Below are 103534 nucleotides of genomic sequence, written 5' to 3'. Positions count from 1 at the left end.
CAGCATCTAAAGCCTTTTCTTTACCTCAACCTCTGCCTTTTTCTCTTCATCTCCTCACTATGGAGCATAACTGTTTTTACAGGCAGATAGCCCTGAAGCCTTGAACAATTAAAAATTTGGGGGATTTTAATTAAACATGATCAGCATGTTTTGCTTCATTCTGTACCAGCCCCTCAATTAAATCAGTTTTTCCTGCTGGTAGGACCTTTGCTGGTGTTTTTTATGGCAGTGCCTGTGCTGTGCTTGTTCTTGGAATTTCAAGGAATCATTGGGACACGTTGGTGTATCCTGTTTGGGGAAAGGACAGTAGCTAAAAGCCCAACCCTAAAAGCCAGAGTGCTGTTGTAGATGAAAAGCCACCTGTGCAAGGGTGTTCTCAGCAATTGTGCAAGGCTGTAAAAGCAGTGGAAGTGTGAGCAATACACAGGTGAAGAGAGGCAAAAATAGTTTTTATAATAATTTTAACTGTATTACTATTATTTTTGCACACAGAAGTATTCTTTCTTTTCCCATCATAATTAGACCTGGATTAATAACAGTTCTTATATTAGGCTAAGATTTCAATTATGCTAATACATTTTTGCCTGCTTTCCTCTTTTCTCATAAACAAGATTTTCATTGTAGGGGCAGTGACATTAAGTTCTGAAGGATGAGCCACAGAGTTCCAGGGGAGTAAGACCAGTCAGGACATTAGGGAAAAAAGGCCTGGATTTGTTTATAGCTATAAGTGTTTTTTAGAGCAGTTTGAAAGCCACTTTAAAGTTGGTATTCTCCCACTCATAGGAATGTAACAGAGCTAATTAATACACTGCACATTGTATGATGGTAAAATACATACAGTGATTTCACAGGATAGACAGAATCTTGCCTTTGCTAGCTCCACTGTATAGTAGCTGTATGATGCCAGAATTCATGGGGAATGAAGCAAGCATCACTGCCAGGAAGCAAGGAGCTTTGCCTAGGGTGGCTGCTGAAATTTTTTGGTGGCTGCTGAAATGTTCCTGTCAACTCTGAATGTCTGGCCAGGAGCTCAGCCAGCCCTGTAGGTGCTCTGTGTTTTCACAGTTTCTCCCTCCACACAGGACTGTAGGGCTGGCACAGTCAGCTCGTCATTATTCCTTAGGTGGCAAATTCTTGTTCCACACTAGAGTTTTGCTGCCATTTGCTTCAGCACAGTCCTTTTTTTTTTTTTTTTTTTCTTTGCACATTAAGTAGAATCCTAAATCATGCTGAGATGGTAGACAAATGAGAATAATTCTAATTATCTCTGGGGTTTCAAAGTAGAAAATTAAATTGCAGTGGTAAATATTTGACTTCAGCACTTGCCTCTGGACCCTTTCACCCACTCTGTTTTAAAGATTAACCTATGCTTCATATTTTCACTTCTCTCATTTAATGATGTTCTCAGTATCTTTAACTCAAAGAAAACCTTTGGCAAGCATAAATGGATCTCTCTGCTGGCTTAATTAGTTCAGCATATTAACCAATAATTAATTCTAACTCCATCATTATTCTTTTAAAGAATCTTCCTTCTTGGATTTCACTGAAAATGGACTGGAAACGAATGACTGTTCCCTTTACAGTGTTTCTCAACTGAATAATAACATAAATACCCTTTCTCTTTTGTGCAAGGATCTGAAAATATTTTCCAAATGTTGATGCAGAAAACTTAAAATCCCTTACTGATGAGAGGATTACTGTTATCTTCAGATAAAGAAACTGAGGCATAGTGAGGGTAATTACTAGGATTATTTTGTTAGATTGATGTCATCCAGAAAATTAATATCTACGTTGGACAACAAAAAAATCATTGTGAATTGAAGCTGTAATGAAATTTAAAAACCAGTCACATAAAATTGGATAAATCTGTGTGAAATTACTGATTTCCACATCATAAAATTAATTTAACCAGAAATAATTTCAAGCTACTATATATTTGTAGGCATGAGAAATCCTGTGAATGCCTTGAATATAAAACATCTTTCAAGGCACCAATATAACTTAAAACTATATTGAAACAGCATTTGAAAACTGAAATACTCTATAATCCATTCAGACCTTTCACTGTTAAGCTCCCCATTCAAATTCAATTTGAGCTCTAGCATGTTCTTGATGATGCAATTTTAATTACAGGACCAGAAGCTGGTTTTGTTTTCAGCATTTTTGCTTCATTCAGTTCACATAACAGAAAATACTGAAATAATTTAAAAACCCCCAATACTTCTTTTTACTGTTCTTTAGTTTTGCATAGGTCTTTCTTGTCCCTCACCCAAGGGGATGCACTGAAGGCAAAATGTCATTCTTTTCAGAATCTTTCAATTTCTCCCCACAGTGCACTCTCTCTCCCTCTCTGTGTCTCTGTCTCTTTCCTTCTACTTGCCCCATCCCAGGATTTATGAGATAGGAAAGCACTGTCCATTCCTTCTACAAATGTAGAACAGAGAAATATTTCAGTTAAAATTTGAAAAGAATTGTAAACATGCCAGGGGTTCAAAGCTGTCAATCTGGTAAGTAGCTCTTTGACATTCTTGAATGGGGCAGATCATAGGGAAGAACCTCCCAGACAAGTATTCTATGCAAATCTAATTCAGCATGGTGCTGACACAAATCTATTCTGGTTTCACATATTGAAGGCTTTAGTCTCCATTTAGTGATAAGGTAAAAAACCCCACCCAACCACTGCAATACATAACCAAGAAACAATTTACTTTGCAATTACTTTTATACATTTTTCCTGTGCCAGTACTGGAGACATTCAGATATGAGCTTCCCTCCATACAAGCAGATTTTAAATGAAGAGTTTAATTTTATGCTAAAAGAAAAATGTTTTCTCCAATGTTTCTTCTGAAATATGCAGTGAATACTTTATCCTGTGTTTATGAGAATAAAATCTGCTGCTATGGATACAGTGAGGTCAATGTTTTAATGTTATTATTTCACTGTGCTGTGGTAAAGGATAACATTTTTCTTTAAAAAAAATCTTAGGAAGTATATATTATAGGAAAGTAAGTACAGTAATGTATTTTAATGAATAGGTAAAGGCTTTTATTTAATATTTCTTTTTCAAGTATAAGAAATATAACAAGGTCCAGACAGGCAGCACTGAAAAAACACTTTGCCTGTAACAGAACTTCACTTCCATTTTTACCTGATGCTATAGCATGTTTAACAAATATTAATTAAACTGCATAACATTCCTATAATAGTCCTCAAGGTGACCCCAAACAGCAAAAGATAGGTTTTTACTTTTTACAAAGCACAACAAAAGAGAGAACACATTGTTTGTTTGTTAAAAAAAAAAAAAGCTGCAATTTTCTAGTTGTTCCTTGTAAAAGAAAAATGAGTAATGTCAATTTTTATCTGCCCAGCTTTTTGAACAACTGCAGAACACTAAATTCTTTTAATGAAAGAATAATGCTAAGAATAATGCTCCTTCAAACTGGCTGTTGGCAGTCAAGTTAAATAATCATAGTAACTCAATTTTTAAATTCTTTCAAAAATAACTGCCCTATCAATTACTCACTTTTTCCTTTCTTTTTATCATTGTATCACTATGTCTAATTTTCCTACTACCTACAGCATTCCAGAAAAGTGTATACAAAATAAAAAACATCACAACTTTTAAACAGCTACACATAACTCAAATAGATCCAGTCTTTTTTCTTTTATAGGAATGAAGAAAAATAGAAGAAAACTTATTCCCCTTCTTCCTGTACTGATCACATTTATGATACTCATTATTCAGAATCTTACCTCTCTCTCCCTCCCTAAAAGAAACTCAATTGGGTAACATTTTTCTGAAAAACACAAGCCAAGGCAAATCTGCAATTTCCAAGTAGCTCAAAAAATTTTGTTTTATCACTGGGCTACAGTACAGGGAATGTCTGACTGAAGTGAAAGGGACTGGCATTTTTCACAGGAAATGAACCCTAGAATGTTAACCATTAATGCTGAATTTTCCTGGAAATATAAAACTATAACTAGTTATAGGACAAGTCTCACAGGATTCCTGCCAAATTTCCTGGGGTTTTTTGCTGTTTGTTGCACACAAATCAATATAAGTAGCAAAGAATTGCCTGGCTTTGGAATGTGAGCAAACTCAAAGGGTCATGGCCTCTCTCTGGTCAGCTAACTCACTTGTTCATGTCAAATTTTCCATCTCAGTCACTGGAGCATTTGAGATGCTGCACCCATGGAGATGGAGAATATGCTCAAGCATATTGCCTCAGGTAGCTTTTGTTAGGACTCATTTGTCTATCTTGAGCACTTTAAAATAATACTTAGAGCAACATTCAGAAAGGTTCCCTTAGCTTGTTAGAATGATATAAAACATATTCTGTATCATTTTATTCTTTGTACTGCCTTGTTGGGGGGGACTTGTTTATTTGTTGTGGGGGTTTTGTTTGTTTTTTTTAAAAATGCTGTGAAATTATGAAGACGTCTGAACAATCACTTGCAACCATCAACAACTGGAAATGCTAGTTTCCAAACAGGTGAATAAAAGAACAAACTCAGTGATGATTTTAGCCCCTCCAAAAGTTCTCAACTTCAGAAAAAATACCAACTTTTGAGAACTGCAAAAGCAATTTAAAAATTGCTGATGAGAATACAACTTCTGGGAAAAAGGGAATATCTATTAGCAGGAGCTAGAAGACTGCAAACCTGTTCAGCTTTTCTGAACAATAAGAAATTATTGAGAAGATAGAAAATACTCTTAAAATAAAACTACTTATAAAATATTAAATTCCTTAAATATTATTTCCATTTTAAAAAGCATTAATTCTCAAATAATTAGAAATAAGCTAAAAGTTAAAATTATAAAACATAACAGGAGCCAAATCCTGGTATGATTAATGAAGTCGTTATATTAACACTAGAACTTAAGTCTAAGTTTGTAGCATTCAGGTAATAACTGATTAAGTTACTGCAAAATAGCATTTAGTGAAGCAGAGAAATGATCCAATCTAAAAGATTTTCTTCAGTTATTATGCATCCAGAGGCAAGATTAAACATATCTTCCAAATTCTTTATTGTTTGCAATGTAACATCAAATGGGATCTGAAAGAAAAAAAAAAGAAAGAAAGAAGAAAAAAAAATTAACAACTTTATTAAACTTAGAGGTACCAAAAAGAACATATATACCAATACATATATATATATACACAGGTATATACCAATACACATACACATATATACCAATAGTTTCATATAAAGCCAGAATTCTGAACTACAACCACTAAGTTAGAAATATTTATTGCCTTGGTATAAATTTGTGGTTAATGACATCTCTTGCAGGAAACTAGTAAAACAGGATTCAAGGGAGGAAACCTTTATGAACAGTCTTTCTCACAAAGTTTATCATGATCATCTGGAGGTAAAATGAAGAGCAGCAAGAATGGTTATTAATTTGGAAGGCTTTTCCTAAGGTTAGAAATTGAAGGAATTGAGGTAATAGTAAAAGGTGAAATAGAGGGCGATGATAAACTAGTTTGAGTGTCCATTGAACACAGAGAACTATTTAACTGATTTAGGTATCAACAAAAAACAATTGAAGGAAGAGTCACTTAAAACAAGCTACCTAGGGAGGTTAATTTTTAATGCAATTATTTTATTTATAAATTTACTTCTAACATTTAAGATTGGAGCTTCCAAACATTACACTTTCTCTCCCTCAAGGACATAGCTACTCATTAAATAGCATTAAAAACAAGCAGGCTGATCATTTTTTATTCTTAAAACATGAAGAGTCAAAGAATTTTAAATGAATAATTCAATGAAAATGCACTTTTTCCATTTATAAATATAATTCAGGGCTGAATCAAAAGCACTGTAAGACAGACAGAAAAAACAGAATCAAAGTAGATAAAGTAGAAACACTATAGACGTGTGACAGCTCAGACAATGAGAAAACAAAAATCACAAATTAGAACTGACTTTGTCCAATTAATTCAGCAGAAGATGAACAACAGAATAAAGTGTTTGGTGGGGGAAAATGGTGAAAAACAGCATATAAGAACAGTATCTGCTGCCTTCTCCTGCATGCTTGAAAACAAAGGGAATGTACTATTCTGTGATGTACATAGTCCTTCCCTGAGTTTTCTGTCTCTGGCTGAGACTGGGTAACACACACATACAGCTTATATGAAAGTTTGGAAATGCTGCTTAGAAATATGCTATACATAATGAAGTGCTAAGCACCCTACAAGTTTTATTGCCTTCAGAGAAGAACGAAGATACTCAGCAACTTGAAGGATTAGGCTTCAGCTGCTCAACCAAAACTACCATATCTCAAAGCATCTTAATTTGAAGTTTGTATTTGAATCTTCATGATGAAAAGCTTTGTGATGTTCCACCTGTTGAAACCTGTTTTCATTTGTTGTGGAATAAAACAGTGCAGTAAACATCATAGTCTTAACGGGACAACACTAGTAAATCTGCTCCTTCACTTCCATTGTAGATTCCCAAATAGAAGCAGACAAAGTGAAAGGAATTCACAAAAATTTGAACAATTTCAGAAAGTTTCCATGATTCCGTGAAGGTTTGTCTACATCTTTTCCTAGGAATCTAACAAATCTTTTTACCACAGAAGAAACTTCATTGGGCTCTGAAAAGTGCAGCTTTGCAGAATGGATGTGGGTGTATTCTGATGCCCTGAGGAAGCCAGATTGAGTGATAGGAAGGCCTGGGAGTCATTTGAGAGAGAATTTCAGGATGGATAATGAGGGGTGGCAAGAATGGTGCAATGTGTATCAAAGGCAATCGTGTGCTCTCAGGTACCAGACTGCAGGACGCACAGGACAGCATCACAGATTCTCTCTGCTGTAACAGGCACTAGCCCAACTGTTCTCAGATAAAACTTAGATTCTGTTCTGGTAGGAAGAGCTCTCTGACTGGAAGACTGCAGTGGATGCCCTTTCCATTATCATTCCATTGTGAACAATTACTGGCAAGATATTTGAGGATTAGTTGAGGGAGTGATATGTTACAGTGGATTCCAGAATCTCCCGTGGAGTCCCTTGAGCCCTGGCAGCTGTGGTCCTTCCCTGATGTCCCCAAGGTGGCTGAGAGCACTAAACAGCACTGCTCCCCACCATTGGACAGTTCCCACAGTCTCTTCTGGGATACTGACTGCCCTGGGTAACAGGATGAATAAGATGTTTTGTCCAGCAGACAAAAAAACATGGACAAAAAACATGGACAAAAAGATGGCGTACTATTTCTCAAAATATGTCATGGTAGAGGCAGAGAAAGCAAAGAAAATTGAATAATCAAGCCTGAATAACTGCAAAAATGTTAGAATGGAAAGAAATTGCATTTAGCAATTGCATGATGGAAATTCAGTGGAGTCTGTATAAACAATAATCTGTATTAACCATTGTGAGCAAAAATCCCCATGTAATACATTTTTGCATGTATGAAAAGTTGACTATAATGAACGGTGAAGATATTCACAGTTTGTAATCATGAACATTGTATTTTATTTGTAAAGATGATAACATAAAACCAAAACAGAAAGTCCAACAATGAGAAAAAAAAAATGGGAAGATGCTTAGTGGAAGATGCTTAATGCCACGTTTCAGTTTAATTGAACAATTGTTTTATTTTAGGAAGTATATTTTTATTCTTAATGAGAACAACATACCTCAGTTAATGGAGAGGACAGGGCTCGACCAACAGACAGCAATGCTTTGACTTCAGATAAACACCTTTTAGCAATTTCCTAGTGGTATAAAACAAGAAAAAACCTGTACCACCTGTGTAGTACAAACATATGCTGTACTATCAGTCTCCTCTGATAAGGTAACAGAGGCTCAGCCTTACAAAATTTTTCAGAATATTCAAGTTTTAAGGTATTCTAACTGAATTCACAACAAAATAAACCTTAGCTATTAATATAAATTTTCTGCAATACAAATAGTTGTGTTTTCTGTACAAACACAATGCCCAACTCTTGCAGTTTCTACTGAGGCAATATTGCTCCTGGTTCAGGTTTAAAATCCAGTGATGGAGCATAATTTTGCTATGTATTTACTGAAGATATGATAAACACCCTGACAAGGTGGTATTTATAGATGTATAATGCATGGCATGTTAATCTTATTAGCACTCTAAACATTGTTTTACCAATTACTGACATATATTAATGAAAGTTTGAGCAAACACCTTCAGGTAATCAGAAACACCCACTAAAGGACAGCTCTGTCTACTCTCCTGAAAACACTGATTGGCCAAAATACCATTTGTTCTCCAAGCTAGTCGAAATACAGCCTTGTAATAATGGCACAGTGCACAATTGTCACTGTTTCACTGCATCCATCAGACAAAATGACAGCCTCTACATCATTAATCATTTCACATAATAGATATAAAGAGAATCCTGTCACATGATAAATGTCTCCCACTTTGAAAATAAACGTCTATTTTGCCTTGGCATTTATCAAGCAGCACTTATGCTGTGGCAACATTCTATTCCAATGACATTATCTCAAACAGAGCACATGGAAAATTCTGAAATTACCTTTTGTGTGTGTGTATGTGGGGAGAGTTATTTGACTGTGGACCATATTCAACCTTGCTAATAAAAAGAAAAGCGGAAGATGGCATAGAGAAAATGAAAATAAATTCAGTGCCAATTTTAGTCATCTCTCAGTAACATTATTAGAAGGTTCTAATTTCAGAAGCCACCACTGCACATTTTAAATTAAAGATGTGTAACTGATGTTTAAAAAGCACTTTTGGGTTGATCACCATGCTAATTTAACACACTGCCGAGGATTTCCAATTTTAAATTAGGCATCAGTTTCCAAATCTATGTACCTGAAGAGGTAGCTTTTATTTTCAAGTAAAAAGTTGAAAATGCCTGGAAGAGTACTAAAGTGACAAGCAACGTTTAAGGAAAAGTTAAATATTAAATAAAGAGTAAAAGTATTTCAACTTTTCTTTAAAGTGGTGAGGGAAGCTTAATGTCTGCTTTTATTTCTGCCTTCCAAGTTGCCTGTCATTTATTTCCCCAAAAAAAGACATTTTAAATCAAACACCTATAAGAGCTGAACTGTTCTCACTTACTTCTGTTTTTTCATCAAGACGCCATAAACCCATTTTGGGTTTATTTGTAAAACTTATTTTCCAAGTTTCACTTTGCTCAAGAAAGCTTGTAGGTACTGAAGTTGCAAAGTTCTTAGAACCTTGGATCAATATTTCAACTTGCTCCTTCAGATGAGACAATTTCTCCCTTACAGAAATAATTCTAAAAGAAGACAAAGATTTTCATTATTACTGTTATAAAAGACCAATATTTGTTGTTTCCAGGTTATAATTAAGCTGACCTAGTTTTTATTACATATTGATTAGGTTTTACATTTTCCTTCATTTCAAGACTGATCTCATCATTGTACAAAAATAAATTTTCCATTTAATAAAATGGAGATAAAGAAAGCATTAGCTTTTTACATTAAAAATGGGAAGTAGCATTTTAGGAATGCCTTAGGAATTTCTCTAAGAAAAGGTTTTTTCATCTAACCAGCACAGGGGTGGCAGAGGCTGCCCATTATTTCTTCCCTTCCACCCACTAAGCAGTTCTAAAAATTCTAAGACTAGATGAATGACAAGGAAGAAATGAAAAATGCCATAGGATGTAAAATTAAGGACAGAGTCTAGTGCCACAACTGAGAAAAATTCTTGCATTCTCAGAGTTGTAATATGGGATGGAGAAAGTCGGTGATCTACTGAAAGAATGGGAATAACTGCTGGGAGTGCTTCTTAGATCTGCTACATTGCCATGCCAGTGTAATATAATTAGCATATGTTACTTGGTTCTTTAAGAATCAAAATAAAAATGCTAATGAATGCATTGAATGAACAACTGTTTGGATGGGTTTAACACTGTATACAACATCTTCCAGTTTTTACAGTGAAAAATCTTTGAAAAGCAGAAATGAATGCTTTTAAAGATTTACAGCTCTTTGATATTCTGTACTTTCTTTTCTCTCATCCTAAATGGGTGATTGATCTTTAATACAGCATTAAATAACAGGACAGAGTCAGTGCTTATTTACCTAGCCAATGGAATCCACAAGTGGCCTGAAAACACAGACGTACTAAAAATCGCGATGTCGCCAACCTTGACAGGGTTTATATTATAAGCATAAAGCAACAAAACCTATAAAAGAGATAGAATGGGTAAACTGAAATGCAGTAGACCTGAGCTATTTCAGTGATACAACAGTACAGTCAATACCAAATACAGTGTACTGATGAAGCCTTAGATAACTGACCTTCAAAAAAGAGAGGAGTGTGATATAATATAAATTTGTACTACACTCAGTTTTGATGGGCTTTAAATTAATTTAATTAATTAAATTGGATATAATAACTATGAGTTTAAAAATTAGGTATATCCCATGCTATCACTATCAAAATCCCAGTGTTGTCCTGAGCCTGATCAATCATATGCATGGCTGTCATAATGCTAGGTTTAAACCCATTAAATGTGCATAACTCACCAATCTAATGAAGCCATACCATTAAAAGAAAATTAAATATTATGTTCTCATCTTTCACTGCAAGAATTTACTAGTCTAGTTGAAAATATGCTTCCTAATGGTAGCTGAATATTTTGACTACATGGAAAATAGAATATGGCATTCATGCATTATTTGTTTTTAAGAGTTGTCCCTGGTTCTCTACTGATCTCTATTATGGCCTTGCTAAAGTTACCTGCAAAACCATATTAAAAGGTACATTATTTGCATTACCTTTATGGGGTTTCTATCAGTTTCCTAATAAAGATAAATGGGTCTAATAGAAATTTTGAAACTGATCTGCTATGCCAAAAGGTTTGAGATCATGGATTTTTATTGCTGAAGTAGAAATTTTACCTACACATTGTTCCCTTGTGTAAAGATAAAACAAATTCCATGTCATAGTCACTCACATTCCTACAGCCCTCCCATCTCTTTCATCTTTCATGTTCAGTCTGACAGTTTAGGAAAATGAGGCTTCAAAATCTCATTTTCCTTGTATATGTGTATCTTTGCTTTTCCAAGAGTCTCACGCCGAACTATTACTCAAATGTATCAGTCAGGTCTACCCAAACTTAGAGTGGAAGTCTTAAAGACATGAGGGATTTACAACAGGCATGAATACAGCATGGCCTGGAAGCTCTATATGGGAAAGAAAAAATGTGGTTTTGGGCTGCCAACAAATGCTGTCAGGGCATTTTGTTTTTCTAAAGAGCAGGTTTGCAGCAGAGTAAATAAATTCTTCCTATCAGCATAATTCGATTAAAAAGCTGGTAAGTCCTAACACAAATATTCATTGGAAATGAGACTTAATTTGCTCCACAACCTAAGGAAACTGCTTTGCTTTAGTTATACCTTAGTTTCTGTATCTTTTGATGGCTTTGCCACAGAAGGAATATACCACTGAATGCTGATTTCCTTCTCCTGAGCTCTTGCTGCCTTACTCTCTGTCCGCTCGTATTCTTCTACAATGACAGAAACTGGAGAAGCTGTTCTCACTTGTGACACTACTGATGTAATCTCTGAAAGTTCAAAAGACATCTGAAACACAAAATAAAGGTTTAAATTACATTCTTTGTAGTGAAACAGGAAAAATCTGTTATAATCCAGTGTCTACTGGAATTGATATGACTTTCATTCGAGCATAAATATATGTTTATTTCAGTAAATGGGTAGTTTTTGGACGTGTCCTTTTTACCAAAACTTTTCAAAGTTCATGTGATGACACATTTCTAAAGGTAAAATAAAGGATTTTTAGGCTGACTTAGAAACACCCACAGTCACAATGATTGTTTCCTTTGACTTAAAATCATTATGGGTTTGGCTCAAATCTGTTATTTGACACACTGATGATACAAAATTTAGTGATGAAAAAATAATTTGTCAAATATACATATTGATAATTAAAATAGGATTCTGAATGTTAGAATAATGTTTTATTTATGTTTACCTATCTGTTTTCTCAGCTGTGCAACTAACAAAAGGTGACACCTGCTGAAAATTCAATCACTTAATTTGTGAGGATTTGCTGTATTTTATAAAATACATATGGAACATTAGCAGGGGTTTCATCAAATAGCTACTGTTGGCCATCATTCACCAGGGAATTAATGCAGGAATACTGTGAGCCAACATTCATTCATGAACAAAATCTTTTCTAAAAATTGTGAAATATTCAATTTAAAGGCTGAACAGTAACACTGTCTATATTTTAAAGTGTTGCACAGATCTGCAAACTGATCTAGAGCTCTTAAAATTCCATTTTATGCTATGTATTTCTTTCTAAAATGTGTGTTATGGGGTTTTTTTCACTGAACTGCATCCTTTGGGTTTCTATTCATGTTGAATCTTTCTGAAGAAGGACTTTACAACCGCTGTTGCCAAACATAAATGTTTGTCTATTCAACTTTCTCAAAAGCCTCAAAATAAACTGTTAGTTAAGTATTTCCAGTCCTGCTTACTATCATGGAGCAGAACAAAAAGCAACTATGAAAAATGTAACAGAGCCCAGAATTTTAATTATAGACCTAATGTAATTTGGATTCTTTGGTCAGCAGACCTGAAAAAACCTTCAAGAGTCAAAAATAGAATACAGAGATAGATGTAAGTGAAACAACTTCTTAAGTAAAAAAAATCATTATTTGAAGTATGTCTATTTGTACTGCTAAAACTCACAGTAATAAATTACAGTTACATTTTTAAAATAACATCTATAACCTTCTGGATAGTTAAAGCTTCTAAAAATATTGTGATAAAATCAATGAATCTTAGAATTTAAAAAACTATAAGCTTTATGCTTGTTAGCTGTCTACAACAGTGAAGTTAACACATGATTATGCAGCTTGCACCCGTCATGAACATGACAGTGAGCTCTGAAGCTTATTATTCTAGAATACTGTAATACTAATTATGTCAAAAAAAGAGCAGACAGAGTAAAATAATTTTTGATATATGATGGCTGTTATAAATGTCACATACCATATATTTACAATTTATTCAGTGGCACAGTCAGCTCTTTGTTAGGAAATGAGTAATGATATGCTGTCCAACACTGCAGAAAGTTCACCAACTCTAGACAAGCTACTTTCACAGAAGTATTTTTATTCATTTTTATAACATACCAAGTACTCCCTCCTCAAGGCTCCCCTGTCTCCATTTAATACTGAATATAATAACTAAAAAATAAGCCACAGAGAGTGATCTGTCATTTTAATTTTTAGTATTAGGGTAATTATTAATGTGAGAAGTGGGATTGAGAAACTATGGAATTCAGATGAAGATCAAAAGTATTTAAAACCTCAGCCCTTATTGAGTAACAGCCAACTTTATTAACCAATAAAAACACCTTTTTAAATATCATTCTGCTTAATCTTCTTGGGTATAAATACACTGGCTATGGGATGGAGATTATTTTTGCAGGAATGAATAACACAATGATATTTACATTTGTTAACTACATAATTCACTGCTTGCACAGGATTTTGGTTTTCTACTGATCCTCTGCATATATAATTTCATTCTTCTATAGTGCTCCCAGAAATATAACCATTGGAATTACTGAAAATCGGAATGAAATACCAGTATAACATTTTTGAAAGAACGTAAGTACCTCGGAAGAATCAGTGTGACTACTGACTGGTTCTTCTGCATCATGTAGTTCTATTGGAAAATTATCAAAAATGCACACTGAATATTCAAACAAATTCTTTTCAAGGAAGGAGTGCATTGCTGCTATTCGTAGAACAACTCCTGTGTCAGAAATCAAACCAACGTGTCCATGTCTTGCAAAAAGTGATCCAGGTGCTGGGTTAGGGGCAGATTTTAAAAGAGATTTTTTAAAATTACATCGTTATTTTCCATTAAAATGTCAAGTTACTACAGTTACTCTATATTCATAAATTTTGAAAACATAATAAAATACGTAAATAGATTCAATATCAAATAAAGGCATTTCCAAAAAATATACTGACTGTCCTTAAATATTACTAGCTTATGCCATTTATAATTTTTTACCAGTCATCAGATAATAAAACAAACTCTCTCCAGACATTATAAAGTAGCATGAAATGGGAGGTGCAATTTTGAGGTGCAGGTATTTAAATTCAGAGTGTAAGCACCAGTATGTTCACTAGATGCCCAAGCACCCACTACAATAAACATATCTTTATTCAATACAGTCAAAATATGTTTTAAGAGCTCTTAAAACCCCAGTTTAGACAGCTAGGGCAGATCAGCTGAGTTGCCCCCCAGGCTCCCTGACAGGCAAGTAAAGCTGAAATTTATATGCAGGTTTTGACACCTGCTTGTAGATACCTTCTTGTCCTTACAGTTCTGTGGTGAGCCAGAATACTTTTATTTGGTGCTGCAAGGAGAAAATCCAGCCCTCTCTGGAATTGTTATTTTCAGAGTTGCTACCTTTCTCTCTAAATAACACCTACATGTACAATGTAGTATTGTTCTCACCTCTTGGGTCATTACTAGTGTATCCAAAAGCTGGCTATCACCTGTAGGTACACAGTATTAAGTCCTTGCAATTAATGAATTCTTACTCTGTTTGAAAGGTCCTATCTATTACCATGTTTTGTTTACAGTGAAATAACCCAAGCAGCAAATCATACCTGGGGTTTCATTCAAAACACATTCAATAATGCTCAGCCTTCCCATTTACCCTACACTCAGGTCTCCAAAACAGATTTATTTATGATGTGAGTTAAACTTGATTTTTCTAGAACTAAAGATAAATATTAATTATTATTTTTTTAGAAATGCTTCAGATGTAGTAATAACAATAAAGTTTTGAAGGAGGTCTTCCTGGTATTGTGAAAGCTTATGAATAACTACAAAGGTAGTAATATCTTCACTTGCAGCATTTGTAAACTGACATAAATCTGGATTTCCATGAAGATTTTTTTGCATTTACACAATTTAAAGGAACTCAAAACTAGGCTATTTCAGATTATAGCCTTTGAATCTGGCACTTTTGGCCTTCAACAATAGTATCTACAGCAGTTTTCTAGAAGGAAATAAAAATACATACCAGATAGGTGTGTGTTATAAATTCTTTTTAAATGGTTGTGGTAGCGAACCATGTCAACCCATGTTATTGCATCTTTCTTCAGGCTGACCTTGGTGACATGACTTTCTATTCCTTCACTTAGACTCTGATGGTCTTCTGTGATTTGTTTCTTTTCAGTAGAAAACACTTTGAGTGTTTCAGGGACAGAATTGTATCCATCTGCAACTCCAGTAAGAGTTAAAAAACATGAAGTGGTTGGAATTCAAAAGCTATTTCTGTGTTGTGTTAGAATTGGCTAATCTGTAACTAGAAGTATAACCTGTGAAACTGCTTCTATTTTTCATACAAGAAAAATTATTTCTATTCTGCTTTAATGTGAGTTGAAATAGTAAATAGCCTTAAAATTAGTTGAAAACTGTTTCTCTGATCATGGGCCTTACTAAAGCCCATTAGTAAGGAACCTTACTAATCCTTGCAAGAAATTCAAAAGGAGTAGAGAGCAAGGTGCATACTCTCTCTCTCTGAATTTGAATATAAAACCATTATTTCTACACTTTGTTCAATATAAAGTATTTACTACATGGAAACAACACAGGGAGTCATCAATCATAACTTCAGAAGCTGCACTTCCTAGTTATGTTGACCCAAACTCAGAAGAGTTAGGTACTCTGAAGTAGTCATTGATAGTTTTAATCCTTCATCCCTTTTAGCTATTAAGCACATTTTCATTGAAATATACTCTTTAAATATATAAATATATAAACTGTGAAATAAAACAAAAGACAATATTCTCTTTTGCACTGCCTAAAAGTTCTACTTATGCAGAAGGAGGAAAAATTGTAAGATAACAGTACATCACTACTTATATTCAATACTGGTTTTTACTGTATTAGTACATGGCTCTTTCAAAAGCACAATTCTTGAGCTCTGTTTCTCACTCCAAATTGAACAAATGTTATGTTTAAGTGATCCATAACAGCAAACTTTCAGAAAATAATTATGAGTGCTTCTACAATATCTGAATGTCTTTATTATTCCTGATATTTCACAGTCAATGCCAAAAGTTTAAATGGCCATATTGTCTTTTAGATGAAAATTTAAATATGTTTCACTAAGCATTTTACAGAAAATATTTAGTGTGTTATGCTGAGAATTTATATTTCAATTTATATTTTTGTGTTTTGGCCTACTATTGCTTTTCTACATTTTCTATTTTTCTTTGTATTCGCTAACAGAACTATCAGGAGAAACACCTGCTGCATTTGCTAAAAGAAAAAATGATCTGTAATTATAAGCAAATGGAGCTAGTACAAAACAATCAGATTGAAAGTCTTAGCACACAACACTTGTTTTCATAAACCAATCAAAACACATATGTTTAAACACTGTACAGTATGCAGACATGGCTCAGCTTCACCAGCATCTATCAATCAGAGCTATTTAGTCTTTGCCATTCACTTGGGATAATTGAAATTAAGTCACTCAACCAAAATTTTATCACTAAGTTAATGGTTCCTAGTTTAAAAATAAACATGAATATTTTGCCTTAGTGTTTATTTAACATCTAGCATCATTCTCTCAGAATTCCTAGTTTTATTGTTGGGGGTTTTTTAAGATAAAAACCTTCAATTTCATGAAGTCATTTCGCTGAAAAATAAATGCAGAATTTAGAAATAAACCAGGCAAAGCTCTACCAAGCTAGTGGAAGAATGGCTAAGTAATAATCCATTGGATTGGAAAGACAGTGAAAATTTTATTATACTGACTTTGACTTTTAAAATACAGTACCCAGGCAGAAAACTTTGCAAGAGTTTGGGCTTGTTAGTTTGGGTGGGTTTTGTTGTTTGTAGTTTTGTTTTTATTCTGTTTGTTGGGTTGGGTTTTTTGGGGGATGATGCAGGGAGAGAAGCTATTCAACACCAACATCTCCTTGCAAAATCGAGAGTAAAACTGAAACTCTCAAAGGGAAAGCTGATATACCTAGGGAAAAAAAACAGTTATAAGTCAGTGTTTGAAGGAAAAAAAAAAAAAGAAAAAAAGCAGTGAGGACTGATAGGGAGGCAAATATCTACTTTATATGTCTGGGGAAGTCCTGTAACAAGGGACCATCTGCTTGTCCAAAATTATGGCAGTATGTGCATTCTGACTTTCTGAGCCATAGTATGCAAACAATGAATTTTTCTTAACATATTGAACACATGCACAGGCTGATATTTAAAGACCTATGAAGCCTCTACTTAATATTTTGTATTGCTATGCATGATGAGGCTTTTGCTTTTACTTTCCAAAACTGATATATAGCTTTTCATAAATAAAAATTAGATACTAAATTTATTACTAGATTACATGGCATATATAACTTATTATTTATGTAATTTTCTAATGTAACTATTCTGATAAAGGAATACCAGATATGAAATCTGTGTACGAAGAAAAAAGATCCATGGAAGCAAATTCTGGGACTTTTTCTTGCACTTCATCCTTCATGTTCCATTCCTTAACACCCTTCATTCCAATTAACAGCTGAGAAGCAACCATAGCTTCACTGACCTAAAAATGACATTTCTTTTATTCAGGACTTGTTCACTACAGAATTCATATAGATTTTAAAATCTTAGAGTAGCAAGATGAGGACAAAAAATAATTATTAAACATACTATATTTTTAAAAGTTAGAAAAAGATTTCTTTCTGACATAAGGTATGCATTATATCTAAATAAATCATTACTGCTGACAGCTTAATTACAACATAGTGATTTCAAACCAGACATCCTCATCTGGATGCCACTAATGTCTGCCCACATGTCAAATACATGTGCACACATATCAGGTCATGTGCCATTTTATTTGCACTGAATCAAAGTTAAGGTAAACAGAGTCAGATCTGTCCAAGAGAGATTAAATGCATTATTCAGTATCCACTTTAATTTTGTTAAACAAGACCCATGCCAGAAATTTCAGAAAACCTTAACACTCCTGTTTGCATAGCCTTATTTGCTTGTGTAAGTAGAATAAGATGAAATGTAAAAAAAAAAGTTAACTCTTCAAAATATTGCACCAACCTGTGCAGCTGCTCTTATTGCAACCCAGGCTTGTACTTGGTAGACTTCTGATTTTATAGCCTCATCAGAAGACCGATCTCCAGAAGAGCTCTAAAAATTATATATTATATTCATAATCAGAATTCTAAATATATTATGGTATAACATATTCTAAACATAGAAGAAAGTCCTCAGACTTATATTTTTTTATTTGTAAATTGTAAAAATTGACAATCTGTAAATTCATGTATTAATTACTGAAAATGAAAAAAATTTCCAGAGCATCCTAATTGGCTGCTCCTGGAAAAAGTGTCCTCAGAGCAGCTTACACTATGGTTACTACTCTATACAGTGTTGCTATCATATTCTATTTTTTTGAATCTTAATCACCTCTTTTCTGTAATGTTACAAATTTTGCTTTCCATCTAAGGCTTGTAGGAACTTTAATGTGCTTAAAGACACTTACAATTCTCATGCTATCATTCATACTTGTACAGAAAAATTGAAATCTGATAAAGTTAGCATTTAAAAAACCAGATTGGAATGTTCAGTATATTTTGCAAGGTACAAATTAATTTGTATATAATCATAAACAAAAACACTGTTGGTTCTGTGTCTTCCTATTTTATACAGAAAAATATTTTAAATATTATCATTCATGAGAGATAACATCAAAAAATATAACATTCTATTATATTTCTTTATGTGATTTTTCTAGTAGAACTTTCATAATCAGTATGATGTATAAGTCATTGCAAGTAATAATATGGCAAAGTGCACAATACATATTTTCTGTTTTGAAGAGACCACTGCCCAAAAGATGGAAAACATACACTTAATGTGGAAGGCATCGACTCATCCGTCTCTGATAGATCCTCATTTCTGGCAAAATACAAATATGATAGTGCTATTTCAAGGTATGACTGTTTTATCAAGCTGTAAGAAACAACACACAAAGTAATCAGCTTTACTATCAAAGTAAGCATTACAGTGATACAATCTGACTCCTGCATAAGACTAGCTAGATATCTCACTAAATAAATCATTCATCCATCCAGCCCCCATCATCTACTCTAAGTGTAACATCTTTCAGAAATCCATGGGATCCTGTTTTAAAGTCATGAGTCTAAAACATTCCTGTGGTGTGCTTAACGAATAACACCTTGATTTAACAGTACATCAAATATAATTTGCACTATTTGAAACAAATATTCCATAAATAAATTGCAGATGTTTAGTAAGAAAACACTAATATTGCAAGGGAAGTGATCTTTCTGTAGTGTTTGTCTTCCTTGCTCAAGTTAAGGCATTTATCCATTGCCCTGGTTTCCCTGAAACATAGGTAGCTGAATTTGGATAGCAATCAAATCATCAGTCAAACTCTCCCAAGAATCAGCAAAAATACCCACAGTGAGCAAAAGAGACTTTTGTTTCCTAACTGGGCTTAGATGAGTAACCTTCTTAGTTTTGAGTTCTGTACCAGAACATTTCACATCTTCAGACAGTGCTCACCTATTCCCACTCTCCTCCTATGTTTCCTGCTCTTTTCAGTGATTCTTACAGTAGTATTGTAAACTAAGCAAAAAATCACAGAAGCATAGAATGGTTTGGGTTGGAAGGAGCCTTTAAAGGTCATCAGTCCCACTCCCCTGCAAGGAGCAGGGACATCTTCAATCAGATCAGGTTGCTCAGAGCCCCATTCAACCTTACCTTGAATGTTTTGAGGTGCAGGGCATTTATCACCTCTCTGGGCAACCTATTGCAGTGAATCACCATTGTAAAAAATGTCTTCCTTGTATCTAGTCTGAGTCTACCCTCTTTGGGTTTAAAAACATTACCCATCACAACAAGCACTATTAAAACATCTATCTCCATCCTGTAAACCTCCCTTTAAGTATTGAAAGGCTGCCAAACCATTTCCCTGGAACCTTCTCTTCTCCAGGCTGAAAATTCCAATTCTCTCAGCCTTTTGTCACAGTAGAGCTGTTCCTGCCTCTCATAATTTTTGTTGCACTCCTCTGGACCCACTCCAACACGTTCATGTATTTCCTGTGCTGAGAACTCCAGAGCTAGGTGCAGTACTCCAGGAGGGATTTCATCATATCAGAGCAGAGGGGCAGAATTACTCCCCTCTCCCTTCTGAAAATCCCTATACCTGGAGAATTTCTCCAACGTTTCTATTCCCTACAGGTTTATAACAGTCTTTTTATCCAGATTCCTCCAGGCTCTGCAGATTTCTTCAGATCTCACTTATGAATCAACTTCCCCAAGCATAGCAACAAACTCTTGATCACATAATTAATATTCTGGACAGATTCATATTGCACAGAGTTGGCTGCTTATATAGTACAATAAATTCCAGCTTTAGTACAGCTTGTGTTAAGCAAAATACAAAAGTCAGAGTACTGTACAGTTAAAGACTGAGCCAACTAACTGAGAAGATGGCAAATTCTACACCTGGTTGGCAACAATTTAGTTAAATTTCTAGTCTTGCTAAGAAAAAAAGGATGTGAGACATCAAGAAACAACTTTAATTAAATAATCCCACAGATATCACAGGGCTTGTATAAATGTGAGCAGGATGTTAAGTTCTCTAAAACAAGAAAGCCACGGTCCATTGATATTGCTGTACATTCTTTTAGAAAGATGGAAGCAAATTAAATAAGAGTGTAGCAAATTAAACTTGCAAAACTTCACCACAGTCCATTTCTGCACCATCTTCCATCATGCTGGCTGCTTGTTGAGGTTTATTACTATGCTCCTACTTCTACATTCAGAGTTCTGGTTCATTAACTTAAGTAACAGAATACCCAAACAAGCAAGGTAAATTGCTGCCTTTATACTGTCTCTAACGAGACGTGGCACATTATTCATTTAGACTGGTCAAGAAACAAAAAAAAACAAAGTCCAATGTATCAGAGCTGCTTGACAGAATTTATTGGCTGTCTTGGCTCAGCTCTTCAGGCATCTTCTAGTCTGATAACTAATGTCAAAGTCACTGTCCTGATATCTGTTTCAAACACATTTCCTACGCTCCTTCTGCCTCTGCTCTTCTGACTATTTCAGGCTGGTAACCTTTTCAAGCTGGATTTCTGTTATCTGGAAGGGGGCAGACCACAGCTCATCTTCTGAAATATGAATAAACCTGCTGTTTAATTGATAGCTCTGTTCCCAGTGTTGACAGAGAGGGTACAAATTTGGAAATAGAACAGAAAGCTGTAACTTTTGTGTAGTCTTAAAAAATGCTTTTAAATGTTCCTATCATTTGTTTTAAATAAAAGAATAAATATCTAGCTCTTCTCTATTGAAATAAAACTCTTGAAAAAATAAAAGGTAGTCCATAATAGAAGTCCCACCAAATCTAAAAAAAAACCTGTTTAAAAATTATATTCATGTATGATTAAATTCTTTTCAAAGTTATATAGCTAGATTCTTACTCATATTTTTGATCATATTGCTGGGTTATCTTAATTGCTTCCAACAGGGTTTCAACAGCTTGAGATGACTTGTTATGGCCTGCTTCAGTTCTCTGGCGTTCTGTCTTACCTTAGAACAAAATACAGAAAATAAATTTTCAAATGTCATTATTTTTTCTTCTGTAAGACCCACCCAATCTCCTTTTTCCCTCCAGAAAAGTTAAACAACACAGTACATTATCTGTTCTCCTGATAAGCAAGATCTTCTCCAGCTTGCTTAAAAGGTAATGCACAGTGCTTGTATAACAACTGTCTTCACAGAGTAGCTAAAATAACTGAACTTGGGAATCATAATGACCACTAACATTTCCTGATCCCAACTAGCAGAGCATTGCACATGAGGAGTTAATGAGCAGGCACAGGCCTGTTACATGCTGTCCTGCACACACAAGGTGCACTCAGGCCCGTGTTGTACTGGGCACATCCCACAGGATAAACGCAGCCCCGCTTGCCGCAGCAGAAGAGCCTGCTGGCAGCATCCTCTCAGGATCTTTCTGTAAATGTGAAGCAAGAGGTTCTTATGTGAACATGCTTTTTTGTTTGACAGTAGAAATTATGAATAGCATTGTTTTCTCTCAAGAATAGCTAAAATACCAGAATTAGGCCATTTTTCACAGATAGGATTTGCATGTTGAGATACATCCTGATTGGAAGCATGTTCAGTACTGCTCAACTTTGAGTTCTCAGCCTCTGCAGTAATAGGAGACTATTTACACTATAACACTTTATTTTTATAGTGTTAACTCCAAAAAAAATGGCATTCTAAGAGATACATCCCAGTCTTCAATGTCTCTCTTGCTGGGATCCTCACAAACCAGAATCTCCTGGTGCAATCGTGACGTTCTTAATCTTGTTGGCCACACCCTCGGATCCCTGATAACATACAGATGAAAGTAGTTCTAATCCAGTTTTGAAAATATTTGTGGAATAATGCATCCTGAACTCCTGTGGTGTGATACTAAACACAGGAGAAAGATCTGCATCCAGACAGTGAGAAATGTCCAAACTGATTCTAGTTTTACAGTAAAATGTCTCCATTTTAAGAGACACCATGCATAACATTGCCTAGGATGGCTCTTGGGACGTATAAACAGGGGTTTACTTACCTATCTGAAAAAGAATTTCAGCTTCCATATCTAATTTTTTTGTTGCAGATGCTCTGCAAAGATTCAATGCTGATTCTAAATGCCTGAGAGCACCTAGCCATTTCAAATGATCTCTTGAAGCTGTAGAAGCTAGTTTTTCAGCTAATATATATCCTAAAATAAAAAAACACAATTCTTTGTAATTTATTTAGTAGACAACCAATTTATGAAAAAATAAGCTAATTCCTTTGAAGAAATGCTGCTACATATTTACTGATACAATTCAATTCCCAAAAATTCAAGTGACTGGATATAAATACAAATCTATAATATTGTTTCACTATTGTGTGGCGCCATTGAGGTTTACCTAGGCCACTGAAAAGAAGCCCAAGCTACACCAATCAACCCATTCATAAAATATAGGTGAAAATTAACTAAAACTTAAAACTAATAATGTAGTTGTGTTTTTCTTACCAATTTTCATTTTGACTTGGGCTAGCAAGTTAATATGTGACAGGTAGATATTCTTCAAGGGTAAGACCACGCAAGACAATGTACTGTCTTCCATCTGCTGTTCAATGGGTTCACCACAATCAAAAATCTATGAAAGAGAATGCTCAGTAAAATAAAGTTGCAGACAGCAAATCAAACAGCAGTTTGAAAAATTAAGTTAGGTATTGCAAAACTGAAGTTTCTTGAAAAAAGAACTAGAAAAGGATTCGGTATTCCTGAATTCTTTTACTTTGTACTTGTCTTGCAGGAAAATCTTGTGATGCAAACAAACAATTTTAATGAACTCTTGATTGAATTCAATAGCCTTAGGTTTTGGTTTTTAAAAGAAAATTCCCTAAAATCAGTCCTTAAGAAATAGATCTCACAAGTAACCAAACCCCTGGAAAGAAACTGTCATTCCTACAAAGAAATCTGACATCTAGCAAAGGCCAGAAAAGAAAAAGAAAACAGCATGTAGGGGCCAGTCAAACCTTTCATTCATGGAGAAAAGACAATGGGGAGACACTGTAAAGTGTCAAGTCACTTGAAGGCTAGCAAGTCTCACAGTTGGAAGTTTGAATCTAAAGTGATTTATGTGATTTTTTATCACTTAGGGAAATAAATATTTCAATGGACTAAACTTCTGTTTTAGAAAATATGAGGAAAGAGTTTGATCGAAAAACTTTTCTCTATAACCTGTACCAAGCTCCGATAAAAATCCTTATCTGTTTTTGGATCCCAAATAAGTAAATGGTTTAGTACTTTCACAAAGTTCATGTCCTTAGATTTATTTTTTAATTAATTTTATTTTTTAAAATATTTACATGGAAAATATTTCTTTATACCAATTGTAACAATCCATCAATCAAAAATATCATACTACTTTAAACAGATTGTCCTGATTCAAATTATTCTAAGACAGAAAGCTAAGTTCTTGGATGCTTAAGAGTTAGGAATTTAATGAAATCTACATTCCCCTGAGGTGTTGAGTATAAACATATCCCTTATAAGTGAGTGTTCTGCATCTCTTTAAAAGTCAAAATACCTATTTCTTTTTTCACATCTGCATGTGTATTTTGAAACTATTCAATTTTTTTAAATTCTGTGAAAATACTAGACTACATGTGAGCATGCATGATGAGTATGGATAGAGTTTGGTAAGATGAATGACTTTTTTTACACTATTCTAACATAGATAAAACTGAAGTGATCAGTTACTAGGAATAGCCCTTTCTAATAACTGATAAAATAGCCTCCAGGATAAATAATTAAAGCTGTTGGAAGTATTTGGAAATGCACTGACATGTACTCACTGCTTTAATGGTAAGCTCATGAGACAAAACAAGCAAGTTTAATGGTTCCACTGGAGAAGAGCAGTGTTCTAAATCTTCTACTATTTGCAGTGGCAATATGTCTGTCAGCAGAAGCACACTTTTCACAAGAGTCAAAGAAGCTGGCAGGGAAATAAATGCATCCTCTTGGAGTAAACTGATGATTTTCTGTTTGGACATAGACAACATAAACCAAAGTAGTTAATATCTTCCTGTCTATTTATGAGGACAAATCATGAAAACTGAAAAAAAAAAATCTATTTTAGAGGCACTGTTTCAAACTTATTTAATGCTGCCATCAGCTGTTCTGGCTACACAAAAAAACGCATCAAAGAAAAGCGAACAGTTTTTTCCTTTGCATTCAAACCTGCAGAAGATGTTTAATGTCTGCCACAGGACGTCTTTCTCGCAGGTCAAGAATAGCAGCTTGCACCATCACTTCAGTCTGAGTCTCAATATCACCAAAGGCTTCTGCCTCTAATATCACTTCTTCTACCGCACTTCTGCGCTCAGCCACTGCCTTCCCTAAAAGAAGAGAATACATGGATAGTAAAAATACAATTAGAAAAGACTGCTGCGTGTTCTACCATTCTTAAGTATTTCTGCACTAAAAAGTTACAGAAAATAGGACATTATGAATTCCACATTGCACATGTACCATTTCATCAATTTTGTGACAAATTTACTTTTGCTTTTTCTTACTTTCTTTTAAAGAAAGAAAAAACACTTGGTTTCTAAACTCCACTAGGTATAAGTTCATGCAAATGCATGCTTTTTATGCAAGCCACCAACATAAATATTATGGTATTTCAGATCTGTTCTACTTTTTCAAAAATCTGATTTTAGTTTCAAATGCAAAATAGTGACAGACTTTAGAGAAATTATCCAGAACAGATTAAGCAAAAGTTTGGCAACAGACTTAGAGTGATTTTGATACTTAAGTGAGCATCAGTGTAGTTCACAGAGCCAAGGAATGAAAAACATTTTATTCATAACCAAACTTCAAAAAATCTATTTTGCAATATCTCTCCTAAATCTTCAAAAAACATCCTAGAACATTTTTAGGAGCTATGTAGGCATATTTAATTAATTGGAGATATAGAAAGCAAAAATATTTTGAGACTTTTAAAACTAGAAGCAACAGCATATTTTAAATTAACCATACTTTCTTAATTACACTATAACATTTGAAACTTTTAGACACAATTATCAAAAGATAATGACCATTTAATTAAAATTAATATAATGCTTTCTGTTTTCATGTTTTAGGAGAGAATGTGCTCATAAATGTATTTTCCTTATTGGATTGGATGAGCTTAATAAAAATAATTGTTCCGTGATAATACATCCCCAGAAATAATGTTAGTATTTTTTAACTGTGAATAAGAATTGTGTCTATATAGGATCATTTGCCCATTATAACCCCAAAATCTAAGCAAGAAAGTGTAGTACCTTTCATACTGCCAACACCATGTATCTGTGTCACGAGTGCAGTCACTAGCATTGCTCGACACCTCAGCCACAAATGCACATTCACGTGCTCTTGTGCTGTTACATGGGGAGGGAGCTGAACATCTTCAGTGGTGGACTCCTAATAAGTCCCAAAAGCAAGAAAAACGTTACTTTCTGAGTAACATACTTTACTACAAACAAGGCAACAGGGCAGCATCAGTTTAAAATAAATTTAATTCATACAAATATAATTGAGACAAATAATAGTAACATTCTAAACAGAAGTTAATTTGAAGGGTAGATAAGTATTTTTAATATTAGGATGCCATTTATTATTTAAATTTTTATATATATAAAATAATTGTAAGCACTGAATATTAAGCCACTTTATATGTGAGACTCCATAAATATATCTACATACTATATTTGTTATGAAGAATAATTTCAAGAGTTTGGATTTTATTCCACTCAAACAGGAGCATTACACTAAATTCTAAAGTACATAAAAGTCTAATTGTAGAGCAGTATCAGTATCAAATTCTGGTATCTCAATAATGACTAGAAAGAAATTCTTAGTTTTTGATTTCTAGTTTTTTTGTTTCTGGTGTTCAGGAACAAATAATAGGCGTAATGCTGTACAGCAAGTGTTTGTGAGAATTCTCAGCTCAACTCCTTGTGCTGTCTTCACATATTCTAAACAGTCTTTCTATTAATAAAATTCTACAGTCCATGTTCATCTATTTGTTTCAGCAAGCAATCACTGGACAATGCAACACCTGTATTTTACTTGTACAAAAAATCATCCTGACTGACTTGCATTGACGCAAATGAGGAAAAAAATACCTATGGCTCAGTTACTCAGGACCATCCTAAGAAAAGAGAGGAGCAAGTGCAGAGACAGAAGCCCCTGATATGCAACACAGACAGAAAATAATTACAATGCATTCAAGAAAGTCCAGTCTCAATAGATGCTGCAAAATCTCACTGTTCAATTGCTCTGTCCATGTGAGTCAATTTGACTCACTGTGCACTCAAGAGTGACCAACAGGCTTTCCAAAGCAGAGGCCAGAATCTCTATGTGCTGAACAACAGAAGTCAGCTGAAATCATGTGGAACACAGCAAAGATGTGAAATGGTCCAGCTGGCTCTTTGAAAGAGAATTCAGTTCTCAATCAGAAAACCTAAAGTATCTTAACTGAATAATATAAAATGTTCAATTGATAGCTATGTTTTTCACTTCCTTATTGTTTGGGAGGTTTTAAACAAAAGAAGATTTTCAGTCTTGCCATTTGAGAGTAATAGAAATAAAAACTGTAACTCCTAACCTCATACAAATGATAATGATGATTACACACACACTGAGCACACCTATAAGCAAGCAGGTACCCGAAGTGTGTCAAAGATAATTTCTCCCCCAGGTTAATTGCAACCACATAATACAATTGACTGCTATGTTTTAATATTGTGAAAATCCTTCAACACTTAATACAAGAAAGATTTATATACAAAGAAAGATGAGCTTAAAACAAATATCCACACATACCAAACACTCCCTTTCATCCTTTTCTTCCTGAAAATGTGCCATGTCCATGCTAAAACCTCTTGCATCTTGGAGAAATCGAATTGCAGAGAAAGCCCAAGCAACACTGTGGTATACAGAAATATTACTTAAAAATACTAATTATATTTGCCACTTTATGATTTCATTAAAACAGATACTTCATTTTTTACTATGTCAGAGATGTAAATCACCAATTACCAATTTTTGCTTCAGTAAAACAAGATTGCTGTCAGATTATTTCCTGAATTTGTAGGCACTGCATTACGAAAGTGACAAAACAGCAGTAAGAGAAAATTTTGCCAATAACAGACATAACCTGCTAATATTTCACTGTTAGGATGGTCAGACATTGGAGTAGGATTGCCAAGGAGGTGGTGGGGTCACCATGCCTGGAGGCTTCCAACACTGATGATTCTATTGGTCTATCAGTAGCATATAAGCTAAAATAAATCATATTCTGTTGGAGCAATTAAACCAGAACTTCATTATAATTTCCAGTTACACACAGAATCATAGAATCATTTTGGCTGGCAAAGACCTTTAAGATTAAGATCCAAGTCCAACTTTTAGATCTAGTCAAATCACAAGATCAAGACCAACTGTGGCAAATCTGTCTTCAGGGATAAGTTCTTAGAAATTAGAAGATGTAAAAATACTGAAACAAGATATATAATAGTGATCTATATCATCCACAACTAAGGTTAATACTTTTCTCTTTAAAACTTTTCCATTAATATACATTAATCCTTCTGTTAAATCCACATGGCCAAATATTCACAGGATCTTAGTAAACACCACCAAGGTGATGAGGTAAAACTTCATCAGTAAGAAATCACGTGACATTGCATCTACTCCCCACCTCATACCCTAAATTCTTTTCTGGGCAGCACTGAACTCAGAACAGCACCTTACAAAGATACAGACACCATTTGGACTGTGCAGCATTCAACCCTATGTGTTAAAAAATGATGGGCTTAGATCTCAAAATATTTTCAGGTTTCTTAAAATACGAACTACTGGGTTTTTTCTTTTTTTTGCTGTCTTTATAAGCACTCAGATACACTCAGATAATGTTCCATTTTCATTGCATGTGCACGTAGATACATAAAATGTGTATCTACAGTAGCAGACTTTCTGAATACAATTATTTGATGATATGAAGACATCTGTGAAGCCATCATAGACAGAAGATCTTTTTCATACTAGGAATTGTTGTCCAGAGAGCACATTGCTCAAAATATTCTGAGAATTGCCAAAATCAATGTCTCTTTGTATTGTTTTCTCCCAATTGTATATTTTCCTCTGTGTCTGTAAATCTTTACTTTCCTACATCTTCTCTAAAACATTTTTGAGTTTGGTTTTGGGGGTTGTTTGTTTGGTTTTGGAGGTTGTTTGTTTAGGCTTTTTTTTACAGTTCTAGATGTTCTCTGCCCACAGAAACATTTTTCTAATAATTCTAAGGTACCAGAGAGTATGCCTAGCTCACCACTTAAAAGATTTTTTTTTCAGCAGGTTAATTGTTAAAAATTTATAACCAAAGTTCTTATCTGCGCTGGTTTTCTACATAGACTCTCTTTACATAGAGACTGGCTATTATGAAGCATATGAAAAAATTAGAAAATAATTATTAACACTTTAAGGTCCTTTTTTACTCTTCCAGAACAATGCAAAGAGCTTTTAATGCAAGAGAGATTCAGGGTCTGTGTGATTTTACTGCTTTTGAGACGTTCTAGACTAATGATTACAAAGGCAAAGATCTTGCACAAAGAATTCTGAACAAGAGCTGAACTGCTTCTAAATTACACACATTACTCTGTCAACATATGTATAACCACAGGATGGATGACCTCCTGTTAAGATAAGAGAGCAGTTAAAGCCTTCCTGTCATTTCTGATTCTATCCTCCTTGCTGTTTTTGTGATGCAGACCTGGATGGATTACACCAATTCAGCACAACTAGACCCCAAAGTAACAATGAGAACCAGAGCCATTAATATCTTGGGTTTACCTTACAGAATTCAATCCTCATGAATCTCCTTCATCATCCCTTTACCTCAGTTTTATTCAATAGAATGAAAACAGAATAAATCAATGTTGAATTTGATGGTAAGTTTGTCTCTAACAATGGAAAAGGTGAAACAGAATTTGCTTATAAAACCAAACAGAAAATACGGATAATGCAATTATGCATCCCAACTGCTTTTCTTTTTTTAATAGTTCTCTCCTGAAACTAGGAATCGAAATTAATATTACAGCAAAATCTGACTTTTCTTAAAACATTGCTAGAGGTGCTATCACATCTCAAATACCTTGGAGAAGGTACAGCACCTTAGACTATATACAGGCTATTAACTAATATTAACCTAAATTCCTCATCATCACTGCCTCGAGTTAACTGCTCCTGACAACATTTAGCAATATTGAAAATAAGGCTACATTTTACCTAGGTGCTTACACATCCATCTCTTAAGTAGAATATACATCACAAGCCCAAAGATTCATATATGCCTTGTTTTAAGCCAAAATTTATTCACATAAGCAGACAAGCACAATTTGGGTAATTAAAAAACTCACATTTATAGGAGAGACACCATGTAAGTACTCTCCTTGAGATCAATGGGATTAGTCCTATACAAAAACTTATTCTGAAGCATACATTTTTTTTGCAAGACAGAAGCTTGTAATGCAGTAGCTTCTCTTGATGAAATTTTTGTGACCCTCTTCTGCTGTCAACAAGAGTGATGTGTCTATATATTTCCCTTGACAAAATACACATCCTTTTATCAGCTGAATCAGAAAGTGACAAGATGATCAAAATAGGAAAGTACAGCTGACTATAACAATTTCACCACTAGGTCATTTTGCCAAAGGAAAAAAAAAAAGATGAATTTCTGTAATACCATGCAAAGTTTGATTTCTAGGCTGGCAGGCAGGAAACACTCAGCTGTCTGAAGAAATGTTTCATTTGTATCTGAGGCAGACATATCAGCAGTTTCCATGGTAGTGCAATAAAACTGCAAAAAAGGTTAAAAAACCCCAAACTCTTACTTTGTTTTTTGATGGGGTTTTTTTCCTGCTACTGACCACTTTCAATATCTCAACATCCACGAAACAATCACCCATCAAAAATTTGAGTCACAAAAAGGTGATCTATAAAAATATTTGACATCCATTGAAATCCTCAACATTCTAAAGTTTCTTCATATCTGAGACAAGTTATAAACCAACAGAGCAACTAGACTCTAGGATATAAACTGCATGGCAAAATGAAGGGTGCTATGTTGAAATGTCTTGCCTATACTAGAACCGGCTCAGCAGGGGGAAAATGTCTGAGACAGGACTGTACTATTGCAGGTTTTACTATGCCTGCAGTGACTGGTGGATTTCTCCTTGACAATTTATAGCAAATTAATCTAATTCAAAAAGCACTAAAAAATATTTGTATTTAATGATGAGAAATGTCCAACAAATAACCTACAAGTTCTTACTTTGCATCTTCACTAATGACATTATTGCTAAATGATTACAGTCCTAATATCTGAATTTTTGGCAAACTGAGTTCTTCTAAAATAGCATACACAAAACCTGAGGGAAGTACCACACTGCAGATTGTTACTGTTTTCAGTTCAGTGAAGCTCTTCAGAAGCTCTTGTCTTTGTTAACTATTTTTATTGCTGTACCATAACAGTGCAAAATAAATTGTACTATTTAAAAGGTATTGATTTTGAGAGCTTTTATTCAGCTAAGAGAGCTAAGAGATGGAAGGTGGCTTGTTTCATCATAGAATAAACCAGGTTTTTTTGATTGGGTAAAAAATCTCACTAAGACTGATTTATCTATTGGCCTGATGATCACCTACCACTTCATAAGCAATCTTCACCACTATTTTAACAATACAGGTTTTTTTCCCCTTTTTTTTGAAGCTTACTGTGATATAAGATTCATTGTAGGAATTCTGGTGTGTTTAGTTAGATTACATCTAACAAACATTACAAATACTGATTACATGGTACCAAATCTCAATCTAGTCTGGCAGGTGATGGATACACCTGAGTATGCTCCATTTGTAGTTAGCAATGTGTACATTCAAAGGCTTTTCCCTCTAATAAAATATTAGATAAAAAGAGTTTCACACTGATAAAAAGATGCATTGTTAAACTAACATCCTTACACAAATTAATATAAAATTACAGGTATGCTAAACAGACGAATCCTCCTAGGTGAAAGACCAAAACAATGCTTGGAATTTACCATCTACAAAGAGTGAATATATTTCTGTATGTACAGTATATTCCAAGAACATTAAAAATTGTACCTTCATTAAATTCCCCAACAGAAATCAGAATCTAAACAAAAATTTTTAAAAATCACAGAAGTTGGGAATGCTAATTTGGAGAGGCACATATATACAGATACATAGAGATAATTCAGCCATAGAGATAATACAACAGTATTTAGACACTAACAATATAACCACTACTGCTAAAATCTATTCTAACATGTTAACATTTACTTCAATGCTTTTTAACCACTGTAATTTAAAAAATAAAATTTTGGTGTTTTAATTTGAAACCAATAAGTACATCAAGAAGAAATGTTCCTTTAGGACAGAAATACAAGGCATTCTGGAACAAAGTAGAATTCAGTCATTCAGAGATAACATTAGTACTCTGTAGTACACTTTAAAATTATAAGAACACACATGATCTAACACATCCAGATTTTAACCAAAACCATGAATGTTGCAATTTTGTTTTTATACAACACTTCATCACAAAAACATCTCATGGAGAAATCGTAACTGATTCTTTGGACCAACTAAATCTCTGATCATCTTGTAAAAGTAAAATAAAGCAATAACAAAAAAATTAAATGCCTGCATATATTATATCTGTAAATATACTAATGGAGTTGTTACAGATAAGTACTAAGATTTACAATATTAGTGTAATAAATAAATTATTTTTTAATCATTGGGGGTCAATGCTGTGCAAGATAAGATTGTTCATAGTGTTACTTACCTGAGAGCTGCATGATACCTTTGCTGAGAAATAGAAGCAAGTTCAAGTTTGGCCTCAGTAATAGCCTCTAAATCTTCCACAGAATACTGAGATATGGCCCCATCATATTTATCCTGTATGTCCTGTACGAGATAGCTAAGACTTTCTTCAGCTTCTGTCAACAAAATCCCCTAGAGAAGAACACAGGCTTGTATGATTTCAAAAAGTAAAGAAATAAAAATTTTCTTTAGAAATATTTTTTTCTGTATAGCCTGCTATCACTACATCTTAAAATAAATCAATTTAAGTGCAATATGCCTTTTCCAAACCTGGGGATGGGGTGGGTAATTCTGCTTTTCTCAGGTTTTCGGAATCATTATATTCAAGTCAGCAACATCTTAACTGTGCCTGTACTATTGCCATGCATGCTTAATTACATATTTTAAGGTTTAGCAATGTTACTCACTAATTTCCCATTCTTTAACTAATAGCTATACTTGGTAATTTTTTACTATACTTCTCACTGTGCTTAGTAATTTTAAGCAATAAATACAATATTAAAAACAGCATTAGAGATATCAAAAGAAGCTACCACATTCTTTATTAGCTATATTTTGACATCCTTGTGTGCAGTATGTATTCTGAAAGTTCAACTATAATTTAGTCTTTCTGATCAACAAATCTGTAGGAAGCTGTAAAAAACACATCTAAAAAGAAGTTAATTTTAAATTAAATCACGACTGTGGAGCTTTCAGCAGAATTAAAAATTAATTTAAAGGTTTGTATCATCCAATACATTACTTTGATCAACATTCAGAGTTCTACTTAAAAAAAAAAAATCACACAGAAAACCAAGCCATAGAAACTCCTCCAAAATAATAGAATAGTTAAAGAAAATTCAAGAGTAAGAAATATATTATGCCTCTTAAATGAGCCCTATGCAATTTAAATGAATGTTCTTGAGTTATTTTCAAGTTGCTATTTTTGAGTTCTACTAAAACTTTCAAGTTTCTAGGGTATGACCTATACCAATTGTCATACAAAATCATCCTTCATTCTCCAGATGTACTTTTTGCATTACTTTGCTTGTAAGAATGGCCAAAAGTAGGCACATCCAAAGTGGAACACCTCTCTGAATTAAGAATATATCAGTCCTTAATTTTCATCCTTTTGTGATGTGAAACTGCCAAGCATAAACTTTACAATTAAACAAAATGCAACTAAACCAACCTCCTTCAAACAAAGAAGCTAATAGGCTGTGGTATGCTTTCTTCAAAATAAAGGACCAGGAGGAGCAACATGAAAAATTAGAAATATTTCATATATGAGAATGGTAGAGAATGTTTTTTTTTATTTGTATAGCATATTATCCCATCAAAGAGTCTCTGACATGTTCTACAGATGGCACCCTCTGGAAGGAGATGATTTTATCTTGAAATCCCATTCAGTATTTTTACCCTTTATGCTGGAATAGTCATAATGAGATCTGATTGTGGAAGTATTTCCCATCATTTGAAAAATGATGCACCAAAAATGAAAAATGATTGACCAAATAGTCAATACTTCAGGCACAGATACTAAGACTACAGTAAAATCAGAAACAGAAATTTTTTGTCTCCTTTTTCATACCATCCTCTCATCATGATTTCTGTTACATTGAAGACATTAACAATGTTTTTGGATCAATTTGCATATTCTTAATCCTTTTCTCCTAAAAATAAAATTACCTTCAGCATGGCTATATTTAATTCCTCTTTACAGTGAACAAGATGCACCATTCTGTCTCTCTGTTCCTGTTGTCTTGAATTATGATCAGCATCAACTGTCAAATATATTGCAGATAAAATTTCAGATAACAAATGCAGTACCAAAGCATTCTCAGTAATTTGAAGAACATAGACCTTTTCTCTTGACTTATATTTGGGACTTCCAACATCAAAATAAATAATAACAGAACAAAATAATAATAATAATAATAATAATAATTAATATAAAATAAAAATAGTATATTAATAATAATAAAAATATTAATAATAATAATAATATAAAAGAATAATAAAATAAGTTTAACAAGTCTTAATGCTTATTTTAATAATGACTGAATTTTTCAGCAACATTTAAAATTAATATTGATCATAACATGACATTAATTCAAATGCAATTAAAAGTGAAAAAAAAAATCTTGAAACAATATCAATAAAATGTTCCTATCCTAATAATTACCTTTTACAGTTGATGCTGTAGTTTTGTTTGGCTCTGGCAAGTTGTTGATGTCAAAAGAATATACATTTCTTTCAACTTTTTCAGGTATATTATTTATTGTGGCAGAAAGACAAATGATGAGATGCATTTTGGCTAAGGTTAATTTATTCATAATTTGCTGGTTGCACAGTGGCAGCATTGTTAAAGACAGGCTCCAATTAAATGTATCTTCCAGAACCTACAAGAAGGTTAACAATTGAGATTATTTGAAATGACATATTTTACTTTTTTTTGTTCAAGACATATTCTGCTTCTATTAATAGAAGCATTAATAGAAGCATTATTAATAATGACATAAATCAACAATTAACATGAATAATATTAGCAATATCCTCATTTATTATGAATGAGGTGTTTTTTTCCAAACTTCACCCCTTAGTAGCACTTGCTACAGCCTCAGAGATTGGTTTTACAGCAGAAGGTGCATCTATGAAGTTATAACTATTATCACTGAAATGCAGTTTCCTGAATTGTAGGTGAATCTGTAGTTCAAAAATCTCAACTAAAAGTCTGTTGTTAAGAAAGGAAAAAAATTCTTGCATCACATCATTTTAGCATATTTCATAGACTATTTTTGTTATTCATTATAGCATTCTTGTTTTATCATGAGTTCAATAGTTTCCTTTAGATTAATAAATTTACCAGTTGAAAATCTACACAGATTTGCAAGATCATGAGACCAGTAACACTGCCACATATACTGTGAAGTATCCAAATCAAAAGCTCAAGATAATGCACAACTTCAAAATAAATCAGAAACTTGTGAGATAAAAGGCTGTCAAGATACATTTCTCATTTCCATCCTATAATACCAACTGTTGTGGGAGACACACAAGCTTACTGTAAACAAGAGAGAAAAGTAGAGGGGGAAAAGTAGGTGGTTTAATTTACCAATTTGTTTTAATGGTACAACTTTTTCACATTCTGCTAATAACTACCCCTATCAGCTCAATGGACCTGTGATAAGATTAATAAAAGGAAATTATTAAAAATTAAAAATACAAAAGTTGTTATTGATGAATGGGTGATTTTAAATAAAAATGAGAAAAATACTGGTTTATAGAGTCATCATTTTAATTTTTTTTTCCCCCAGAAATGGACTTCAACCCCCATCTGAATTAGGACAAATCTACAAAGACAACCCTTGATTGATTTAAATTATAACATTAAAAGCCTGATACTCTCAATATTTTAGCAGAATAAAGCAGCTGACCTTCCATATCACAACAAAGCCTGAATAATTCCATTAGTGTGTTTTGCATAGAAATGCCACAGATTTGTTCACATTAGGTCTCTCATCTGAAAAATGGGGAAAATGGTAGTTGCCCTTCCCTTGAGAGGTCAGCCATAAAATTTAAAATTTAGGAAATAGTAATCCATTGAGAAGAATGTCTTCTATTCACTGCATTTTTAAATAATGACAAGGATATTTTCTGAACTGGAAATTCCTATCTTAAGACAGAGAAATAAGTATTTATGTAGAGCTTAAAACATTTACTATTTCAGAGGGGTTTTTTACCTGCAAGTTTGTAGCAGTCATGAGAGATTGTGAGGAATCAAATTTCTGTAAGGCCTGCAAAATGGACAAAACCAAAAGAAAGTAATGTGTTACAATATGAATATAAAACCAATGAGTTAACAGAGGTGAGAGGAGGGAAATATCTCTTCAAATCAGCTCATGGAATTTGATTTGTTCTGTGTCATTGTCTGCAACACAGGGTAAAGAAAGCAAACAAAGTCTGTCCAATGTTTGACAATGCTTTTGGTGATGAAATTTTTCCTACAGTTCATGCTAAATTTCACCTGGTGCTCTGTCCAGAAGTTTTTTGTCATGTCACTTACCCAAAAGCACCACTCAGATAAGGGAGACCTTAATTGCATTTGTCCAGGATTAAATTTTGGTATGTGCTTGGGAAACAAGGAAAGGATGGTTATGGGAGAGGCTTACCCCACAACCTGATCTGCCTGCCCAGGTGTGCTCACAGGTGAGACAAAAGCCCAGGTCAGTTGCTAACAGCTGCCAACCCTTGCAGCACATTAATGACCAGGTAGAGGGAAAATCAAACTGACCTGGGGTGATGTGAGTGTCAGGGTTCTGTGGGCAGCAATAGCTCTTATGGCCCAGCATCTCCTGAGGCTGCCCCCCTCCCCAGGACCCCATGTCAGCTTTATCCATACTTTTCATGCCTGCATATGAAATCACAAATTGTTTTTTCTACAGTAGTATCTGCAGTACTCAGTGTATAAAACCACGTTTCAAAACTGATTTTTGTTCCTACTGTTTAGTGAGAGATTTTAATGTCATCCAAAGCCTACTATTTGATTTATCTATTGAAAGAAATATAGGAAGTTTTTAGGAATGTGTAAGAACTTGCAGATTGGAGTATGTGAGGTTTTCCAAAGTAAATGGATTGTTACAGTTCAATGTCATACTTTTCTGGTTTTTACCTGAATTTGTTCAGTATGTCTGTATCCTGCTGGTATTTTCCATGGAATTTTCTCTCCCAAAATAAGCAAAGACAGTTCATGAAAGGCCTCAGTAAAAAATCCTAGATCTGCAAGTACATTAATCTATGAAAAAATAACAAATCCTTTGATGTGAATGTTATTAATTATTCTTCTTGCTCAAAATAAACTGTATTTAAAGAAATTTTCAAATACATTTGGATACCAATAGTACCTTGATGGAGAATGATCTTCAATAGAAAGAAATCTTTTATATATCATAGGGAATAATTTCAAAGATGGATCTTTCTTTTTTAAAAACAAATTCTTTAAAAGATTGCTCCTGACAAAGGGAAAGAACTTGCTTCATCTGATAAGAGTTTTGCCTACCTGTCCAAGATCTTATCAAAATCTGTTTCATAGATTTTACTCATCTTAGTCTCATAGTGCTCAGCTACTCTACCTAACCCATATCAGCATTTCCTGAAAATATCTAAAACCAGTATAACTTTGACTCTTAATAGTCTTACTGACTCTTGATACTTATATGCCTTAAAAAATCCCCCAAAACTCACAAATTATTTAAACAACAACAAAAACAAAGGTGAATATTAGTGAAAAGACAAAAATCTGTTCCTAGATTTCATGGAACCTTGTTCTACCATGACAGTAAGAACAAAGACAGAAGTAAACATTTGCAGAAAAAGAATGTCATTCGTGTTTTGCACTTAATAAAACATTTCAAAGAAAAGTGGAACAAAAAGTGGATAAAAAATACCAAGTGAGAAGTCTGGACCAAAAAAGAAAAACCTCCCTTTCATTAAATAGAGATTAGAAAGAATTTATAGAAGCACTCAACAGTCTATGTAGGATATTAACAGTAAAACTCTATAAATAACTCTGCATGCTACTAAAATTGAGAATATAAATGATAATTGCATTTAGAAAGTACCCCTACCATCTGCTCTGCTACAAAACACTAAGCAACAGCTGATCTTGAAAGCATTACTTTTAACAGTAGAAATACATTAATATTACATTTACTACATTTAACAAAGAATTTAATATTTTTTAAACTTACTTGAAAAACCATGTGTTTTGAGAAAGTTTATTTAATTACCTTGAGGATTCTTCCTTCAATACATTTCACTGGGTCCTTACAAATCTCAGATACAATATATTGGTATAATGTGAACAGAGGTAAAATCTGTAGCAAAATAGTAGTTCATGCAGCATTAACAACATACAGGATACAATTATGGAAATACACATTGCCATCACATATCAAAAGTATATAGATAACATAAGATTACTGATTTGACCATCATACACTATCACTACTTCTCTTATGCTTTCTGAAAGATTAATGTGTTAAAAAGTTCTTCAGCTTGCTAAAGTTAACCCCTGATACTACATTGTATGTTGTTCACAATAAGAAGTGAAGTTTGTCCAAATTATTCTGTGTTCAAGGTGGGGTCTTTTATTACATTATTACTGAGTAAACCTACTGAAAATAGGTTGATATGAGGGTTATCTAAAACAGTCTGCATTTTCATGCCATATTTTTTTTTCAATATAACTAACAGAATAATAGAATTCTGTAAGCTTATTTAAATAAACACTATTAAGTCCTGCAACTTAGTGAAATCATACCAGTTGTGAAATAAAGTGGATGGTGAAATTTATCTACATTAATTTTAAATAGAATTTTTTTTGTAGGAACAACTGAAAAAAAACCAACTTAACTGAGCACTATTAAAGTATAGAGACACTGTATATCCTTCCAGTGTGTGAAGAGGGCCTACAGGGAAGCTGGAGAGGACTCTTCATCAGGAACTGTAGTGATAGGACAAGGAGCAATGGGTACAAAGTGAAAGAGGGGAAATCTAGGTTAGATATTAGGAGGAAGTTCTTTACTGTGAGGATGGTGAGACAGGGGAGCAGGTACCTAGTGAACTTGTGGATGCCCCAGTTGTGCAAGTGTGAGGTTTGGCATGGGAGGTTTGGACTACATGATCTTTAAATGTCTCTTCCAACCCTAAACATTCTATGATTCTATGATCTATTGTTATACAATATTTCAGAAAAAGCAAATTCTTTCCTAACAGATTTATGTGTTTATTGAAAATGAAAGAACTTCTAAAATTTAATTACTGTTCATCTTTTACATTTTTCTTCTCTTTAAAATGTCCCCAAGCTTAGATAATGCTAGCAGCATTGTTAGATTTTTTTGTCAGATTCACTTTAAGTTTCCATAATGTAGCTTCATACTTCTGAATTTGGATTAAAAATGCTTGAGGCAAATGTTTTAATTGTACCCAGACAGTTTCCTACTGATATTTGAAGTAGTTAAAAAAAATGAGTCCTTGAAGTTTTATTTTTAATAAAATTTGAATCTTGTATTTTGATTTAAGTGTCAAATCAACTTTGCGCCCACCATCCAAAACATCTCCACACAATAAGCATTCAAGGGAAATGAAGCTCTCATTCAGCTAAAGCTGCAATTGCTTTCACCATGATCCATGACTTGGATCTATGTTCTGCTGGCAAAAGTGCAGAAAGCATCAAAAATCTGCATAGCTATGTGAAGCAAGCAGTCAAATTAAGTGCCTCTGGTTCCAGGTAATTGTCTGCTCCTTGATTTTATTGGATCTCCCATAGCAAGGACAGTTACACAAAGCTAAATAACAAAGTGAACTCCAGTAAAGCAGGATGGGAAAAAGCAACAATGGGAGTTAGCCTGAAGATCCAAAAGAAATCAATCCAACAAAATGCCTGCTGACAAAAAATGGGTAACATCTTTCTGCCTCCTCCTGTCTAACTCCTCTTCCATCTTTACCTCCCAACTTTTGTTACTCCCTGCTGCAAGTTCTGCAATCTTTTCCCCTCCCTGGCATTGACTCTGCCCCTTCCAGAACCTTGCCATAAGTGGATTCAATTCATCAAAGCTGGAAAAATCCATCTGCTTTTTCATTTGGAAAGTTTTCTGTCATGTGTGATTTACAGAGGCATAAAATAATCACCTGACAGGAAATTCTGTTAGTGCATACAAGATCTAACTAGAAAAAAGAGAGCATTGCACCTTTTTCAGTACTGGTAATCGATTCAATCTATTTATTCTAATGTACAGCACTGCACTGTTGAAGGAAGCTAAATTGAAGTGGAAATTATCAGATATTAAATGGAGGAAATAAGAATATGACCAGCATAGGAGGGAAGTTATAAAAACACTTCATATAGTGGAATAAGAGAACATGAAAAGAAGAAAGGCAGAAGGGACTTTTATCTACTGGAAGTTAAAGTATTGAAAGCAATCTGGACATACTGCTTTTAAAGTATTTAATAGAAAATTTCTCCTAAAATGCCTAAGCTAAATGAATCATGTGTTGGCATCTTCCAAAATAAAAAGATTTTCCTGTGCTTTCTAGAACATATATGCAGCAAGCTATACATTTTTATAAGGGCCACAGAACATAGCCTTAGGAGTATTTTGCTAGAGGTTCTGAGGTATCTCATAAGTACAACCCAGACAAAAAAGTAAGACTAGGCATCTTAAAAATAATTTCCAGAGCATAAAAAATAATACTTACTATTAAATTTTGTTTTGCATAATGTAGTTCAAACATAATGAAATTCAGACTTGCTACTACAGTAGAGGTGTCAGCTCTGTAGCGATCAGAGAACAGGTCAATACCAGGAATAAGAATATTTGTTTCATACTGTACAAAGTCATAGTCAGATGTTGGATGTGGAAGAGAAGCTCTAAACAGGGTCTGAAAATAATAACAGTGAATTATTTTTGAAAAGTTGTACAGCTATTAGTGAGAAACTATAAACTCCAACTCATAGATTACTTCATAAACACAACTCCGTCAAGGCCTTAATTATTCAGCTGTTTCCAGCCACAACATTGAAAAATATTTTCAGAGAAAATGTTTTATGTGTGAAGTTGATGGAGAAATAAACAAGCTGTAAATAGTCTAATAGCCCCATCGTTTCTGGGAGACTTGTTGACTTTAAGTCCTGTTAAAAGCTACTTCCACCCTAGTTTCACCTTTAACTAGGTCAGGTAGTGCAGCTTATCAGCTACTGCAGCTTAAATCATGTAACTAAAAACTAATATGAAATTTAATAATTTCTGGGAGAGTTGCTGACTTTAAAGCCAGTTAAATGTTTGTTTGACTCTAGTTCAACCTTTAACTAGGTCAGCTAGCACAGCCTAAATCATATAATGAAAAACTAATATGAAATTCAAGGAAATCATTTAAATGTTCTCTCTTAAAAAGGGAAGAATGCTAACACTGTATCTGATGTTGGATATTCCTTCCCAATTGTGTTTATCTTGGTGTAATTAGCAATGATATGCTAGAAAAATTTGCATTTACACTCAGATCTGAGATATTAACAAGCCTAAAGCCTACACCAGAGGTGGAATTTAAACAAGGTTATAAAAGCTTTCCAATTCAAGGAACAAATTATGGCTTGAACTTCTTGCAGTACAGTGACAGTAATTGATTATATTTTTCAAGAAAATCACCCTGCAAGCTGCTTCTATCCCAATTAATATCAGACCCATTTCAGTCAAGTCACAATTATTTCTACTGTTATACAACTGGTACAAATGCTTGCTACCATTTCTGTCGAAAGGAGGAATCACCTTTGATCAGCTTTGTAATTGTTCAGCAATTGCAGTGCTAGAAGCAAGTAAAAAGTCCCCTTTACCTTTGTTTCTTCAATTTGTTTTCCCTTAGCAAGTCGAATTTAGCAAGTTGAATTTAGCAAGTTTTCTAATGTGGGCTAGGACAGGTCTCCCAGTCACAATCATGACATAAGATATCAGAGAGTGTCATTGCTTGGTTTTGGAAAAAGCCAGATAACTTCCTGAAGCTGCACTGGGATGAGTAATCATTGGTCTCAGGAGAGGATAACTGGCAGAGTATTCTGCAGCTTATTTTTCTGTACAACTTTTGCTATTGGCATCTTAACTTCAATTTAAAAGTAAACAGATTTTTTTTTTCTCTATAGGTATTTTTTCTGAAAGTCTGCAAACTTAATTTTAATGATCTTATTTTCTTGTGAGTGAAACTGGATCATTTTTTAATATCCTCTGGTTTTAGAGAAAACTTATTATAGAGCTGAGGTTTCAGTATTACAAACTAATATTTTTCAGTGCAAAAAAGGATTCAAAAATTTCTTTTTTTCTAAAGAGCCTGTGCTCTTGGTCGAAAATTTAAGACTACTGTGAAGACTCTACAGATCTAAAAGAGAGCACTCTGCTGTTATTGATGCCATCCAGCCCTTCCTGAACAGAGTACTTCAAGAGAAGAAAAATACATTTGACTATCAAATGTTTTAGTCATCTTCTCTTTTCAGTATTTTTTCTCTGACACACTCTCACCTCCTATTGAAGTGATAACTTTTAGGCTATAATACAGGAATAATGTTAAAAAACAAAGAATAAAAACATTATATCTAATATGCATAAATTGTTAGATACCTCTGATCTCCATTTTTCCTTTACAACCAAAAAGAGAAACAAAACAAAAAGAGAATTATGTTAACAGAGGGTCATTTTAGAAGCAATTTGTTAACTTCACAAATTTGAACTGAAATTACATTCTTACCTTAAAAAGTATCGCAGAAAAATAGCAGTATTTTCTTCTTAATCTCATCTGTGATGTTGTTATATACCTAAAGCACAACAAATAATAATACAAATGTACCCATCCATATAAATTATTTAAATCCTTGGGGTTTTAGTCTAATATGATAGTAATACTAACACAATCTAGATGTTTTTCCTTCTGGAAAACAACTGCCTGTTTTTAAATAGGTGCTTGGCCACACCATGCAAAGAAGCATTTGCCCAGAGACATGCCTAGACAAAGGGAGTTGTCTAGATTATCTTCAATATTAAAGGAGAGACACAGGCAATCTAAGGGCAAACTCCATCTCATACAAAACTTGAAAGATAAAGCAGATTAAGCTACTCACACTTTAAAGTGTGTATTCTTTCCATAAAAGAAGCCTAAGATAACTAGCACATGGATTTTAACATGGCAGGTGTCTAGCTAAATTTAATGATTCACATGCAGCACCTCATCAGAGCCCTAAACCATTATGGTAGCAGGGTAGTCCTATGATCAACAGCCCTAGAAATCTTTACTTCAATATTAGAATCCTTTAATCTGCATTTTACAGCCTGTGACTAAGCTGCTGTAGAAAGAGCAACTCGAAAGATGTTTAACAGTCCAAACACAAAAGAACAGTCTAAACACAAAAGAACCACCTAAGGGAGAAGCCAGAAGAACAGCTCCCTCCAAATCCTGCCAGGATTTGGAATGGATGCATTAGCAGTGAAGGGATAGTATCTAGTGCAGCAAATAGGTGCCACAAACACCTGTAAAAGCAGCTAGGGATTTGGTCTCGCCTAATTAGACCTGAGACTGAGCCACAGCTCAGAATTAGAAGAGCTGTCATTTATAACCAAGTTAAACTCACTCCTTTTCCTTTTGGGTGCTAATTTTTAACGTGGCAATGCCACTTCATCCTGAAATACCCATGCTAGCACTTGCAAAGCTACCTTGGCTTATAGATATTTTACAGTGCTATTCATATGACCTGCTTCACAGGTAAGGCAATTTATTCAGCTGAAGCTCTGCCCTTTCATGGCTATAGTTTTTTTAAGGTCATTTAATGCTGTGTTGGGTACTTCTAGATTATATTTTGTACATTACATTGAGGAACAGCTCAGAATTACATTCACAGTGTTTTATCAGCAGTCAAGGAGTACTGGATGCAAATAGTTATTGATAGTAGATTTTTATACAGTAATTCAAATTTCATTGAGATCTAATTCACCAGAAAACTAGTACTTTAGGCAGTAAATATGACCTCAAGATAAATTAATATCTAATATGTGCAATAACTTGGTAAATGTGATATTTTCATTGAAAATCAATATGACTGTAAAATCCTTGCACTTATGACGTTTTATCATTTTGTTTCTTTTAATGATCTCTTCCTTCAGTTGCATTTATGATCAAAGATAAGCACTCAAGAAAAGTAAAAAACAATATTCTCCAAAGGAGCAAATTTCTCCCTAAAAGGAAAAATTCCTCTGCTTTTGATGAGTCTTTTTTATAACAACTCACTATTGGTTTTTAATTAATTTGAAGTTGCTTCATATCTTGGATGAGCAATTTGTTTAAAATGCTCTAAAAATACATATATAGGTGAGATACTTACTGAGCTATCTTAGCCACTAGGACTGCTGCATGTAAACATCCCCAAGCTCCAGCCTGAGAAAGAAATGTCTCACTCATATCAACTGATCTTCTAACTGCAAAGCAGTCTGTAGCATCCTTTGGAAAACTCAAGTCTTCCCAGATGTTAAGAGCATCAGCAATGTTGAGTGTTTCATCAAGGGCTTGACACCAACATTTTAAAGCAGCTCTGTAACATAAAAAATACCATCATATTGCTGACATTTTCCAAAGTGGGAGATAAGACCTGCTTCATTTTTCCTTTATTGACTGAGATTTAACTAATTCTGACTGGGTCACAAACTGAAATACAAGTTCTACAACACAAAAAACATACCATTCCTGTCCAAGAGAATTATTGGGACTCAAATCACCAAGCTATAGATATTATTTCTTAAAAGCACAAAAATGTATCATTATTTGCTTAATGGCAATTAGGTAGCCAAGAAAAATACACAATGTATAGGAAAAAGCCCTCATAAAATATAGCTAATAGTAAGTTAGATGAAAGAAGTTATATGGACTACTGGACAGCACAAGAACTTACAAGACAGTTGAGGGGTATAGGACTGACAATCAAAAAAAATGAAACTGTGCTCTTTTTAATGCAGTAAGTACTTACCTTTTATTTCCAGAATACAATTGTAGATTTCCAAGTTCATGTAGAGCCTGTACCTTGAGGTCTCTCTGGTTATTCATTTCAAGGATTCCTGTAATTTATTTTTAATCAATTAAAAAAAGTCGTATCATTAAACCGGTTACTGAACCTTGAACAAATCTGGCATGAGTAGACATGAATTCACATGCAATTCAACGCATAAATTTTTTTTTAAATTTATTTGTTTTGTATATTTTACCTTCAAATGTACCATTTCTTATTTCAACTAACTTTGAAAGCAAAAATAAGACATACAGACCTCTTTACCAAATCTTTTGTATTTTTTGTTTTTTCAGACCTCTCAGATTTCTTCTGGTTCACAAGATAAACTAAAAAGCAGGTCATTGGCCCTGCTGAACAACTCTGCCTGTATACAGCACAGTAACACTCTCACAGACTCCTTTTGGGAACCCATGCTGCAAATAAAACCACTTAGAGCATCTGTTGACCTAGAACACTTGACCTGTTTAGTCATACAGCAAGGTGAGGAGCTTGACTGCATGAATAAAGCCATACCAGAATGAAAGATGGAAATCAAGTAACTAGGTCACATATTCAAATGCACAGAATCTGAAAAGTCTGCTTGTTGGGGGAAAAAACTGTCATGGAATTAAAATGAATCTGCTAAATATTGCATCAAATTCTGAATTGAGGTTTAATCAGCATAACACCACTGAAGTAATGCTTTTCCATAAAATGAGATAACTAGAAATTATGAACCAGCTAATGGCTTGTTTAATATCTAATGCAGACTTCCTCAATCAAGAGGAAGAAGGTTGTGGTAAACATAAATAAACACAGATAGGCAGAACATTGGTACTTCTTAGCTGTAAGGAGAAATTTATGAAAAAAAAATACCTATTGTTTGTTCATAGGAAGAGATAATTACTGAAATCTGTGACTTTGGTATTTGTCTGCTCTCAACCATACTGGAGAAATTATAATTTTCGTTAGAAAGGTCACACGGTGTTGGTGGAAATATCACTTCATCTCCCACGTTAAATTTCAGTGTTCTGCTTGAAGAGTTATGATTGCTGATTGCTCTTCCAGCATTTCCTAAATTAGAAAAGTGATTTATGCAATCAGTTTGGAAAAGTATTACACTATTTCCAGCACCCCAAATATTTCCACACTATGTTAGTCAAACAAATATACAATTCCTGTGTACCCTATTTCCATGTGGTTTCCTATAATCCTGTTTGTCTCCTAATTAAACTTACTGGACTTAATTCACTGGCCAGTGTAACCAAAGGATATGTGCTCTGTTAGTGAAAATAAACTTGGGAAGATCTGCCAGTTAGTCCTCTGACAGAAGTATGGCTCAAACAGACAGGTGACACAGCTGCATGAAAAGAAATTTATTATCCAGCTATTAGACAAATCATAGGAAACAAGGCTTAGAGCTGGTGTTTATAGAACTTCAAGTTTCACTTCATATTCTATATTTTTTTCTAATTGTCAGAAACTAAAACTTGAATTTAGAAAATTCTGTCCCTTTTACTCTTTGCTATTTTAACTGCATATACACTTTATGAAAAGACAACACTTCAATGAATCACTCACCTTGTGTGTGTGCAAGAAATAAGGAAAGTAGTTTTCTGCTATGTCTCAGTGCTCTGCTTTGATATTTAGATTTTTCTAGAGTTTCTCTAAAACATTTCAGTGTATCATTCACATCAAGAGGCACACAAACTAGGGCTTTTCTTTGATTGTTATCTGAAAGGAATTAATAATTAAGAAGAAAAATTTTCTGATATGTAAATATATATTTTTAGTAAATCACCCTGCAAAACATATTTGAACTTTTCACAACTTCAAAATTAAAGCATATTAAAAGTTTTCCCTTTTTTCCTGTTGCTTTATAAATTAAAGCAAATTATCAACCACCAGAAACATTAATTCTGTCAATAACAGTGCTGATTTACACTAACTTCTGGGTATATTGCTAGATATCAAAAAATACCAACAGAAAACTAGACTGAGACAACCACACTGCCTCACAGGCTGTACCTGCTGTCACCTGCTTTTCTCTGCTTTCAGACATAGTTTGAACATATTTTGAAATATCCTGACAATATTACAATCCATCCAAAATAACAAAAACAACAATTTGAAGATAAAGCTCAGTTTATAATAAAAGACACATTGTAGGAGAAGTGGAAGAACTATAAGGAGAGGAAACAGAATTTTAAAAAGAATCCAGTATGAAACAAAGACTTTAGGAGAAAGGAGAACAATACTAAATTTTGCTCTAACCTGTAGGATCATTATTCATCTCAGCATTGAAAGAGTGTCCAGGAAAAACCCCTTCACTGGCAGAACGAGCAACAGGCAGCTCTAATTTGTACCCTATGTAGTTTCTGCACGTCATCTAAAAAGCAGGATTTGTTTCATGATAACTGAATAATGTTAAGAAAAATCAATGTTTGGTTCTTACAGCTAAATATCTATATACTCAGTCATATGACAAAATAAAAAGAAAGCCAATTAAGAAAAACACCAATGGCCCATAGCAAGTACTCTTGTCATTAATAGGTGAAACATTCACACCTAAATATTGGATATAAGCATTTTGAAGTTGCACTAAACTTGTGTCTTATTTGGTATTTGCCATAATCATTAGCAACTCCTTGATGTCCTGCAAATATTCCACCTTTTTTTCTCCAGATGAAAGCCTGCCACTTCAGAAGCAGAAGGACCGACAGAACTAGCTCTAGACTCTGAATGGCACTGATTTATGAAATGTAGCCATAAACTCAAAATTTCTTACCTGAAATCATTATTACTACTAGCTAACACTAGCCTTTAATCTATAAGCTGCCTTTGAAAACTGTGATTACTTTTCCACACCTCAGTGATCAGCATTATAAAGTGGCTTGCTATGGTGCCCTTTTCTAGACAAAGGACCATGTTCTGAATGGCTGGGCCAGAGAGAATCTGCAGGAAACAGGAAACACAGAGCACCTCAGCTGCCCTTGAGTGCCTTCAGAGTCCCTGCAAGCCCTGGGCACTGGGGTCTCTAGGCAAGGCAGTGGCTCCTGAACCCAATGTTCATGTTCAGAACAAACTTGTTTGGTACTTCCCCCTCCTTTCCTTTAAGTCCTCTCTTTACATTAGAAACAGAAATATCGTAAAATATCCACAGTGAGACTGACTTCAGCAAAACTTCTTAGAAATAAACCTTGCATTTAAAAAATGGAAAATTCTCATTTCTAATAGCTAACTCAATGAATTCAATTTCCAAGTGGCACAGTTAAGTAAATATACAGAGCCATGGCTTTTAATGAGAGGAACTTACTGAGCTGGTCAGGGGTGTTTTTGGTTGTGATCAAGTTTTTTAAAGTGTTTGTTCAGCATTGTCAATGTTTGGTTTAACTCAATTTTATTAACTTTTGGAGCAATGTCCCAATGCAGAAACAAAGCAATATCCAAATAAATGTTTTAGGTTAAAAGAGTGGCATCAAGAAATAAAATTAAATTAGATTTAGGCTTATAATATGGAATGGGTATGTTGTGCATGGAAGAAATGTCCTCTGGGTCATCTGTTGCTCTTGGAATCATGTCATACAAGCCTTTTCATGTACTTCAATCAATTATGTTCATTAATTTGTTATAATTGACTACTTGGTAACACTATGAGAAAGCGTATTAATCTCATCAGTGAAAGTGATTCTCCACATTTCATTCACATTAAGAGTCAGTGCCCCAAAAAGAAATCTGTGTTTCACCTTCTGTGCACCATCAGACAGATATTTTGTGAAATGAGGTTCATGGCTGTCTGGGCCACTGAACTGCTGTATCCTTTCTAGCAGCTGCCTCTGTGCATACACCAGCAGTGGACTCACTTGTTCTGTAAACCTCTCACTGGAAAAAAAAAAGTGGCATATTATGGCATAAAATGGTATATTAAACTATATAATGTTAACCTTTTAGTCTTTAATTATTAGACTTGGTATAACTTACTGTGTAAATATGTTAAATTGTACAGCTATGTGTACCAGTGCTTTCCACTTCTTCATGTGATACAACAGTTCTATTGTTTTAAGAATCAGATTACATATCCATCTCAGGTCGACCACATTCACATCATCCAGGGGAGGCTGGGGATGAAGATTAGAACCACCATTCTCATGCATAATACCTCCTAAACAACTGGGAATGCAAAAGTCTCCTTCAGGATCCACAATCTACAATGAAGAAATATTATTATACCTGTTATTTTCAAAAGTGTTTTTAGGACAAATCAATTACAGATATTAGAAAGTACTGTAATCATCTAAAACACTTGTTACAGAGAATAAATTTGAGATAAAACAATGCAAGAAAAACTCATTCTCTAGTGAAAATGCAATAACAAAGAGTTTTCTTAATAAAAATAATTTTTACCTTAAGAGAACTGCTTGCTTGTAGGTCAATTATCATATCAATGATCATGTCTGATGCAAAATAAAATGGCAGCCAGATGGTGTTCCACAGAAGATCCCAGGTGATGGGAAATGCATCCATACGGAATGGTGACTGATTAGCAACCAGTTGAAATTCCTGAGTATAGTTCCAAAGCTCTCGACAAGCATTTTGAAGCAATGTCCAGTGGCCACCACGGTGAGCAAGAACCTGAGTATACAGTTCAAAATATAATTATACCATGGAAATGGAGAAATTAAAAGCTTCATTCTTTTATTGTAAATCTTAGGTGAAAGTGATCTTTCAGAATTGCAGTCTAGGCACTACAGAACCTTAATTTCTATCTTTTCATAGAAGCACTAATTTTTAATTGAATTTAATTGTAGGTTTTGGTGTGAGAATAAGAAAGAAAAATTAATTTACACCACCAATATGTGTATTTTTACTTGGGTTTAGAAGGTTTTATGGTAAGAATTGTTGGTCTGCATTTCCCTTCACTGGTTCTCCTGTTTCTAGTGTGACATTCACTAAGACGTGTAAAGAGAAAGCTAAGTGCAAGTATTTTCAGAAAAATTTAACAAACATGAAAAGGAAAGTTACAAAGGTGAAATGAAAAATAGAATGATTACATAAATTATTGTATGTTTGATAGAAATACATATTATGATAGGTGATATGTCTGACATTTCATCATTATACTTGGATATTTTTCAGAAGACAAGAAAACCAATGAAATTTTTTTGAATTTTCTGAAGCATGAGATCTTTTCATGTAAAAAGTAGTAAGTATTGTAACACAATGCTTAGTAATATATAGTTTAATAAGAAACCAACCACATCTTACCACTGCTCTTTTCAAATGCAAGAAGATGCTTGTAAAATGCTTCAGCAAAAGGGTATTTGATGGAAACTGGTCCTGTTCTTCAGCAGTCTTTCCTGATCGACTTCGTGTAGCTCGACTTTGTTTACTTCTGTTCTTAGGAGACTTAACTGTAACAGAACACAAAAAGTTCACTTGTTAAAATTGAGTGGAAGTTCTCAAAACCAAGAAAAAAAGCAGTCAGCTAGGATTTTCCTGTGGCAGCTTTTCCTAACTTAAATGTTAGGAAATGCCAGTGTTAAGGTTATCATGTTTGTAAGATTATGATATTTAAAACATAAGATGTTTTTACTTAGGAATGGGGAGAAGCAGGGATGAAAACAAGTTTGAGCAAAATAATAAAGAGTACCAAATAGTTTTCAGCCTCAAAGCCAAAACACAATCTTCATCTAACTTCTAGGAAGAAATCACCACAGTGAGAAATGTTTTGGGAAGCTTGCAAGGATCTTTCTTAAACAGAAACCTCTTAAAGGAGATGTTAGGAAGAAAGGAGGATTTCTGAAAAAATTTGTAGAATGTGTAGAATTCCTCCATTATTTTATTCACTGTTAAATACCCCCAAGGGAAAAGGCAAAGGGTGATGGTAGTGGGATATGATAATGTCTGAACTATAGGTTTCAGCAGAAGCTAATTCCAAGCTATATTGTATTTGAACTCTATGGCAAACTACACACTTTATGTAATTTTTAAATCAGATTTTTTGCAAAAAAAAAAAAAAAATAGGAGATATTAAACAGGACTTTTATCAGGTTTCAGCCAATTTCAATGGTTCTCAGTGATTGGTAAGGCAATGGTGTTTATGTAAAAGTAGGCTGTTGCAAAGAGAACTGGTGAATTCAAGTTCTAGTTTTTGTCAAAACTCCTTGGAGAAGGCAAAGAGGACAGTTAATTTTACCTAAGGAAGTCCTACAAAAGAAAGACAGGATAATTTTGATCTTTACTGTGGCAAGAATGTGTCCCTGAAGAGCTATTGAAATGACCAGACCCGTGATTACTTGTTGAACTTCTGGTGCCAATGCAGACTTTGTGTTGACTTGTACACTTCCACCAACAGCTGAGGAAATCAACATCTTGCATTTCATGATTACCCACAGACAGGAGCCTTTTGGCTCCTCTGAAAATTTCATAGGACTACACATAGCTAGAATAACAAAAAATGTCAAATATGAAAGAGAAATCTGAGGTAGCTTCTGACACAGGGAAACACTGGGGAGAAAGCAGTAGAGAAGAAAAATTAAATTCTACTTAAAATTTGAAAAATAATAATAAACTTCAGTATTTAAAACCTACTTACAGAATGACCCAGGAAAATTTTGACCTGCTAGGAAATGTAAAGAAAACTGACAACCAATTACAAACCTCAGAAACTGACAGAAATTATCAATGCATTCAGAATAATTCAGAATATTATCAATTTAATATGTACAGGTACTTTGGTATCTGCAAACCTAAAGCTAGTATAACTAAGTTTTAAAACTTACAAACTTGTTAATAAAGTATAAGATAAATAATAACTAACTGATGAAATTTAACATAATTATTAAACAATGCTCAGAATTATTAGATATGCTACATCACTTACTATGACTTTTGCTATACTAGGTTTGCCAAAAAAATATAGAGGACAATTGAAACCTAGAAATGTCTTCTATTAATGCAGCATGGTGTTTTTTCTAAATGTGATGTAGACAACTAATGATGGAGGTCAAGACAGACAGAAATCAAGAGAAACAAAGTGTTAAGTTGAAACTGATTTCAGTTGTGCACCAATAAAAATCCTTACAGGTTTGTGTTTCTGACTTTTCAGGGAGTGGAGCAGTTGGTTTTTCTATGTTATCCTTTACAACTTCTCTCACCAGTACAGTGCCAGAATTGTTTAATGAGAAAATCTCAGGATCCAAAATATTGTAACTGCAGAATGGGAGAAAGAGAAGAAAACACAAAAAAAACCCCAAATTAAATATCAAAAAGAATTTTGGTATACATACACAAAATTCAGTTTCTCAGAAATTATTACTTTCCAGCAGGTTTAGGAATGATAGACGTTATAAGGAACAAAAAAATAACATAGTGTAGAATATTTCAAAGCTTTCATCTCACCAATGAGGTTAGCAACCAAAACTGTGCCTGATGTCCACAGGATGGAAAGCAAAATTTTTACATAGTAACAATCTGTATTTGAAAGATGAACTGTTCATAGGAATATATTGTAATTCAGATCTGTCTGCATTTACAGCAATAACACAATAATCTACATTAACAGCAATCACTGATAGTAAAGTAGGATGTACCTGTCCAGATGCTGTGTACCACTAATTCCAATATTATATTGTTCTTCCAGGTTCTTTTTAAATAAGTGATAGTGTGCAACTGCCAGATAGATATTCATCTGAGACTTCCAGGGCATCTCTTCAAGACACATTTGACAAAACCGACTGCGGGTTATGTATTTACTCAGCAGCATCACTAAGGTTTGAAGAGCTAATTTCTTCAATTTATCCTTGCCTTTCCTAAACCAAAACATATGAAGTAGCAAAAAATGAAACTGTTTTCTTGAAGAAGCTCTAGAAAAGAAAGTCCTGGCAAAGATACACAGAAGTATCCCATTGCATATGCCCTGATTCATATGTATAAGCACATGAGCATATGACTTTTTTCTAACTAATAGACTTTTGCTGTAGTCAAGAAAAGCAACTGTGCTTTCCTTCTTTAAGTGCACTTAACACACAATAAAGTTACCAACTTCTATAAGCTATTTGTCTTAGTACTTTAAAAAGTTTAGGCTAGTTTGAAGTTATTTGTACCTGAATTGTGCAAACGGATTGTTATAGTAAATACAATGTGCTTCAAAGTCAATTCATGAGGGTCTTCTATCATACTATAAATCTGGATTATTATTTTATTGTTTTGTTTTGGTATATGAAGAGAGAATAGTATTTCAAATCTGGGTGCCTGCATTTAATTTCCAGCCAAAGCTTTTTAAAGTTTCCCTGACAGATGAAAAAAATTCTGTATTACTTCACAAAGATACAATGTTATATTCAAACTGAATCTCATTTTTTCTTTTTTTTAATTAACTGTAAACTGATCCTATATTAACCTAAATTATTTTCTGCCTGTTTTTCACCTTGAAAATGTGGGCTCAATAGTATACCACATACAATTTTGATTATATTATACAGCATTACTATTATGTAAGACAAAAGAGTAGCTGGTAAAAACCCAAGATTTAGCATCTCCTCTTCTGCTGAAAGCAAGGAAAATCATTTTAAGTTAGGTAGGGTTTCTTCTGTCAAGGAGAAATAAAAACATTTTGGATGGTTTAGGCAAATATTTAGAAGATTATGTGGAAATATTTTCAGGTTCTTTAAAATACTTCCAGAATCATTTACATGACTACTTACAAGCAAATATTTATAGCTTCCTATTTTGCTAATTGCTGAAAGCATAAGTGACCAAAGGACCAAGTTATGAACACTACACATTCTTTTAGGTCAGAAGGCAAAGCTCTTGGCAAGTTAACCCAATATAACCAAAAGAAGAGGTGAATGAATATCCTTTTTTTTTTTTTTCTTTAATCAAAATCCAATTTTCTGAAAGCAGCAGAATAGGTAGTCCAAACAGACTAGCACAAGGACCACAAAAATCATTCTGAAACTACCTGAACAACCGGAAATAATAAATATTTATATTAGCTTTGTAAAAGGTAAACTCCCCAACAGTTTGAAAAGCATTATAGTACACCGATTAACAGAGCTTTTCCACCATGATGAATCAACATGCTCAAGCTAAAACAACTGAAACACAATCTTTGATTATTAACACAAAGACTTGAAATCTTAAACAGCTATTTTCTTTAACAGAAATGCAAAAGATTTTGTTCCATTGAGGGGAAACCGATTTTATACTAAACTAAATCAGAAAAACGAGAGGGCTATACAGAAATTAGTCTCTTTGATATAAAACAAAAACTAAAATACACACTTAATTGTAAACTAAATTTCAGTCAAAATATTTTTTCTGTATATGAGCCTGAAAACTGTGTTCATTTACTTTTCTGTTTCTGGTGAATTCATTGCATCTGGATTTTTCATTAAGTACTCTCTAAGAGGTCCTTTCTTAGGCACGGCTTTTTTTGTAGGTTTCTTTGAAGCTGATGCCTTTGATTTCGTTGAAAGTAAGGTATCCTTTCCCTTTAAAAAAAAAATCAAAATCTTAAATATATTTCAAATAATTATTTTTAGCTACATTATCAATTACTTGAGGTATAGAGCAGTTTGGCTTATGGATCAAGAGAACATTAAAAAACAAAAAATCCTGGAAATAGTTGACAAAATAAAACAGCAAAAGAAATACTTAAAATTTCCAGAAAATTTCACAATTTTTCTGGAAAGTACACATCAAATGTCTTATACAAAGAAGCTAGCCAGGTCCCTAAACATTTCCTTTCATATGCCTCTGTTGTCATCACAGAAATAATGGTAGTTCTTTTCCTAATATTATAAACATATAGTAAAAAACATTATAAACACATAGTAGAACTTTGCAATGCAAAAACTGAGACAGAAAAAAACCTTTTCCTAATCTATCTCATATGCTAGCAGTATTAAATTACTAGAGAATTATGAAGAAGAAAACACTTCTTCCAAATTAATACAAATCCATTAAGATTATTTGTATCTACCAGTAAAAGTAAAAATTTATTATAAATTAATGCTGAACAAAAAGCTTTTATTGTGCAATTCAATACCTGCACAAGGAATTAACCATGAACAGTTACTCACAAAAAAGTGTAAGTACATACTGTACAAAGATGCCTGAGCTGATCTTTTTTGAATGTGATGGTACCCAAGACATTTTCTATCATCACCATCTTATTTTAAAGCAAGCAAGGAAAGGCAAGTTTCTTCTGATGTTGGAATGCCTTATCCTGACTCATCTTAAATTCTCACAATTGTTGGTCCTTCAGATGAATCCCATGCCAACTATTCTTCCTGATTTTAGGAATGCAGAGGTCAGCTGAGGACTACAGTTTGTATCCCAAATTTTAACAACTATGGATGTCTCTAGATGATGGTTCTATGAGACAATTTTTAAAAATTTATTTTGTTCTTATGGTATTGCTACCCAGGAGAAACACACAACTCCTTAAAAATAAAACTCACTTTCTGAACATCTGCAGCTTGTGTGCTTTCTGCCAGAGTGAGAGATCTTGCTTGTGTTGAAATTCCATCAGTACCAAGGAAGTCCTCGTTCCTCCTGATAAAAATATTTTTAAAATCATCATCATTGTAATCATTATGTTAAATTCCTTTCAGAGTAAAAGGTTATCTTTGGGAACATACAGAGCACAAAATGCAATTCCTATTTCATCTGCAGTTTTAAATTGAAAATATTTTCTTTTCTTTATCCTATTCAGAAAATATGAAGTATTAATTTTCAAGGTTTACTATAGAAATCTGAATTTGTGAGTAACAACTATATCACCTTCCTAATACCTAGTAAAACAAAACAGTTTTCTTCATTACCCAAATTATACTACAAAATTATGCAAATAATTTCTTCACATCTATTGTTTTGGTCCTTGAAACCACAATTCTTACTCCCCAAAATATATATCTCATTTTCACTGATTATTTTCCTTTCACTGTTGAGAAACACTGATGTGCTTTTTTTAAAATAGGATCTTTTCAGCTAAGTGTCTACAATTTGGCTCCATTTATCTTTTCCCTATAGAATTTTTTCTTACACTATAGTATGCTCTGATCAGTTTGCTTTTGATTTAACCCATCATACTTTCCTAAGCTATTTCACCACCCCATAATATTATGGCAAATCACCACAATTACATCTCCATGTCAGGTCACGATGCAGTGTTTACTGTAGCTGTGCTCATGGAGCTTTTGCAGACTAGAAGTCATGGAAATTACTCCTGAGGGCTCTTCTGACAGATAAAACTTGCAGTTTCTTTCATAACTGACTGTTATAAGCCTAAATAGTAGTTTTGCACTAGTACTGCAACAGAGATCTACCTTTTTATGTAATCTTCTACTCCATCTGCCCACTCCAGAACACATTGAAACTTCTCTTCATTCAGGACTTTGTGCATCAGTTGAACAAAGAACTCAAGGAAACGTGTTTCCCCTCGGAATTTAAGCACTGAAATAAAGTAACAAATAACACATGAGTTTATGTTGTAAGAGGATTCTGAATTCAGGTAGAATTACAGCTATGTATGTCTCAAAGCACTTATTTATGTCACGCTGCATACTCATAGTGACACTAAAATCAGGGATACACAATGGCAGCTGCTAAATGCTTCTTGTGACTGGACATCCAGATTCACAAGCTCACTCTATTTAATACACTCCAAGAAATACAAACATTATAAAGACAGATTTCCGTGAATTCCTCTTCAGTAAAGTAATTTAATGTGGAAATGGGGTATCTAAATTTTAAAAAAACATTCCATACAAAGAGAATCTTTGAAAACCAGGCACAATTTTTTTAATTTACTTGCTTCTAAGGTTATTAAAAGACAAACATTATTCAATTTAAAATATTAATATCTTATATACTTAGCATCAAGGCCCCAAATAATTGGTAGCGTTCACTTCTCAATGTGTTTATACTGAGAACTTTTTATAAGCTATGTTTCACTCGATTTTGTATATTTGAGAACCAAATGAAGACAATGTTTTCCCAAGAGCTTATTCCAAGAAGGAATGAGATTGCTTTACTGGCAACTTTTTGAAGTCAAGGAGCCTTTACAATTGATATAAACACCAACTATCCTTACCTTCTCGATAAGCACGCTCTGATGGCCAACATGAAATTACAGGGTAGAGGAACAAAGGACCTTCCTTTACTGCAACCTGTGTTCCAGAACCTGCATCAATAACCAAATGAAATCCATTATGAAAAGCAGTGAGAATATACCATAGAAACTCCACCTGCTAAAAAATTTTAAAAATCCTTCTCCACAATGTAAAAAATCCTTCTCTAGCATAGAATTTGCTTTTAAATCTCTCACTGTCATCCAAAGAGAAATTCAAATGCTTGCTCTTTTAGTCCTATGTAAGTAGCTGCACAACTTAAATAAGAGCTTACAGATGTGACTGATGATTCATGCTCTGCATATGGATAATATGCAGTAGGTAGAGGATTCTAATTTCTTAAACTAAATATTTACATAAATATTTGTAATGAAATTCATTTATATTCTATAAATAATATATTTTATATAGATATGAATAGTGTACAGAATATATAGGACAATAACTTGGATTCAGCTTCTAGCTAACATTGCTACATTTCCAGCTGATGAGCACCAAAACAACGTTACATGTACTACTTGTTATTTTTCCTTAATAAAGAAACACAACCAAAAAATTTTGTGCTTAGACAAGTCCTGTGGTTGAAAAACATCAATGCAGCAAATCCCTGAAAAAAGCAAAATTAAAAATGCACTCTGGAACCAGTTGTAATTGTGGATCCATAGCTACAACCTTCAGTGAAAACAGTCAGTTTTGGTTTGTTGAATGTAAATAATGTCCAATTAAGTAGGATAGCCAGCTGCAAAAGCAGACATTTTAAAATTTTCTCTTTAGGACACCCTTTCTGAGCACTCCCATTAGACAAGTTCAAAAATATGTTCCTCCAAATAAGCATTTTCACAAAGAGAAATATGTCCCAAAACTTTTTTAAAGGGAAAATATTTGAAATTTCAGAATTTTAATTATACTGTATGTGAAATGTTTTGGTTTTTTCTTCTTTTCAAAGAAGTAGTTTCAGCTCTTTCCTATTTTCCTTGTAGACTGTCATCAATAGAATGCTAAGTGTTGATCCAATTACAAGGATTTCCTCTGACAAGGCTTTTTTCTAATCAGTTTTAACAGCATGCCCTACAGGTGTGCACATTGCCTTAAACCATTCACACATATTCATAGGGACAGCTGTAAGCTTTGCATGGCCACATCAAAAGGCTTTTTCTCAATTTGTATCCAGAAACTATTGACAAATAGGCTATTTCAACAACAGAGCAGATCAACAGTGATCAATTATTTGCCAGGCACTGAAAATGTGGGATTTTTTCTAACTGATCAATCCATTAATTTAACTTTCTATTAAGTAATCAACATGATTTTCAATTAACTTACAGAATTCTTTCCTTGGGAATCTACACCTACCTAATAGGGGGAATACAGAATGTCAAGACAGACTGCCCTCAGTGATAACACAACAGGTAATTGAAACAAGCCAGAAATCAGAAAATTCCAAACATATAAAAAGAAAACCTCTCTAACCATAAGAGTTGTTAACTATTGGAATAAATTGCCCATAAAGGTTGTGAAATATCTTTCTTCAGAAAGATTCAAAACTTGACTGGACAAGCCTCAGAGCAACCTGATCTAATTGTAGCTGTTTTGAGAAGGGGGTTGGAATATATACCTTCCAGAAATGCCTCTCAACCTATACTGTTCTACAATTCTATCCAGGCTGCAAAGAGTACAAGATGACATGTAAATAACAAAAAATCTGTGGTGTCTCAGAGTTGAAGTTTTAACCAAATTTTTATAATTCTTCTTTGTTAGTTCATCTAACTTTGGCCAGATTATTAGCCAGGAAATTCTTGAGCTTGATCCAGACTCTAAGATATTTTCAAATCCATATATGCATTCCTGAGTTAAAAGGTAGTTAAAAATGACAATTTCTATTAATTTTCTTTAGGGACAGTTTTCTCCAGTAAAATTTCCTGCAGTGGTCATTACTACTAGCATTGGCAGGCTATTAAGACAAGCAATAAATGGACAGTGGTCTTTGCCACTGCATTTTCTGGTTTAAGAAGACAAAGCAAGCCTAAATAACGTGGAATACAATTTAAACAGATTGGAGAACATAAATATTTGCAGAATTCTTCACAAAGTAATAACCCTTTTAAAGAACAACTGAGTGTTCCAGTGGAAATTACAAAAAATGTGAATACATACAGTACTACCAGGTGATCATTACCAAGATCATTATTGCTTTGGTTGATTCGTCACAGAAGACAAAAGAAATAAAGGTACATCTTCAGTAAATGGGTTTTTTACAAACAAACCACAGAAAACCCCATAGAAGTGTTTCAACAGTACACTCACCTGGTTCTGTCAGTTTGAGGAGACTTGATTCAAGAGTACTCAGATTTTCTGCTGCTTTTGCCATTGCAGCTAAATGGGATGTCCTTGAGGAATATTTCTGAAATATTGAATACTTTGTTATGAAAGGTTAGCTTTAACTTAACTAAAACCAGCTTGTCAATAGTGGAATCTAGCTTAGATCTCAAGTTGTCTAAATCTCTATTTTATAATTTCAACAATAGTGTATTATTATTCCTTTCTGATGAAATAAAAATTATGTTCATGATTTTTTTAGCACAACATATTTTCCCAAGCATGGGGAATCCCCATCTCTGGAGGAGTTCAAGACCTGGATGGGGCACTGAGCAACCCAGTCTAGTGGAAGGTGTCCCTGCCCAAGACTGGGGGTTAGAGCCAGGTGATTTTAAGGTCCCTTCCAACCCAAACCATTCTATGATTCTAGGAAAAAAACAATAATAAATCTAGTCTTCAAAATAATAGAATACAGAATTTAGAGAAAAGAAGAAGTAAAAACCAGTAGAAGAAGAAAAGAAAAGAAGAAGTAAAAACTTTTACCCCTCTGCCAGTGTGTTTTTCTTCAGTTTTCACATTTCCTGACAGGCTGGGTGAAACTGCTGGTGAGATCAACAATTTTTTTCCATAGTTAATGATAATTACTGCAAGTTCATACTCCTCCCATGAATGCAGTACCTATAAAAGAATCATCTGTTACAAATATATTGGTTTACATAATATGTAATATTTCATTACTGCCTACTTATAATTGTCAAAATGCATGAATATTTTAAATAGAAATTAATTACTCAAAAATGCAAGTTTCTTTCAATAAAATACCCAGGACTGTAGACATGTAAAATAATTGGAATTGCAGATATGTTATCTATGCATTCTACTTCTGCTCAGCCTATCCCTCAGAGAATAGAAAGATTTATCCAGTAGTATCTATTGCTGTGATTGACACTCTCCCTGTTCTCAGGCAGTACTGCTATCAAAGAACATAAAGAGTAACTAAATGATCCTCATTTGCCTCTCTGGTATCAAGTGCACATTTTAAAGTCCCAACTGTATTACTGAAAGGACAGGTGAAATTTATTTTTAAATTACAAAATTTGTAAATTACATGTGTAGCGAATGTTTTTAGATGGCTTTATCTTCTTTAGATAGAGTTCTAAAGGCACAAGTGCTTCTACTATGTGTGAGCTAACTTCACATTAGGATCTTTGCCTTTGTGATCCTAAGTGTTTAGCATTACCTTAGGATAAACACAGTACAGGACCTGACTGTAAGTCAAAAGAAAAACATATGCTTTAATGAGAAGCATTTGCAATTCACTCATTCTCTTTCCTAATCTGCATCCAATCCTGTTGAAATGATATCTCTAAGGAAAAAAATATCAGCAATCTAAATGGTAATCATTTAGCTGAGGAATCCACTAACAAACAAACAAGGTTTCAAGGCTTCTAATAGGCTTTCTTGGCCCTAATAGCACTCTCCAGCCTATGCCTGTGGGGCCAGGAGCTCCCTCTCAGCTCAAGTCTAAGCCTACAGTCCCTGCTAGCTCCTTTATGGCAGAAATGTTGGGCTCCAACTTGGTCCAAGTCATGCCTGGGTGTGGCAATGGATTCACTAGACTGGGCACCTGGCCCACGGACCAACTTCTGAGCTTGACCTCAGGCTGTTCCCATCATGATGGACCAGCCTGCTGGGCTCTGTCTGACCCCAGCCAGCTCACCAGGCTTTATCCTGACCTCTGGACTGACTTCCCAGCATCACATCTGACCTGCCTCATCACTCCAAATTCATCTGACAATCTGGATATCTGGCTGAACTTCAATATCAGGTGCTGCTCTGGCAGCCATGGCACTGCCCTTGGCTCCTGGCCTCAGAGCCATGTTACCCTTGCAGAGCATTTTTAGGGTTGTTTGATACTGATCTGGTCTTGTGAGGTGAGCATGGAGATTCAGCTCCTATAACAACCAAGCTGAGGAATCATCAGCATGGGGAAATTCCTCAAATTGTTAGCCACAGCTCAGCTTCAGCATGAGCTCTTTGTTGAGGTGTACTCAAAGCTACAGGAAAGCTGATTTTTTCACTACCACACATTTATGATAGCAAGTGATTAACTGCAGCATGTCTCTATACATAATGGAAAAAATCCAATACCATGTTTCTCCTTATCTCACTGAATTGAGCCAATCACTAGATTGAGTATCTGAATCATAAATGTCATCTACAGATATATATTGTGATTGAAAGTCAAGGTGTTATTTTTGCCAGCATGCAAGACTAAACAGTATAAAGTCTCTTGTAGCTAATTAGCAACTAAAACAGATATATTAATCTGATTAAAACTACAAATACAGATTATTTGCAATAAATAAACTTTTAAACTTATATGTTACATGTACGTCTTATTGAAAATATTACTGCCTTAAATACAAAAATACACACAATGATATAAAATGTAGATCTGATGACATGGACTAATAGTTATAGACTATTTTCTGAATAAATAGCAAAAAGTCAAAATGTCATTGTTATAAAGATGCACTGATTCAAAGTTAAATACTTGTGTGCCTTTACAATTTAAGATTGCTGGTTCTCTAAGATATCATTCTGAAGGCCATCTTACTAAATCTCTTTTCTCTAAATGACAAGAGCTATATCTTAAATTAAGCTGTAAGCACAAAAATGCACACCATACCTTTGCTGTATGATATGAAGTACAAGCTATCATATGCTGAATACTCTCATAACATCCTTCCTGTCTCCTTTGCAAAGTAGCACTTGGAATTTCTTGGAGAACAGCCAAGCATTTAATGAGGATCTGTAAATACAAGGGTTAAAAAAAGCTTGGAGTCTGGAGCATACTTACAAGCTTGTACCTCTATACATCCCATTGTATTTCATTATGAACTTTAAAAATATTGCAATCTAATGAATTGGATAGAACATTAGCTGTACAAAATTCAATAATAAAATTTCCATTTAATTGAACACTGTCAAGATTTCAACCATAGCCCTTTGGAAAAAAAACTATATGTTCACATAAAATCCCAGATATTAATATATAGACACATCATAGATATTTTTGCTGATTTAACTAACATGGGATCCAAGAATGGTTAATTCAATACATAATCCTACTGAAAGACCATTTTAAAATATATTGAGATGGTAAGAATTTCAAATGAAAAAAATACATATTTCCAGTATGTTGTAAAAATAAAATACTTCTTTCCCCAATTTTGTCCATCAGAAATGAAAAGAACATGTGGCTAAATTATTTTTCACTTTAATTAAAAAATCTGAAACAGGAGCCATTTCCAGTGGCTAGCTGTACCTTTAGCAGGACACTACAGCTAACAATGTCTTAATCAGGAAGCTATCCCTGTATTCAAATAGATGCTTGGTTGCTTTTTTTTCTAAGCACTCCTGAAAACTCAGGGCCCTAAGTGCCCCAGTAGTCCTTTCCTAAACATCCTCACCTGAGAGCTCTCCTCACACCCCCTGCCCAGGAGCCCAAGAGCTCAGGCACAAGCCTTCAGTCCCTACTTGTGCTGTGTTGGGCTCGTCTTCAGTTCTTTCTCCTGGATGGACCTTGGACTCGTGTTGTAGCCTCATCTCCAGCATCTGGCTTCAATTCCTGCATCTCTTGACTTTTTCTCCTGGATGGACCCTGTGCCAGCTCAATAACCTCATGTTCTCTGGACTGCCACTGGATCCTCTTACCAACACCCTGCTCTGTCTGTCATATTCAGATGCTGCTGGTCTGTGCCTCACCTGCAGTGCAGTCACCTCATCCTTTCTCACAGAGCAAATATACTTTTATTGCTGCTACCTAAAAAGCTACCTAATTACAGGGAAAAGATTTGCATATTTCTATTGTATCATCACTGAATCAAAAAAACACATCTGCTGCTTCATAAATGGCAGGGGACAATTCAGGTGCTCTGTTTTTGAAGAGAAGGTACTTGCTTCTGGAAAGGAGCACATACCTGAAAACTAAAGACTGCATCATCAAAACACTGAATAGCCTGCTTTTCTTTAATACAAAAACAGAACTGCATATGAAGAAAACATTCCAATTTAAAAAAAAAACAAACAGCAAGAAAAAAGAAGAACCCAAAACAGACAAATGCTGCTTTTCTGTCCTCAAAATTGCCATCTGCAAATAACATTGAAGGTGAAATTACATTGTAGATTTTTCTACAGTTTAAAATACCAACAATCACCCTGAAGAAACAATCTATACTCTGCAGTTACTTTACCATATCTGAGAGCAGAAGGTGTGCAGCTTACACCGAAGTTACATGCACTGGGGACATATAAAACTCTAAAAGTCTTTCAGCTATTAAGAAGTCAAAGCCTAGAGATATTTAGCTCTCCAACTGTAGTGCCTATTATAAGTTTAATTTGAATCATTATAACTGCAGGACCTGACAGCTGATTTGTCTTAAAATGTCCTCACCTGAACTACTGGCACTGAAAAAATCTTATGATAAATAAGTGGGGCGAGGAGGCCGTAACATTGCACAACAGACTGCAGGGCGTAACTCGCATCGTTCAGCCAGTTGCTAAGTTCAATTGCCACAATCATTCTTTCACATTCTGCTAATCTAGCAACCTGCAAAAGAAAAACACATTTCCATTTAAATATGCATTCTGTTGTTTAAAACATTTGAGAGAGGAAGAAGACAGATGCTATTGCAGTTTAAAAAGCAGTATAAGCAATAAGTAAGATGAAAGTTAAAAATGCATTTACATTGACACCTGTTAAAAGTATATTAAAAAACACGGTATTCCTAATACTAAAGGAAACAACTGCTCTTGATCTAACTGTGCCCTCTGAGTTTGCCCATATAATTTACAAATTGAGGCTGATTAATAATCTCAAACTGTGTGGAGTTGGAATTTCACAAGCTAGCCTCTCAGAGAAATAGTTCCTTCCTTTCCCTTCAAGTTGCAGTCCTTGCAAGTGAAAGTTGATCTTGTAAAGTTACTGACTAATGAACTGCTCACATTGTTTTACAAGTACTTTAGCAAAAAAGGGAAAAGCATAGGAATGCAATAAAACAGGAGGCAAAGTTTGACTATCTAAATAAAGGTGTGTTTTTATCATTAATGTGCCATTATATTGTAAAAACTCTGAAATAAAATATTAGTATATTAAAAACATGAAACCCTGTTATAAGTCACATCCTAATTAATATATATGTATGAAATAGTATAAATGTTTAAAATTAAAAATTCAAAGTGGATTCTAATAGGGGAAAAGTAACAATTACTATACTTCTTTCTTATATTATAGTCTACCACCACAAAGTCAAGAAAAATCTTCCTCAATAGGAATCAGTGGGCTTTGGATTAGACAATAACTGATTCAGAAATCATCATTTCAGCAGGATGTAAATAACCAACATCTTCTTAAATACTACAGAAAGAAAGACCATGTAACCCACAGAAAATTGAGTATTCTGTAAATAGGAGTAGTTGATTGCCACATCTATCTTGCAATGATGAAATAAAGCTGATGAAAAAGTAAAATCAAATCCAGTATATTTTTTTAAACCACACATACTTGATTCTTATAAAATATCTCATTGGAACAGATGGAATCGCTGTAGAGTGCTCCTTCCATGACATTAATGTCAGAAACAGCAAATATATCCCTCAAAAAGAGGTGCAAGGTAATAGGAGAAGTCTGAGACACAGCTTTAAAATGTAATCTACAAAACACAAAAGCAAAAGAATGGTAAAAGCATGTAAATTATTATTCAGATCTTGCATGCCTGACACTACATTATAATAAAATTAAGTCTTTAGTTTTAAAATTGTGGAAAACAGAGATTATTATAACTTCATCTGGAAATAAGAGTTACATATAAAACTGAAAAAAAATTGCTTTGAATTTCTAAATGAAAAACTAAATAAATAAAAATAAGATTTATTTTGAAATTGCTATCCACTTTCTACTATCTAAGACAACTTTTCCTTATTTGCATTATCTAATCCAGTGAAACTAATTTTGAACTGTCTTTGAAAACTTCAGATGCTACAGCTTATTTATTTTCACTCTCTCCTTCTACACATTGTTCTTCTGTATTCTGACAATGATACACACAGCTGTGAAGTCCATTACTAAGTATCAGTAACAGACTCCTTTTCAATACTTATGTCTTGTATTACAAGTCTCAAATTAGTCTCTTTTCTGCTGCCAGCTTTTCTATCACGATATTTTGGGGTTGTTTTTTTTTTTTTCCTTCACTAGGGACGGATGGACATTTGTACTTGCTGTATTTTTTTAATATTTTTTGTTACAGAAAAAATCCTATGGTTTTGAAGTACAATAAATAAATTCCTTCTTCTCCTCGATTGTATTTCCTGAAAGAGGGTGAAATTTGAGAAGGAAGATCAAATAGACACATTCACACACTGGACATTACCAAGATACCCCACCAGGGCTTCTGGCTGGAAACACAGGTTTCCTTTTCTTCAGGCTCCCTCTGCTGTCCCTTTAGCGAGTCTAATTTCTTACCTGCTGCTCAGTAAAACTGAAACTGCCTCATACAACTATAAGAATTTTCCATGTTAATTGAAAAAACGAAAAAAAGAGGCTTGGCCATAACCATCAGAAAAGCAAAAACCCTGCAACTGCTTTGCACAGCTGCTTAAAATTTTCTGTCTTCATCTGATTTATGTGAAAAAAGACTCATTACAATATTATCTCTAGAGCTGGATGTGTTAAAAAATTGCTTATGAAAAAAAATAATGACTAAACAAATGCTGAAAAGACCACAATGACTATTCCTGTTTTGTTGCCCAGGCCAAGGTAGATTAAAAAACCCCACATAGTCATGAAATAGGATGTATAGTGATTATCTGCCAGCATCAATGCAGTCCACAGGCTGTGTGTAAATCCCAAGGGTTGCTATGTCTATGGCATGTAACATCAAGACTTTTGGTGCATTTGTATGTCTGGTATTAGACACATGGTGGCACATGAAGGGCAGACAGTGAAGTTGATTATTTGTATTTAGTTATATTGGATGTTTATTCAGTATCAAATCATAAATAGCTGACTTACATATAAAACTACCTTTATAATATTTCATTTATATTAATTCATAAAAATTTCTTTTATCTGAGAATAAATTCAGTTTTGACGCATTTCCGAACATGGATCTATTGAATTTCAGTAAATGTAACCACAAAATTTCTAGCTGGGTTATGAAAAGCTTATATAATTATGGTTGAACATCTGAATTTTTTCATACAATAATTAATTTTAAATATCTCTAAAGCCCTTAAGCATATGCAAAGATTATTGGTATATTATATAGCCACTCCAAAACAAATTAGCAATCATTTGCCTATTTTGGTTGGTGGTCTTGACAAAATGTTCACGATTTCTGAGATTTATTGCTCCCTTAATTGGAAAGTCAAAACCCAGTGCATATGATACATTTTGCACATGAAAATGCATCACACAAAACTAATACCTACTTTAGAAACATTTCACAATTATCTTAGAAAACAGCCATTGTAAAGAATTAGGTGTGCAAATGTTAGCAGTTCCATAAATAACAAAAAAACCCTGCTAATTATAAACCTTTTTTTCAGAGCATTTTTTCATATCACAAGCCTGAAAAAAATTCCACAACTAGGAACTCTTCTAAATAAAATGTGCACATCTATAATAAGAAAACAATTAAAATAACAGTTAATTAATTATCTATCATTTTGTTTTACCTTTTTTCAGATATAGTCAAATTACTACTTGCAGAAATAACAGCTGCATTGGGAGGCAGTGGAGAAGAATCTGAAACAAAGTAATCCCACATGGATGAAAATGCTGCTCTGGCTAATCTAAAGTTGCCTGTCTGATAGGCTACCTGCAAAACAAACATGAAGTGAGTTGACATGCTCATGAAATAACCAAGCCAGATAAAATTATGGGATACATAAGGTTTCAAAACTCCCCACAAGATGTAAATTTACAATTTCTCTAAGAATATTCTCTAAGAATATGGTTCAGATTTAGCATCAGAGAAAGCAAAGGAGTTCCTTGACTGCTGGCCCATCTAACAGCCCGGTGTGGAAAACTTTACAGGCATTGTGTTGCAGTTTTTGAAGGCATATAAATTCATCTAGGTTCATTTTTCTTTTGCTAATACTGCAGAATGCCCTTCTGCATAACAGGATGTAAACTAAGCCAAATAAATAGGCATAAATTCATATGAATATATCTTACACTGGAATATTTTAGGAAAGCTTCTATTCTCCATGATCTCTCTATATCTATCTATAGGGCTAGACAATTTCACTTTTCTCTGTGTCACAATCTGTTTTAAATATCCTTTAGTAAGAACACAGAAAATTATAATGATCTGACAACTTTTGTGGTCTTTCACAAGATACTACAAAACTAATTTCAATAAGAAAACGGTTGGCTTTGATACCTGCTAAGTTCAATAACTTTTTTTATTTCATTATGACTAACAAGATGATTTCTAGTACTTAGAGATACTAGAATTTACTTAGATATACTATTTATGTTAAAATTTTGACTTGTGCTTATCAAGTTTTTGGCAGTACAGTCTCAAGCTGTTACCAGATGCAGTTTTACAACAACTACTGAAAACAAGTAATTGTGACCAAATGAAAGTAGGTGTCCATTACCATATTCTAACCCTACCTGAGTTAGATATGCTCGAACAGTAATAGCAGAAAGGGGGGGATAGGCAAGGATTGGCTTTGTCATTTGCCCAACAGCATCCCCAATAAGTTTTCCATCTGAAGAATACGCTGCCACGGCAAATATGTATTTCTCATTGGCATCTAACCCTTGCACTTCTAAGAGAGTTTTCCCATCCGCTGGTATCTACCAATGAAAACATTTCTCTAGTTACACTCACTGTACATACCAAAAACAAATTTCAAAGTCTAAACTTGTGTTATTAAACCAACTATTTAATGGTCTTGGATACAGTCAAAGTACAATCCAGATTAACAGCATGCCATGTACTATATCCTTGTATTAAATTATTGAAAACAATGAGAAAACAATTAAATGATAGGTGAAAAAAAGCATCCGTTTTCTATGGAATGCTGATGCACACACGGAGCACATAACCTATAAGAGCAGTTAAGTAGCAGGACCTGATGTTTTTCTAAGATACTTGTGTCCATTTGAACATTCACACAGTGATTGTCCACACTTGCAGTCACTGAGCTGAAACATTCTGTCCCTGAGCTGGTCTCCTTCAAATATGTCACCTTCTTGTATCAAATATAGGTAGAGATATCTCTGATCCTTTCACACCATTAACAGCACTTTGGAGTCTGGGAAGCAAACAACATACTTTCAAGATCTTCATTTTTCCTTCAAGTAATTGTATACCTGCACTTTAACATCATGGCTCACTCCTAAGAGGATTTTCCACCTTCCTCTCTGTGGCCAAGCTGACTCTACATAAGGAAGATTTGAAGACTTCAAATTGAAACAAGAAACAAGCACCAGTGATGGAAGCATAACATGAGAATCAAGATCATCATAATGCAGCACCAACACAATGCTCTTATTCAAACAGCCTGTCCTTCATAAGGAGACCTCTGAACAACTGAAATCCCCTCAGAGGCTGGAGCTGAATCCTGAACCAGCAGACCAGAAGTAAGAGTACAACAGTCAGCAACATCCCTTTATGATAAGCTGGTAGATCATTCAATCCCCAAGAACACTAAACATTTTTCTTGGAGTCAGAAGATAGAAACTTTATATGCAGATCAGCATTTTGCAAGAGGATATCCTAAAGCAAATAGAAGTTCCATTGCAGAGGTGCATAGTTAACCTCAGGTTTGTGTGTGTCCAGTTCCTGTCAGAGCCAAGATGGTCAGTGGCTTGGATGGACTGCAAAAAAATACACAGAAAAAACAGCTGGCAATGGGGTGATAGTCACCTGTCAAACACTTAATTCACCTGATACAGGATGGAATATTGAAACTAGCTCACTAAACATCACGGGAAACTTGGTTTTGTGGATTTGATGATCAGAGTATCAAGAATAACAACAAAGCCAAAGGGGAAGATTCCCTCTCCATCACCAGCATGAGTATATCAGTATAGAGCTTGATTACAAAGCCAGGAAAGCCTGAAATACCAGGCAAAAGAGGGGAGATCATTCTTCTGTCACAAAGACAAGACCTGCCCTGCAAAGAATAGGGCAGGTCTTATAAAAGATTTCCAGATATAAAAATGATCACTGCGGAGATCAATGAGGTGTTAGACTACAGAAAAATCTGCTGGAGAGTTCATGCTGAAGCTTTCTTGCTCCTTTCTTAAATCACAAAATGCACAGTATTTGGATGGTTCATTGTATGTTGCCATACAGGAGGATAATGCAATAGCAGGCACGAGTGAATGAAAACCAGAACTTTCTCAGTCTGTGCAAAAACACCAGAATGTGATCCAAAGTGCGGGGGAAAAAAACACTGCCTAAAAATGCAAAACCAAACCAAACCAAAAAAAAAAAAAGAAAAAAAAAGTTAAAGGTGAAATTGTAATGAACAAATAATGTAGGAGTACAAACACAGTCAACATGATCAGTCATAAGTAATTAAAGATGTGTGGGATGATTCACCATACCACATGTTCACAGAATGAAAGGGAATGAGTATGAACCTAGAAATAAATTGTGTCTCAATGTGAAGGTTATTGAAAAAGTTATGTTATCATGCTGCCACAATTAAGTAAGGTAATGTCTTGTTTAGAAGAAATTGCTAATGGAAGTTACACAATTAAGAAGAGTAATGAATTTTTATCTATTTAGAATTTCTCTTTTTTTGAATTCCTGGAAAGAATAGTGTCTAGAGCACACTCTAGAAATACTTCATATACTTTCTTTTATTTTTGCCTTTCTTAGATATCACTCAAAACAACACAGTTATAACAAAGTTCATATTTGTTTAACCTGAAGCTTTTGAGAATTTAATTTCTTATTCAAAAAATATTCCTGGAAATTTTTAGGAGTAAAGATAGAAGAGTTTGTCAAAGGTTTTGCCAGTTATATGATTTTCAAAATGTGTCAGATAGATTTAGACAGTTGGGTTTTTTTTAGAGGAAGAGAGAATTACCTAAACAAGTTTTACCTCTGTCTTACCTGTTCTCCTGAATTTTGAAGTTTATTGCTATTTAACCTTACTTTTGTATTACTTCCTCCTGCTACAGAGCCCAAAATACAGTACCATGAAACCTTTGAAGAAAATGAGAACAAATTAGTTGATGCACAGTATTATTTCCATTTTTTGCCTAATGTAGCATGTATAAATTTTATGAAAACAGTCTCTGCAAAAAAAAAAAAAACAAAATAACTCAGTCATAAAAAATTGTAATCTAACTGCACTAAAAACATCAATTAGTTAATTTAGCTGGAAAGCTACTACTAGTGGCAATAAAAACAGATGATTCTCCATTATCCTAACCCCACCTTGAGTTACCCTATTCCTCAAAGCTATCCCAAAGCACAAACCCTACAGATCATAGATTTAAAGTCACCTTGATCCATTATTTGACCCCTGTAATGGTATTCTTCTAAAGTAGGTGCTTGGCACCAATTCAGCAAACTATTTGAAGACAGATCCTTAAAATCAAGCAAAAGAAAGGTAGGTATGACATCCCTTCCTCCTGTTGTGTCAGCTGCAGAGCTCAGTTTCCTGTCATCAAACCTGCTGAGGCTGCACTCAACTCACTGTCTGTCATCAGTGTAGGAATTGAAGAGCATCAGTCCCAAGAGTGAGCTCTGAGGGTCCCCACTCATCACCATCCACTACCCAGACACAGAGCCATGGACTGCAACTCTGGCTGTGTCCATCCAGCCAATTCCTTATCCACTGAATGACTATTCATCAAATCCATCTCTCTTCAATCTGGAGATCAGCATGTCATGTGGGACTGTATCAAAGGCCTTACAGAAGTCTAAATGATGACATCTGTGGGTGTTCCCCTGCTGACTGTTTTTCACAAGGCGTTATTGAAATTGAGGAGATTATTTTCAGTAAATGAGCCTTAAGATCTGAAAATTCACAGGTGTTTTGACTCCTAGTACAAGAACTATATATGTCTAATTAAATCCTAGTCACACATTTATCCTAAGAATTCAGTTAATAACTTCTACATTAAAAAATACCTTTCCTGTATGATCAACAGCTATGTGTTAACTTCAGAAAAAAAATTTCTTCTAGACTATCTGGGCTCAAATTATAAGAATAATAATCACACTTCGCCATCTAGTGGCCCAAGATGCTGCATTCACTCACCTATACCAAACAAAATGAAGTTTGAACACATACTAAAACAAATAAACTACCAAACTTTAATTTTCTTTATAATTTTATTTTAGATTCAGTAAGGATAAAAATTAATAATTTTTCCCCAATTAAACTATTTTAAATTTACTAATAAAATAGCAATAAAACTGCAGGTTATGAAACAACTGTTCACAGAAACATTCTTACCACTATTAATAAGATTTGAGTTTTTACTGGATATATACACATAATAATTTTGAAGAAGCTTACAAAATCACTATGAAAATTTCTCTCTCAAGAAAACTGCAGCTAGTGTATTTTTCATACTTCAGCCTATTTGAATCCTTTCTGGATAACGGTGATTTAAAACCATCAGAAGGGATTTATGAAGAGAAAATCATGGCTGAATACCATGACTGGCCTCTGTAATAAAATTACTTGATTAGCAGAGGAAGGAAGAGGAGCAGATGCCATTTACTTTTCACAGTAGTGCATGGTAAGAGAAGGAAAAACTATAGACGTAAACTGAAGCAAGGGAGACTCCAACTGTACATAAGAAAAAAAGTTTTCTATGAACATGTTGCCCTGTTGGAACACACTTTCCAGAGACACTCTCTCCAATCTTGGAAGCTTTCAGAACTGACTGCATAAAGCTCTGAGCACACTAGTTTAGTCTCACAGTCACTCCTACTTAAAACAGAAGGTTGGGCAAGAGACCTCCCCTAATACCCCCTACGATCCGCATAGTCCTGGGACTCTACATGATCAACAGAAAGTGGATTATTTCCACTTGAACTATGCCACTTCAACACTTCATTAACAGACTTCAGTGTGGTACTTTTTTGCACCACATGATGCAACCGTCTTGCCTCTCTTCAGAGAGCAGCTAGGAGTACGTCAATCCCTAAAGAAATGAGCTTTTGATAAGTGGAATAAGACAACAGAAGCACCAAGGGACATGATGCACGAGATTAAGAAAGTCTCATGCAAATGTGAAGATCAAAACAGTGAGTCACAGAGGAAAACTGACTCACAGAGGAGAAAAAAAAAGAATACTTAATTAAGTCAGAATAACATAATCCTCTCAGGAGCAAAGAAAATGTATTGGTATAGAACTGTTGAAACAACTTCTTCTCTTGTGTATGGTTTAGTTATTTGTTATGTATTCATCATGAAAAACATTACCTGAATATCTGAATGAAATGGGGCTGGTTTAAATGTCATGGAGCAATGTGACCTGGAAAGTAACAGAGGAGGAGGAGGAGTCCTGCTTTTTTTCTTGCTGCTCATAGCTTCTTTGAGACTGCGATACAAAGCACTTTGCTCAGCTTCCACTTGCTCAATTAAAGTTAGTGCTTCCTATTATTGAAATAAAAACAAAAGAGAAAACTATTAAAATATAACAGATTTTAATTTTATACATTATTTTCAAATTGTCATAGAAAGTTTCACTGCTATGTAGAAAACTTTCCGAAGCTTTTCATATTATCCTACATCCTAAATGAGGATGAATGGTACTTTCTGTAAGCTTATACACACAGACTAATCACATAATTAGAGAATGCAGGGTTACCTATGAAATAAGCATATCCAGTTTGGAAGAACCTATAGGAAAACAGAAAGTGAACACATATAATGTTGATAAGCAATTAGTGCCAGCCAGTGGTTAACTCCAAAAAGAAACAAAAAAACATATCAACTCCTGTTTAGGAGGGAGCTGGAAACCTAATTCATGGAAAGAGGAGCTGTAGAAGCAGTTAGACTGAAATGTCTGTACTTCAGAAACAGAGGGAAAAAATAAAATCTACAAATAAAGAAAAAGGAGGAGAATGTGGGTCCAGAAAAAGTAGAACCAAGACATTTTTCCCTTATTTGTAGACAGCTGAAAGGTGACTCAGAGTCAGCTGTCAAAGATGTGGAGACACACTACATACAGTGATTATGTGGCCATTTGGTTGGAGATCAAGGCTGTATTTTGCTAACTTGGCTGAATAGAAAATTGGTAGGTTTCTTCACCTTGATTTCACTGCCAGTTCAAGAGAAACTTAACTTGTAAATCTAATATTAAGAACTTAGTACCTCAGTATCTTTACTTCTGGAAACTGTTCTGCACATATCAAAGCCAAAGAGGCCAACTCACAGAGAGGAACAAGGATTACATTTTGTGTAGAAACAAGAAATTACTTATTCCTACAACTAGATATTTTATTTGAAGCCTTTTAGTACCCTACACTGGACCAAGGATAGAGGCTGAGCTGATTCTGAAAGATAAAATGAAAAAATTATTTCAAGTTATTGACAATCCTATAAGCCTCCACCTTAACAATTCCTTGCTTCTGTCATCATACATTTAGAAGACACCATAGTGGGTCAGATCACTGAGTAGGCTCGGAATCTACTGTCCAAAAATTATTACAAGTTTATGGTGAAATGAGTGAAACAGGGATACAAGATTTTATAGAGCCTTTTACATACCTAATAATTTTCACAGACCTACCACTCCACCCCATTCCCTCACCCTTTAGATTAGGGTTGAATCCACTCTCGTGGGACACATTACAGGAAGGATATAAGATAAAGAACAAGATAGAGAAAAACTCTTTCCATCTCACAATCATTCCACTTTTTCAATCAGTATTTTGAAGCTTTATCACGTCCTTAGAAACTGTATTTTTCCATGGTAAACATGGTATGATAAAATTTTTAATTAAAAGTATCATGGACTCATTCTTGTCTGAGGATATATTTCTGATTAGTGCAAGGGTGGAAATGCTCCCAGGTTGAATAAAGACAGTGTGGTGACTGAGAGTGGTACTGCATGACCTCTACTTTAGTAATTGTAGAATTTGGATGATAATAAACGTGGCAGTGCTGCCAGATGAGCAAGACTAATCTTGTGGTTGAGGAAGCCAAATGTCACCAAAAAATCCCAAATGCTTGAACTGTGATAAAACACATTTTATCCCTAACTCTGCACAGACATGTACTATGGTATTAACTTAATCACATTAATTCAATTTTACAGCTGGTCAATGAGAACTACTAGTGTATCCAATTCTGTAAAACCTTGGATGTCCAACTAGACATATAGGACACGAAGAAAGAATTAAACAACTGTGAAAGAAATAATAAAAATACACAGCAGCTCATTAAGCAGTTTGATGTAATTGAATAAACACATATGACTCAGAAGCTTCCATATCTACTCAGTTTACTCCATGAGAAATGGTTATTTGTATGCTTCTCAAAATAAAATAAACTGCTTCCTATTTTGCTACATAATAAAAATAGATTTGTAGCATATTGTGCTGATTACAGGAAAAAAGACCAGAAGATACAAGAAATTCTATATAAAACTCTACAATAAAAAAGCAAAAGCATGAAAATAAAAGTATGGATTTGCTGTTGATTAAGTAAGCACCATCCACCTCAAGCAGGAAAATTAACTGAGCATATAATTAAATATTTCATCATAAAACAAATATCAAAAGAGATCATGGTAAGTTTGTCCAGACAAAATAAATTCTGATATTTTCTGGCAACTACCTGCAGATATATTCTTTTATTTACATATGTCTTGGTGAAAAATGCACAGAAGCAAAATGTAGTGAAGGACAGTGTAAGAGCTTGGTAAATGTTCGTTTGGGATAACCAGATACTTCTTGGGAATTGCTTGTAAGTCTTCACTGGTGACTACAGTTACAATACTCATACCATATCACAACATCTGATATATTTATTATAGTCATAAATAACATATATTTTACAAATATATCAGAGATATTTTTAATATTTTTAGTATGCATTTTCTGATCCAATTTTGCGTTCTTCTGATGTAATAAACATATATACTTCTTATCATGCTTCCAAATTCATGGCATATAAAAGGAAAACAATTTCTAGTAACTTCTTGTTTAAAACACTCTTTTATATATTATATAGTGAAAATTGCAGATTCTGTTATCTGTTGTACAGGCTATAAAGAAATTTCAATCTCTGTTAATGAGCAAGCAATTTTTATGGACAAATGCTGGCACAAAGGTCAGTGGAAATACTCTCATTGATTTCAAGAGACTTAAATGCACCCAGGTAGACTGCTTTTAGCTCCAATAGATTCCAAAATCCCAGTATCTAAACTTTGTTTTCAGAAAGAATAAAATAAAGTCCATGTCATCATCAACAGCTAAAATATGCTAAGAAGACTAGGAGATCTTGGGAAAAGAGCAATGTCAAAGGTTACAGTAAGGAAACCTGAATGGCATTTTGGCAAGGTATAGGTTCATAACTGCAAAGCCAGGAGATAAAGTGTAGAAGGAAAGATCTTATCTTCCCTCAGATTTCCTGACGTTTGCATGCATGCACAAAATTTGGGGATGTGCTCTTTCCTTGTTTTAAGATCAGTTTATTCTTTGAAATTTCTCAGGAAAAAAAATGACTATAGACATTAAAAACACACAATGACCCTCAAGTTCCTTCCATTATTCTTGTCTTTATGAGAAGTAGTATTACATGCTTTAATTACATGAACATGAAAATTTGTGCTAATGGTAAAGAATCTCTATCATAAGGTTTTTCTTATTACCTCCAGTAGTTGCCTTTGGGAAGTAGTAGTTAAGTCTTCAGGGAATTTTTGTGCAGCCTTTTGCATCAAAAAGATTGCTCTGGATAGCTTATTCCTTTTAATTTTTTTCATTATAAGTTCCTCTATAAAACAGATATTTTAAGACATTTATAAAACAGTGATAATAATTTATTATACGTCTTAAATCTTGAGTAATAAGTCTTACCTGATAAATATTGGAAATCATCAATATTTTTCTCATGAGACTTACTAGACTTAAGACTTCTGTCAACAACTCGAGCACCTGTGTGGGAAGGAAATAGTAAATTATTTTGATAGTGGTATTGCAAAAAATTGAGAGGTTAATACACAGTTTTACAGTAAAGCTCTGCTCCATCTCACATTCTTTCCTTTGGTCCAAGTAGAATTTCCTGTACAGGTCAAGCCACTAAAAATATTCCACCCTTCTACCTAACTCAACACCACAGAAAAAGAAAGGTTTTGTTTGATCATAGGGAGCAGGGTACAGGTAGGTCTGCAGAGTCAAACTAATACTAGATTTTAATTTTAAAAGAACAAAACAATGCTAAGAATGAGAGAACAAGCTGAGTTTTTTTCAAAAGCCATTTGGCATGAGTGGAGACCGAAAACTGGAAAGATAGACAATTTCACAGAAGCAGAAGTTCCAATTATCAAGAGCACTGAATAAAATATTCAAATATTCTCTAGAGAGAAAATCGGCATTACAGAAAAAAAAAAATCTACAGATCATCCCCCAGTTTTTCTTCACTGGCACTGTAAAAGTTAACACAACTTTAGTTACAACTAAAATATAACAACCAAGTGTCTAGGAATGAAATCCATTAGTTACAGCAAAGTTTAACTCCCATTGGTTGAGTAGAGATTGAAGACTAGTAGAATCTAAAACTAAATTCTGCAAATTCAGTATATTATTTCTGTCTACATGCTGTATACAAACTGCCCAACATCAGCTCCTCTCCAGAAAACAGATACTCCTTTATTTATTTGTACTATAGAATACATTAGCAAAAAGACTCTAATTAAGTTATGAAGATTATTTAACTTTACTGAAACCTACCTTGTGTAATTTTAAGAAGTTTCACTGCTACTCGATGTTGGGCCTGAATGAGCTCCAAGTGTAAATCTGTTACAAAACCATTATCTGCTCCTCTTTTACCATCACCACATCCCAAAAGAGAATTCAAACTCTGTTTATTTGAATACACCTAATAAATAATAATAAATAATAAATAAATAGGAAATGGCAATTAAGCAAATACACTACTTAGCTTACTGCACTTTTCTTGATATTGATATTATTTCAGTTAGCTGACAAACACTGAAATTTGTTGCATTTGTGTAATATACAGTCAATGAAGAAAGCAAGGAAAGGAGAGTGACCAGACAGAGAGAGCACGGATAATGGATAAAGAGAACTAGACAAAATCTGAGAATCAATAGAAAATTGGATCAATAATAAAGACAGAACTGCAAAAACTACATTTTACTGTGTTACCAATCCATAAAACAAATATCATATTGATATAGAATGAAAATTAGAAAATCTGAACTCATATCAAGAGCAAAAATTGATTTTAACAATAAACACTTGCAAGCAATAAATATGAACAGAATTTCTGCTGTTATTTTATATAAGAAATCTATATATTATAATTATTACAAATGAAAATGTTAAAGAAAGCCTGAAGGAGTTAATAGTTAATTATTGAAAGAGAAAAATGCTCTTTCAACTTGTGCTGGCTTTGGCTTAGGCAGAGTTCATTTTCTTCATAGTAGCTGGTATGAAGCTACTATGAAGTGGTTTGAATTTGTGCTGGATATAGTGTTGGTAATGTCAGGGATGTCTTCATTACTGATGGGCAGGGCTCACACATCATCAAGGCTGGGACAGCACTGCTTCTCACACCACCCCACCAGAGAGGAGGCTGAGGAGGCACAAGAAGTTGGGAGGAGGCACAGCCAGGGCAGGTGACCTAAGGGATATTCCAGCCCATACAACACCATGGGCAGTACATAAACCTCAGGGAAAGAGGAAGGAGTGGATGTTTGAGTGATAGCATTTGTCTTCCCAAGTCACAAAAGGTACACGTGATGGGGACTCCAGGAGTTTGCTGAACACCTCCTGCCCAGGGAAGTGCTGAATTAATTCCTTGTTTTGCTTTGCCTCTGTGCACAGCTTTTGCCTTCCCCACTAAGCTGTCCTTATCTCAACCCACAAGTTTTCTGGCTTTTACCTTTCCCCCAGGACACTATGAAGGACTGGGTGAGCAACTTTGTGGGGCTCAGTTGCCAGCTGGGGTTAAACCACAACACTAATACACTGTAAACTTTACCATTGTACAGCAGTTGTCAAATATCGACTTTCCATCGGGTAAAAGGGTCATTAACCGAGATGTGTTCATGCCATTAATTGCTTTTTCAAGAATTTCATAAGCAATTTGTAATTGTTCTGCAGGTGTTTTCTGAAATGAAAACCCATGTAAACACATTTCCTTAGATAACATTAAAAACTATAATACAGTCTATCAAAAGCAATGTGCTTCTGTTTTTTGGTGTTTGAGTTTAAAACTGTCAGATAATCTTTACATAGGTACTGCTCCCCACACTTTAATATACTAATATCAATGTTTTAAATGTTAAGTAGGACTGATTCTCCTTCAGCTCAAAAAAAAAAAAACAAAAAAAAAAAAACAAAAACCCAAACTACTCAGTGTTAGCTTATAGCAGAATGAAACTGAACTTAAAGAATTAAATTGAAAACATAGTATTTGCAGTTTTTCAATATTCCAATTAAACACTACAAAGAAAACTGTTTTTACAGGAAACATCACCTTTAAGTAGGCTATCATTGAACTAAACCTTGTCCACGTGTGTAAGCATTAAGACATCTGACTGACAAGACTCCTAAGTCCTCAGGCTAACACATATAATTCATTCTTAATGTGCTTTAGTAAGTCATTTGATTGGGTAATTCTGCAAAGTGCTGAACAAAGCAAGGACACTCAGGATGTTTCATCTATTCCACATGATCCTTGCAAAGAGAAGGATGCAAAAACACAACCCAAAATATTTTCCTAAAATTAAGCACGGACTAAAATTTCTACCATCTTAATGAAATGTACCATTAAACCATTTAAGCCTGGAACTACAGATTGGCATTAAAAAAAAGTATACAGTGGAAATCACTATGCTTATGCTGTAAACAAACTTTCAAATACAATCTCTTCCAGAAAAAGGATTGATAAAAAAGACTCAGTGGAAATTTTCCAGTTTTATTTCATTTGAAAAACTATCTTTGCTTTCTTCCTCTGCACTAGCAGGATTGTATGAAACATTTCATATTTTTAAAACTTAATACAAAATCATATTAAAAGCTTCAAGCAGAAGTATTCTTATTCTATTCAAAATCAATGTATCAATGAAGATAAATTGGACATTACCATCAGTATTTCAGGCATATCACAGGTTTCATCTTGTGAAAGAGAAGCACTTCCTCCTTTTTTAAAGGAAGAAAAGAAGAAGCAAAAATAAAATAAATCCAGAAAATTTTAGTACCATTTGATCATTTCTACTACTAATTTCAGAGTCTGCCAATAATTCTGTACTTCAGTGTTTGACTATGAGAGGTAATGATACTGCTTCTTGAAGAGTTTTCCAGGGCTTAGACACACAGTCATGTATGCACAGTTATACTAACACAGGATATTATTAGCCAATAATGTATTTTAAAGGTACCATATATTTCACAGCTATGTCATATCCAAACTAATGAAACTAGGACTCATCTTGTAGTTCCTCATATTTTTGCAGCATTCATATCAATTCTCCATTTTTAAATCAATTCAAACCAATTATTATCTAATTCACAGTTAATTTCACTTAAAGAAGAATTTTTAAGAATAAGAGGTCATATTATTGGGATAGATACGACTTCATGTTAATATTTCTTCAAGAAGTATTATCACATTTTTGAAGTTTGCTTTGATTGTTTAAATTACTTTTATTTATGAAGAATACATCCAAACTTATTTTTCACTCTTCAAAACAAGAGAAAACAAATTTTTAGTTCTTGGTTAAACCCTCTAATTTCATTTCTTTGCTGAAATAAATTGCTTTTTGCCCTTTCAGAGTCACTCCTTGTGCCACTTTTGAATGCTTGTTCATTGTCTCTTCCTCATAAAAAAGAAAATTTGTATTCACTCAGTATTCATTCAGTAAATAGGTTCTTTTCAGCATAAGCATATGCTTGACTGTCAGCCTGTTTTGACCTATCTATTCAGCTTCTTTTTCCTCCAAAAAGACATATTCAAACTGAATGAAAAAGAAGGGGTGCTACAATGAGGACTCATTTAGTCTCCCTGAGAACCTTATGATTTTCACAACACCACCAAAAACAATAGCTACTCTATCTTAATAACAAATAGTGATTTCCCAAGATTTTTTTTATTTCCAAAAATGCAAAACTATTATAATTTCTTTCTGTTTCTAGATATGGTCTAATAAGATCCTTAACATTCACTCTCTAGTTGCTGTAAGATATTTACAAGATTCATGATTCATATTCCAGAAGACACAGCAGAGAGCTTTTCAAGTATATCTAAATATTCATATTTTACAGTATTAGGCAGGTTTTGGAAGGAAAGTTTTTTAATGTGATTGTGATAGCCTTCACAATAACGTCAGCCAAGTTCAACTTCAAAAACAATTTAATTACTATACAAAAATCAAGAATGTGTAGAGAAGAAAACCAAACTAATGACCCAATAAATGCAAAAGCTTCAGTATGACCTCAGTATTTTCCCTTTTGTTTAGCCTGCAACTAATCAACCAGCATTTGAAGGCTCCAAATGAGCCACAGCCTGTACTGCCTTTTGTCTAGCCATATTCAGAGAACATAGCAGTGACCTGAGACTATTCTGAAGGGCCTAAGGGACATGTAGAAGACCTATGAGGAGATGAGTAATAGATGTAATTCAGAATGGGGTTACTTCTGAACTGGAAATGTAAGGAAAGAAGAAATCATTAACCCTTGGGAAAACAGGTTTGATTTGCTCCAATAATGTGAAATTTTGTGTGAACAACAGCATCCCTCTACTCTCAACAGTCTCTTTACAATTTTTTTTTTAATATGTATGTTAGTCAGATTTCAGCTCAGGAAAGTTCCAATCTTAAAAGTAAATTCTGTTTTACTTGAAAGCTTTACCTCCTTTTTCCTTAGATTCACCTGTAGATTCAGCTATGTTTTCCAGTATTGAAGCTAGACATAGGGTTATCTCTGCAAACATCACATTGGTGTCTGCTATGCTGCTCTTCCCAATTATTTCATTCATTATCCAGAGTATATGAACCCACTAAAAATGAGGAAACAGGAGAGAGAAAAATAAGACAGGGATAAATCAAATTTTTGGAAGACCTTTATGTATTACAGAGGTAGACAGGATTTTGCACTCAAAATTATTTAAAAATATTCACAAGCATGCACACAACTCCTTTCCCGGATCTGGCTTTTTTTTTAAATGCCACCAGACTAAGATGCTGAATTTACACTGCTCCATAGCTCCAGTTTCTTCACACAGCAGACTTTTTTATTTTAGAATGTTATTATTCCTGCCATTCCTTTTGGGAAGTTCTTTGAATGTCCTACAGTCATAGTACATAGCCATTTATACCTTGCTCTAGTGCAGTAAGCCTCCCAGTAGATTTGATTACATGTCTCTCATTTATCTCCACATCTTCCCACTTAAACTCAGAATAAAAGAGACCCAAATGCTCCTGTTGTACATACAGGGGAAAATAACCATATACTACCTTCTGGAGAACCTCAGAACAATTTTACTACATAGGGTCACAAATTAACTCCTCCAGAAGCTTGTTGGTTAGCACCAACTGGAAGCCCATTTCACCAAGAACCTCTCACCCACAGGACAAATTCAATGTAGGGCTGTGACTCTATCCAGTGGGCTCAGCACTATTCTACTACAGATTCCCATCTCCCTTGTCTTAAGTTGTAAAGTTTTTTGCCATTTTGTTCAACTGACCTAGGGAACTTTCTTGAAATATACTGATATTTTCTGCTACAATATCTCAAATTCTTCTTCTTACATCCTGCCCAAAAGTTTTCACTGATTTAGCTTCTTACCAAGGTGGCCCACTGGCAGACAGTGGGTTACTTTACTGCAAAAATACTAAGAGAATATTTTGGTACTGGCATATGTGAACACAGTGTGTTCAAAGTGTATATACAATTCATGTTTTTGAAGAAGATTTATCTGCATTTTACCATAAGAAAAGGTACTTAGACTGGATACCACTATTTCACTGCCTTTACTGTAACAGCTTGCATTCACATTAAGAGTAATACATTATAATGAAGGACTAAGTACTTGGTAAGCTTGGTGTTTGTGGATGTATTCTAAGCAGTCACTTCCACTCATCTGGATTTGCTGAAGTTCTGTTTTACACTTCTGCCATAAACACATTACTACATTAACAAGTATTTCTTTGTCAGGATGAACATTCTGGAAAGAAAAAACAATATAATTATGGAAATGGGCAAGCACATAAACACACGAATAACCCAGTACATAAGCAGTCTCAACATTTTTCAACACAAGTAAATAAAATATGTCACTTTCTTATAAGGGATGACAACATTTTGAAAGATTTAGAAATACTTTTTAAGAACAATTTTTGATGGACCACCAAGCTTTTCTTCTCTCAACAATATAGCTGGGTTTAGAAATTTGGGGAGTTTATTTCTTTTGGTTTTTTTAACTGACTATCTCTTAAAAGTGACACAGACAAGGAAATCAGTGAGATGAAAATTACATGAGAGAGAAAATTAGCTATACCACTGAAATCAATAGATTCTGGAGAAACTTTCTTTTTAGTTATTTTTAGTAAAGTATTTAAATAATTGCAGAAGAAAATCTAAATTAATAGTTTCCTTTTGCTTGACAGAGTATTCCATGGTCTATTGGTGCATCTGAGATGATGAAGCAGTGAAAAACAAACAACTAGAAAAAAATTTGGAAATATCTAACAAGTGAAAGAAATGTTAAATCCTATCTGCATCTTGCAAAGAGAATAATTAACAAATTCAAAACTTTAGTTGGTTAACCTCCTAATGAACACATTTTAAAAGGCAAGAGTCCATCTACGTGTTAAACACATTCTGAACAGTGAGTAAGGAACAGTACACATCTTTATCACCAGTTATAGCAGAAATAAACTAGTATCTCCAGTGCAGTGATATATCCACACTATCTATAGTTTCACATATGTTTGAGCATAAGATTTATGGGATACTGATAATGAAACTGGGGGAGAGAGAAAAATAGAAAAAAAAACGGAAATCAAAATTATTTTTGTCACTGGTTTGGTGGCAGCAAGCTGCAAGATTGCCTCAGCTATATATCCTGTAACTTCACCATCAGTTAATGCTCTGTTAATCAGGAGCAAATTTCTCTTTCTTCTCTGGACAGATCAGGAATATTTGCAGGAAAGTGTAGAAGAATCAGTAGAGTTTAAATCTAGGTAACTGCCTCCATACAGAGGTCACAATGAAAACTGACAAACTGTGCTATCTTAAGGTACCTGTGGGGTACCTCACAGGCAAGATACTTTGACTAAATATACTATACCAAAGCTAAAAATGTGTGTGCTTCAATTACATCCAAATTGTGGCAATATTCAAATTATATCTAAAATTAATTTCACAGTTAAGATATGTGCCTGTTATCAGAGCAGGCTTTTTCTAAAGAAAAATTTTCATTAGTCTTTTGGATCACAAACTATTTTAATGTAAGTGCTAGTAGTGGAGACATTGCATTATAATTTCTTCCAGTCTCAGCAGCACATTGAGGGGAAATCTCAGTTTGAGCAAAAATGGTTACACTGAGAAATAAACATCAGATACAAAATGGGATTATTTCTACAGTGGAGACTTCAGCACAGAGTCCCAGTCTCATTTGTTTAGTTGTTGCTGCTGCTTGTTTCCATTTTTTGCAGTAAGAATTTACCTTAAATTGCAGACATAGTATTAAAAAGGCCTTATCATTCATTAGGGTAACTGCCCTCATTTCTATAAATACTGCAGAAAAGTTTTCCACAGCTGAGCATATTTTCCCACCTAAATCTAACATATGTAAAGAAATTTGATCTCTGCTTGATTAGCTGAAACATGCAATCAGCCCTATAGTCTTCCAAATAAATTTAGTATCTAATAAACATTTTTAAAGTACTGATTACAGAGTATTTTTTTTAAATGAATCCATTTTTTAAAATCACAAACTGCTCGCATTCATAAGTACATTTTTTCACTTTTGATATTCTTGCACTTAGTGATGCAACTGATTCCTTTGATCTTCAATTATATGCATTCATTACAGATTAGGTGATACACTGAGAAGAAATGTCTCAAATTCTGGTATTACCTGGTCAGATGTGGAGACACAGGAAAGCACGGTTGTTGCCAAAATCGTAAGATCATGGAAAGGATCTTTAGGCTTTAAGGATTTCCCTACATTCAGCATTTATTAAAAAAGGGGGAAAAGTAAAGGCAAGACATTATATCTAATTTAAAACCCAAGTTTGAAGATATCTGAGTCAACTGATTTACTAACATAAACCAGCAGATAACATAGTCTAAGAAACAGTAAATTCAGAGGGGGACAGAAAACTCCAAGTTCATTCACTTCTGTGAAAAATGAACATTTCTATTTTTTAGGAAACAGAAAGTTTTCAAGATATATTCAGGTTTTTGGTTGCCATAGAATTAAATTGAAGCTGCTCTAACAAGTTTTTCTTGCTTCTATGTAAAGAAATTTTTCATTAATTAAGTATAAGAACAGACAAAAACCCCTCAAAGATCTGTTTCACTTTTTCCCTGAAAACTTGTCTGAAAATATCCAATCATTTTGCATTTTGTTTATAGCTTGATGCATGTTTAATCTGTATCACGCATTTCTCACTGAAGGGAAATCTTATAAAGTCATATTTTGACAAATGAAAACTGGAAAAAATAGGTGGCATTTTCTCAATTACTACTTTGTGTTGCAGACTACTGCATGAACCATATTACATAGTTTTTAAATAATTTACAAAACCTCTTGCTGCAAAAATATTTGAAATTCAAACAGAACTATAATTGAACAACACTCACTTCTAATTGTTTCTGTCTTTTCAGAACCTTGAAGTGAGCTGGCTTTTCTGCTATTATGATCACTAATAGAAAAACTACGCTCAAATTTTCCTGGGAATATTACTGGTTGCATCAATGTAAGAAGTTTGAGTTCTATTTCAGCTTTCTTCCAAGTTGGGTCATCTTGAGCCTAATTGAAAGGAAGAAAACCATAGAAATTGGTCTTTAAAATATACTCCTGACCCTCACAGGAAAAGACTAAATAAAGAACATCTCAATCACATCCAGATTACCTGAAGAAAATTATCAACAAATTCAAAAGCAGAATAAAACACGTCCCACTCTTCATAGCTGAAAGCTAATTTTACAAATTTCACAGCAGCATCTCCAGATATCCCTTTTTCTCCTGCAGTAATGATAAAAATATTTTCTCTGTTTTATATATATGTATTCAGAAGTTCATTGAAAGTTTATTTTAATTTATTTTCGTAATTTGGGTATTGATAAATACAAAGAAACATCTCCATGTGTTTTTGAACAGTCAGCATAATCTTGAAGGATGTTTTAATAACTTTACAAGAAACAATAACTTCATGTTTTCACAGTAGCGTCCATGTTTACAGGCTGCTTTAATGATGGATCTGCAACCATAGAATCATAAAGGTTTTAAAATACCTCAAAGATCATAAAATCCAAACTTTTAACAAATACCACCGTGGCCACTTAACTATATCACAGTGTCCATTCAAAAGAGGCTCTACAATTATTGATATTAACATTCCTGTGCAGAGAACATCAAGGATCTAGTCCTCACTGTAGCAGAAATAGCTTATCACCATGAAAAGCTGAAATCTGGTTTTAAAATTGCATAGAAACACATACAGTTTCTTTCAAGACAGGTAAACATTCCTCATTACTGTGTCAGAAAATGATCATATATACATAGGGAGCCAGTTTTCTCACTTTTCAAGTTCATCCAGACCACAGTAAGTCAGAGAACAGACTTCCTGGACTTTGGTACTCTCAGCAAGTGCTTTAGCTAATATACTCAGACAGTTCTGCAGTCCTAACAATATACCACAGTCTCTCTCATGAGTTAGAAGGGACTGACAAGTTTGATCACCAAACTCCAGCTCCCAGCCCTGCACAGAACCACTCCAAGACAACACCATTTTGCAGACTCTTTAGGTACAGAACTATTACTAACATGAAAATTAATTCTGCACACTGAGCATTTATATCACTGGGTAAAAAAATGTTTTGCAATTCAAAGCTAGCTTACCTGTTAGCATCAATTGCAGAAGAGTAGATGATGGATTAATTATACCAAACTGACTGGTGACATTGGTCTCTCCACCTTTGACACAAATAATTTATAAAATCAATTTATAATCTATTTGACTTTTTACATTCTAATTAGCCAGAAATCATACCAAGAAAAATATCATTCTTAAGTGTACTTAGTCTCTATACATTCTTTTACTGACAAAATACCTCTACACCCAGGACTACATTCAGCCCAGAGCCCAGCAAAAAAAATGTGGAAGTAACCATCAAGTCCAGTGTTTTTCTCAAGTTTTTACATCTAACTTTGAATGGACTTTTTTTTAATAGAATACATCAAACACCATGGTATTTTGACCTTGCCTGGTTTCCCAACCCCCATCCAGCTGGTCTCTCATTTGTGCATCACAACAGGACAGGGAGGAAAAGTATCGATGGAAAGCTCAGGGTTTGGTTAATCTCAAATAAGAAAACAAAGCTGCAAGCAAACTAGAAAAGGGAATTTATTCACTATTTCCTGTAGGTGGGCAGACTCCCAGTCACTTCCTGGTAAGCAAGACTTCAGGATGTGTAGCAGTTGCTTGGGAAATCCCCCAGTCCTCTCCCTTAGCCACAGATGTTGCTGCTGAACTGGATAGGTCCTGCTGTGGATTAGCTTGGTGAATTTAGTGATTAGTTTGGTGAGTTCAGGTCAGCTGTGTCAGCTATGTTCTCTCCCAGCCTAGTGGCCTTTGGGGAGAGGAGTCTTGAGGCTGTGCAAGAACTGCTCAGTAGTAGTGAAAATACTGGTGTGTTAACAACATATGTTTCAGCCATAAATATATAGCACAGTAAAACCTATAAAGGCCACTACAAAGAAAGCAATCTACAGTTAACTTAGAAAATATATGCATAAACTGCTGCAGATTTTTACTGATTATAATAGACCATGGAGAGAAACCTAGATTTTTATTTTCTATTATGTAAAGATAAGAAAAACTACCTATTTTTACAGGTGGTATTGTTATAAATCAAATATATACCTTTGGGCACATTCTTTTTGCTTTTAAATAGAAAAAGAAATGGAGGTCCAGGCCCCTCTCCAACACTGTTTTTGCTTCTTTAAGCTGTTACCTGAGAGGATTTCTAGGCCTGCAGAAAAAAGCTCAGTAGTGACAACACGAATTTCAGTTTCATCAGGAGGATGAGGGGGAAACAGATTCCTGCTATTATCAGACAGTGCTTCCAAGATGGCAAGGAACTGAGCTGCAGCACCATTAAACATTTCCACCAGCAGCCGCTCAGTAATGGTGCGAGGCAACGACAACTAAGTAAGAAAAGGTAAGTTAGGCTTTGTGACATCTAAACCAACCTGCAATAAAGCAAGATTTTTTCCAAAACATTTCTCCATCAGAAAGTAACTATGTGTTCAAAACAGAAAATAATGTAGTGTAAAATATATTGCTGTTATTAATGTCATGCTTCAAAGGCATAGCAAAGCCTCATGCTAAGCAGGTATAGTACTTAGGAAGACTAATCATTTCATAGTAACCAGACACACTGCTGCATGATATTTTACTTCAAAAATAGTATAATAGAAATTATGAGGGAGAGTATTAAGGCCATGTAGTTTAAAGCCATGTAGATCTTTCCTGATAATTTTCTAAAGTAATAATTAGTAACATCTTCCCAAGTTTCAAGCTTATTCTGAGTTTATTAATAAAATTACATTTATTATGATATCAAAAATATTAAACTTTTGGCTTGTGTATAGCACCATGTGTATTTAGAAAAATTATGTCATGGTTTCATCACATGACAGTAGAAAAGAAAGAGAAGGATTATATGAAATAAACTTACATTTACTGCTTTTCTCGGGTTAACTTTTGGCTCATGTCGAGTGCTTGACTTTCTGGATACATATACTGCTCTCTTGAAAATCATTACTGACATCTGGCATAAAGAAAAAAGTCAATATCTATGTTATGTGTTCTGTTCATACAGATCATAACTACTCCACCTTTTTATAATGACTTGCAGGATAATACCTTTAGAGTGGCCTCTCTAAAAATCTTTTTTGTCTCTGTACGTCCCAGAGAACTGATATCTTCTAATTGCTTCACTTCGTCAATTTTAATCAAACCACGGCGAGCAAATATCTGTCCAAAGAAAAATAAATATATATACTCTCAGTTCACATCCTGTATGTTGATATCTAATTTTAGAATAATACCATTCCTGAATTTATACAACTGCAAAAGCTGCAATGAAAGTCAGGTCCTGAACAACTGAAAACAAAACCTTTGCAAAGTACCTTTCGTATATATGCATGGGACCTGGCCAGTGTTTAATGCTAGAAGTTTGTGACTGTGAGTATATTACAAAGTGCTATTGCATTTGAGTTGATTACACACTTACATGTGGAAACACGTCTCCACTTTGCAGTAAAATTTTGGAATATGGACAGAACTCTAAAGACACATGATCTGATAATAAGCAGGAATATTTAAATAATATTTCCCATTGGATTGCATCTGAAATGCTACATAAGGTAAATCAGGATACCTCTCCATGAATGCCGGAGTGACAATCAAAGTAACACTGAGAAACTGCGGTATATAGGGTGGCTCTCCACGTCAAATAATGCACAGATAAGAGTGGAATGGATGATTCCATACATATGCTGGCCCACAGTAAGTATTCCAGGACCTGTATTGAAGGAATCTAATTTCAAAATGAATGCATTTTAACCTACATAAATATGTTTCCTATTATTAAAGGACAGATACAAACACTTATCCTCACCTGGTAGGACAAATTGAAAGAGGGGAGGGAAAATCACAGAAATTTTATTAATTTTTAACATGTTTTATTGACTAAAAAGCATTCCACCTGCATATTATTTTATTTTTCATCTTAAACTATGGTCAAGCACTATTTTAGCCTTCAAGCTATCTTAACCACTCCAGTTCACCATAGTCTTGCCACCAAAGATCCTGCCCTTCTCTCTCATCTGCTCTTATCTTGAGAGCTATCCCTCTGTTTTCTGGCAGCTCTAGTGATCAGTTTTCAACGGGATCAGCAGGCTTATCTGAGATGCAGTGGAGTCTGTCTTTTGCAGTGAAAACCTGTGCTTAATTTATACCCATGGAACTCCTAACTTGCAGGGCAACATGGTCATTGCAGCAGTCTAATTTTAATAATTAGTCCTTCTCGACTCAACTTGTATCTTCCTCTTACTGTATTCTTGTGTCAGCTGCTCCCTGTGTACATAAAATGTGCACAACTTTGGCCTAAATTAAGCCAATATACAAATTTCCTTTAGTCTGAATTTCAAGAATTGGAAATACCCACAATCAATCCCTCTGTTTCCTGCAGAGTGCAAACCTAAGTATACTAAAGGAGGTGCTAAATCACTTTTGTTTTTAATAGAGATCCAAAGAGAAAGACTTTCCTGCTCAGTGAAAGATTAATAAAACAACACATATCATATTAAGGCTGACTCATATTCTATTCAAGTTTTAGAAGAAAAGAGTAAAGCTAAGATAAAGTTCAGGAAAAATAAAGGTGGGGGAAGGCCAGGTTATTTTATCGATTATTCACAACTAAAACCCTAGCCACCAGGTGTCAGTACATTTCCACATTTTAAGAAAACAAAAGACCATTTCTTGAACATATATAGATGTCCAAAACAAAGCACTTGGAATCCTCTGAAACAGCCTAACATATGCAGCTCAATGTCCAGCAAGACACTACACTGGGCTCCATCCACAGCTGAGGAAGGAGCAGACCCAGGAAGGCATGAGGGCTTAGAAATCAACCACTTTGAAACACAGACATTTTATTTCCTTGTGACAAAGTCCTACTATTGGCAGTGCCAGTGAAATTGAAAAGTCAGAGTACACTGTTATGCAAAGCACAGGTGCATTTTCTAAACTTCTGCAAAATTTACAACCCTTTCTATTTATTTTGCTGTACCTTAGCAGATTGACCCATCACCATCAAATGTCTGCAAATGGTGTAAATATGAATAGTACCTGCAAAAATAAATTAAAATAAACAAACAGGTAAGTTCTATAATCCTACATGAAATTTGCTATGCTAAGCAACTCAATCTTTTTCTTATTATCTGGATTGTTACTTCCAGAGAAGAACAATTTAATGTTTTTTTCATTAAATGAATTAAAAACTAGTGATTTTTCTGTAAAAACGTCTAATTTAGAGACAATGAAACCATTAAATTCTTCTGTGACATTGGTTTCAAAAGTACCTACACAGTGAAGCAGTTTAATCATGAGATTTCATGAGAATGAAATCCTAAAAAATTATTGAATCAAATTTTTACCCAGTAACTGCTAGAGAGACAAATCTTACTTTCATCCCCAAATGCCAGGGTCTTTAAAACAAAATACTACCTCTTCTCACAGACATTATCTTACATAATTCTTTTAGTCCATCATAGCACTGTCCTGGCAGACACTACCACTATGATGTGATATTAAGTATGATAAGTGACATGAAAAAAGTTCCAAGAGCATCAAAATGACTTAGAAATAAAAAACCTGTCAAAAATGTATTTGACTTAAATCAATGTCATAAAATTTTCAAAAAGCAGTCTTAGAAGCATAAAAGACACTGCAGTTCTGGGAGACAAAAAAAAAAAGTCTATTCTTCTGTCTGTATGAATGTTCAGAAAGGGACCCTTGTGGCAGCAGGAGGCATCACAATGTCAACTGTCACAGCTAGAAGGGTGTTATTATCCCAATAAGCTCAAATGGAGCAAGCATAAGGAAGATTTCTTTTTATCAGTCAAATGTGTAATGAGGCACAAAATCTATTGTCTGAAATTGCAGAAAAATGCTCAGGAACTAGGGAAAATCTGAGCTACTGCCTTCTTTTAATTAGAGTAGATTATTAGCTAGAATTGGTAGAGGGACCTGTCCCATACACAGGCAGTGGGATGTAACAATGGCAGGTAAGTGCATATTTTAATTTTAACTCTTCTCCCATAGAAACATACAATCAAAAAACACACCTCAAAAGGAGGGACTGAGGGCAACAGCAGTCCCAGCAAAACAAAAGGATAAGAATTTTTGACCAATCATAGCTCAGAGAAAGTATATTTTTAAAAATGAAATTAAGAACATATTATGTCCTCAATTTATTTTGCAACAATTGACCAGAGTAGCTCAGTTAGTCTGTTTATTTTTAACTAAATAACATTGCCTTTCAAAGCAAAAATATACTGTTGCTGTTCCTGAAATTGAAATCTTGATAAATCATTCTCTGTGTATCTAGTTTGCAGAAGTTCCATTATTTTCTCAATTTTCCCCTAATACAAGCATTTACAAGCAGCACCCTGAAATCTTACTCATAGGTCAAATTCTCAATGGTATGGCCACATGGTATTTTCTACAACAGCTCTACTATCAACTCTTCCCTTTAAACCACTTTCAAAAATACAAAGATGTAATGGCAGACAATAATTTTCAACTCTTAGATCTGCAATCCCGTTTTAAAAAAAAAAAAAAAATCCAACAACAAACAAGCAGAAGAACCTCTAAACCAAAACCAGAAACAACAAAAAAAATCAACAGTGAAAAAATCCAAGACAAAACGAACCCATCAAAACAAATATTTTATTGATTGTTTTTTTTGTTAATCAGGATTTACTCCAGAAATGTCCTTACTTTTGATTTTATTAGTATTTCATATTCTTAAGCATAGTTATGATGAAAAAGTTGATGCTTTTATAACTGCACCTGAAAATGTACGCCGTGAAAATCTTAATTTTAAAATCCCTTCTATTAGAAAAAATAAAAATTTAAAAATAATTCCCCTACTGTGATTGAAGACTAAATAGAGATTTATTCATGACCCTTAGGTTGACCTTGAAGAGTATAAAGAGCATAAAAGTTTCCCTTCACAGCTTTGCTTAGCAAAGAAATGTAAATGGAAAGCCTGAGGTACCATTGTAGATAAGCCAACACAAATTCTCCTGAGGTAGAGCCACTTGCATAGTGAGTCGTAATGAGGTCAAGACATTGAGACAAGTCTGCAGGGACTCTCGATACTGAAGATTTCTGTCTCTGCTGCAAACCACCTGATAAATGCAAACATTTCTTCCTTGCAAAGCATGGAACTAAAACACATAGAAACACATAAAAAGGTAATTAAAATACATGCACATGTCAGTTCATATTAGCAAAGTACAACAAAATGGCGAGTAAGAAAAGACTAGCCACAACAGCAAAAAAAATCAACATGACATTGAACTGAGCATTATAATATGGAAAAAGTATTAATGCTTCAGGGTTTCTGTACCATTAACCTGAGTTAGTTTCCCCCGTGTCACAGGATGAAAATGCACTTAGAGCACTAGGAGTGCTGGAAGGGATTTGACACTTGGCTTCTCTGTAGATGTCTTCTTCAAACTAAGGCAAGTTTTAACTTTTCTACACTTCTCCATCTACATCACCAATATCTTATTTCTCACTCTCATCTGTTACTTTTCCACAGATGGATTTTTCATTCTCTTCCTTGTAATACCTAAAATAACATGACCTCAGTCATGCCTGGACTACAACATCAGCCAAACAAACAACGTGAAAAAATGGGCTAAGAGGGACATGACCAGCCAGTACCTACCAATCTCTCAAAAGCCTCCTTACCTGATAACATTTGAAATTGTATTATTTTGTTGCAGTTAATTCACTGAAGCTGGAAGTTTCTAGCCCTGGAACACCATTTCTTAGTGTTACATTCAAAAGAAAAAAGCTAACTGTAGGAACATGGCAAAAAAAATTGCATCTAAAGCCTTTAGATCATTTGACACATTATCGTTTTCCATTTCCAATTGTAGGGATCAATGCCAAACCAGATTACATATCTGAAAAATTAGGGATAGCTCAGTCTGTAAAGGCTAAATTACAGAACAGGGATTTCAGTATAGACTTGGAATAATTTGCCAGTAGGATAGGTTCAAGGTCTAGGCAGACATCCAGAAAACAGAGGAGAGCATCTCTGGAACTTCAAAGTTATTTACAAAACATTTTTTAAAATGTATTAACACAGTCCATTATCATATTCTTTCTAGGAACCTAAACCACATTTTTAAAACAAACAAACAAACAAACAAAATATAAACCAAGTATTTCTTATATCCTGATATTTGCTTCTAGCTTTTAGGCCAACTGTCTGCTTTCTTCTCTTCTCTAAACACCTATTTACACTCTGACTCAAGGATATGAATTTGATTAGCTCAATACACAGGAGCTGCCTACCATTTCTGTTCATAGTTCTTGATCAGAGAGTAACTTGCATTAGTTAATTCAAAATACCCACCCTACAACAAAAGTAGAGCTTCTCAGCAAAGAACTGCTTAAAGTAAAATATAACATGTTTTTAGCATTCTTCTCATATCAACTGAAACTTTCTTCCATGAATAACAAAAGGTATACTACTAGTCCCTGACTTGATAAGCAATTAACACAAAAGGATTCCAACACACTCTTAAGGTCACTCAGCTTCCCAGAGCTTAAAGCACTTACAAAACTATTCAGCATTCTGTTCTTGTTGTTCATTGTGAGCAAATAAGCTATAAAAAAATAACACTGCTATTCTAACTGTCATGACCTTTTATTACAAGTAGTATTTTGCACACTTACAGTACAAAATACAGGAGAATGCTTTAATTGTCTTACATTGTGCCTTGCTCTTAGATCATACAATACAGAAATTTCCAAAATCACAGGACATTTATGAAATTGTGCCCACATCCTGATTCTGATAGTGGATAATAGCAACTATTTCAGAGCAAAAACTGCTGTAAGCAGTTACAGAACACCACATTCAGAGAAAACTGCTGTTTTAGCACTAAGTTGGTGGTGGCTGGCTTCTGCCACAAAAGCATTAGGCACTCATACCCTCTCCAGATGTTCATATCATATATACGATCATTAAATCTCAATGCCATTTACATGAACAAACTATTAAGGATCAGTTAATGTTAATATATAATTATTATGAAGTACATTTGTGAAGGATAAAATGTGCTACTTACTTAAAATCTGTAAATGTCTTTGACATTTTTAGAAACCCACAACATACCGTAAGTGCTGCCTTTTTGTCCCTGACACCACTTGGAAAAAAGGTGGATTTAAAGCGGTGCACATCATCCATGACACCATCAAGGTTTACAGAACCAAACTGCTGAAGGTATCTTTCATAGCACTGTAGAAGTGCCAACTTATATTCCTGAAAAAAAAAAAATCATAGGTTTTTTTTATAGCTTGCTTATTGCACTTTTATTTCTATAAAACATGTGGGTTTTTATTATCTTTATGAAAAAAGTATCCACATGAAAGAGCAACAGGAAGTAAAGCAATACATCTTCATACAAATATCCAGCAATGTAGTGTGAACACTCAACATGTGAAAGGTTTAAATACTTCAAAGAATGGCTTGTGCTTTGCAAGTTTTAGTGAGTTTTGTTTATTCTAATCATAAATATGACACACAGGAGAACAATTATAAAGCAGGGTCCTGGGCTAATGTAATAAAGAGATGCTGGAATACTCTGCAGTTTTACAGCAGTAATGACAACGATACTACACTTCAGAAAAAAGTACTTCATAATGTAGAACTTTATAAACAATATATAGACATAATCACTTCTCTCTTCCTTGTTTCCATGTTGTCAAATGTCTTTTTTTTTTTTTTTTTTTAATATAACAGATAGAAAGAGTAAGATACATTAAAAAAAGACTGAAACAATTGAAGATTGGAATTTTCCTACGGCCAAGAAATCAGCTTTAATAGACCAGAAATTGCCACTGGTTCTTTAAGAGCTGTTAATAAAGAGGATGTTGAGCCTTATGTCTCATTTCAAATAGAGCTCCCCAGCAGCAGGTCAAACTGCTCTAAAATCATGCTGACTCTATCTATTGTTCAGCTCTGACTCAGATCTGGAAGTGACATCCACTGAATCACCACCACCACTTCCTTCAGAGAGGACTACATGTAGCTTTCTCTACCAATTTCACTAATTCTAGTGCACACACACTAAATACATTCTTTAGGAAAAAGTAACTAATTTCTGCTGGTAAAAATGATCCTTTAATATTTAACCACACAAAATTCTTATTTCTTTGCATTCCCTTCTTTTTTACAATATAAGTTCCTTACTCCACAGTGACACTTACATTTTTAATCATCTAAGGAGTCTAACTCACATGGCCCTATTGTCCTATTTGCTGTGAGAAAGCAGAAGCCATATGTAGAAACTGACTTTCCATGGACAGCTATGGGCAGTCACTTGTGTAATCAAACAGGTACATACAGGCTGTGATAACACTTAGAATCCAAAGCCATGGATCAGAATACCACTAAGATAGTTACTAAATAACAAAAGGTTACATTCTCTCTAAAACAGTTTAAAATGATAACAGGCAGATACAGACAGTGGAGGGAGGGAAAAAACATGTCAGTGCTGATCATATGATGACTAATGGACAAAGCAATTTTTAGATATATGACTTAATGATTTTAGGTGTGTCCTAAAATACACATAAGCAGATGTATTAAAGGAAGGACTCTAAAGGCATTAAAAAAATACAGCAGAAGGACAGAAAGCTAAGTGAGTGCCTATCCACTGACTATTCATATGCAATAATTATTTTTAAGGACTACAAGCCATTAAGTATTATATAATGTGCAGGTTAAAACATTAAAATTTAAAATATTCAACACTACTTTTCAACTAGGAGTCAAGAGGGGTACTTACGAAATAGGTTTTACCACACCTATCACAGACTTTGGTTTTACACCACATTTATTTTTCCTATAATGCATTTGAAATTTGCAGCCTCCATCCCCTGTTGTTTCTACTTTTTTTTTTTTTCGGGGAAAAAATATAACAAAAACTAGGTTTTCATTCTAAAATTAAGTTAAAGAAATGCACTTAAAAGTGAGAGCTCAAAAAAAAAAAGTTTAAAAGCCAGCAAAACAATTCTTCAACACCACCAATAACTTTAATGTAGAAAAACAGATTACACAAGAAGATTGAAGTTCCAAGTGGAAGTTTTTACTCAGAAACATGAACTATTTTCAGGCAATCTAGGGTCAGGTCATTAAGCATCTTGAATGTAAGGACCACACTATATTGGAGTGCTGCTTTGGGAAGCCAATGCTTCCCAAAGTACAGAGAACAGCATTTGATACTTTTGAAATAACCTTACTGAGTACTCTGTGAGAGCAGCAGTTCCCAAGAACTAAAAGCTTCACGTAAAGTTTCAAGCAATTCCTAGAGCTCAGAAGCTATGAAAACTTTAGGAATATAAAAACATGAAGAAAACATGAGCAGAATTGTCTAGGCAATGCTAGCAACTACTGCTATTCAAGCTTCCTCAAGAATTTCTGTATGACTAAACCTCACTTTGAGCCAGCACCTTCAATTGTAATTGCTCCACAGTTATGGACTCTTCTATACGCCTTCCTCAGCCTCTCAGTGAGGGCTGAGTGCTGCTGAAACTCAGCTTCATCTGGCTGGTTTTTATTCAGGAGCAGGCCACTTTTGTGGAATTCCTTGGGGTACATGCAATGGAGGATATAGAAGACTTCATAACATCTGCAAGATAGTCCTGCCTTTGGCGTGGCCTGTGGAAAAGCTCACCAGGCAGCCACACATAAACACTCTCCATAAACAGCACAAAGAGCATCTCTCCTTGCTGCATTCCATAAGCAAAGGACATAAGAGTGAAAGAACAGTTTCACTGGATATGTGTCTCAAAAAGATGACCCTGCAAATCACCTTGATACATTTCCAGTTATGCCCACTTCTTTTTTTTTAATTTCCTTTTATTACCATTATGTTAAAAAAATAAGCAGAAGTTACAGAACTGGCTTTCTAACTACACATCTCTGAGCTGATTCTGAGTGTTGTGAGTAGCTACCCTTGAAAGTCCCAGATTTTATGGCATCACCTTCTGACACAAATATCACTGAGCTTGAAAATGGCTCACCCTTGGATTTTTTCCCACAGGAAACACAAAGGACAAATAGTATATAAAAATATGTTTGCCTTATTGAGTCAGATTAACAGTTACAAGCCTGGCATCCCATCTCCAACAGCAGTCAGTAACATATGACTATGTAAAAGCATAAAAATGGAGTTATCATATAGTGAAACATCCCCCAAATACTGTCTTCAACAATCTAGCTCCTGAATCCCTTTTAGATGTAATGTACCCTTTTTGAGGAGACCAAAAATGCACACCTAATTCAAGATGCAGGAGCATCACTGATACATATAGTTGTGCAATGTGTAATTGCACTCTGGTTCATGTTCTCTTGTCTTCTCCTAATTATTCTTTTTATTCATGTGTGGTTAACTGAGCATTGAACTGTCAGTGGAACTGCTCTACCACTGTCCATTTGCACTTTAACAGCATTAAAGGCACAGTCAGATATTGCACTCTGCCATGCTGAAACATCAAACAATTATTAAAGAAAGATTTTGGGGTGTTTGAAAGGGCAGTGGGTGCATAAAAAATACAGATAGAGAAAATATATTTAAAAATCAGGGCAATTTCACAGTAAAAAACCAAGAAATACAAACAACCATCACTGGAATTATTTTGCAAAAGTTTCTGCTACTTTCTAAATAGCTTTCAGTAAAATATGATTAAAAATTAAAGTTGCATAGAAACATAATGAAACAAAGGCTATGACTGAACCTTTTCTGATTTCAAATTACTTACTTTGATCTGAGCAAGGGTATCACCAACTTTCACAAGTCTTTCATTGTAATACCACTCTGGTAGTCGTGGCTTATATTTGATCCAAATGTTAAACAAAGTATTTGCTCTAAAAAAGAAAAAGATATAGGAGAAAAGGTTTCAGATTAAACTGGCAGTAGACCTGTCATAAGAAGTAAACAAATCAGGAAGACTTCAAATTGTGAAAAATCCTTTCTTCCAAATCTATTTGAACTTCTACAAATTTCAAAACAAGTGATCATTAAAACCAGACTTAACAGGCAGACAAGGACATTTCTGGGTTTCACTTCTGTCACCAGTTTTTATTATACATTTTAAATAGGATGAATTTTTTCCCATGTAAATTCTTATTAAAATGTCCCAGGAATAATCCCCTTGTGCTGTTCAAGGTCAGTCACAAGTGGAAAATCTGTCCCACCTTTCAGCTAGTTGAGAAGTTCTGTCTAAAATTCCAGGAATTTTAAATTGTAAGGAGTAGGATTCAGAGAACCAAATGACACACTTGCTAAAACAGAGAGGATTTTATGGCAATAGTTGTGATGCTCTGCTGTTGCCTCTGTCTGTGTAGCCACAGTTGTCATCAAGGATGTCTCTGTGTAACAAATTGCCTATTTTGCTGAACCAGCAAGCCTCCCACAAATGGTAACTGATTCTAAGCAGTTTCCCTCTGCTACAGAGACTGACCACATCATGGCAGTACTACAGTCCCTACCAACCATGGTTTGATGGCCTCGTGCCCCCACATGTACAACTTCCCCACACCATGCTTCTTTTAAAAAGCCACAATCTAGCTGGAAAATAACAACTGATCAGACAGACTGCCCATAAGCACTGGGACTTTTTCATAAAAGAATCCCATTAGGAAATCATTGCCAGTATTGACAGTGTTCACAGTGCCAGGCATCTCTTACATTTATTCTCTTCCCTGGTACCAAAGTGCCTTGTGATACTGCTACAGACAAAATATTTACAGGTAGCAATTTATGAGGAAAGAAAACAACTGAAGAAATATAAATTAACATTTAAAGAAATTAACATCCATTCTAGTGGAATTGCCATGCGTAAACCATATGCTTAGTGGTGTGAAGTGGCTGGAACTTTTCAGCTTCTCATAAGACTGGGATGGTAGATTAGAAAGCCAGACACTTTCTTAAACTGTTCTCTGACATTCAAGCACTTGGAATGCATTCTCACAGTCTCTCATAACTCTTCATTTCAGCATATAAGAACACACCTAATTAGAAAAAAACACAATAAATAACATTTTTTCCACACAGAAATCTGTGAGCCACCTTCACATTTCAAGGTGAAACAGATGACTTTATGAGAAATCTGTGAAAATTATGTTTATAACAAAGAAATGCAACAATCATAATCTTTTTTTTTTTTTTCTAAAAGTATAATCTCAGCACAATTCTCAGTTCTTGAAAGTAAGCAGCAAAGAAATAAGTAGGACATCCTAGAGGTGTACCCTAAAGGAAAAATGCAGTAACAGCACAAACTAGGCCAAAAGCAACAATCAGAATAAAATGTTTGAAGACATTTTTAAGGAGAAATTTTTTAAGGAAACCATAGCCCAATGAAAAGAAGGAAACTTTACAAATGGATGGGAATGAGTCCCTCCTGGTCCATCCTTAACAATTAATAGCCTGAGTGGGTACTGAGTTCTTATGCTGAGAAAAATACTCCATACCAGTTAGTATCTGCAAAGAGATGCAAAGGAAAGGAATCTGTCAGGCAGCTGAACAAGTTTCCCTTGGATTATTACAGAAAGAATTTAGGAAAAAACTTTCAGAGACCGAGAGATTTGAGGGATATTAGGGGGAAAGAGGAAAGGGGGGATGAAGAGGGAAAAGAGATAGCAAGAATGACCCTGGATGAAGATCTGGAAAGGTAAGACTACAAGATTTAAGACTGATCAGCTCAAATCCCCCAGCAATGGTGATCTTCATTTTTTGTTATGAGTGTTCATGTTAACACACGAGATCCTCAGATATAATAAATATATAACAAGATATAATAAGTAATAAACCTGTAAAAAACTAGTTTAGCAAAGTACTGACAAACCTGACCAGACTTTCCACTTCAGTGGGAAGCTTAAGGTAAACTGATTCTGCTACAATGCCATGACTAACTGGAAGTGAGTTCATGACACAGGAATGTTTCTTTGACACAGACAAAAGAGGAGAGTGAGACACTTGCAAACAGCTCCTCAGCCTTTCCTTTTAACAGCCTGTAGGACACCAGAATAACAAGTTAAGCAAGTGAATTCTTGTTTAAAATGGTGGACTGTTGTAGCTAAGAGGTGAAATTTCTTTATTTCCATCCATAATAGAAAAAATGTCCCTAAGGTTGACCCGCAATAGTGTGCACAGGATAAGGCCCATGTGGCTCAAATCTTTACTACAAGTATAAAGAATTCTCTGATACTGATCAAAAGCCTTATTATTAAATATGGGTGGCTAAGCCATACAACATGAGATAAAATCAATAGTTCAAGGGAAAGCTTGGATGCCCTGCTGCCTAGAGAAATGGGGCAAAACAACTTATTGTTTAGTTGAGGAAAAATTACTTGTGATTGTTATTTCAGACTACAAAAAACTGTGATACCAAGGCAAGCCTTCAGTAATTTTTGTTTTCTACATTAGAACATTTAAGTGCCTAAATTATGGCCTTTCTGTTGGCCTATAAACACCAAAGTCAGAAAGAGTTGGAGGAATGAAGCTAATAATTTTATTTCTCTAAATTGAACATACTTGCCACATGGAAGCTGGTTTACTTGTTGCTCAAAGAACAAGAACACTTTGAACTCAATCCATGCCACAAAAGATAGCTTGAAAAATGAAATAGCAAGAAGTCTTTAGAGCATTCAGGGAAGCATTTGTAATAGCCATTACCTTCAGAAATTCCTAGGACCAGCAGACTAGAGCTGGCTCTGCAAGCAGCACACGCTCCAGTTTTGAGTTATCAAACAAGAAAGCAGTAGGTAGAAAAAAACCTGAAATTTCAAAATCACAAAAAAATAGTCTTGATTTTGCTAACTGCCTGAACACATGCTAATAATCAGAATTCCAGCCTTGTACCTCTGTACTGTCCCTATACAAAAAGAAGAATGCCTGAGGATGCAAAGCTACTGGGAGTTTCATGTTACTCAATATTCCTAATGTCCTGGAATTTTGGTAGGGATCATTACCACCAGAGACTTCTATCAAGGCCTTGACAGAGTCAGTTCTCATCTCCATGATGAACACTGCAGATTTCTTCAGATGTGAAAACATTCTCATGAATATGCCCCATAAACAAATTAGGAAGCCAGATATCTTAGAATAGGAAAGATCTCAGCTTACACAAAGTCCAGGCTGCAGAATCTGAGTATATTTCTGAAAATGTATACACCTACTTCAGAGCAGGGTAATTTATGGACTATTTCTAGGAAACTACTGAGTGAAATATGCAAGGGCAGAAGACGCATCTAAGTGCTAATGTAACCACTCTGTAGCCTAACTCCTAGGCTGTTTTCCAAGGAACTTTTGATACTCTAGGAAACTTGTGGGGTTTATGTTAAAGACCTGTAAATTTAGAACAGAGAAGTATTCACATAACAACAACAGAAAAATCAACTCTTTACCTTAAAAGAAGTAGTTGAGCTCTTGTATCACAAAGTGCCTAAATGCAGCAGGGAGAGCTACATGAGAAATGCACAGTCTTTAAAAGACATATGCATGCACTACGAATCATACACCGACTCCAGTCGCTCCATGTTAACTGCATTACAAAATCTCGACTTATGCATACCCACAGACACGCATGTATGCGAGCAAACAAATATGCACTATTACACTTGCCATATGCTCTGCCTGCATCTATGTGATAAAAATACACACCGCAGACAGAGACATCTGCCCCTAGAGAGCCGTGCGGCTTGGCCGTGCCCACCCTCGCACGCTGCCGGGCTGCCAGTCCCGCGGCACTGCCGAGGGATTTTCCACCGGGAAGCTCAGGCAGCTCCGACAGAGACAACAGCGGTGCTGCCAATTTCCACGGCCCTAAAGGGCTGACTTGTAGGAAGTACTGGGATAAAAGCGGTGTTCTGATTTGTGAGGGGTTTTCGTTACAATGAAGAAATAAAAAAAAATAGAAAGGAAACGGGTTGCGGGTGCTCCGGCACACTTCTGGGAAGTCTGTTTGGCGGGCACACTCCCGGCTATCTCCCAGCGCAGCCCGTGGCCGCGGCGTGAGGAGGGAGCGGAGCCGGGGCGGCGCGGCGTGCCCGCTGGGCGGCAGAGGGAACGGAGCGAAGGAGGAGGGCGCGGCCGAGAAGGGAGCTGAGCAGGGGCAGAGGGAGGGCGAGCGGCTCCCGGAGCGGGCGGCGAGGCGGAGATCGGGGCGGCGGCGCAGCCCTACCCGTGGCGGTGCAGGTCGTGCTGCGGCGGCTCGGCCTCGCCCGCGCCTCGCAGCCGCCGCAGGGAGCTGAGGACGCGCCGCAGCTCGGTCTCGAAGCTGTCCACCACCGGGTTGCCCCGCGCCACGGGCCCGAAGAAGGCGGCGTGCGGAGCCTGCGGGCCGGCGGCGGGGCCCGGGGGCCTGGCGGGCTCCGCCATGCTCGGCCCGGCCCGGACGCGTCGCTGTCTCTGGGCAACGGCCGGGGCCGCCCCGGGACGGCTCCTGCACAGCTGCTTTCGTGAAAGTGAAAGAGACGTGAAAGTGATCAGTGTCCTGGCAACCACGGCCTTTGGAGGCAGTTTCTTGACAGTGAATGGGAAAGGATCAATAGAGGTGGGTAAAGCAAAGAAATACGTGAAAAGTGCATCCAAATAATGCACAGGTGACAGCGAAATAACTGTCCTTCCACACAGCAGCGGCATGCTGAATTACAGGAATCAGAAAATACTGCATTAGCGAGGTCAAAGAAATGGC

The 103534-nt window shown here is 34.7% G+C and overlaps 1 protein-coding gene across 4 annotated transcripts; it reads right to left on the bottom strand.

Annotated features, from left to right (window-relative positions):
• Positions 1-3022: 3022 nt before the first annotated feature.
• Positions 3023-103235, bottom strand: CFAP54 (cilia and flagella associated protein 54). Of its 4 annotated transcripts, none has more exons than XM_079303532.1 (69): positions 103022-103235; positions 98600-98705; positions 94950-95096; positions 92811-92982; positions 90819-90877; positions 89406-89549; positions 88889-88999; positions 88701-88793; positions 87975-88167; positions 86860-86934; positions 85871-85983; positions 85599-85767; positions 84871-84956; positions 82819-82953; positions 81639-81786; positions 79876-79931; positions 78769-78897; positions 77493-77640; positions 76620-76697; positions 76415-76536; positions 73018-73191; positions 70686-70778; positions 68225-68410; positions 67279-67421; positions 65108-65255; positions 63998-64153; positions 62231-62353; positions 60082-60216; positions 59527-59623; positions 57186-57275; positions 56419-56545; positions 55552-55645; positions 54440-54573; positions 52678-52896; positions 52170-52297; positions 50351-50496; positions 49490-49717; positions 49067-49290; positions 48832-48967; positions 47360-47474; positions 46667-46819; positions 45962-46159; positions 45068-45155; positions 44429-44635; positions 42805-42871; positions 40771-40953; positions 38301-38387; positions 37184-37306; positions 36255-36308; positions 34697-34913; positions 34201-34295; positions 32495-32664; positions 27457-27559; positions 25914-26052; positions 24829-24986; positions 24444-24629; positions 23113-23239; positions 22660-22812; positions 21515-21623; positions 18911-19013; positions 18099-18188; positions 17445-17586; positions 15058-15261; positions 13630-13823; positions 11376-11561; positions 10056-10159; positions 9067-9247; positions 7643-7720; positions 3023-5058 (listed from the first exon to the last, which is right to left on the bottom strand). In XM_079303532.1, exons 1-69 carry the CDS (start codon positions 103216-103218, stop codon positions 4939-4941), a joined length of 9396 nt encoding a protein of 3131 aa, XP_079159658.1. In that variant the 5' UTR covers positions 103219-103235; the 3' UTR covers positions 3023-4938. The 4 variants fall into 4 exon arrangements, 3 of the variants coding, with proteins under 3 accessions (XP_079159658.1, XP_079159660.1, XP_079159659.1); XM_079303534.1 differs by having other exon boundaries at positions 15058-15255; XR_013773955.1 differs by lacking the exons at positions 3023-5058; positions 7643-7720; positions 9067-9247; ... (3 more) ...; positions 15058-15261; positions 18911-19013 and having other exon boundaries at positions 17471-17586.
• Between the last annotated feature and the right edge of the window lie 299 nt (positions 103236-103534).

The sequence above is a fragment of the Erithacus rubecula genome (assembly GCF_903797595.1).
Source record: "Erithacus rubecula genome assembly, chromosome: 4".
In the NCBI taxonomy this organism is placed as follows: domain Eukaryota; kingdom Metazoa; phylum Chordata; class Aves; order Passeriformes; family Muscicapidae; genus Erithacus; species Erithacus rubecula.
The sequence above is the reverse complement of the archived record's forward strand: the minus strand, read 5'-3'. Positions and strand labels throughout refer to the sequence as shown.

Coding starts and splice junctions, on each gene's coding strand:
- CFAP54 (XM_079303532.1), bottom strand. CDS start 103,218: ATGGCGGAGCCCGCCAGGCCCCCGGGCCCCGCCGCCGGCCCGCAGGCT. Junction 89,550..90,818: donor TGATGGGTCAATCTGCTAAG/GTACAGCAAAAT, acceptor CCTTCAATACAG/GTCCTGGAATACTTACTGTG. Junction 42,872..44,428: donor CTAGTGGCTAAGATAGCTCA/GTAAGTATCTCA, acceptor GTTGTGCTTTAG/GTATATAACAACATCACAGA.